Genomic DNA, 144,179 nt, shown 5'->3' on the forward strand with positions numbered 1-144,179 from the left:
ATAAAACGGTTTCGCCCAAATAATCCTTAAACGTAATTTTAGCGTGTTCCTTTTGTTTGGCATCCCAGTGCTTTCACATTGAAATTACAAAGAAACCTTTTCACGCGCTAAAACAATTCATCACTAAGATGTTTCTTGGAGAATTGTTTCCATGGCGTTTGGTTATTAATATCTTTTGGAGTTCGACCAGTAGAGTTGTTTCCGAGGCAAAGACACTAATGACTTGGATCTATTCCTGGAGAATCGCTTCTAGGCGAAAATTTTTAAATTATGACAGATGATGTCATTGGTTGATTGATCTGTCAAGAAAGGGGAATTAATTTGTTGTTTCTAAAGGGAATTATTGATTCACGATAGGGGAATTGAGGTCCAAAGCACAGGTGTTCCAAATTTCTGGAAACTCATAACATTCGCTGAGAGCGTGCACTTACAACAACAACAACAACATTGACCTTGACATTTGCCTCGGAAACAACAACAAATACTATTTCTGGATCATAACAGTCGCTGAGAGCGTGCCAAAAACACACCTGGAGAAAGAGACCACGGAGAAAGAGGTCATTGACCCCATTAACCACGTGTTCTCCCTAGGGAGGCTATGCCCATATTTGGTGTTAAAAAAAGTTATAGGTGGCAGCAGGGGTGATTCCTGGGAGTAGAACCTCCCCTTCTACTAACAAACTTGTAAAAAATGTATTTGGAGGCTTATAATATAAAAAGCAATATAAAAAGTATAACTAGGAATAAAATCAAAAAGCAAAACATCAGATTTATTGCTCTTTAACATGTGACATTTCTTATTTGTGATGTTTCCACTTCAAGAGAGGAAAGGGACGAACACTAAAAAGAGAAGTGTGAAGAAATTATTTCAAGTTAATTGGGGTAGCCTTTACTTGAAATTTAATATAATTAGTGCCAATGAAGGGCTAAGAAAAAGCATGGGATTGACATGTAAACTGATACTGAAGCGAAACAAAATATTGTATTACTTTTTCCATCTCTGACAGTTTATCCATGTGCAGAGGCGTAGCAAGGGTTTTCAGCACCTGAGGACAATGTCGGTTCCTCCCCTCCCCCTCACTGAAATATTAAATTTAAATTTGATTTTTTTTTTCCTCTTCAGATAGCTTGACCACTGAAACATCGTACAGAACTGTTTAATGACTTATTTTAAAGAAAATCGATGTGGTTAATAACCCTATGCAGTTTAAAAAAGTAATTTTTAAAATAAAAAAATTTTTTACGAAAAACTGAGTTTTTCATGTACAAGATTGATCAATGACATCATAATCGTAGGTTGTAGCCAGGTCGTCCATTACTATTCCAATCAATAAAAAGGCATAGGCTTTTTCCTGTCTCTAATTTCACAGTATCTGGGTTGCAGTGGTAGCTAGAAACCTAGTAAAGAGACGATCATGTCCAATATTAAGAAATGTAATAGCCCATAAATCCTGAAAATAGTGTCAGAGCAAAACCAGAAGTACACTATTAGAACCGCCTTGTCCGAGCCCACTATATAGAAAACTTACCGTCCCTTGGCTTGAATAATGAGGAAAATCTATTGGCTTGAAAAATAAGATAAGTTGCTTGAACTACGATATTCTGCATTTACGTCATCTTTTTTTTCTTTTCGAACCTCAGAAAGCTTGGCACTAGAACATCGTAGAGAGGCTCTTTAATGGCTCATTTTAAAGAAAATTGATGTGGTTAAAATCTTTTGTACCTCTATATATAAAACTTAGCGTCCATTGGCTAGACAAAAAAAGATAAGCTGCTTGAACTACGATATTCTGCATTTACGTCATCTTTTTTTTCTTTTCGAACCTCAGAAAGCTTGGCACTAGAACATCGTAGAGAGGCTCTTTAATGGCTCATTTTAAAGAAAATTGATGTGGTTAAAATCTTTTGTACCTCTATATAGAAACTTAGCGTCCATTGGCTAGACAAAAAAAGATAAGTTGCTTGAACTACGATATTCTGCATTTACGTCATCTTTTTTTTCTTTTCGAACCTCAGAAAGCTTGGCACTAGAACATCGTAGAGAGGCTCTTTAATGGCTCATTTTAAAGAAAATTGATGTGGTTAAAATCTTTTGTACCTCTATATAGAAAACTTAGCGTCCATTGGCTAGACAAAAAAGATAAGTTGCTTGAACTACGATATTCTGCATTTACGTCATCTTTTTTTTCTTTTCGAACCTCAGAAAGCTTGGCACTAGAACATCGTAGAGAGGCTCTTTAATGGCTGTTTAATGGCTCTTTTTTTTAATTACAAAAAACTTTTGTAATTAAAAAAAAATAATTTTTAAAATATAATAATTTTTGACGAAATAAATAAGAGTTGCCAATAGGGACAGGTCGTTTTATAAGACAGTGAAACAAAATATAAAACGAAAGCTTTAAATATTTCGATGACGCAATCGGTCATCATCATCAGTAGAGATATTTAGAGCCTTTGTTTTATATTTTTGTTTTACTGTCAAAATAAATGGACTTGTCCCTATTTGGAACTCTTATTTATTTCGTCACAGAAAAGGTAGCGTGGTCATGGAAAAAATACGAAAATCATTTTTGTACGAGTTTGTGCAAGATAGCTTGGCCCTGGAACATCGTAGAGAGTTGTTCAATGGCTCATTTTAAAGGAAATTACTAGATCTACTGCCATTTGTAAATTTTGAAATAGAATCAATTTTTCCACTAAAAACTGCATTTTTATGTCCAGTCTTGATAAATAACGTCGTAATCGTAGGTATTAGCTATTAATGAAGTAATAGGTAAATGCAATATGTATACGCGCTTATCTTTCGACAAGATAATATAAGGCATGCATAATGGATCGATATAGTTTATTAAGTAAGTTTCAACTGATATAGCTGAAACCTAGTAAAGGAAAATTACATCGCATAGTGACTAAAAAATAAGATAGTACAAGCATCTTTTGAAATGTTGCTTATCTGATGTATAGTGCCATACTGAGGATCGCGTCTTACTATTCAAACACAAAAAAGTCATAGGCTTTTTCCTGTTTGTAATACGCGTTGCAGTGGTAGCTATCTACCTTTACATAAAGGATCAATACTGTAAATGGGAATTTTGTAAGTATAATCGGTATTTTATTTAAGGGATGTACTTATCTCGGGGTAATTACCGTTTTAAAAGAATTTTATGCAAAATCCCAACACCAGTGAAGAAACTAAAGGGAGGTACAGAGCGAGTTGAAGGAGGTGGTGTCCTTCGTTATATTCAAAACATTAACGAATGCGATTTAAATGCGGATCCAAGTTAAATAATAGACAATCCAAATTTAACATTGATACGCGAACATAGGATTTGTGCTATATATGAGCAAGACCCCCCCCTTGGCCCTTCATTTTGATACTTTTACCGACAGGAAAAAGAAAAGAACTTTAAATTAAGACGCATCTATTTCGTCCTTCAGGAACATCAGCAAGGATATGAAGTTCCCACAGTTTAAGGATATACCAGTAGCAGCTTCTTTTTCCAAACATAACACACATTTGGTACCGCGCATAAAGACTCTTAGCCGTGTCGTCACAATCTAGTGCCTATGGTTTGATTGTGTCTGCTAATTGAGTCGTGAATCAAAACCAAAAAACCGGTTTTTCACATGCTTATCCTGATGTGTACATCGGAATCGCGCGTGCGCGAAGGCGGGGTTATGAATCTTGTGTGGTTTTAAATATGTGTCACATATTTTTAATGGAGAGCATAGCCCTGGTCGCTACTGTATATATCCTTAAACTGTGGAAGTTCGTCACTCTTCCTCTATGCAAGCACGAAGATAGGAATCGATGACGCAACGTGAAGATCGGGGCCACTTAGGTTTTCCGAAGAGGTTTCTGATACTCAATTTGCATTCACCCCCTCCCCCTGCTGACGCATTACTCTATAAATAGCTGTGAAATTCCATTGAAAATTTCATCTCCATGTACGACAAGGACAAAAGTTTTGGATAAAAAAAAGTTCAAAAAACTTTATCAGGGAGAATGTGTAATATTGCAATTTTATAAAGAGAGGTTTCCAAGATGTAATTTGACTGCTCAAATATCTTTTGTCAAGATAAAGTGCTTTCATCGATATGTTTCTGATTTTGGAAAACTCGGAAAAATTTCATAAAATAATAAGTTCTGATTGCAATTCAGACTTAGTAAATACTTCGTAATTGCAATTATTGAAAAGGGTAAGTTTTAGAGATTCATTTACATTGCCATAGGAAATGGTCAAGTGCCTCCCAAGTATTATCCTTTTTTGAAACACTTCGCATGAAAAGGTGGCCATAAAAAGTTAGGAGGGGGTTCATTGAATCAAAAATTAAAAACTCAAGTGCCCTTTTTCAAGGTCGAGAGTGTCTAGAGGGCAGCCAGTCCCCCTTCCGTGCTCCTTTCTGCCCAAGGGTACCCTCATAGCCTCTTATGGTATTGGATGAAGATTTAAGATACCTATTTTGCTCAAAATAGTTGAAAGATCTAATAAGCATGCCTTGGTTTAACATGAACATCGCAGCCCTAGGAACAATGGCTCTAAATTTTATAAATTACACATTTTTCACAGATAGGTTTTAGCAGAAAAGATGGGCGTGTTTGGTCTCCGTAGTCCAGACAGCTTAGGAATCTTAGAAATCATTTGCTACACTACGATTTCTAGAGTTCCCCAAGGGTGTACATCATAAAACACAAAATCAAACCTGAGTACAGCAAAAGACAGCATGCACGCCCTAGTTTTAAAAATATGTGATTTAAAATATCTGAGGAATGGATTTTGGGATCAAGTTAAAGTTTTTTGAAAGTATTGCGGGGGGGGGGGCGATGGAGGAAGAATTTTGAAGTGGCGAATGGAGAAAAGTTAAATAAAAAAATATTACATGTATCCAGGTCATCGAAACAGCATACTTGCAATATTTTGGTATTCACAAAATGACCAGACAGCTAATTTTATTGTTAATGTTATTGTAAATTGAAGACTGGCATGATCGATACATGATACTAGGGCATATATAGGAGTGCTGTTATTGATGTTCAAAGTAAGGATCACCATCTAGTAGTGTTCAGGGTTAATCTAAGGCAGAGATTTCAGAAGTGTATCTACCTTCCGGGAAGCTATGATGTTGGTAGACTCCAGGATGAAAGGTTGAGAGAAAGTTTCCAGGAACAGTTGACTACTAAACTAGAAAGTTTAAAATTTGACAATCTGGAAGATAGATGGAATAATTTGAGGAAAATAATTTGTGAAGCTGCTGATGGAAAAAGTTTAAGATTTGACAATTTGGAAGATGGATGGAATAATTTTAGGAAAATAATTTGTGATGGGGAAGAAAATTAGGACCGTAGCTCGGAATAGTATTGAAAATGCTTAATGTTTACTAGAGAGAGAAGGGGCTTGACAAGAATTATCTGAGTGACAGACCGTGTGAAAATAAGAGGAATGTAAATGAATTGGAGAAAACACTAAAATATGAACTAATGAGTTGCGACGTAGAGACCATGGATGAAACGGCATAATAGTAAAATAATATACTAGCATGTTAATAAATGGAGAGGGAGTATTCATTCCGGACTTGTCCAAGTTAAAGATAGGAACGGGGCCAAAATCAGTGATACGGAAAGAGTTAGAGAAATATGGGTAGAACATTCTAAGAATGGGCTAAACCGGGATAGAGTTACAGGAAAAGATATAGAGGAACACGAAAAAGTCTGTAACGCCTTGTATGTGAAGAAAGATGGTGTTTGTGAGGAAGTATTAGTGACTGTACCAAAATGATTAAAAAATAATGAGGCCAAAGCTGCTGATAGTGTTGTAAATGAGTTTCTCAAATATGGTGGTTATGGGGTTAGGGATAACTTACGAAGATTCCGAATATTGTTTATGAAAAAGGGAAAGTGCCTAGCAATCAGAGGCAACGCTGTAGCGTTGCCTATAGTAAAGGCCATACGGCTCCAATGTTTTATTATTATTATTTTTTTTTCCCCAGAGGCACTTCATATGGAAGGGGTCGTCGTAGAAACTTCAAAAGGGGAATCATTCGATTGAAAATCGAGAGTTCTAGTGCCCTTTTTAATAGTCGAAAATGATTGGAGGGCAACTAGCCCCCCCCCCCCACGCCCACAAGTCCCCCAAAAACATCCATTAAAAATTTTGAGACAGGCATTTTCTTCTGCATAGTTAATTTCCAGATAGAAAATGTGTTTTTAAGGAGGACGCTCCCCCACAACCCTCAGGGCAAGGGTTTTAAGTTATACCCTGGGGCATATAAGGTTTTTTATAGAAGGTGTTGTCGTAGAAACTTCAAAACAGGCTCAGTCGATATGAAATTAAAGGGCTATTGCCCTTTTTAATTTTCGAAAGTGATTGGAGTGCCCTTTTTAATAGTCGAAAGTGATTGGAGTGTAACTAGCTCCCCTCCCCCCCCCCCAGGCCCATTATTTCCCCAAACACATCCAATAAAAATTTTGAGATAGCCATTTTGTTCAGCGTAGTTGATTTCCAGATAGAAAATATATTTTTGAGGAGGACACTCCCCCACAACCCTCAGGGCAAGGGTTTTAAGTTATGCCCTGGGGGCATATAGGGTTTTTATAGAAGGCGTTGTTGTAGAAACTTCAAAACAGGCTCAATCGATTGGAAATTAAAGGGCTAGTGTCCTTTTTAATAGTCAAAATGATTGGAGGGCAACTCCCCCCCTACTCCCATCATTCCCCCAAACACATCCAATAAAAATTTTGAGATAGCCATTTTGTTCAGCGTAGTTGATTTCCAAATAGAAAATATATTTTGAGGAGGATACTCCCCCACAACCCTCAAGGCAAGGTTTTTAAGTTATGCCCTGGGGGCATATAAGGTTTTAATAGAAGTCGTTGTCGTAGAAACTTCAAAACAAGCTCATTCGATTGGAAATTAAAGAGCTAGTGCCCTTTTTAATAGTCGAAAGAGATTGGAGTGTAACTAGCCCCCTTCCCACGCCCATCTTTTCCCCAAACACATCCAATCAAAATTTTCAGATAGCCATTTTGTTCAGCGTAGTTGATTTCCGGATAGAAAATATATTTATGAGGAGGACACTTCCCCACAACCCTCAGGGCAAGGGTTTTAAGTTATGCCCTGGGGGCATATAAGGTTTTTATAGAAGGAGTTGTCGTAGAAACTTCAAAACAGGCTCATTCGATTGGAAATCGAGAGTTCTAGTGCCCTTTTTAATAGTCGAAAATGATTGGAGGGCCACTAGCCCCCCCCCCCCTCACGCCCATCATTCCCCCAAACACATCCAATCATAATTTTGAGATAGCCATTTTGTTCAGCGTAGTTGATTTCCAGATAGAAAATATATTTTTGAGGAGGACACTCCCCCAGAACCTTCAGGGCAAGGGTTTTAAGTTATGCTCTGGGGGCATGTAAGGTTTTTATAGAAGGTGTTGTCGTAGAAACTTCAAAACAGGTTCATTCGTTTGGAAATAAAAAAGCTAGTGCCCTTTTTAATAGTCGAAAGTGATTGGAGTGTAACTAGCCCAATCCCCCCCCCCCCACGCCCATCATTTCCCCAAACACATCCAATCAAAATTTTCAGATAACCATTTTGTTCAGCGTAGTTGATTTCCAGATAGAAAATATATTTTTGAGGAGGACACTCCCCCACAACCCTCCGGGCAAGGGTTTTAAGTTATGCCCTGGGGGGCATATAAGGTTTTTATAGAAGGCGTTGTTGCAGAAACTTCAAAACAGGCTCATTCGTTTGGAAATTAAAGGGCTAGTGCTCTTTTTAATAGTCGTAAGTGTTTGGAGGGCACCCCCCCCCCCCCCCACTCCCATCATTCCCCCAAACACATTCAATCAAAATTTTGATATAGCCATTTTGTTCAGCGTAGTTGATTTCCAGATAAAAAATATTTTTTGAGGAGGACACTCCCCACAACCCTCGGTGCAGGAGTTTAAAGTTATGCCCTGTGGGCATCTAAGGTTTTTTATGGAATGCTTTGTCATAGAAACTTTAAAAATGGTTCATTCGATTGGAAATTAAAGAGCTAGTGCCCTTTTTAATAGTTGAAAATGATTGGAGTGTAACTAGCCCCCCGCCCCCCACGCCCATCATTTCCCCAAACACATCCAATCAAAATTTTCAGATAGCCATTTTGTTATGCGTAGTTGATTTCCAGATAGAAAATATATTTTTGAGGAGGACACTCCCCCACAAGCCTCAGGGCAAGGGTTTTAAGTTATGCCCAGGGGGCATATAAGGTTTTTATAGAAGGCGTTGTCGTAGAAACTTAAAAACAGGCTCATTCGATTGGAAAATAAAGGGCTAGTGCCCTTTTTAATAGTCGAAAATGATTGGTGGCCAACTCCGCCCCCCCCTACTCCCATCATTCCTCCAAACACATCCAATCAAAATTTTGAGATAGCCATTTTGTTCAGCGTAGTTGATTTCCAAATAGAAAATATATTTTGAGGGGGATACTCCCCCACAACCCTCAGGGCAAGGATTTTAAGTTATGCCCTGGGGGCATATAAGGTTTTTATAGAAGGCGTTGTCGTAGAAACTTCAAAACAGGCTCATTCGATTGGATATTAAAGAGCTAGTGCCCTTTTTAATAGTCAAAAGAGATTGGAGTGTAACTAGCCCCCCTCCCCCCCCCCCCGCCCATCATTTCCCCAAACACATCCAATCAAAATTTTCAGATAGCCATTTTGTTCAGCGTAGTTGATTTCCAGATAGAAAATGTAAATTGAGGAGGGCACTCCCCCACAACCCTCAGGGCAAGGGTTTTAAGTTATGCCCTGGGGGCACATAAGGTTTTTTATAGAAGGCGTTGTCGTAGAAACTTCAAAACAGGCTCATTCGATTGGAAATCGAGAGTTCTAGTGCCCTTTTTAATAGTCGAAAATGATTGGAGGGCAACTAGCCCTCCCCCACGCCCATCAGTCCCCCAAACACATCCAATAAAAATTTTGAGATAGCTGTTTTGTTCAGCGTAGTTGATTTCCAGATAGATAATTATTTTTGAGGAGGATACTCCCCCACAACCTTCAGGGCAAGGGTTTTAAGTTATGCCCTGGGGGCATATAAAGTTTTTATAGAAGGTGTTGTCGCAGAAACTTCAAAACAGGTTCATTTGATTGGAAATTAAAGAGCTAGTGCCCTTTTAATAGTCGAAAATGATTGGATTGTAACTAGCCCCATCCCCCCCACGCCCATCATTTCCCCAAACACATCCAATCAAAATTTTTAGATAGCCATTTTGTTCAGCGTAGTTGATTTCCAGATAGAAAATATATTTTTGAAGAGGACACTCCCCCACAAGCCTCAGGGAAAGGGTTTTAAGTGATGCCCCGGAGGCATATAAGGTTTTTATAGAAGGCGTTGTCGTAGAAACTTCAAAACAGGCTCATTCGATTGGAAATTAAAGGGCTAGTGCCCTTTTTAATAGTCGAAAATGATTGGAGGGCAACTGCCCCCCCTACTCCCATCATTCCCCCAAACACATCCAATCAAAATTTTGAGATAGCAATTTGGCTCAGCGTAGTTGATTTCCGAATAGAAAATATATTTTGAGGAGAATATTCCCCCACAACCCTCAGGGCAAGAATTTTAAGTTATGCCCTGGGGGCAGATAAGGTTTTAATAGAAGGTGTTGTCGTAGAAACTTCAAAACAGGCTCATTCGATTAGAAATTAAAGAGCTAGTGCCCTTTTTAATAGTCGAAAGAGATTGGAGTGTAACTAGCCCCCCTCCCCCCCACGCCCATCATTTCCCCAACCACATCCAATCAAAATTTTCAGATAGCCATTTTGTTCAGCGTAGTGGATTTCCGGATAGAAAATATATTTTTGAGGAGGACACTCCCCCACAACCCTCAGGGCAAGGGTTTTAAGTTATGCCCTGGGGGCATATAAGGTTTTTATAGAAGGCGTTATCGTAAAAACTTCAAAACAGGCTCATTCGATTTGAAATCGAGAGTTTTACTGCACTTTTTAATAGTCGAACGTGATGGGAGTGCAAAGAGCCCCCCTCCCCCCCCCCCACGAAATCCCCCACACACCACTCAACAAAATTTTTAGCTAACTATTTTGTTAATCGTAGTTGATTTCTAGATACAAAATTATTTTTGAGGAGGATACTCCCCCAAAACCCTCAGGGCAAGGGTTTTAAGTTATGCCCTGGGGGCATATAATGTTTTTATAGAAGGGTTTGTCGTATAAACTTCAAAACAGGTTCATTCGATTGGAAATTAATGAGCTAGTGCCCTTTTTAATAGTCGAAAGTGTTTGGAGTGTAACTAGCCCCCCTCCCCCCCCAGCCAATCATTTCCCCTAACACATCCAATCAAAATTTTCAGATAACCATTTTGTTCAGCGTTGTTGATTTCCAGATAGAAAATATATTTTTGAGGAGGAAACTCCCCCACAAGCCTCAGGGCAAGGGCTTTAAGTTACGCCCCGGGGGCATATAAGGTTTTTATAGAAGGCGTTGTCGTAGAAACTTCAAAAAAGGCTCATTCGAATGGAAATTAAAGGGCTAGTGCCCTTTTTAATAGTCGAAAATGATTGGAGGGCAAATCCCCCCCCCCTACTCCCCTCCTTCACCCAAACACATCCAATCCACATTTTGAGATAGCCATTTTGTTCAGCGTAGTTGATTTCCAAAGAGAAAATATATTTTGAGGAGGATACTCACCCACAACCCTCAGGATAAGGATTTTAAGTTATGCCCTGGGAGCATATAAGGTTTTAATAGAAGGCGTTGTCGTAGAAACTTCAAAACAGGCTCATTCGATTGGAAATTAAAGAGCTAGTGCACTTTTTAATAGTCGAAAGTGATTGGAGTGTAACTAGCCCCCCTCCCCCCCACGCCCATCATTTCCCCAAACACATCCAATCAAAATTTTGAGATAGCCATTTTGTTCAGCGTAGTTTATTTCCAGATAGAAAATATATTTTTGAGGAGGTCACTCCCCCACAGCCCTCAGAGCAAGGGTTTTAAGTTATGGGGGCATATAAGGTTTTTATAGAAGGCGTTGTCGTAAAAACTTCAAAACAGGCTCATTCGATTGGAAATCAAGAGTTCTAGTGCCCTTTTTAATAGTCAAAGATGATTGGAAGGCAACTAGCCCCCCACGCCCCTCATTCCCCCAAAAACATTCCAATCAAAATTTTGAGATAGCCATTTTGTTCAGCGTAGTTGATTTCCAGATAGAAAATATATTTTTGAGGAGGATACTCCCCCACAACCCTCAGGGCAAGGGTTTTAAGTTATGCCCTTGGGGCATATAAGGTTTTTATAGAAGGCGTTTTCGTAAAAACTTCAAAACATGCTCATTCGACTGGAAATTAAAAAGCTTGTGCCCTTTTTAATAGTCGAAAGTGAATGGAGTGTAACTAGCCCCCTCCCCCCCCCACGCCCATCATTTCTCCAAACACATCCAATCAAAATTTTCAGAAAGCCATTTTGTTCAGCGTAGTTGATTTCCAGGTATAAAATATATTTTTGAGGAGGACACTCCCCCGAAACCCTCAAGGCAAGGGTTTTAAGTCAGGCCCTGGGGGCATATAAGGTTTTTATAGAAGGTGTTGTTGCAGAAACTTCAAAACAGGCTCATCCGATTGGAAATTAAAGGGCTAGGGCCCTTTTTAATAGTCAAAAGTGATTGGAATGCAACTAGCCCCCCCCCCCCCACACCCATCATTTCCTCAAACACATCCAATCAAAATTTTGAGACAGCCATTTTGTTCTGCGTAGTTGATTTCCAGATAGAAAATATGTTTTTGAGGAGGAAACTCTCCCAGAACCTTCAGGGCAAGGGTTTTAAGATATGCCCTTGGGGCATATAAGGTTTTTGTAGAAGTCTTTGTCGTAGAAACTTCAAAAAAGGCTTATTCGATTGTAATTTCAACGGGCTCGTGCGCTTTTTAATAGTCGAATCTTGTTGGAGGGCAACTAGCCCCCCCCCCAAGCCCATTATTCCCCCAAACACATCATATCAAAATTTTGAGATAGCCATTTTGTTCAGCGTAGTTGATTTTCAGATAGAAAACATGTTTTTGAGGCGGACAATCCCCAAAAACCCTCAGGGCAAGGGTTTTAAGTTATGCCCTTGGGGCATAAAGGTTTTTATAGAAGGCGTTGTCATAGAAACTTCAAAAAAGGCTCTTTCGATTGGAAATTCAAAGGAATAGTGCCCTTTTTAATAGTCAAAAGTGATTGGAGGGCAACTAGTCCCCCCCTACGCCCCTCATTCCCCCACACACATCCAAGCAAAATGTTGAGATAGCCATTTTTGTTCAGCATAGTTGATTTCCGGATTGAAAATATATTTTTGAGGAGAACACTCCCCCACAACCCTCAGGGCAAGGGTTTTAAGTTATGCCCTGTGGGCTTATAAGGTTTTTATAGAAGGCTTTGTCATAGAAACTTCAAAACAGGCTCATTCGATCGGAAATTAAAGGGCTAGTGCCCTTTTTAATAGTCGAAAGTAATTGGAGGGCAACTAGCTCCCCCTCCCACTCCCATCATTTCCCAACACACATCCAATCAAACTTTTGAGATAACCATTTTGTTCAGTGTAGTTGATTTCCAGATAGAAAATATGTTTTTGAGGAGGACACTCCCCCATAACCCTCAGGGCAAGAGTTTTAAGTTATGCCCTGGGGGCATATAAGATTTTTATAGAAGGCGTCGTCGTAGAAACTTCAAAATAGGCACATTCAATTGGAAATTCAAAGGGCTAGTGCCCTTTTTAATAGTCGAAAGTGATTGGAGGGCAACTAGCCGCCCCCCCACGCCCATCATTCCCCCAAACACCTCCAATCAAAATTTTGATATAGCCATTTTGTTTAGCATAGTTCATTTCCAGATAGAACATATGTTTTAGAGGAGGACAATCCCCCACAACCCTCAGGTGTAGGGTTTTAAGTTATGCCCTGGGGGCATATAAGGTTTTATAGAAGCCGTTGTCGTAGAAACTTCAAAACAGAATCATTCGATTGGAAATTAAAGGGCTAATGCCCTCTTTAATAGTCAAAAATGATTGGAGGGCAGCTAGCCCCCCCCCATTCCCATCATTCCCCCAAACACATCCAATCAAAATTTTGAGATAGCTATTTTGTTCAGAGTCGTTGATTTCCAGAGAGAAAATATATTTTTGAGGAGGACACTCTTCTCAATGCCTTAGGGCAAGGTTTTTAAGTTATACCCTAGAGACATATAAGGTTTTTATAGAAGGCGTTGTCGTAGAAACTTCAAAACATGCACATTTGATTGGAAATTAAAAAGCTAGTGCCCTTTTTAATAGTCGAAAGTGATTGGAGTGTAACTAGCCCAATCCCCCCCCCCACGCCCATCATTTCCCCAAACAAATCCAATCAAAATTTTCAGATAGCCATTTTGTTCAGCGTAGTTGATTTCCTGGTATAAAATATATTTTTGAGGAGGACACTCCCCCAAAACCCTCAGGGCAAGGGTTTTAAGTCAGGCCCTGGGGGCATATAAGGTTTTTATAGAAGGCGTTGTTGCAGAAACTTCAAAACAGGCTCATGCGATTGGAAATTAATGGGCTCGGGCCCTTTTTAATAGTCAAAAGGGATTGGAATACAACTAGCCCCCCCCCCCACACCCATCATTTCCCCAAACACATCCAATCAAAATTTTGAGATAGCCATTTTGTTCCGCGTAGTTGATTTCCAGATAGAAAATATGTTTTTGAGGAGGACACTCTCCCAGAACCTTCAGGGCAAGGGTTTTAAGATATGCCCTTGGGGCATATAAGGTTTTTATAGACGTCTTTGTCGTAGAAACTTCAAAAAAGGCTCATTCGATTGGAAATTCAAAGGGATAGTGCCCTTTTTAATAGTCGAAAGTGATTGGAGGACAACTAGCCCCCCCCCACGCCCATCATTCCCCCAAACCCATCCAATCAAAATTTTGAGATAGCCATTTTGTTCAGCGTAGGTGATTTTCAGATAGAAAACATGTTTTTGAGGAGGACACTCCCCCACAACCCTCGGGGCAAGGGTTTTAAGTTATGCCCTGGGGACATTTAAGGTCTTTATAAAAGGCGTTGTCCTAGAAACTTCAAAAAAGGCTCATTCGATTAGAAATTCAATGAGCTAGTGCCCTTTTCTATAGTCTAAAGTGTTTGGAGGGCAACTAGCCCCCCCCCACGCCCATCATTCCCCCAAACCCATCCAATCAAAATTTTGAGATAGCCATTTTGTTCAGCGTAGTTCATTTTCAGATAGAAAAAATGTTTTTGAGGAGGACAATCCCCCACAACCCTCAGGGAAAGGGTTTTAAGTTATGCCCTGGGGGCATATAAGGTTTTTATAGAAGGGTTTGTCGTAGAAACTTCATAAACAGGTTCATTCGATTGGAAATTAAAGGGCTAGTGCCCTTTTTAATAGTCGAAAGTGATTGGAGTGTAACTAGCCCCATCCCCCCCCCACGCCCATCATTTCCCCAAACACATCCAATCAAAATTTTCAGATAGCTATTTCGTTCAGCGTAGTTGATTTACAGATAGAAAATATATTTTTAAGGACACTCCCCCCCAACCCACAGGGCCAGGGTTTTAAGTTATGCCCTGGGGGCATATAAGGTTTTTATAGAAGGCGTTGTCGTAAAAACTTCAAAACAGGCTCATTCAATTGGACATTAAAGAGCTAGTGCCCTTTTTAATAGTCAAAAGGGATTGGAGTGTAACTAGCCTCCCTCTCCCCCCCCCCACGCCAATCATTTCCCCAAACACATCCAATCAAAATTTTGAGATAGCCATTTTGTTCATCGTAGTTGATTTGCAGATAGAAAATATGTTTTTGAGGAGGATACTCCCCCACAATCATCAGGGCAAGGGTTTTAAGTTATGCCCTGGGGGCATATAAGGTTTTATAGAAGGCGTTGTAGTAGAAACTTCAAAATAGGCACAATCGAAGGGAAATTAAAGGGCTAGTGCCATGTTTAATAGTCGACAATGATTGGAGGGCAACTCTCCCCCCCCTACTCCCATCATTCACCCAAACACATCCAATCAAAATTTTGAGATAGCCATTTTGTTCAGCGTAGTTGATTTCCAAATAGAAAATATATTTTGAGGAGGATACTCCCCCACAACCCTCAGGATTAGGATTTTAAGTTATGCCCTGGGGGCATATAAGGTTTTAATAGAAGGCGTTGTCGTAGAAACTTCAAAACAGGCTCATTCGATTGGAAATCAAAGAGCTAGTGCACTTTTTAATAGTCGAAAGAGATTGGAGTGTAACTAGCCCCCATCCCCCCACGCCCATCATTTCCCCAAACACATCCAATCAAAATTTTCAGATATCCATTTTGTTCAGCGTAGTTAATTTCCAGATAGAAAATATATTTTTGAGGAGGGAACTCCCCCACAACACTCAGAGCAAGGGTTTTAAGTTATGCCCTGGGGGCATATAAGGTTTTTATAGAAGGCGTTGTCGTAAAAACTTCAAAACAGGCTCATTCGATTGGAAATAGAGAGTTCTAGTGCCCTTTTTAATAGTCGAAAATGATTGGAGGGCAACTAGCCCCCCCACGCCCAGCATTCCCCCAACCACATCCAATCAAAATTGTGAGATATCTATTTTGTTAATTGTAGTTTATTTACATATAGAATATGTATTTTTGAGGAGGACACTCTCCCACACCCCTCAGGGCAAGGGTTTTAAGTTATGCCCTGGGGGCATATAAGGTTTTTATAGAAGGCGTTGTCGTAGAAACTTCAAACTAGGCCCAATCGAATGGAAATGAAATGGCTAGTGCCATGTTTAATATTCGACAATTATTAGAGGGCAACTCCCCCCCCTACTCCCATCATTCACCCAAACACATCCAATAAACATTTTGAGATAGCCATTTTGTTCAGCGTAGTTGATTTCCAGATAGAAAATATATTTTGAGGAGGATACTCACCCACAACCCTCAGGATAAGGATTTTAAGTTATGCCCTGGGAGCATATAAGGTTTTTATAGAAGGTGTTGTCGTAGAAACTTCAAAACAGGCTCATTCAATTGGAAATTAAAGAGCTAATGCCCCTTTTAATAGTCGAAAGAGATCGGAGTGTAACTAGCCCCCATCCCCCCACGCCCATCATTTCCCCAAACACATCCAATGAAAATTTTCAGATAGCCATTTTGTTCAGCGTAGTTAATTTCCAGATAGAAAATATATTTTTGAGGAGGGCACTCCCCCACAGCCCTCAGAGCAAGGGTTTTAAGTTATGCCCTGGGGGCATATAAGGTTTTTATAGAAGGCGTTGTCGTAGAAACTTCAAAACAGGCTCATTCGATTGGAAATCGAGAGTTCTAGTGCCCTTTTTAATAGTCAAAAATGATTGGAGGGCAACTGCCCCTCCCCCCACGCCCAGCATTCACCCAAAAACATTCCAATCAAGATTGTGAGATAGCCCTTTTGTTCAGCGTAGTTGATTTCCAGATAGAAAATATATTTTTGAGGAGGATACTCCCCCACACCCCTCAGGGCAAGGGTTTTCAGTTATGCCCCGGGGGCATATAAGGTTTTTATAGAAGGCGTTATCGTAAAAACTCCAAAACAGGTTCATTCGATTTGAAATTAAAAAGTTAGTGCCCTTTTTAATAGTCGAAAGTGATTGGAGTGTAACTAGACCCCTCCCCCCCCCCCCACGCCCCTCATTCCCCCAAACACATCCAATCAAAATTTTCAGATAGCCATTTTGTTCAGCGTAGTTGATTTCCTGATAAAAAATATATTTTTGAGGTGGACACTCCCCCAAAACCCTCAGGGCAAGGGTTTTAAGTCAGGCCCTGGGGGCATATAAGGTTTTTATAGAAGGCGTTGTTGTAGAAACTTCAAAACAGGCTCATTCGATTGGAAATTAAAGAGCTAGGGCCCTTTTTAATAGTCAAAAGTGATTGAAATGCAACTAGCCCCCCCCCCACACCCATCATTTCCCCAAACACATTCAATCAAAATTTTGAGATAGCCATTTTGTTCCGCGTAGTTGATTTCCAGATAGAAAATATGTTTTTGAGGAGGACACTCTCCCAGAACCTTCAGGGTAAGGGTTTTAAGATATGGCCTTGGGGCATATAAGGTTTTTATAGACGTCGTTGTCGTAGAAATTTCAAAAAAAGGCTCATTCGATCGGAAATTAAAGGGCTAGTGCTCTTTTTAATAGTCGAAAGTGATTGGAGGGCAACTAGCTCCCCCTCCCACTCCCATCATTTCCCAAAACACATCCAATCAAACTTTTGAGATAACCATTTTGTTCAGTGTAGTTGATTTCCAGATAGAAAATATGTTTTTGAGGAGGACACTCCCCCACAACCCTCAGGGCAAGAGTTTTAAGTTATTCCCTGGGGGCATATTAGGTTTTTATAGAAGGCGTTGTAGTAGAAACTTCAAAACAGGCACATTCAATTGGAAATTCAAAGGGCTATTACCCTTTTTCATAGTCGAAAGGTATTGGCGGTAAACTAGCCCCCCCCCCCCCAAGCCCATCATTCTCCCAAACACATCCAATCAAAATTTCGATATAGCCCTTTTGTTAAGCGTAGTTGATTTTCACATATAAAATATATTTTAGAGGAGGACAATCACCCACAACCCTCAGGGCAAGTGTTTTAAGTTATGCCCTGGGGGCATATAAGGATTTTATTGATGGCGTTTTCGTAGAAACTTCAAAATAGGCTCATTCGATTGGAAATTAAAGGGCTAGTGCCCTCTTTAATAGTCAAAAATGATTTAGGGCAACTAGCCCCCCCCCCACGCCCATCATTCCCCCAAACACATCCAATCAAAATTTTGAGATAGCCATTTTGTTCAGCGTAGTTGATTTCCAGATAGAAAATATATTTTTGAGGAGGCTACTCCCCTAAAACCCTCAGGGCAAGGGTTTTAAGTTATGCCCTGGGGGCATATAAGGTTTTTATAGAAGGCGTTGTCATAGAAACTTCAAAACAGGATCATTCGATAGGAAATTAAAGAGCTAGTGCCCTTTTTAATAGTTGAAAGTGATTGGAGTGTAACTAGCCCCCATCCCCCCCACGCCCATCATTTCCCCAAACACATCCCCCCTCTCACGGCAGCTAACCCCCCTCTCACGCCCACCTTTTCCTCACACACATCCAATCAAAATTTTAAGACAGCCATTTTATTAAACGTAGTTTTAAGTTCTGGAAATTAGGTCTTTGAGGATTACAACTCCCCCAAAGCCCTCAGGGCAAGGGTTATAATTTAAGGATTCTCTGAATCCTTCATATTATTTCTTATGCAAGGGATGCTCGTATAAACTTTAGAAAGGGCTCAATTGATTGAAAATTGAAAGTTCTTGTTAATTTTTTAAGAGTCAATAGAGATTGAAGGGCAACTAGCCCTTCTCCCTCCTCCACGCCCTAAATACATCAGATAAAAGTTTTGATATAGACATTTTGTTAAAATAGTTCAAAGTTCTGATAACAAAACCTCCAGTGCCGAGACAGCCCTCCAGGGCCCATGGGTAGGCGTTGTAAGTTATGCCCTGGGGTATAACTTATTAAAGGGGGTTTATAACTTATTGGAAGGGGTTTTGCATGGGAAGAACACATAGGAAATCTATTATAATTATCCAATTATAAGGTTAAAATACATACTCTGTGATAGATGCAAAATTATTTTGGCACACAAATTCCTATTAAGGTAAATTCTAAACAGTCGTGATCCCTTTGTGTCAGCAAGTGAAATGGTCTAAAACCCCTTATTGGAGCTATTTTTTCAATCCATTCATTGTTGTCAATCACTGTCCACAAGTTATGCAAGCTGTCTATTGTTCATATATAAGGTTTTTATCAAAGAGGTAATCGTATAGACTTTGAAAAAAGCCTCATTACATTTAAATTGAAAGTTCTAGATCCGTTTTTTAAAGTCAAGAATAATCGGACAGTAAGAACCCCCCCCCCCCATGCCATAGAAACTTGAAACTTTTTGCAATCAAAAAAGAACAAAAATTAATTTAAAAAAAATTTTCGAAAAATAAGTTTTTCAAAGAAAAGTAAAGGCCATTTTAAACTTAAGCTCAGGAGATACAAATACCTGTTAAAATTCAAACTCAAAACCACCAGAAATTACTATTAAAGAATAAATGAAACTCAAAACGAACAGAAATTAAATAAACAATCATAGCAAAAAACATACAACAAGTAATAATATAAATGAATAAATAAATCTTAAAGCAAGTAATGCATAGATTGAATATGAAAATCAAGCTTAAAACGAAAAGAAATATTTTGCTATTAAAGTATAAATGAAACTTAAAACGAACAAAAATTAAATAAACAATCAATGCGAACAAACATACAATATATATTAATGTAAATGAATAAATAAATCTAAACGAGTGAAACTTAAGTTGAATATGCAAATCAAGTTTGAATCGAATAAAAATAACTACAAACAGGAGTTTGGGTATCGTCTCACTGCAGAAGCCTAAAACCTACTGCGTTATTAGCGCTTTACTGAAAACGAATTATATTACAAATGTTTTCATTTGTACTTAATATTGAAAATAAATATTAAAGTTACAGTAAAATTTTGAACTGATGAGTTTTTAGCAATTAATATCATTATGCATTAAATATTCAGTTTAATTCATTAGTTATTTTTAAGATTGGTCAAGACAAATATAGTTTCATTACAAGCAAAATTTGGATACTGCCCCCTTCTTTAACTGTAAAAATCTAAAGCCTTCTGCGTCATTGGTGCTTCACTGAAAACGAATCACTCGTATATTACAAATTTATTCTTTTCCATTTCTTACAGCATTGAAAATGAAAATAAAAATTAAGTGAAAAATAATCTTGAACGGATGGATCTTTAAACAATTAATATCATTATATATCTGATATTCAGTTTGATTTTGTTTATACTTTCCAGAACTGTTCCAGACTCATATAGTTTTGCGATTTTTTTAACTCTGCCATTTTTTGTGACTAATCGTTTTAGTTTGTTATGAAAACTTTCTATGCCTTGTAGGCATTTCTATTTAAGCGGAAAACTGTACCTCAAACTTTGTGGAACGTGTATTTTCTTGCCTAAAACACCAAAATATAATAAAATGTCAAGTTTTGGAGTGTTCCACCACTCGCAAGCAAGTGCCATTGGTATTTTTGAATCTGCATGGTCAATTTAGGGGGTGGAGGGTAGGCTAATTCTCGTAGCAGCCCCATTCTGTCGTGATATGGTTCACATTTTCAACACCTGGCGTCCGGACTATCATATAATCTACCAAGCATACAACTACCCCAAATCAGTATCAATAAATAAATGAAACCCAAAACGAACAAAAATTTAAATAAATATTAGAGTCAAACTCAAAACGAGCATAAATTAATGTGAGTAGGGTTCAAAACCCTTATGCTTTCTAAAAGCCAGAATATAATTTGTACTTTACTAAAAAAATTCCAATGAATGTGCATTGTCAGTTTAATATACATATGCTTATATTTATTCCCTAAAATGTTAATTAATTTTTGATTTTTTAAAGTTATAAAAGTGAAAATATTTAAAAGAATTGTTTTCAGTAAAGTGCCAATGACGCAGTAGGTTTTAGGTTTCTGCAGTGAGACGATACTCAAACTCTTGTTTTTAGTTATTTTTATTCGATTCAAACTTGATTTGCATATTCAATTTAAGTTTCTCTCGTTTTAAGATTTATTTATTCATTTACATTAATATATATTGCATGTTTGTTCGCATTGATTGTTTATTTAATTTCTGTTCGTTTTAAGTTTCATTTATACTTTAATAGCAAAATATTTGTTTTCGTATTAAGCTTGATTTTCATATTCAATCCAAGCATTACTCGCTTTAAGATCTATTTATTCATTTATATTATTACTTATTGTAGGTTTTTCGCTATGATTGTTTATTTAATTTCTGTTTGTTTTGGATTTCATTTATTCTTAAATAGTAATTTCTTGTGGTTTTGAGTTTGAACTTTAAAATGTATTTGTATCTGCTGAGGTAAATTTTAAAATAACCTTTACTTTTCTTTGAAAAAAATATTTTTCAAAAAGGTTTTTTTAATTAATTTTAGAAAAAAAACCTAATTAAACCCCTGTGTTAGAAAGGTGATAAGACTGAGTAATAATAGAGGCATTAGCCTGGATCTGTAGGTATCAAATTACTTAGTATTATGATAGTTTGTAGACTTAGAGCTGCTGTAGATAAAGTATTAAGAGAAGATCAGCGCGGTTTTAGGAAGGGTAGAGAATATGTCGACCAAATTTTCACTCTTAGGTTAATAATTGAGAAGTACCTGAGTTATCAAACACCTTTATTCCTCAGTCTTATCGTGGTTGCAGCAGTAGCTAGCAACCTAGTAAGAGACGGTCACGTCCAATACTAAAATATAATAGCCCATAGCTCCTTAAAATTGAGTCAGATCAAAACAAGAAGTACCCTATTAGAACTGCCTTGTCAATTACCCCTATATAGGAAATGTACCGTCCCTTGGCTTGATTATATAAAGGAGTGGGCCTAGTTAAATATAGATGAGAATTGTGTAAGCTTAATCGATATCAAGGCTCTTCAGATGGCTGAAACCTATTAAAGAATAATTTCATAGGCGGCACAATAGCACTGCCTAAGTAAAGAACGATGTTGGCACAATGTATTATTTTAGTTTTAGTTTTTTCTTTTAGACCAGGGCACTTTGTATCGAAGTAGTTGTCGAAGAAACATCGAAAAGGGCTCATTCAATTGAAAATTAAAAGGGCTTGTGCCTTTTTTAATAATCGAAAGTGACTGAAAGGCAACTAACACCCCTTCCACACCCACCATTTCCCCAAGCACATCTCCCTATTTCCCCAAATCAAAATTTTGAAACAGCCGTTTTGTTCAACTTGGTTCAAAGATCCGGAAATTATGTCTGTGAGGATGAAACTCCACCCACAACCCTTAGAGCAAGGGTTGTAAGTAATGCCTTGGGGGCATATTAGATTTTTATAGAAAGCGTTGTCGTAGAAACTTCAAAAAGGACTCATTCAACTGGAAATTGAAAGGGCTAGTGCCCTTTTCAACAGTCGAGAGTGATTGTAGGGAAACTAGCCCCCCTTTCACGCCCATCATTTTCCCAAACACATCCAATCAAAGCTTTGAGATAGCCATTTTGTTGAACGTAGCTGAAAATTCCAAAACTTTCAGCTACGTTTAACAGAACTACGTTCAACAGAACTAGTTCCAGAACTAGGTCATTGAGGATGACAACCCCCCTGCAGCCCTTATGGAACGGGTTGTAAATTATACCCTGGGGGAATTTAAGGTTCTTGCAGAAAGCGTTGTAGCAGAAACTTCAAAAAGGGCTCATTCGATTAAAAATTGAGGAGGCTAGTGCCCTTTTTAATTGTTGAAAGTGATTTGAGGGCAATTAACCGTCCTCTTATGCCCACCATTTCCCCAAACACATCCAATCAAAATTTTGAGATAGCCATTTTGTTCAACCTAGTTCAAAGGTACAGAAATTGTGTCCTTGAGGATGACACTCCCCCCCAGCCCTTAGGACAAGGGTTGTAAGTTATGCCCTGGCGGCATATAAGTTTTTTTTTATAGAACGTGTTGTCGTAGAAACTTCAAAAAGGCCTCATTTGATTGAAAATTGAAAGGGCTAGTGCCATATTTATTACTCGAAAGTGATTAGATGGTGAATAAACCACCCCCCCCCCCTCACGCCCACCATTTCCGCAAGCACATCCAATCAAAATTTTGAGATAGCCATTTTGTTCAACGTAGTTGAAAGGTTCGGAAATTATGTCTTTGAGGATGATATACCCCCCACAGCCAAAGCTTTTCATAGGGGAAAAGCTGTAAGTTATGGCCAGGGGGCTTACAAGGTTCTTATAGAAAGCGTTGTCGTATAAACTTAAAAAGGGTTCATTAAATTGGTAATTGAAAGGGCTAGTGCCCTCTTTAATAGTCAAAAGCTATCGGAGGGCGAATGACCCCCCCCCACGCCCATCATTACCACAGACACTTCCTATTAACATTTTGATATAGCCATTTTGTTGAAAGTAGTTGAAGGGTTCGGAAATTGTGTCTTTGAGTATGACACCCCCCCCCCACAACCCTCAGAACTAAGGTTTTACCCTGGGGAAATATAGGGTTTTCATAGAAAGCGTTGTCGTAAAAACTTCAAAAAGGGTTCATTCGATTGGAAATTGAGAGGGCTATTGCCCTTTTTAATAGCCGAAAGGAATCAGAGGGAGAATAACCCCCCCCCCCACACGCCCATTATTTCCCCAAACATTTCTGATAAACATTTTGATATGGCCATGTTTTTCCATGTAATTAAAAGGTCCGGAAACTATGTCTTTGAGGATAACAACCCCCCTTTCCCCACAGCCCTCAGTACAAGGGTAGTACGTTATGCCCTTGAGGCATATGGGGTTTCTATAATTTTGTTTAAGTTTTATCGTAGAAGCTTCAAAAAGGCTCATTCGTTTGGAAATTGAGAGGACCAGTGTCTTTTTTATTAGCCAAAAGCGATCAGAGGGCGACTGCCTCCCCCCCCCCACCTCCCCACTCCCTTCATTTTTCTAAACAGCTCCAATCAAAATTTTGAGATAGCCATTCTGTTCAACGTATTTGAAATGTCTGTAAAATATGTGGGATAAAAATGAGGATAAAAAAATCCTCACAGCCCTCAGGGCAAAGGTTGTAAGTTATGCCCTGGGGACATATAAGGTTTTATAGAAAGCGCATTGGATTGTTAATCAGACGCTCTTGTGCTCTTCTTAAGAGTCAAAGGTATCGGAGGCCCCCTCCCCCTCCCACACACACACGTTGTATTGTCCTGATATGCATTTAATAGACATTTTGAGATTGCCATTCTATTCAAAATAGTTTAAATATCATATAACAAGGCTTCTAGGGTTGAAAGAAACCCCGAGGTATTTATTGAATGGATGGTCGTATAAACATCAGATGGGGCTTATTCGATTTGGAATTAGAAGTTATAGTGTTATTTTTAAGAGTCAAAGTGATTTGAAATCAAACAGCCTTTAAAATGAATCAAACAGCCATTAAAAGGGTCATTTAAATGAGTTTGCTTTTATAACTTTAAGAAACCAAAAATTAACTCAGATTTTAAGGAATAAATGTCAGAATATGTATACTAAACTGACAATGCACGTTTTTTCTGTAAATTCATTTGATTTTTTTTTCAGTGAAGTACAAATTATATTCTGGCTTTTAGAAAGCATAGGCGTTTTGAACCCTACTTATATTAATTTATGCTTGTTTTGAGTTTGACTCTGTTATTGGTTTTAATTTCTGTTTGTTTTGGGTTTCATTTATTTATTGATACTGATCTGTGGAAGTTGTATGATTGTTGGATTATTTTATTCTTTTTTTCTTAATTTTTGGTTTAATGTAGTTCTTTTCTTTCTTTTTAAACTTATTTTGTGAAAAAAGTTTTTTTTAATTATTTATATAAAGGATCAATATTGCTCATTTTAAATAGGGACTATGTAAATTTCATTTTATAGCAGAGAACGAACTCTAGCCCAGAATGGCTGAAATACTAAAATAAAATGCAATTTTCGATAAAAACTAAACCACCATACACATTAGGATGTAGCATATTTAGTTTTAAAAGTCAACATCAACAATACCTTCAAAACGAAAAGTGAGCAAAAATAGATGAGAAAAAGTAAGAAAAAAGGATCATGTTTGTAGCTCTAACTGCATCTTAGCATGAATCATAGTAAAGAACAAACTCAAACTGAAATATTAAAATATTATGTAACTTATGACAAAACTAAATCATTATCAAGGTTGCAGTGGTAGCTGCAACCTAGAAAGGGACAAAAACGTCCAATAGTGCTACATAATCAATATTGTTCATTATAAATGAGGACTATGTAAGTTTCGTCGGACATCTTTTGAAAAGGTATTTGTCTGGGGTATAGTGCCCATACTGAGGACCGTCTCTTACTATTCCAACTAAGAAAAAGCCATAGGCTTCAAACCTGTTTGTATTTTCCCTTTAAAAAACGAACTAAGTTATTTAAAAGAAAGAATTTTAATTTATAGTCCGGATTGCAGCAGTAGCTATCAACCTAGTAAGAGATCCGGGTTGCAGCGGTAGCTAGCAACCTAGTAACAGACGAACACGTCCCATATTAAGAAATACAGTAGCCCATAACTCTTAAAACTAGAGTCTGATCGAAACACAAAGTATACTATTAGAATCATTTTGTCCCAAACCCTTATATAGGAAACTTACAACTCCTTGCCTAGAATAACAAAGAAAATCCATTGGCTCGAAAAACAAGGAAAGTTGCTTGAACTACGATATTCTGCATCAACGGCATCTTTCTTCCCTTTTTTTTCTTTGCAGCTAGCAGGGCACTGGAACATCATAGAGAGCTGTTTAATGGCTCACTTTATAGGAAAGTGATGCATTTTAAGTTCCGGTCTAGTTTACCATATACGGGTTGCAGCTGTAGCTAGCAACTTAGTCAGAGTTTAGAATACAATACAGAATTATATAAAGGATGGGTCTATTTAATTATAAACGGGAATTGTTTAAGTTTAATCAGAATCAAGGCTTTAGAGATGGTTGAAAACCGGTGAAGCATAAAATATAGCGCATATTGGAATTAGTTAGCTGCCTGATTCTCTGAAGTTTGTCTCTTACTATTCCAAATAAGAAAAAGCCATAGATTTTCTCCTGTTTGTAATTTTTATATTAAAATATAGTAAATAGTGATACCGTACATAGATTTTTTTACGCATAGAATGGAACACTGATGAATTTACATATTGTACTGAAAACTGGTGCATTAACATATAGAACTGACCACTGATACATTTAAATATAAAACTAAACACTGGCACTTCTACATATAAAACTAAACACAGCTACATTTAAATATAGAACTGAACACTGATAAATTTAGATACGAAACTGAGCACCAGTACATTTACATATAAAACTAAAAAACTATAACATTTACATGTAATACTAAACACTGGAACATTAACATATCTAAACACTGGCACATTCACATACAAAATTTAACTTTACGTATAGAACTAAACACTGGTTCATTTACATATAGAATTTAGCTTCGGTATATTTACATATAGATCTGAAGAATGGTATGTTTACATGCAGAACTCAACACTGGTACGCTTAAAAATAGACCTGAACACTGGTACATTTACATATTGAATTGAACACTGGTACAATTTTAAATAGAACTGAATTTATCAATCCCCACTCTATGACAATCACAGATCCAAACTTCAAACATCATTTTCTACAACAAAGGTGGTTTTAAACGTTTTTTCCACAATCTCATGGGTGGCCATTTCATTTTTATCATCTATTGTAGTTGTTTTAGTTGATGTCCAAGAAGGGAGGAGTAATTTGCTTTTGCCTTATATAATTTGCGCCGTTTCCATATTCCCAGTAACGTTTTCCCCTGTTCAACAATCAATAAAATTATGTTATCTTTTAGAATTTTATTTACTTTCTAAGACAGACTCTGCGTTTTCCTTGTTCTTATTCTCAGTTAATTTTGAATATAATGATCTTATACTGCTAATGCACTTTTCAGCAGCAATACCAAAGTTATCCAGAACCGCCACATTCTTCTTCCTTTCTAAGTAATATATTACTCCCATAACGGCAACAGTGTAAAATACTGGGGTTTTCAAATTACTTATAACATTCATTCTATAGCGATTAAGTATATTTTGATTTCTTTCTAACAACTTGTTACTGTCGTTTAAAACTTTTTTAAATTGAAAATTAGGACAAAATTTGCTTCGTATTTTCTCAAAAACAATTTACAGGAAAATGAAGTCCATTGACAATGAACTTTTTTATTGTATTGGTTCGTTTAAATTTTAGTCTATAACAGTAAACTTGGAATCCCACGAATTAAGAGAAAAATTTTCAAAGAATGAAAATGTAACACGTAATTTCTGTTTTCAGAGATAGCTTGTAGAAAAATAATTATTTCAATTCTTTTGCCTTTTTCAAAGCATTGCTAAGTTTAGCAATAGAGTCGATAAAATTGAAGATAAAATCTTAGAGTCTAATGAACTTGGTCAAATAGCACTGTTTATTTACTTGTGATGTCATATACGGAGGTTACAGTAAAGAACGAAACCTAAATTATGCCAAGGTTGCAGCAGTTGCTGCAACCTAGTAAAAGGTGAACCACAGCCCCTAGTAACCAATCATGTTTGCAGCAGTTGTTGCAATCTATTAAAAGGCGAAGCACAGCACATAGAAACGAAACGTTGAAAAATACGTTATACAAAACACTACCTGATCAGAAAAATTGCCATCTCACACTGATTCATGATTGGTAACTAGTTTTATGTCTTATGGTGAGGGAGAAGATGTAGTCGTTAGTAACTGAAGCATTAAAATATGATGCATTTGTTTTAATTTAAAGAGCAGTTTTGATAACCGCTGCGGCAATAACTGGCATCCTAGTAAAAGAGAATCATGTCCCAAGCTAAGAAATAGAACATCGCATAACTCCTAGAAATAGTGATAGGTTGGAACACAAAAGTACATTATTAAAGCCACCTTTTGCAAAACCCCTATAAAGGAAAATTACATACCCTTGGCTTGAACACCAAAGAAAATCTGTTGACTCAAAAAACAAGAAAAATATAATAAGGACAAACACTGGCTTATAGTAACTGAAATATTATTAAATAGTAGTAGCCTTAGTATTTATAGTGGCAATATTCTCATCGCTAAACTTTTCTAGGGTATAAGCCTATACTTGACTTAGTTAGCTGCTTAATTCACTGAGGTTCGTGGCTTACTATTCAAACTCAGAGAAAGGCTTAGGCTTTTTCCTTTTTGTAATTTATCTTTGAATTACAGTGAAGAACAAACTCTAAAGATGAAAAAAATATCATTAATCTAAGAATAAGAATTCGGTTGACGCATTTTCTCTCCTTTCTAGGCCCAAACTGCCTAAAACCTTTAACCATACTTTCAAATTGTGGCAAACTTTATTTTTTTTATATCATTTCTTGTAGCTTTATCAGGGATTAGCACTTTTTCATATTATTCTGCCAAACTCTTTTTAATCATATCTTTATCTGGGACTAGTCGAGGTTGACTATTCTCTCTCTATTTTTTAAAAGGCAAATGCAATATTTAACAATTATACCATATGGCTGCAGCTTCCAGATCCTGTGCAATTTTATCCATGGCCTCAACTTTATACCTCATTAATTTGTATTTTATTGGTGTTTCTATTTTGCATATATTCTTCTTATTCTGATATGATCTACCAATGAAAAACTTATTTTCTAAGCCCCTCCTCTTTTCTACCAAACTTGAAACAGTTGCTGATGTTAATAGCTGCGTTTCTAACTTTTCTCCCTAAGATGCATCTATTTATTACCTCTATCTTCTACATTGTCAAATTGTACACTCTCCAAATTAATATTCAACTATTCCAGGAAAATTTTTCTCAATTTTTCATCCCGGAGTCTGTAAACGTCATAAATTCCAGGCAGGTAAATACTCTTCCTGAATTTCAGCTTTTGATTAGCCCCAGGCACTACTAGATGACGATTTTTATTTTTAACATGAATAACAGCCCTCCTATATACCCTAGTATATTGTATCAGTCCTGTCAGTCTTCGGTTTACAATAACATAATCCATAGGGTTAGCAGACTTAACATCATATGGATACTATGCTAACTTATGGGTAATTTTATAACCAGATACTATATTAGTATAACTAGATTGTTATGCCTACAAAATTACAGCTGTTTGTAAAAATTATTGTTTTCTTTACATGCACCGAATTTACATGGCTAGAATACCATCTATCCCGATTTCTACCTACCTGGGCATTAAAATCCCCTATTAAAAATACCATTTTTCTAAATGAGATCCTGTCTATTTATTACTGTAGCTGTAAGTAGAACTTACATGCGTCACAACTATATACATTAGTCGGTTCTACAGGGGCATATGCTAATGTGACTGTTCCCAACTACTTTTTTAGTCACAAGATAAGCAGCTAGCATTCTATTATAAATAAATTCCCAACCTAATGAAGACTTAACAACTTTCTTATTTACATGAACTCTATTCCCGGCCTATCAACCCCGTCCTTCCCGACAGACTAAATATATTCTATTTCGTCTAACTGTATGTTTCCTACCCCCTGGGAAATGAGTTTCTGAAACTACTAACAAATCTAGTTCAAAATGTCTGAATTTGTCAAAATATTAATAAGATAGTAGTTTTTTAATGTTCTAAAGTTCCAAGTTAAAAATTTCATATCGTTTAAATTATTGAAATTATTATTACCTTAAGAAAAGCAATAGTAGGAAGGCCTCTCTAACACTAAACTAAGATAATATATGCAAGACAACACGCCTATGTCTAGGCCAATCAGAGAGCTAGAATACTAACGGGAGTTAGTATTCTAATACGGGAGTTCAAACGGGAGTTAGTAAACAGATTGAGACATTTTGAAAGATTATTTGTTTGAAACAGATTGAGACATTTTAGAGGATTATTTGGGCAAAACAGATTGAGACATTTTAGGAGACTATTTGGACAAAATAGATTGAGATATTCTAGGGTACTAATTGGGCAAAACAGATTGAGATATTTTAGGGATTATTTGGACAAGAAAAAGTTAGAACTTCTAGGTTGTGGCGGCTATAATATACAAGTCGCAATTTTCAATATAGAGGCTTCACTAAGAGCTATAAATGCGTAAGAAAAAAAAATATCAGAACATCTTTCAGACCTCATCTTTTGAGAGTTGGACACACGAAAAAATTAAACCTTCAATTCTGACACTTTTTTGCTTAACATTATCAAATATGACAATGTAGAATGTTATCATTTTAAAAGTTCCCCATGGCCTAAATGTTTCCTGATTATGACTTCTTTATTTACTAAACTTAGATACTTCCACTTCAGCTGTTAATGCAAACATCCAGCAACAAAATCAATATTAAAAAGAAAATTATCACCATCCTTCAGTCACTTCATCTTCAAATCTAATCAATACAGAAAATGCGATACAGACTGAAGACATTCGTGAAACGCTGAATTGTTCTTAAATAATGGACGAACTATAGACACAGAAAACATCGAATTGTCTCTTCTGGTATTTGACACGAGATTTTTGGCTGCACATAGAATTGGAATAATTATTTAATTAAGGACCTATATATCTTTTTGTACCTACAATTTGTTTAGAATGAAGTGTTTTTTATGATATATATAAAGATTTTTAGCCGTTCTCAGCCATTACGAGATAGCCAGACCCCTAAATTAGGTGCCTATAAATCTTTTGCGTCTACAATTTGTTTAGAATGAAGTGTACTTTATGGCAGATATAAAGAATTTTAGCAGTTCATAGCCATTACGAGACAGCCAGACCCCTAAATTAAGGACCTATAACCTTTTTCTACCTACAATTTGTTGAGAATGAAGCATACTTTATGGCAGATGTAAAGATTTTTTAGTAGTTCATAGCCATTACGAGATATTCAGACCCCTAAATTAAGGGCCTATAAATCTTTTTGTACCAGCAATTTATTTAGAATAAAGTGTTTTTTATGGTAGATATAAAGATTTTTTGTTATTAGCCATTACGAGACAGCCATACCCCTAAATTAAGGGACTATAAATCCTTTTGCTCCAATAATTTTTTTAGAATGAAGTGTACTTTATTGTAGAAATACAGATTTTTAGTAGTCCATAGCCATTACGAGATAGGCACACCCATAAATTAAGGACCTATAAACCTTATTGTACCAACAATTTGTTTCGAATGATGCGTACTTTATGGTAAAAATAAAGATTTTTAGCAGTACTTAGCCATTACAAGATAGCCAGACCCCTATATTAGGGGCCTATAAATCTTTTTAAACCAACAATTTGTTTAGGATAGTGTGTTTCTTATGGCAGATATAAAGATTTTTAACAGTTCTTAGCCATTACGCGATAGCCAGACCCCTAAATTCAGGACCTATATACCTTTTTCTATCTACAGTTTGTTTAAAATGAACCATACTTTATGGCAGATATAAAAATTTTTTAGTAGTTCATAGCCATTACGAGAAAGTCAGACCCCTAACTTAAGGGCCTATAAATCATTTTGTACCAGCAATTTGTTTAGAATAAAGTGTGTTTTTTTTATGGTAGATATAAAGATTTTTTGTTATTAGCCATTACGAGATAGCCAGACCCCTAAATTAAGGGACTATAAATTCTTTTGCGCCAACAATTTGTTTAGAATGAAGTGTACTTTATGGCAGATATAAATAACTTTAGCAGTTCATAGCCATTACGAGATAGTCAGACCCCTAAATTAAGGGCCTATAAATCTTTTTCTGCCCAAAATTTGTTTAGAATGATGTGTTTTTTATGGCAGATATAAAGATTTTTTGTTATTAGCCATTACGAGACAGCCAGACCCCTAAATTAAGGGACTATAAATCCTTTTGCTCCAATAATTTTTTTAGAATGAAGTGTACTTTATTGCAGAAATACACATTTTTAGCAGTTCATAGCGATTACGAGATAGTCAGACCCCTAAATTAAGGGAATAAACCATTAATCAACATCCTTTGTCAGATACAACGGATAAAATTGACATAATCTAAGTATCAGCGTGAATAAATTCATTAGCAACATCTTTTATTAGATACATCCGAGAACATTATCGAAATCTAAATATCAGAGTGAATAAATCCTTTACCAAAATCTTTTCTAGGTTATGTCAGATAACATCATCAAAATATAAGTATCAGCGTAATTAAATTCTTTATCAACATCCTTTGTCAGTTACATCGGATAACATTATCAAAATCTAAGTATCAGAGTGAATAAATCCTGTACAAACATCTTTTGTTGGATACATAGGATAACATTGACAAAATGTAAGTATCAGAGTGAATAAATTCTTTATCAATGTCATTTGTCAGATACGATTGATAAAATTCACAAAATTCAAGTATAAGAGTGAATAAATCCTTTATCATCATCATTTGTGGGATACGATGGATAACAAAGACAAAATCTAAGTATCACTGTGAATAAATTCTTTACCAATTCTTCCTGAACATCTTTAGTCACTTACAACGGATAGCATTGACAAAATCTAAGTATCAGAGTGAATAAATCATTTATCAACATCCTTTGTTGGTTACATAAGATAACATACAAAAAATCTAAGTATCAGAGTGAATAAATTCTTTATCAACGTCTTTTGTCAGATATGTGTGATAAAATTATCAAAATCTAAGTTTCACAGGGATTAATTCTTTATCAACGTCTTTTGTCAGATACAACGGATAACATTGACAAAATCTCAGAATCAGATTGAATAAATTCTTTATCAACATCCTTTGTCGGATACATCGGATAACATTAACAAAATCTAAGTATCAGAGTGAATAGATCCGTTATCAACATCTTTTGTCGGTTACATCAGATAATATTCACAAAATCTAAGTATCAGAGGGAAAAAGTTCTTTATCAACGTCCTTTTGTCAGATACGTTTGGTAACATTCACAAAAGCTAAGAATAAGAGTGAACGAATTCTTTATCAATATTATTTGTCGGATACGTTGGATAACATTGACAAAATATAAGTATACACATAAGTATATAAGTATACACACACACACACACACACACACACACACACACACACACACACACACACACACACACACACACACACACACACACACACACACACACACACACACACACACACACACACACACACACACACACACACACACACACACACACACACACACACACACACACACACACACACACACACACACACACACACACACACACACACACACACACACACACACACACACACACACACACACACACACACACACACACACACACACACACACACACACACACACACACACACACACACACACACACACACACACACACACACACACACACACACACACACACACACACACACACACACACACACACACACACACACACACACACACACACACACACACACACACACACACACACACACACACACACACACACACACACACACACACACACACACACACACACACACACACACACACACACACACACACACACACACACACACACACACACACACACACACACACACACACACACACACACACACACACACACACACACACACACACACACACACACACACACACACACACACACACACACACACACACACACACACACACACACACACACACACACACACACACACACACACACACACACACACACACACACACACACACACACACACACACACACACACACACACACACACACACACACACACACACACACACACACACACACACACACACACACACACACACACACACACACACACACACACACACACACACACACACACACACACACACACACACACACACACACACACACACACACACACACACACACACACACACACACACACACACACACACACACACACACACACACACACACACACACACACACACACACACACACACACACACACACACACACACACACACACACACACACACACACACACACACACACACACACACACACACACACACACACACACACACACACACACACACACACACACACACACACACACACACACACACACACACACACACACACACACACACACACACACACACACACACACACACACACACACACACACACACACACACACACACACACACACACACACACACACACACACACACACACACACACACACACACACACACACACACACACACACACACACACACACACACACACACACACACACACACACACACACACACACACACACACACACACACACACACACACACACACACACACACACACACACACACACACACACACACACACACACACACACACACACACACACACACACACACACACACACACACACACACACACACACACACACACACACACACACACACACACACACACACACACACACACACACACACACACACACACACACACACACACACACACACACACACACACACACACACACACACACACACACACACACACACACACACACACACACACACACACACACACACACACACACACACACACACACACACACACACACACACACACACACACACACACACACACACACACACACACACACACACACACACACACACACACACACACACACACACACACACACACACACACACACACACACACACACACACACACACACACACACACACACACACACACACACACACACACACACACACACACACACACACACACACACACACACACACACACACACACACACACACACACACACACACACACACACACACACACACACACACACACACACACACACACACACACACACACACACACACACACACACACACACACACACACACACACACACACACACACACACACACACACACACACACACACACACACACACACACACACACACACACACACACACACACACACACACACACACACACACACACACACACACACACACACACACACACACACACACACACACACACACACACACACACACACACACACACACACACACACACACACACACACACACACACACACACACACACACACACACACACACACACACACACACACACACACACACACACACACACACACACACACACACACACACACACACACACACACACACACACACACACACACACACACACACACACACACACACACACACACACCATCATCAGAGTGAATAAATCATTTATCAACATCTTTTGTCGGATACATCAGATAACATTCACAAAATCTAAGAATCAGATTGAATATATTCTTTAGCAACATCTTTTGCGAGATAGATATAATAACATTGAAAAAGAATAAGTAACGGATCGAATAGATTCGTTATCAACATCTTTTGTCGGATACATCACATAACATTCACAAAATCTAAGTATCAGAATGAATAAATTATTTATCAACGTCTCTTGTCAGATATCTTTGATAAAATTATCAAAATCTAAGTTTCAGAGTGATTAATTCATTATCAACGTCTTTTGTCGGATACAACGGATAAGACTAACAAAATCTAAGTAACAGAGTGAATAAATAATTTATCAACATCCATTGTAAGATACGTCAGATAAAATTGACAAAATTTAAGAATCAGATTGAATTAATTCTTTATCAACATCCTTTGTCGGATACGTTGGATAACATTGAAAAAATCTAAGTATCAGAGTAAATAGATTCGTTATCAACATTTTTTGTCGGATACATCAGATAACATTCAGAAAATCTAAGTATCAGAGCGAATAAATTCTTTATCAACGTCCTTTTGTCAGATACGTTTGATAACATTCACAAAAGCTAAGTATAAGAGTGAATAAATTCTTTATCAATATCATTTTTTGGATACGTTGGATAACATTGACAAAATCTAAGTATCACAGTGAATAAATTCTTTATCAACATCTAGTGTCAGATATGTCGGATAACATTATCAAAATCTAAGTATCAGAGCGAATAAATTCTTTATCAACGTCCTTTTGTCAGATACGTTTGGTAACATTCACAAAAGCTAAGAATAAGAGTGAATAAATTCTTTATCAATATAATTTGTCGGATACGTTGGATAACATTGACAAAATCTAAGTATCACAGTGAATAAATTCTTTATCAATATCTAGTGTCAGATATGTCGGATAATATTATCAAAATCTAAGTATCAGAGTGATTAAATATTTATCAACGTCTTTTCTTGGATACATCGGATAACATTCACAAAATCTAAGTATCAGAGTGAATAAATTCCTTATCATCTTTATTTGTCAGATACGCTTGATAAAATTGACAAAATCTAAATATCAGTGTGAATAAATTCTTTATCAATGTCCTTTGACAGATACGTCTGATACGATTGACAAAATCTAAGTATCAGAGTAAATAAATTCCTTATCAATATCCTTTTGATGGATACGTCGGATAACATTCACAAAATCTAAGTATCAGAGTGAATAAATTTATTATCAACATCCATTGTAAGATACGTAACACGGCACACACGTTAGCAGTACGTAATGACAGCGCCAAGCAGAGGGATGTTATTAAGACATTTTTCCCAAGGAAGTTTTTCAAGCTGTTTCAAGACTTTTCAAGACATCTCTCTTCAAGACGTTTTCAAGACATTTCAAGACGTTTTCTGTGACATTTTTCTTCAAGATCTTTCAAGACATTTCAAAACTTTTATTTCCAAGACGTGTTTCAACATTTCTTTAATTCTTATATAATGTGAAATGTTTACGGATGCCGCATTCTAACGTGACCTATTTCTTCAGAGGTCATGGGGGATCCCCGGTTGCAACTGAGGAGAACACACACGTGGGTTGTTAAATACATAATAGTTTTTGAGATTTTTTTTTCAATGTATTTTTTACAGGGAGTATCATATTCTAATGATTTTTGTCCCTCATTAGGGCTTGAAAGAACCATTTCCATCCAATAGAATGGAGCATTAATCATCTAGGCTATGAACGCCTTTCTAATATAATGGTTTGGCTAATACATTTTTCGAAATAACCTTTGCATGCAAGGAGATCCCTCTTTTCACGAACACTAGAATGACGATTGCCTGTTTGCTATGGCTTCAATAATTGAGACACAGAAGGCAAAAATCGACCACTAGTAATTGCCTAAATTTGCTACCAGCTGCTCATTAAGTAATGCTTTTACCGACTAGTGCCAGATAATATTATGGGGTCTTTTAGCATATTTTTTAGTATTAAAGATGAGATTGGGCTACAAGATGGTTAAGTTTTGTAGATGTTTATATATTGAAGATTCGTCATGGAACAAGGAATGTAAAAAGACGCAGACAATGGTAAATACAAAATTTATTGATAAATAAAGCTATAAAATAATGAAATCACAGAAAACTGCTTAAAACTGAGCAAATGGAAAAAAACATGAAAAGGTCAGTAAATAATAAAAAACGCTAAAAAATAATGAAATCACAGAAAATGCACTTAAAAGCGCAAAAGATGAAAATAAAACATGAAAAATGGGGTCAGAAAATGGGAATGATGGGGTCATAGCAATTATTTCCAGAGGGGGAAATATCGGTATTAGAGGTAAATTTAAGTCATATTAAGAGTTATTTCTGAAGGACTTTTAATGAAAACACCATATTTCTTTGCTGCATGTTAGATTTCAGTCACCACATAACCAAAAAGTTCATTTAACACCTTTCGGCTTAATTTTAAGCTGTAGAACATGTTAGTTCAAGCCATTCACGTGACCGTGACAATATGTAGCTGCCGTGTGACAATCCTATGATATATATTATCATTCCTAGGACAGTTTCAGACATTTCTTGATAAACATCAAGCATTAATGTGACAAGCCTATGGCTTTCTCCTGTGTTGAATTAAATAGATAAATCAAATCCACTAGTTCATGTTTTGCAACTCAACCCTCCGTGACAGACCATGTCAAGTCTCAACCTGTGCCACACTATTACTCCCCCTCTGACACCATTTACCACCACCTCATCATTCATATTACATTTTCAGATATTTTTCCATTAAAAATCACGCATTAAATCCATTAGCTCAGGTTTTCGCAGCCCAACCCCATCATCCACCCCATCATCATTCCTAAGACATTTCAAGATATTTTCTTAATAAGTTGATAACCAATTACACTTCCCCCGTTTCTGGTCCCCGGTTAATAAGGTTCCAACTCCAAATCTGCTGGCATCCACCCTGGTTCAACTGACTCCAGCTCAATCTGTGCCCCTCCGACCCCAACACCAAATCAGGCTTTCGTTGTGTCAGTTCCAGATTCCCCCCTTATACCCCTCCTTTCACATTTCCGATTCCGAAAACTCTACTCTAAGTTCCACCGATTCTAAGATTTTGTGTGCGGCTCCCTCCGTGGTAAATGGCACTCCTCTGGCGCACATTATCACGCTTAAGGGTTTTTTAAGTTTTTTCACGCACAGAAATAACTTTATAAACTAAAATGTCCACAGGTTTTTGTTTGAACAGCAGAAACTTGCCATTTTATTGCTATATTTCAATTTTCTGTGCCATTTTTCTCAGTCTATGACGCTCAATGGCTAGCATGTGACAACCTCCGGCACACCCATCTTCATTCCTAAGACATTTCAAGGTATTTGTTTTTTATAGACTGATAACCAATTCCACTTCCCCCGCTTCTGACCCCGAGTTACAACGGTTCCACCTCCGATTTTTCTGGCTTCCACTTCGGTTCAACCGACACCAGCTCTATCTATGCCCCTCCAAGCCCAAATCCAAATCCAGCTCCTTTTGCGTCAATTCCGGATTCCCCAGTTCTTCCCCGATTCCACAATCACAATTACGATGTATACGACTGCCTCCGTGGTAATCTATAAATTTTAAATGGCACCGCTCTGGCACAAATTATCACGCTTAAGGATTTTTCAGGCTTTACCCCACAAAAATGACTTTATAAATTAAAAATAACCAGTGTTTTTTTATTTGAACACTGGAAACTTGTCACTTTATTGTTATATTTTCCTTGCCAATTTGCCTTGCCAATTCCCAGTCTATGACACTCAATGGCTATTTTGTGACGCCAGCTGGCATCTTCATCATACCTAAATCATTTTCAGCTATTTCTATGCAAAAATATCAGTGTACACTTGAATCGTTCGTTTAAGCTTAATGAAAACCCTCAATAATGTCTGTTATAATGAGCCCTGCCAATTGAGGCCAAAGTGACACAATTTACCGCCCCTATGATACTCTCCAGCGAAAATCCTTATAAATCCCAAATTCTTATTACAAAATACAAAACAATTTTTACAAAACAAAAATGATTCTTACAAAACAAAAATACATCCTAAAAGATCCCAATACAAAACATAAAATACTTGTTACAAAACAAATTATTTTCTTACAAAACAAAAATACAACCTAATAAATGAGAGATTCTTCTTACGAAGAAAAATTAATTCTTACAAAACGAAAAAAATTCTTACAAAACAAAAATACATCCTAAATAATTCCTATAAACGTCAAATGCATTGAAAAACGAAAGATTTTTGTTCTAACCAAATACAAAATTCATCTCACGTCATACAAAATACTTCTTATTGGATATAAAAAGTTCAAACATAATCCAAAATAAATCCTAGAAAACAGAAATAACTCTTACAAATACAGAAATACTTTACATTATACTAAATAATCCTAACAGAATGGAAAATTGTTGGTCTTGAACACAAAATACTTGCTACAAAACATAAAATTCTAACAACACCCCATATATATGGAATACACTAAAGTTCAAACATAATCCAAAATAATTCCTACAGAACCAGAAGCTATTCCTACAAAATATAAAAATACAAATTTATAAAATAGTTCCAACAGAATGAAAAATTGTGGGTCTTGAACACAAAAATACTTTCCACAAAACACAAAATTCTAGCAAAACTCCAAATACTTCTTATAGAATACGAAAAGTTCATACATAATCCTAACAATTCCTAAAAAATAGAAATAACTCTTACCGAATACAAAAATACTTTGCTCAATTCTAAAATACTCCTAACACAACGAAAAAATAGTTGGTGCACAAAATACTTGCTACAAAACTCAAAAATCTATTAACATACCAAATAATTTTTATAGAATACAAAAACTTCCAACATAATCGAAAAACATTCCTACAAAACTGAAATAACTCCTACAAAATACAAAAATACTTTACACAATTCTAAAATAGCTTTAACGGAATAAAACTAGCTGCTGCAAAACATAAAATACTTACTACAAAACACAAAAAATCTAACAGCACCCCAAATACTTCTTACAAAATACCAAGACTTTAAACATAATCCAAAGTAATTCCTAAGAAACAGAAATAATTCTTAAAAAATACAAACAAAAATTTACGCAATTCTAAAATTGTTCTAACAGAGTGGAAAATACTTGTTGTAGAAAACAAATTATTTGCTGCAAAGCACAAACCTTCAAACAACACCCCATATACTTCTTATGGAATACAAAAAAGTTCAAACATAATTCAAAATAATTTTTACAAAACCAAAAATTATTCTTATAAAATATAAAAAATACTTTACACAATTTTAAATTATTCTAACAGAATGGAAAATAGTTGCCGTAGAACACAAAAAATATTTGCTACAAAACACGGAAATTCTAACATCACTCCAAATAATTCTTATAGAACATGGAAAAGTTCAAGCAAAATTCAAATAATTCTTAAAAAAACGTAAATAACTATTACAAATAAAAAATACTTTACATAAATTTAAAATAATTCTAACAGAATGAAAAATTGCAAGTCACAAAAATTCTAACACCCTCCCACATACTTCTCATGGAATATAAAAAAGTTCAAACATAATCCAAAATAATTCCTACAAAACAAAAAATTGCTCTTACAAAATACTTTACATAGTTCTAAAATAGTTCTAACAGAATGAAAATGGTTGCTGCAGAACAAAAAATACTTGCTACAAAACGAAGGAATTCTAACAAAATCCAAATGCTTCTTATGGAATACAAAAAGTTCAAACATAATTCAAATAATTCCTACAAAAAAAAGAAATGACTCTTAAAAAAAATACAAAAATACTTTAAACAATTCTAAAAAAAAATTGACAAAATGAAAAATTGTTGGTCTTGAACACAAAATACTTGCTACAAAACACGAAAATTCTAACAATGCTCGATTTACTTCTTATGGAATACAAAAGTTCAGACATAATCCAAATAATTCCTACAAAAGAAAAAATTATTCTTCCGAAGTTCAAAAACATTTTATACAATTCTAAAATAGTTCTAACAGAATGAAAAATAGCTAGTACAGAACACACAATACTTGCTACAAAATACAAAATTCTAACAACACCCCAAATACTTCTTATAAAATACGAAAAGTTCATACATAATCCGAATAATTCCTATAAAACAGAAATAACTCTTACAAAATACAAAAATACGCTGCACAATTCTAAAAATAGTTCTAACAGAATGAAAAGTACTTGGTGCAGAACATAAAATACTTGCTAAAAAAAAAATCTAACAACATCCCAAATGGTTCTTCTAGAATATCAAAAAAAATTCAAACGTACTCCAAAATAATTCCTACAAAACCGAACTAATTCTTACAAAATACAAAAATACTTTGCACAATTCTAAAATAGTTCTAAAGGAATGAAAAATAGTTGGCGCAGAACACAAAATACTTACTACAAAACACAAGAGTTCTAATAATACCCCAAATACTTCTTATAGAATACAACAAACTTCAAACAAACCTAAATAATTCCTACAGAACAAAAATTAGTGAGTGTCACTCAATTTTTAGCCCTTAAAAAGGCTCTTGGGTAATTTTTTCGGTAAAATTCTACTTTAGCTACTTTTGGCTATCTTGGGAAGGGGTTAGGTTAGGAAAATGAGACTTTCAGGGATGGGTCTACAGGCTAAAGTATTTCCAAGGAAGGTATTTTGAAGTACCTACCTCCACTCCTTCTCTCTCTAAAGGGTCATGAAATTTGCCTACATGACAGGTGAAATTTTGACAAAACAACATTTTACCTTAATTTTCAGTTATCAGTTTCTTTTTCTCTGGTTTTAGCTCTGAAAATGCAATTTCAGTTATTTGAGTAGAATTTTAAGACATATAAATAGTTTATTTCCAAAATTTAAGAAATGTATTTGCATATCTTTAAAACCTTATAAATTTGGATTGAGCAAAGTTGTGAAGCTGAAAACAATTTTGTTTTACTTTATTTAAGCAGAAGATCTATTTTGCAAGGTTTCACTTCTATAACTCAGATATTTTTAAAGGTCATCAAAGGTCAGGACCCTCTAGAGGGAGAAGGAGTGGAGGTAGATACTTCAAAATATCTTCCAAGGACATACTTTAGCCTGTAGACCCATCCCTGAAAGTTTCATTTTCTTAACCTAACCCCTTTCCAAGATAGTCAAAAGTAGCTAAAGTAGAATTTTACCATTTTTTCCAGTAGTCAAGAGTAGATTCACTTAAGGCTTTACCACTTTTTCAGTCTTTTTGATAGAAGGAGCAAAAGTTCAGGTCTTTTGGATATCTGATACATTTTTTCTTATGAGGTATCTTCTCAGGCAACCATTGGACGAAATATCGAACTTAATCTTCAGGGTCATGAACTGAATGCAGGTATTTCTCACAATGGAAGTCTTCCAAGTCGAATAATGGAACGTTTTTGTCAAATTCTGCTATTAAGAGCTTTCACGATGGAACATTTCCCTTAACGTAAATAGCTTGCACACTAAAAACTGCATATCTCACGAATTTTCTCTTCTACTTTTTTTTATTTCATAACCATTTTCAATGCATGGTCATATGATTTTATTATAAAACCCACTTCGATTTATAAAATATAATGTTGCACACCATCGTTTTTTATTATACTTTATAATATTATATTTGAGATTCCATTTATAGCTATGAAGTTCACGACATTATTCATCTAACAATAGGAATTCCGCTTTAAAAAGGACACCACACAAGGAATGTTTCAATCCCGATATACTCTGAGTCAATTACACCAAACAATATAATAACCCATGAAAAAAAAATCAATGATCACACACTGAACTCATTTTCAATACTAAAGCATGTGAATCGTAAGTTCTATCAAATCACGTTAACTTGACCTTCAAAACCTGTTTTTCTGGATTATAAAGCTCCCTCGGAACCCAAACAAATCGTAGCTCCCTCGGAACCAAAACAAATCGTACGATATTACGCCATCATAACATGTAAATATTTGACCATCTAAACTAACCCGGGATACCTGCAGTCAACATTCAACCCTACCTTGGATTTTTTTTTCAAAGCCAGAGACACGTGAGTACGAATTACAACCCAACTTTTGTTATGAAAACATTCTATGGCTTCAAGGCATTTTTGTTTGTGCGGAAAACTGCACGTCGAACTTCGTGCAATGTGCATGTTCTTGCCTAAACCACCATAATATAATAAGATGCCAAATTTTAGAGTGTTTCACCCTTCGCAAGCAGGTGCCATTGGAACTTTTGAATCTACATGGTTAATTTATGGGATGAAGGGTGGATAATTCTTGTAGTAGCCCTATTCCGTCGTGGTATGGTTCGCATTTTCAACACCTGGCGTCCGGACTATCATATAATCTACAAAGCATACAACTACCCCAAATCAGTATCAATAAATAAATGAAACCCAAAACGAACAAAAATTTAAATAAATATTAGAGTCAAACTCAAAACGAGCATAAATTAATGTGAGTAGGGTTCAAAACCCCTATGCTTTCTAAAAGCCAGAATATAATTTGTACTTTAATGAAAAAAATTCAAATGAATTGACTGAAAAAAAATGTGCATTGTCAGTTTAGTATACATATGCTGATATTTATTCCTTGAAATCTTAATTAATTTTTGATTTCTTAAAGTTATAAAAGTGAAAATACTTAAAAGAATTGTTTTCATTAAAGCGCCAATGACGCAGTAGGTTTTAGGATTCTGCAGTGAGAAGATACACAAACTCTTGTTTGTACTTGTTTTTATTTAATTCAAACTTCAGTTGCATTTTCAATCTATGTTTCACTCGTTTTGAAATTTATTCATTCATTTACATTATAATATATTTTATGTTTGTTCACATTGATTGTTTATTTAGTTTCTGTTTGTTTTAAGTTTCATTTATACTTTAATAGCAAAATATTTTTTTTCGTTTTAAGCTAGATTTTAATATTTCATCTAAGCATTGCTCGCTTTAAGACCTATTTATTCAGTTAAGTTATTATATGTTGTATGTTTTTTCCTATGATTGTTTATTCAATTTATGTTCGTTTTGGGCTTCAATTAGTCTTTAGGTATAATTTCTGGTCGTTTTGATTTGGATTTTTAACATGTATTTGTATCTCCTGAGGTTAAGATTAAAATGGCCTTTACTTTTCTTTGAAAAACTTATTTTTCGGAAAGTTTTTTTTTAATTAATTTTAGAAAAAAAAACTAATTAAACCCCTGTGTTAGAAAGGTGATAAGAGTGAGTAATAATAGAGGCATTAGCCTGGTTTCTGTAGGTAGCAAATTACTTAGTATTATGATAGTTTGTAGACTTAGAGCTGCTGTAGATAAAGTATTAAGAGAAGATCAGCACGGTTCTAGGAAGGGTAGAGAATATGTCGACCAAATTTTCACTCTTAGGTTAATAATTGAGAAGTACCTGACTTATCAAACACCTTTATTCCTCAGTCTTATCGTGGTTGCAGCAGTAGCTAGCAACCTAGTAAGAGACGGTCACGTCCAATACTAAAATATAATAGCCCATAGCTCCTTAAAATAGAGTCAGATCAAAACAAGAAGTACCCTATTAGAACTGCCTTGTCCAATACCCCTATATAGGAAATGTACCGTCCCTTGGCTTGATTATATAAAGGAGTGGGCCTAGTTAAATATAGATGGGAATTATGTAAGCTTAATCGATATCAAGGCTGTTCAGATGGCTGAAACCTATTAAAGAATAATTTCATAGGCGGCACAATAGCACTGCCTAAGTAAAGAATGATGTTGGAACAGTGTATTATTTTTGTTTTAGTTTTTTTCTTTTAGACCAGGGCACTTTGTATCGAAGTAGTTGTCAAAGAAACATCGAAAAGGGCTCATTCAATTGAAAATTAAAAGGACTTGTGCCTTTTTTAATAGCCGAAAGTGACTGGAAGGCAACTAACACCCCTTCCACACCCACCATTTCCCCAAGCAAATCTCCCTATTTCCCCAAATCAAAATTTTGAGACAGCCGTTTTGTTCAACTTAGTTCAAAGATCCGGAAATTATTTCTGTGAGGATGACACTCCACCCACAACCCTTAGAGCAAGGGTTTTAAGTAATGCCTTGGGGGCATATTAGATTTTTATAGAAAATGTTGTCGTAGAAACTTCAAAAAGGGCTCATTCAATTGGAAATTGAAAGGGCTAGTGCCCTTTTTAACAGTCGAAAGTGATTGTAGGGAAACTAGTCCCCCTTTCACGCCCATCATTTTCCCAAACATATCCAATCAAAACTTTGAGATAGCCATTTTGTTGAACGTAGCTGAAAGTTCCAAAACTTTCAGCTACGTTTAACAGAACTACGTTCAACAGAACTAGTTCCAGAACTAGGTCATTGAGGATGACAACCTCCCTGCAGCCCTTATGGCAAGGGTTGTAAATTATGCCCTGGGGGAATGTAAGGTTCTTGCAGAAAGCGTTGTAGTAGAAACTTCAAAAAGGGCTCATTCGATTAAAAATTGAGGAGGCTAGTGCCCTTTTTAATTGTTGAAAGTGATTGGAGGGCATTTAACCGTCCTCTCATACCCACCATTTCCCCAAACACATCCAATCAAAATTTTGAGATAGCCATTTTATTCAACGTAGTTGTAAGGTTCGGAAATTATGTCTTTGAGGGTGATATACCCCCCCCCCAGCCACAGCTTTTCATAGGGGAAAAGCTGTAAGTTATGGCCAGGGGGCTTACAAGGTTCTTATACAAAGCGTTGTCGTATAAACTTAAAAAGGGTTCATTAAATTGGTAATTGAAAGGGCTAGTGCCCTCTTTAATAGTCAAAAGCTATCGGAGGGCGAATGACCCCCCCCCCCCACGCCCATCATTACCACAGACACTTCCTATTAACATTTTGATATAGCCATTTTGTTGAACGTAGTTGAAGGGTTCGGAAATTGTGTCTTTGAGTATGCCACCCCTCCCCCCCCCACAACCCTCAGAACTAAGGTTGTAAGTTTTACCCTGGGGAAATATAAGGTTCTTATAGAAAGCGTTGTCGTAAAAACTTCAAAAAGGGTTCATTCGATTGGAAATTGAGAGGGCTATTGCCCTTTTTAATAGCCGAAAGGAATCAGAGGGAGAATACCCCCCCCCACACGCCCATTATTTCCCCAAACATTTCTGATAAACATTTTGATATGGCCATGTTTTTCCACGTAATGAAAAGGTCTGGAAACTATGTCTTTGAGGATAACAATCCCCCTTTCCCCACAGCCCTCAGTACAAGGGTAGTACGTTATGCCCTTGAGGCATATGGGGTTTCTATAATTTTGTTTAAGTTTTATCGTAGAAGCTTCAAAAAAGGCTCATTCGATTGGAAATTGAGAGGACCAGTGTCTTTTTTATTAGCCAAAAGCGATCAGAGGGCGACTGCCTCCCCCCCCCCTCGCCACGCCCTTCATTTTTCTAAACACTTCCAATCAAAATTTTGAGATAGCCATTCTGTTCAACGTATTTGAAATGTCTGGAAAATATGTCTATGAGGATAAAAAAATCCTCACAGCCCTCAGGGCAAAGGTTGTAAGTTATGCCCTGGGGACATATAAGGTTTTATAGAAAGCGCATTGGATTGTTAATCAGACGCTCTTGTGCTCTTCTTAAGAGTCAAAGGTATCGGAGGCCCCCTCCCCCTCCCACAAACACACGTCGTATTGTCCCGAAATGCATCTAATAGAAATTTTGAGATAGCCATTCTATTCAAAATAGTTTAAATATCATATAACAAGGCTTCTAGGGTTGAAAGAAACCGCGAGGTATTTATTGAATGGATGGTCGTATAAACATCAGATGGGGCTTATTCGATTTGGAATTAGAAGTTATAGTGTCATTTTTAAGAGTCAAAGTGATTTGAAATCAAACAGCCTTTAAAATGATTCAAACAGCCATTAAAGGGGTCATTTAAATGAGTTTGCTTTTATAACTTTAAGAAACCAAAAATTAATTGAGATTAATTGTAGCTACCACAGCTACAAATTCAAACATTGAAGTGTGAATTGAAAAAACCTTACCACGGGTAAAACTCTATCCTAGAAGTTTTCAGGGGGCGGTTTTCTCAAGAAAAAAAAGGAACTGTATACCAGACTTTCAAAAAAAATCTCTACATCAAGTAGGCCTACGCCTGACTCTTAAACAAAATATATGTACAAAAGAAAACAAAATAGTTGTACAAAACAAAAGAAAATATTTGTACTATAATTCGTTTTCAGTAAAGTGCAAATGACGCAGTAGCCTTTAAACTTTTACAGTTAGCGGAAGGGGCAGTAGCCAAACTCTTACTTTTCTTTATTTTTGTTTGTTTTAAGTTTTATTTGAATATTAGATTTAAGTTTTACTCGTTATAAGATCTATTTATTCAATTTTATTAGTACCTTTTGTATGTTTGTTTGCTGTGAGTCTTTTTTTTTTTGTCCGTTTTGGGTTTCATTTGTTCTTTAATAGTAATTGCTGGTTGTTTTGAGTTTGAAATATTATAAAAATTTATTTCTGCTGGTTTAATTTCGGACTTAGGTCTTAATTGCTGTTTGTTTTTGATTGCCAAAGTTTCAAGTTTTTCAACATTCCCCATTTCAACATCAAATTTTTTTTTTCAAAATCAGAGCTTCATAAAGTAGCGAAACATCAAGGCAACGTTTTTTAACATTAAAGTATAAAAGTTCAACTTCCCCCTCAACATTCCCTGAAACTAGTCATAGATAGATGTAGTAGCAGTTGCAAGCAGTCGCAGTCACAATTGCTCATTTTTGCAGTTGGAAGTAGTCACAATGCACTCACAACCAGTCTTATTTGCAGCCGTGCCAATAGCAGTACCAGTAATGGCCCTGGAAGTTTCAAGTTAATACCCTTACCTGTTTCTAAGATATTACAGGTAGGTCATTTTGATAACTTGGATACATGTAGTTTCTTATAATTTAGTTCAACATACCCTTCAACATAAGCCTTTTGGACACATTCTAATTACAAATTCTGCATTAAAAATGGACAAATCAAAGAATTTCCATTCCTCGCCCTGAGGGCATGCATCCCATGAGGCTTAGCTGTTATATGTTGTGTTTACTTCAAACCAAGTGGTTTTTTAGGATATATAGCAGTGGCAAGGAAATAATCTTAAAAGACAAGAGGGGGGAGGGTAACAGCCCTTCTTTCCTTTTTCAACATGCCTCCCAACATGCTTTTAAAGTTTCAACTTTATACCCTTAGCCGTTCCATAGATATTGCTGTTGCGTCCTTTCAAAAAGTCTCGTGCATATATTGGCCTTCGGTCTTGTTTGACATCCCCTTCAACATTTTCTAAAAGTTTTACCTTAATATTCTCAGCCTTCTTTTTGGACTCAGGATCAAATTTGCTCCCTTTTCCCGGTAACCAACCTTGTATATAAGCAATGGCTCACTTATATAACTTACAACGCTTACCCCAGGAGCTGTGGGAGTTTAGTAATCCCTGGAGGTATAGTTATTTGACTTTATCGATTATTTTAAACAAGATAACTATTCCAAAATTTTGATCAGATATCTTTTGGAAAGGGAATCGAAGGGGTACTGGTCACCCTCCGACCAATTTTTAATATTTTCCTCAAGATACTCTGAGAGTTTAAACTTAATACCCTCAGCTGTTTTTGTGGTATTGCAGGTACAACTCTTTGATAAACAGGATGTACATAGTATATTTAGATTTATTTTAAGATGTCCCTCAACATTCCTAGAAGTTTCACCTTAACACCCTTAGCCCTTTCGAACACACCTAGAATCAAAAATTTCTCCTTTTTCCTTATGATAAATCCTGAATCCAAAAAAGGGTAAATTGCTTAATCTACAATCCATACCCTTGAAGGTTGGGGGAGGGGGCATTGTGTCCCCGGAGGTACAGGTACTAGACCTTTTGAATGTTTTGAAAAAAACCACTTTCAAAATTTTTATCATTAATCGGGGGGAGAAAGCAATAAAAAGGGTAAGGGAATGGTTATGAGGGGAAAAGGCATTTAAAAAGGGCAAAGGGAATGGTTACCCTCCGATAGCTCTTCAACATCCCCCTCAGATAGCTGACCTCTCAGTGTCAGATAGCTTCTCTCTTTTCTTGAATGGTCTTGAATTAAAACGAGTAGATCAGTTTAAATACCTTGGGATTATTTTAGATGAAAATTTGTCGTTTCATGAATACGTAAAACACTATCGTTAAAAACTTCCCGAAATATTGGCATGCTAACTCGTCTTCGTCATTTCTTTCCTAAAACTATTCTAAAATCTATTTATTGTTCTTTCGTCCACACTTATTTTCTCTATCGCATTTCGGTTTGGGCATCTACCTTTTCGCCTGTCTTCAAATCTTTCCAAATACTTCAGAATAAAGTAATGAGGATTTTTCAATGTTGATTGCAGATCTTCAGTTAGACACCTGTGTGGACTTCAGGAATTTATTCTTTGGATCAACTTCATTTTTTATTCTATTTTTGTTCATTTTGCTTTAATGGAGTACTTAACTTTTTTTTTTTACTTCTTTTTTTTTAAAATTACTTCGTTGAAAAAGTTTTTTAATTAATTTCTGTTCGTTTTACATTGACATAGTCTTTTTCAGGGAGAAAAACTGAGCCTCTTCTAAAGTTAAACACCATCCCTTCCATAAAACCTTAAATACCCCTGGGCATAGCTTACAACCCTTGCCCCTAATCTCTGAGGATTGTTTCAACCCCAAAGGCCTCGTTATATGATATTTAGACCATTTTGAAAAGAATAGCTATCTCAAAATTTCTATTAAATGCATTTTGGGACAATAAGGGTTTTCTTACTCTTATACTTTAAATATTAATGTTACCTGGTTCATTAAAGAGGCTCAGTATGCCGTTTTGGAATATTTAAACCGAACAAAGCGACTAGATATTGTATAATTTTTTTCTCTTCTTCTTCTTCTTACTTCTCCCCTTCATTTTCTTACTATTAAGTGTTAATAAACGTTGTCAACTTTTTTTTTTTTTTTTTTTTTTTTTTTTTTTTTTTTTTTAGTATTTTGCTTGTGTTTTTCAGTCTTTGTTATTTTATACTGTATTTTGTAGACTATATAGTGAAATACTCTGTATGGGTTTAATCACTGAATAAAATCATTCTTTCAATACGACGTTTGTGTGTGGGGGGGGGGGGGTAGCGGCCCTCCGATCACTTTGACTCTTAAAAAGAACACTGGAATGTCTGATAACCAATCCAATGAGCCCCCTCCGAAGTTTATATGACCTCGCTTTCTATAAAAACCTTATATGTCCACAGGGCATAACTTACAACCCCTACCTGAGGTTTGGGGGTTTGTTATCCTTATAGATATAATTTCCAGACCATTCTGATACGTTGAATAAAATGGATATTTAAAATTTTGATTGGAAGAGTTTTGGAAAACAATGGGTGTGGGGGGAGGGGGGAGCAATTGCCCTTTTATCATTTTCTACTAATAAAAATGCACTGGACATTTCAATTTCCAATCAAATGAGCCCTTTTTCAAGCTTCTACGACAAAACTTTCTACAAAAACCTTATATGCCCCAAGAGCATAACTTACGGCCCTTGTCCTGAGGACTATGGGGGGAGGATTGTCATCCTCAAAGACATAAATTCCAGACCCTTCAACTACGTAGAACAAAATGGCCATATCAAAATGTTGATGGGAAATGTTTGGGGAAATAAATGGCGTCGGGAGGGGATAATTTCCCTCGGAATCCTTTCGACTATTATAAATGGCAATAACCCTTTCAATTACCAATCGAATGAGCCCTTTTTGAAATTTTTACGATAACACTTTCTATAAAAAACATTGTATGCCCCAGGGCAAAACTTACAATCTCAGACCTGAGGGCTGTGGGGGGGTTGTCATCCGCAAAGACCTGATTTCCAAAACTTTCAACTACAATGAACAAAATGCCTATCTCAAAATTTTTATTGGATGTGTTTGGGAAATTGTGGGCGTGAGAGGGGGGTTAGTTAGCCTGCAATCACTTTCGACTATTAAAAAGGGCATTAGCCCTTTCAATTTCCAATTGAATGAGCCCCTTTTGAAGCTTCTACGACAACGCTAACTATAAAAACCTTGTATGCCCCCATGGCATAACTTACAACGTTTGCCCTGGGGGTTTTGGGTGGTTTGTCATCCTCAAATACATAATTTCCAGAACTTTCAGCTACGTTGAACAAAATGGTTATCTATAAACTTTGATTAAATGTGTTTGGGGAAATGGTGGGCATCAGAGGAGGGTTAGTTACCTTCTAATTACTTTTGACAAATAAAGAGGGCGCTAACCGTTTTATTTTCGAGTGGAATTAGCCCATTTCGAAGTTTTTACAACAACGCTTTCTATAAACAACCTTATATGGCCCCAGGGCATAACTTACAACCCTTGCCCTGAGGGCTTTGGGAGGGGGGGGTTGTCATCCTCAAAGACATAATTTTCAGAACTTTCAACTACGGTGAAAGAAATGGCTATCTAAAAACATTTATTGTATGTGTTTGGAGAAATGGTGGGCGTGAGAGGGGGTTAGTTGGCCTCCAATCATTTTCAACTATTAAAAAGGACATTAGCAATTCCAATTTCCAATCGAATGAGCCCTTTTTGAGGCTTCTAGACAATACTTTTTATAAAAACCTTATATGCCCCCAGGACATAACTTACAACCCTTGCCCTGAGTGCGGTGGGGGGTTGTCATCCACTACAAAAATTTTCAACTACGTTGAACTAAATGTATATCTAAAACTTTTGATTGGATGTGTTTGGGGAAAAGATGGGCATGAGAGGGGGGTTAGTTGCCCTCCAATTACTTTCGAATGTTAAAAAGGGCACTAACCCATTGGATTTCCAATCGAATAATCGCTTTTTCGAATCTCTGGAACAAAGCTTTCAATAAAAACCTTATATTCCCCCAGGGTATAAATTATAACCCATGCCCTGACGACTGTGGGGGGATTGTCCTTCTCAAACACATAATTTCCAGAACTTTCAACTCCGTTGAAGAAAATGGCTATCACGAAATTTTGATTGGATGTTTTTGGGGAAATGGTGGGCTTGAAAGGGGTATTAGTTGCCTTCCAATAGCTTTCGACTATTAAAAAGGGCATTAAACATTTTGATTTCTAATCGATCGAGCCCTTTTTCAAGTCTCTACGACAAAGTTCAACATCCCCCACAACAAGCGTTGTTAAGTTTTGATTTCACGCCCGAAACTGTTCCTAAGATACCGCTGATATGCCCTTTTGACAACCAGCATACAGATATCAGGATATCATCCATACAACTGAAATATTCTCTGAAAATTTTGCCATTATACCTTCATGGGCTGTGGATTTTGAGCTAGCCAGAAATCACTGGAAAGAGGCAGCAATGCTCTATCATAGCTAGTAGTATCATTGATATTTTAAAGGAGGTAACATACGACCACCCTTTTTATAGGAACTTTATGTACCCAAACGGCATAACTTACATATTTTAAAGGAGGTAATTTGATTGAAAATATAAAGTTCTAGTGTCCTCTTAAGAGTCAAGAGTAATTGGAGGGCAATCCTTTTTGCTCATAATCTTCCACACACTTCAAATCAAGATTTTTAAGAGTCATTTCGTTCAGCATAGCTAAATGGTCTAGTAACAATATCTCTAGGTTATTGGGTAGGTAAACCCCCACAGTTATGTAATTAGCCCATCATGTCTAAAAACTAAATGTTACTTTAAAATTTAATCAAAACACACTGTTTGCATTCTGGTTGGCAATAATACATCTCAGCAATATACCAAGAACAACTGAGAGGGTATTAAGTTCAAATTTTTGGAGCTGCTTCAATTATTACTTCCGCTGTTAAATTTTACTAAATCAAAAGAGTGTAAATGTATCCAGGCTGTGAGAAAACATATATGAATTTTTTTGGTAATGGTAATAACTTGTATTTATCTAGTCAACTAGATGATGTATATGACTAAATTAAACAAAACTATTTTTGTTATGATTTTCAGAAGAGTTTGTTGTTCAAAATTGCTGAAAAAAAAATTTTCAGGCATATAAACAGCAGGCCAAACTATAAATTATTAAATTAAAATTGGAAATATTCAAACTGTTGTTTTATTTTTCCAAAAAATATACTTATAAAACAAACAGAAATTAGTTAAAAAAAAAACTTTTTCCACAAAATAAGTTTTTTAAAAAAAGTAAAAAACTCCAATAAACCCAATATGAACAAAAATAAAGTAAAATAATCTACAAAAATGCAATGACCACAAATCAATATCAGTAAATAAATCGAAACCAACACTGGTAGAAATTAAAATAAAAAAACGAGTCAAACTCAAAACAAGCATAAATTAATATAAGTAGTTCTCAAAACCCCTGTTCTTTCTAAAATCCAGAATATAATTTTTACTTTACTGAAAAAGATTGTTTTAAACATTTTCACTTTCATAACTTTAAGAAATCAAAAATTAACTAACATTTTAAGGAATGAATATCAGTATGTGTATGCAATGACAATGAGCTTTTTTTTACTTTTCTTCTCTTTTTTTAGAACAATCTCAGATTACATTTAAAAACATGCTTCCATGATCAATGAATATATTATTAGAAATTTACTCAATAGATTTTGTTGGACAGTCCAATAGTAGGATTCATTGAGCATACATATAACAGTTCACTAGGAACAAATCCTTATATTATAGATCTTTATTTTTATTATATTAAACGGTGAAAACAATTACAAAATCCCTGGATATTTCAATCACATTCAGTGAACGTCTTCAGCAGATCGACTGAGGACGGCAACTGTGTATGTAACCACAATACCAAAAGATTTTGTTACTGTTTTCATTGTCTAATAAAAGGATTTGTCCCTATTTAACTGTTATTTTTACGTCATGGAAACGCAGTGTGATCATCAAAAATATCTACGTCAACGAGTATATCCAGCTTGTAGCAAAAAAAGAAGATACATTGCTGGGCAAAAAAAACGAAGCGTAAATAAAAAATTTGTGTTATAGTCACTGAGTCGCAATGAGATTAAAAAAAAAAAAAAAAATTCTTTACGAGTCTACCGTTAGAAATATAAGCCTTACTTTCAAATTGACTGCATCTAGATTTAAATCAAAGTGTATTGGCTAGCCATTTTATTATGATGCAGTCTTACAAGCTGGCTTGATGTCGTCATTTTTGTTTCTCTAAGTTGGTGGTGGCTGGGCTTCTATGCTCTGCCGCCATCATTTGTTTCTACCATTAACTAAAAAAATAGTAAAATATTCATTAAGTGTTTCAGTTTAGCCAGCCGAGCTGTATTTGACTTTCGGTATGTTCTCTGTATAAGTTTTTTTTCCTTACTTCCTGCGACAAAAATTTAATTACTGTTTACACTTTTTGTTATACAGGGCAGTAACTTAAATATCATTTAACAGTTTATCTAACTTTTTTACTTTCCAAAAGAAGATGTTGCATTTATTTACATATATGAGCATTCACAGACCAAGACATTCGAAAGCTCAATCATATCATAAAAATTTCTAGAATATGAGTAGTTGAAACTAAACAGATTTAATTTCGGGATATTCTACAACTTTACAGAGATCTTAAATTTATTTTCTTGGGCGCCCTTCCTCACAATTCCACAGTGGCACCAAGGTTTAAAAAAACTAAACGATAATTTTTCGTTCCAAAAACCTGTTAACTTTGAATTCCCCTCAGCTTAATTTAATTGGTAATAGCCGAAATTTAATGAAATTCTTGTCTTTACAAAACAGAAATCTCAGAAACAAAGGTTCTTCTTTTACACTTTCTAAACTTTCAATTCCAGCATTTTCAATCAACCCGTTCTGACTACTCGAACATAAAAAAAAAAAAATTTAAGAATAGAAAACTTTTGAAGTATATTATCAGATATTCAATGCGAATTGAGAATTTTTATTCCTTTTTTTTATTGGAATTACCAAAATTTCCAACAAATTGTGGTAACAAACTGTAAGTAAGAGCGACCCGGCTCGATAGTAACCGAAACTCTACAAAGCAGAAGTTTCATTAAGTTTAACCTTACCCTTCAAAAGTTATGAGCCTGAAAAAATTTGCATTGCTTTTGAAACAAGGGGAAAACATCCTCAAAAAGTCATAGAATCTAAATGAAAATCATACCATCAAATTCAGTGCATCAGAGAACTCTACTATAGAGGTTTCAAACTCCTATCTGCAAAATTGTGAAATTTATATTTTTTGCCTGAAGAAAGATCACGGATGTGTTCATTTGTTTGTTGTTGTTTTTTTCCTAGGGATGGATGCATCGTTCCAGTGGCCCTAGAATATCACAAGAGGACTCATTCGAGTGGAACTTAAACCTCTAGTTCCCTTTTTAAGTGACCAAAAACTTGGAGGGCAACTAGGGCCCCTCCCACGCTCATTTTTTCCCAAAATCACCTGATCAAATTTTGAGATAGCCATTTTGTTCAGCATAGTCAAAAAATCTAATAACTATGTCTTTAAGGATGACTTAATCCCCTGCAGTCCCCGGGGGAAGGGCTGCAAAGTTGAGAACTTTGCCGATTGTTAACATATAGAATTGCTTATTGGGATGCATACAGACGTTTTCAGGGGGGATTTTTTCCTGTATGTGTGTATGGATGGGGAGGTTCGGGGGGAGGAGTTTACGTGGGAGGATGTTTCCATGGAGGAAATTTTCATGGGGAAAGGGAATTTTTCATGAAGGGGATGCTGGATTTCCTGGCATTATTTTAAAAACGATCAAAAATTAAATTAAAAAAAAAGAATTTTTTTCAACTGAAAGTAAGGACCAACACTAAAACTTAAAACCAACAGACATTACTACTTATGTGAGGGGGTTCACCCCTTTGTCAATGCCTCACTCTTTACGATTTTTTTTTTTTTGTATTTTCAAAAGAGCTATTTATTCTAATTAAACGGCCTTTGGGATTCAGAAGACATTCTTCGAGAATTGGAACAAAATTCGAAGTTTAGCGTAAAGAGTAAGGCATTGACGAGGGGGCGAACCCCCTAATATACATAATAATTTCTGTTCGTCTTAAGTTTTAATGTTGCTCCTTACTTTCAGTTGAAACAAATTGTTTTTTATTTAATTCACAAAAAATACAAGTTCAGCAATGAGGAAAAATCTAAGCAATTACACCTTTTAACGCAAAATACTCAGTGGCAAAATATTTCTGTTTATGGCTTAATTCAATATTGAAGAATTTTAACTTATGTTAAACAATTCACGAAAGCATTCTTAAGGTACTAGGTCTTAGCAAAATGCTTAGCACAGACATAAAAAGAAAGTTCTGCAATCAGAGATGGAATTTATAGTAAACCCCAATTGGATCCTCTTTGAAATTTTGTTATTAGATACACATGTAGCCTATAGGGTAGCCTAGTCATCAAAGGTAGAAACATTTTGGGGGCTGATAAAGTTGGTGGTGATAAAATTTGTTATTTCCGAAAACCCATTTTACAGCCTTCAATGATTTGGAACTAGTAGAAAGGATGGGTCATGGGTGGCATCCTTAATATAAAGCCGATATTCTTAGACATAAATACAAATCTTCTACTAAAATTATTTACACATAATCTTTGGATGTCTATCTTTCAGATATATTCAACTCTTTGTACATAAAGATGCTCTTTAGAAAATAATATATCTCTTTATGGTTAAGGTAAAGATAATACCAGAGTTTTCTGATTTCTTATGATCATTTGCATTTTTAATGACAAACTATTCCAATTTCCAAGAGGTTTATTACAAGAGAAAAAAAGAGTATGGAATAGCATCTATAAAATTATCAAAATAAAAATTAAAGATAGCGCTATTATAATTTACAGTTTTCTATGAGTGAAACTAAAATGACAGATGGCCTTAGTGCTGCAAACATTTTTAGGGGTTGAATTTTCAAGTACTCATCGTCATTTTTAAAGCTTCGCTACAGAAAAGTAAAAACTATCATAAAGAATAGTGGCAACCATTCTAAAGGTTAGGACCGTCTGGAATATAATAATAATTACGGACAGATAATAAATCACAACAGGTTTGTAGTAAATTAAATTGTATATAACATATACCTTGAAATGACATATGAGGGAAACTACTACGTCCTTAGTCACCTGCTAATTATGGTTAGGTTTCATTGTAATAAAAATTAAGAATAATCTCAATAAAATAAATTACAGTGTGGGTGGCTCACAACGTGAATGTGCAGAGGATGGGTGCAGAGGATATTTTTTGGTTTTAAGTTTTAACGCCAATCCTTACCTTCATTGCAAAAAATATATATTTTTTTATTTAATTGGATTTACGTCTTCGTATGGTTTACCTTACTTCTCGCGTGTTGCCCGGCTACTAGAGCAGTACCGTGGAAACTCACCCGACCATGTATATCCTTAAAAAAAAAAAAAAAAAAAAAAAAAAAAAAAAAAAAAAAAAAAATTGCATTTATCCAGTTTTTAGTGGTAGTGGGTTCAAAAAAAAGGGAGTGAAAATAATTAGTAGAAAAATAAGGTAAAAACGAATGGCACGAAACATCTCAAGAAGGTATAACTTTCTTTTGAAGCGATAGTTGAATTTAGGAATCAATAAATTGTTGATATTTGAATTTTCACTAAACTAAAGAGCGACGTGGGCTTCAAGTGTGTCTTTTATATTTATTTGTTTCACCAAAGCACTTCGTATGGAAGGATTTATGGTAGAAACTTCGAAATGGGCTCATTTAATTTAAAATGGAAAGTTCTAGTGTCTGTTTTAAAAATCAAAAGTTATTTGAGGGCCACTAGCCCCCTCTAACACCACTCTTTCCCCCAAAGCCTGCCGATCATAACTTTGAAATAGCCATTTTGTTCACTATACTAGAAAATTCCAAAAGATATGCCTCTTGGAACGATAAGGCCCCCAACAACCTCTGGGGAAATAGGGTGTATGTTGTGCAATTTGAACATTGTTTACAAATAGTATTTGTTAGTGGGAAAGAGGGGCATGCTTGATCCTCCGTCTCCAAGTACGCAAAAGGTATTCATATGAATGGAATTCAAGGAATGTTGAACTAAATCAAAACAAGCTATATGCATGAAGTTTTTCAAAAGGGGGTATCTCAGGAGCGGCTTAGGATATTAAATTGAAATTTTTAGGACATGATGACGGGGAGGCTTCAACTTACCGAAAGGCAATAGGTGTGAGCTATTACTGATAATACAGTTACCACTACTGCTATCACTACTACTGCTACTACTACTACTACTAATACTACTACAACTACTCCTACTACTGCTGCTACTACTTCTACTACTATTACTACTACTGCTACTACTACTATTACTGCTACCACTACTGCTGCTACTACTACTACTACTACTACTACTACTACTGCTACTACTACTGCTACTACTACTACTACTACTACCACTGGTACTATTACTACTACTACTGCTACTACTACTGCTACTACTACTACTACTACTACTACCACTGGTACTATTACTACTAAAACGAGCGGAAACTACCACAATGAGGAGTAGTGTTACGCCCCACTGTACCTTCTAAAGGCCAGAAAGTAATTTGCACTTTACTAAAAAAAATTGTGTTTTAAATGTTTTCTCTTTTATTGCGCTAATAAATCCAAAATTGTTGAGACTTTCAGAAATGAAAGTTTGCGTACATTAAACTATCAATCCAAATTCGTTTGTTATCTGAGTAATCTTGGTTATTTTGGTGATTTTTGTTTTTTTGGTTTTATAGGCAATAAGTACTCATTGTTCGAAAAGAATGGCTTTCAGTAAGTGCAAATTGAGTTCTGATCTGTAGAAGGTACAGAGGGCTATAGCCCTGCACCTCAGTGTTTTAGTTTCTGCTCGTTTTAGGTTCGAATTGGTCATTATTACAATTTTTTTCGTTTTGGGTTTCAATTATTTATTGATAGTGATTTATTGTCGTTCGAAACATATTGAATATACGAAAAGCTATTGAAATACACGCTTGAAATAGTGTTTAACTCTATTTCTACTCGTCTTTGACATAATATAACTCTTTAATTTTCTTCAAAAACCTTGTTTTGTGGAAAAGTTCTTAAAATCAATACAGTTAAACCATATATTCTATTGTTTAAAGCATATACAAGTTATGTGTCCAAGAATTGTTGTGAAAATTAAGCTTTTTTATTTTATTGCTCCGATGTCATAAAAATCATTCTTGAAGGAGTGAGATAAATTAGCTAATGTTTAGCGTAAGGATTCGGGTGCAGGGTAGGGGGACCACATATATAGGATAATTTATGTTTGTCGAAGTTCCATTGTTGCTTTTTAAGTTCATTTGAGACAGCTTGTTTTTATAGAATTCTATTTTGATTGTGAATACGTCATAATCAGGATTACACTAAATGAATGGGGCTGCTCTACTCTCGACGCCTTCATCCAATTTCTATTCTCACTTTTAACTCTTGCTTAGCAGTTTTTGAGAATTTCACTTAAGTGCATCTGCTTAGATTATTCCCAGGGGCGTCGTTTGGGAGGGGCAAGGGACGGGGCAGTTGCTCCTCCAATAATGTGGAAAAAAACTATTATATAGCCCAGACTCCTTGAATTTCCGGATAAAGAACCCTCTCCCCCCCCCAATGAAAATACTGTAGATTCGCCCCTGAATATTTCTAATTATAAAGATGAATTTCGCCACCATCAAACGCTCTTTGAGCTATAGTTTGACATTTTTTAACAACGCTTTACTATTTAGAATTTAGGATTATTTGGTCAAGAGGGCGAGGGTATGAATCCTAGTGTTTTGGGACGGGAATCACTGGCATAACTTTGTAAGCTCAGCCAGATTCAACCCAGCTCTAATTTGGTACCTGGAGAAATCTGGAGAAGGTAAACAGGAAGGACGTGCGAAACCCCCAGCACCTCATTGCCCTTCCAGGCTGAAGGGCCAAGAAGCGGAGATCAGCACCGCCGGTAGGGACTGTAAAGTTCAATGCCGTATTCTTTACCTTTTTTTACCTTCACTATTTAAAGCGACACTTTTCTGTTAAAACTGACTTTTCCATAATAGACAGAAAGGGGGTGGAGTGCCTCCTCATGGTGCCCTTTAGAGTAGTGGACAGAAATAGGGACTTAATATTACTAATTATAGTCACTGGCCGTTCTTCCCAGTGTTTGACCATGAAGTAGGGTATTTTTCAGAATACGCTGTCAAGACAGAATGGACTGCAGGGAAAGATGACCCCTAAAATTAATCCCGGGGTCTTAATCCGCCTGGACATATGAAACGCAAACCATCATGTAAGAAATGAACCCTCGAGGAGAAATTTGAGTTGAGAGAAATAAGGTCAATTCCTAGTAACAACTCTGAGGAGCACTGACAGGTGGTGAGTGACTCTCTCTTCTCTTTTGAGGGATGAGCTTTGCCAGCTAGCGGCTGGAGTCCTCAGAAAGAGAAAATATAATGGAAGATGCTACCAAAGAAGACACAACGGGGAGAAAATAGATACTTAAGCTTTATCTTGCAATACCCCCCCCTGCCCTTTCTGTGGGCACCAATAGTCTGGCCGCGATGAGTGGTTTATATATCATTAATGAATGCATTTAATACCCATCAATGAAAAAACGGATGGAGCAGATAAAAGAAAAACAATAAACAAAAATAAGACAGTAATTCTTCTGACACAAACAAAACAAAGACAACGACGAGAAACCAATGTCGACTACTATTGTAAAACCTTGGCCCACGGGTGGGACTTGAAAGACAAATTATATCGATCAATATGAGACAGAACAGCCTCATCAGGGTTGGTAACACTGTATTTGCTCGTAATATACCTATTGCTTGTCCATGGTGGTAAACGCAGCAAAAACTTTCCATACTTGTAGTCCAGTGCACGCAGTTTCAAGTTTACCTGAAGCCCTAAAAAAACCACCGAAATGGGTAAATGTACAGATAATGAGGCAAAACCGTAGATTGTACACTTGGGTAAAACAGACGGTGGTCAAACGTCCGCTTATTTGCCACTATACAGCTATACATAAAAGAAGACTGCTTCTGAAAATGAGAACGCAGTAACCACCGTGTCTCTAATATTGGCCGTCCAATTGGAACGTCAAGACATGCAATGCCAACCGCAAACTCAACAGTAGAATCACCAAGTTTGACGCTCCGACCAGCAACGGGTTTTGAATTAAACATATACATATATATATATATATATATATATATATATATATATATATATATATATATATATATATATATATATATATATATATATATAAAAAAAAAAAAAGATATATATATATATATATATATATATATATATATATATATATATATATATATATATATATATATATATATATATATATATATATATATATATATATATATATATATATATATATATATATATATATATATATATATATATATATATATATATATATAGATATATATATATATATATATATATATATATATATATATATATATATATATATATATATATATATATATATATATATATATATAGATATATATATATATATATATATATATATATATATATATATATATATATATATATATATATATATATATATATATATATATATATATATATATATATATATATATATATATATATATATATATATATATATATATATATATATATATATGTATGTATGTATATAGTAACAGGAAACCGGTGGCTTCGCCACAGGGCCCCGGCATGTGGCAGGCTTCTATATATGGATTCTCATTGTCGCCTGTATACTATCCTCAGACGTTAGGCTCTTCTTGGTGTCATGATGTCTTCACAGGTTTGTTACAACCACCCTGGCAAAAATACAAATTCTTCCTTAAAGTTCTGACCTATTTGGGTCGTTTTTGTGGCCAGTCATGCTCGCTTTCTCGCTCTCGCTTGTAAATCTTGCTGCCACTTATCTTTTAAACCACATATTTCTTTGTTCTTGCTGTGTCATATCTTTTAGCCGCATATTTCTTTGTTCTTCACTTTCATTTCTAATTCGCTCTACTCCTTTTTGTCGCATGTATTGTAACCGCATATTTCTTTGATCTTCATATTTGTTTGACTTGTTTTGATTCTTGCTGCCGATTATCTTCGAACCGGATATTTCTTTGTTCTGTACTTTTGTTTTTGACTTGTTGTAATTTTTGTTGACGCAAGTATTCTGAAGTATCTTCATTTTCATTTATCATTACTTTCAACTTTTTTTTAAATTAATTAAAAAAAACTTTCCGAAAAACAAGTTTTTCAAATAAAAGTAAAGTCCAATTTAAACTTAAGCTCAACAGATACAAATACCTGTTAAAATTCAAACTCAAAACGGCCAGAAACTACTACTAAAGAATAAATGAAACCCGAAACGAACAGAAATTAAACACGCAATCATAGCAAAAACATACAACAAGTAATAATATAAATGAATAAATAGATCTTAAGGTGAGTAATGCTTAGATTGAATATGAAAATCAAGCTTAAAGCGAAAGAAAAAATTTCTATTGAAGTATAAATGAAACTTAAAACTAACAGAAATTAAATAAACAATCAATGCAAACAAACATACAATAGATATTAATATAAATGAATAAATAAATCTTACACGAGTGAAACTTAAATTGAATATGCAAATCAAGCTTGAAACGAATAAAAACCACTACAAGCAAGAGTTTGGGTATCACTTCCTTCTCTCACTGTAAAAGTCTAAAACCTACTGCGTCATTGGCACTTTACTGAAAACCAATTTTATGACAAAAATTTTCTTTTTTACTCGATATTGAAAATAAATATTATAATTATAGTAACATTTTGAACTGATGAGGTTTCAGCAATTAATATGATTATACATCAAATATTCAGTTTAATTTATTAGCTCCTTTTAAAGTTATTCAAGACGAATATATGTTTCACTGCAATCAAGAGTATGGATACTGGCCCCTTCCTTAACTTTAAATAAAAACCAAAAGCCTACTGCGTCACTTGTGCTTAACTGAAAACGAATTATATTACAAATATTTTTTTTCCAGTTCTTACAGCATTGAAAATAAAAATAAAATTACAGTGAAATAAATTCTTGAACGGATGGATATTTCAACAATTAATATCATTATACATTAAATATTCAATTTGACGTTTTTTATACTTTCCAAGACTGTTCAAGACTTATATAGTTTTCAGTAAAGTGCCAATGACCCAGTAGATTTTAGACTTTTACAGTGAGAGAAGGAGGTATTTGTATCTGCTGAGCTTAAGTTTAAAATGGTCTTTACTTTTCTCTGAAAAATTTATTTTTCGGAAAGTTTTTTCTAATTAATTTTTTTCGTTTTTTATTGCAAAAGGTTACAAGTTTTTAAAAATTCCTTATTTCAAAATCAAACTTTTTTTTAGAAAAATCAAATGTTCATCAAAGTATCAAAACTGGTATCAAAGTAACAATATCAAAGTGAAAAAATGGGTTTGTGTCAACCTCGGAGTTTTTATTATCTGATGTTTGAACTATTTTTAACAAAATTGATATCTAAAAAATTTTATTGGATGGGTTTGGGGGAAAAGGGCGTGGGGAGGCTTATTAACCTTCGGTCTCTTCTGACTCTTTAAAAGTGAATTAGAGATTTCTTTTTTCAATCAAATGAGACCTCTCTGAAGCTTTTACAAGCATACCTTCATTACAAAAACCATTTACACATCCAGAGCGTAACTTATGACGCCTGTCCCAGGACGCTGGGGGGTTGTCTCAACACAAGAGTTTTAATATCTGATGGTTGAACTATTTTTGATAAAATGGTCACCTCAAATTTTATCGGATGCGTTTATCCATCCAATAAACCCAGAGACGTGGAGGGCGGGAGGGGCTAGTTGCCCTCCGATCTTTTTTCACTCTGAGAAAATGAACTACAACTTTTAATTTCCATTCAAATGAACCCTCTCTGAAGTTTATACGAGCATCCCTTTCATAAGAACCACATACGGCCCCAGGACATGCTTACAATGCCTGCCCCCCGGGCCCTGGGGGATTGTGTCGACACAGGAGTTTTCGTTATCTGACTTTGAACTATTTCAAAAAAATGGCTCCCTCAAATTTCTTATCGGATGGGTTTGAGGAAAATAGGGCGTGGCGAGGCATGGCGTGGCAAGGGCGTGGCTAGTTGCCCTCCGATCTCTTTTGAATCTTAAAAAGTGAACGAGAACTTTCAATTTCTAATCATATGAGCCATCTCCGAAGTTTATACGAGCATACCTTGCATAAGGACCATATATGCCCCCAGAGCAATACTTACAACGCCAGCCCCGGGCCCTGGGGGAGTTGTGTCGACACAAGAATTATTCTTAACTGACATTTGAACTATTTTAACGAAATGGTCAGACGTAAAGGAATTTTTATTATGTGATCTTTGAACTATTTTTAACAAAATGGCTCCCTCAAATTTTTTATTAGATGTATTCGGGGAAGAAGGGCTTGAAGGGGGGCTACTTGCCCTCCTATCACTTTTGACTCTTAAAAAGGGCGCTAGAACCCCAATTTCCAATCGAATGAGGCCCCTTTGGAGTTTATACTACGACCCCTTCTATATGAAGTGCCTCTGGGAAAAAAATAAATGGAGTGAGGGGGGAGGCTAGCTGACCTCTTAAAAGTGAATTAAAACTTTTAATTTTCAATCAAATGAGCCCTCTATGAAGTTGATACGAGCATCCCTTCTATAACAACCATATATGCCCCCAAGGGATAACTTACAACGCCTATCCCAGGGCCCTGGGGGGCTATTTTTAACAAAATATATATATCTCAAAATTTTTATCTGATCCATTTAGGGCGTAGGGGGGGGCTAGTTGCCGTCCGATCTCTCTTGACTCTTAAAAAGTGAAAAAGAACTTTCAATCTCCAATCAAATGAGCCCTCTCCAAAGTTTATACGAGCATCCCTTCCATAAAAACTATATATTCCCCTAGAAAATTACTCATAACGCCTGCCCCCGGCCACTAAGGAGTTGGATTGACACAGGAATTTTTCTTATCTGACCTTTGAACTATTTTTAATGAAATGGCTATTATAAAAAAATTTATCGGATGGGCTTGGGGAAAAACGAGGGTGTGGGGGGGGGGCTGGTTGCCCTCGGATATCTTTTGACTGTTTATACGAGCATCCCTTTCATAAGAACCATATACGCCCCAGAACAACACTTACAACTCCTTATCCCCCAGGCCCTGGGGGGGGGGGGGTTGTTATCTAATTTTAGGACAATTTCCAAAAAACTGACTTTCTCAAAATTTGTAGTGGATGGGTTCGGGGGAAAAAGGGCGTGGGGGGGCTAGTTGCCCTTAACTGTCTTGATTCTTAAAAGTGAACTAGAAGTTTCAATTTCCAATCTAAGCCCTCTATGAAGTTTATACGAGTATCCTTTTCATAAGAACCATACATGCCTTTAGGGCATAACTTAGAACGCCTTTCCCTGGGTCCTGGGGGGTGTATTGACAGCGGAGTTTTTCTTATCCGACCTTTGAACTATTTTAACAATATATCTATCTCAAAATTTTCATCAGATGAGTTTGGAAAATGAAGGCGTGGGGGGGGGGGCCTATCTGCCCTGGGATCTCTTTTGACTATTAAAAAGTGCGCTCGAACTTTCAATTTCCAATCAAATGAGCCCTATCTATGATTATACGAGCATTCCTTTCAGAAGAACCATATATGCCCCAGGGCATAGCTTACAACGCCTGCTTCCAGGCCTTGGGGGGTTGTGACAACACCTGAGTTTTTGTTATCTGACTTTTGAGCAATTTTTTACTTAATGGCTGTCTCAAATTTTTATTGGATGCATTTGGGGAAAAAGGGGCGTGGGGGGCAGTTGCACTCCAATCTCTTTTTACTCTAAAACATAAATTATTAGTCTGAATTTCTAACCAAATGATCCCTCTCTGAAGTTTTTACGAGCATCCCTTCAATATGAACCATATATTCCCCCAGGGCATATCTTACAACGCCTGCCCTCGGGCCCTGGGGGGCTGTGTTGACGCCGGATTTTTTGTTATATGGTCTTTGGAGTATTTAAAGAAAAGGCTATCTCAAAGTTCTTATCAGATGGGTTTGAGGAAAAAATGGCGCGGAAGGGGGGGGGCTAGGTGCCCTCCAATCTCTTTTGACTCTCAAAAAGTGAACTAGAACTTTCAATTTCCAATCAAATGAACCCTCTTTGAAGTTAATACGAGCATCCCTTCCTTAAGACCCATAAATGCCTGCAGGGCATAATTTACAACGCCTGTCCCAGGGTCCTGGGGGGTTGTGTCGATTAATTTTTGTTATATGATCTTTGAACTATTTTTAACAAAATGGATATCTCAAAATTTTATCGGATGAATTTGGCAAAAAAGCTTTTGGGGGGGGGAGTGAGCTGGTTACCCTCTCATATCTTTTGACGCTTAAAAAGTGAACTAAAACTTTCAATTTCCAATCAAATGAGCCATCTCTGAAGTTTATACCAGCATTCCTTCCATAAGAACCATATATACCCCCAGGGCATAACCTATAACCCTTGCCCTGAAGATTGCGGGGGGATTGTCCTGCTCAAAGATATAATTTCCAGAGCTTTCAATTACGTTGAACAAAATGACTATATCAAAATTTTGATTGGATGTGTTTGGGGAAATAGTGGGTGTGGAAGGGGTGTTAGTTGCCTTTCAGTCCCTTTTGACTTTTAAATAGGGAACTAGCCATTTAAATTTCCGATCGAATGACCCCTTTCTGAGGTTTCTACGACAACACTTTCTATAAGAACCTTATATGCCCCCAGGGCATAACTTAAAACCCTTGGCCTGAGGGCTGTGGGGGGGGGGGGGTTGTTATCCATAAAAATCTAATTTCCCGAATTTTCAACTACGTTGAACAAAATAGCTATCTCAAAATTTTGATTGGATGTGTTTGGGGAAAAGGTGGGCGTGAGAGGGGGTTTAGTTGCCCTCAAATCACTTTTGACTATTTAAAAGGGCATTAGCCAATTGAATTTCCAATCGAATGAGTCCTTTTTGAAGTTTCTACAACAAAGCTTTCAATAAAAACCTTATATGCCCCCAGTGCATAGCTTACAACCCTTGCCCTAAGGGCTGTGGGCGAGTGTCCAGTTGAAAAAAAAAGAAAAAAATTACGAAAATCCCACACGAAATTTGCTCTTTTTTATCCTATTGGACTATCGATTTAAAAAGTATCAGATGTACAACTGGTGAAAATTTGTTTACTTTCAACTCACTTACCGGAAGTTTGAGATGGGTAACAGCCCTCATTTCAAGTGAATAATTTATTTGTATAAGAAACTAAGAGGGTTGACACGAATTAATTAGGAAAAAATTAATTTACTCATCAAAATCTTATAATGTGAAATTAGGTTTGGAAACAAATCTACTTACTTAGTCAAGATAACATGACGATTTGGCCTGTGGTGATGCAGTTTGAAGGAAGTGAGAGACATCCTGAGTTACTGAGAAAAAAGTAACCAAATAACATAACTAAACGAATGTATACTAGGTTAAAGAAAACTAGCTTTTTGAATCACTTTAAAAGATAAAATGAACTGAAACTACCATGAATATGGCAGGGTAATCACCATTTTTGACATTGTGCGCTTTATGCCGCCATTTATTTTGCACTATATTAGAACAAAAATGAAATTTAAAGTTTGTCTGCTTCTTTATTTTTGCTAGAATACTTCCCAGAAAAAGATGTGTTTATTTATTCGTATTTGAAGTAATACACCAGGTTTCAGCTGTTTGTGTTTTCAACTGCTTAATTTTTATCTGAATGTGCTGAAAAAATTCAAGTAAATAATGCACTTTCAAATAGCAGCTAACAATTCTTATTGAATTCTGATAGCTTTTCAGTTCAATACAGGTTAAATTTTAGCGTAGTAGTGGTTTAGAGGATGGCCTTACCCCTCATTTTTAGGCTGATTTCAGTCCTTTTTGATTTTTACGTCGCTTTTTACTCTCGCATGAAGCTGGCATAAGCCTTTTTCAGAAATGTATAAAATTGATGTCATTTTGCATGTTGATAGATAGTCTATCATCCATCCAGCCTAGGGCAGAACATAGGTAGATAGTCATCGAAAAAGCAAGGTTTTTTACTGGATAAAATTTCTTTGAGTCTTGTGTCATTGTCACTTTTTTTTGCGTTTTCTAGCTCATTTGGTCTTATTTGCTAAATTGCTTAGTGGGGCAACCAGCTTCTTAAAAAAAAAAGAAAAAAAAATCCCACATGAGATTTTCTTTTTGTTTGTCCAATTGGACGATCGATTCAAAAGTAAAAAATGTAGAACCGCTGATAATTTGCCTTCTTTCAATTCACTTACCGGGAGTTTGAAATGGGTAACAGCTCTCATTTTCAGTGAACAATTGATTTGTATAAGAAACTAAGAGGATTTACATACATAAATAGGACTAAATTAATTTATTAATCAAAATCTTATAGCGTGAAATTAGATTAGGATCAAATCTACTTACCTAGTGAAGATGAAATTACGATTTGGCCTGTGGTGATGCAGTTTGAAGGAAGTGAGAGACGTCCTCAGTTAATGAGAAAAAACAGTAATATAATATAACCAATAGCGAATATAAACTAGGTTAAATAAATCTAACTTTTCAAGTGACTTTAAAAGATAAAAAGAACGGAAACTACCATGAATATAGCAGGGTAATCACCATTTTGACTTTTTACGCTGTGTGTTACCGTTTATCTCGCAATAATTAGAACAAAAACAGAATTTTAAAGTCTATCTGCTTTTTTTTATCATTTTTTTTATTTTCTGGAATACATGCCAGAAAAAGACGTTTTTATTTATTTGTTTTTGGAGTAGTACACCGGGTTTCAGCAGTTCATGTTTTCAACTGTTTAATTTTTATCCAAATATGTTGAAAACATTCAAATATATGAAGCACTTTCACTTAACAGCAAACAATTCCTAGTGAATTCCGCTTTTCAGTTAAATGCAAGTTAAATTTTAGCGTAGTGTGGTCTAGGGGGATGGCCATAAAAAAATCTCACATGAAGTTTTCTTTTTGCTTGTCCTATTGGACTATCGATTTAAAAAGTAACAAATGTAGAACCGCTGATAATTTGCCTTCTTCCGTTTAGATTTCTACTTCGCTCTTTACTTTCACATGAAAGGCGAATTTTTTAATTCGGTCTTGAAATCTAGAATAGTATGCGTATAAGAAAGCAAGTGATACTAAAAAATTATCTTTAATACCCAGGCACTATGATTAGTGATACCTATACATTATCATTAATACTGATTCATCAATCAGTTGTTGTCCCTATCACCTGATAACTTTTAGTAAACACTATACTTAACGTTTTGTCCACTAAAAAAAAGAAATGAAAAAAAAAATGGAATTGATGCAGACACACTTTCAAAGTTTCTAAATTTGATGTCAACAAAAACAAAAAAAAATGACTTCTTTTATCAATGTGTGGAATCTCGAATCCCTCAAACTATGCATAAACTTTAGCCTTGGGCAAGTAATACGATTAGATGCGGCGAATATAAAGCAGTAATAATACTTGATAGCGAAGGGATCCCAGGACGAGGATTTATGATCGAGTGGAATAGCTATATTTCTCAGTATAAGATAAATACAGGAAGGGTGGTTTAGGGAACATTTTGATTTATCTCGAGTTTTCTGAATGATAATATTCAATGTTTAAGGAGTATTATAATCAGGTATGCAAGTTACTTGCAAAGCCAACTTAGACACATTCAATAGAAACTGGAGGTGGATTTTGGGTTGGAGAGCTATTGTTGGGCTGAAGGGCTTGAGTCCCTTTAATAATTAAAGGACATAAACTGACGGTTAAAGCGATGAAACTCGACTTATTTTAACAAGTGTGTTTATATCAGCAAATTCTTTCACTTGGAAACTTGAACTGTACAAGTTAATTGACTATTTTTTTTTTTTATCTCCTTGACATAATAAAAAGAAAAATTTTACTCAAAATTGATTGCACTTGCATAACACTTAAATGAGACTAACATTAAAGGACGGCTAAAGGAGGACAATTCAAGTATTCCCTTTCCACTTCTTTTGATAAATTCAGAACGGGATAAAATTTTCTCTCTCTCTCTATCTCTCTCTCTCTCTCTCTCTCTCTCCCTGTCTCTCTCTCTCTCTCTCTCTCTCTCTCTCTCTCTCTCTCTCTCTCTCTTTCTCTCCCTCTCTCACACTCGCGTTGTATATTAAAATAAAACTTTATTTAAACTAATTTTGAACTTGTTCTATAGTAATTCTGAAGGATAGCACTACAATGTCATTTGAGGTAGTTGTTTTAATTATATTTCTCCATTTTAAACCCCCTTAAATCAAACTTTACTTAAAATTCTGTTTTCTTTACATTTTTGTCATAAATAGTCTACGCCTTTTAATCTCTGGTGCAAGTAAATTTATCTCCTTCAATAGCCAGGTTTATGGGCATAGCGAAGGGAAGGGGGGGGGGAGCAGGGAACCACTACCTCCTAGAGAAACACCCCAAAAACGAATGTAAAGGTAGTTTTTGACTGAAGACAGTGAAATTTTGCTCTCCCCTCTTAGCTGTAAGGCCTTAGCTGCCTCTTTCACTCTTCTCTTTTCTTTTTTATTGTTCATATATTTCAAGGGATGTCTACTTCTTTTGAATAGCTGTCATAAACATGTTTTTTTAATGTGTTAAACAAGGTTTTTTCATTATTTAAAGGTACAGGGAGGGCCCTATCCCAATGTTGAGATATGTTTCAATATCAAATGGAAGTATTCAATATCACGGTCATCTCAAAAGACCAGGGAAAGGTATTAGACATCTTTTCAGTACTGGATATGTCAAGGGAGCCCACATTCCCTTAAAAATTTGAAACTGATTATTTGAACTTGATTTTTTCTCCTTATCCCATCTGCGAAACTCACCCCAGTTCTCTGGTAAATCTGGACTGGGGTGCAACCCTCCTCTATCCCTTAATGGGTGAGGAAAGCAATATTTTGATCGGTAAGCTTCTAAAATCCTGAATGTTCGGAGTCCACACTGCAGTATAAGTTTATTTTGTCTGTAAATTAATGTGTGCTTTAAGCTATGAATATTTAAGCCTGAGTATAACCAATTTAACCGAGAAAACAAAAGGATTTTCTTTATCTCTCTCTCTCTCTCTCTCTCTCTCTCTCTCTCTCTCTCTCTCTCTCTCTCTCTCTCTCTCTCTCTCTCTCTCTCTCTCTCTCTCTCTCTGAACGACTCTCTCTGAACTGTACAAGCTAATTGATTGTTCTTTTGACTATTTGAAAAGAAAAATTCTACTCAAAATTGATTGCACTTACATAATACTTAAATATTTTTTCTCTAACCTGTGTGAAAAGTCAGGCAGGTTCAAAAAAAGTTTATCAGGAACAGTCTACTTCTATTTCCGTGTTGGTATCAAATATATGACGCTCTATAAACAGTGCTGTCTGATATTATGAAGCTCCACCCCGGGATCCCATAAAGTAGGGGGGAACACACCTTGCCTCTTTATGATTTATGTCGGGATTTTGACTAAATACAACTACACACCGATTTTTTTTTCGATTTTTTTAAGTAGTGTCTTCCAATAAAACAAAGAATTTCCCGAGAAAATTACGTTTTTTTGAAAATTTAGAATAAAAAGAATAAGGAAGAGACATGTCAGCTTTTCAAACACTTTCTTGAAACTTCCAGTAAATAATTTTCGTAATTCATAATCACTTGACACTTTATTTTCTCAAAGCATATTTTACAGTTTTCACTTACAAAGGGAGCTGAGGGGCCAAGATGGAAATCTCCAGTTAGGTGTCTTCAGCTATGGATATTTTGATGGTATTGCACTTCTTTCCAAGATGGAGGTGGATGGAGTTCGTCTGGAATGAGGCAGACCATGTCTCCTGACCACTTGCCTTTTTATATGGGGTTTCCCCTAATTAAATGCTCCATGTTAATGGGCAGCCTCGACCTAATGAGGTAGGTGGAGCCCACCCCAGGGACCTTCAGTATCTGTGCAAGTCCTAGCTCTAATTAGATCCCAAGCTTAGGGTCAGTTGGGCCTGCAACCCTCCACCCGAAAATTTTACCGCAACGAAAAACGATGATACTGTCGGTCAAGAGCCTTCTTGACCTAGGTGGAATATGCCTTGCCACATGGAACGTACTCACACTCAATTTTCCTGGAGCCAAATCAGTACTTGCCTTCGAGCTAAAACGCTTCAATGTAGCTGTGGTTGCGCTTATGGAAATCTGCCTTGTCGGAAGAGAGTCCGAGGCTATTGGTGAAGGATATCACCTGATCTGGTCTGGTTACCCAAAAAGGAAGCCAAATGGTGTAGGCCTCGTGCTGAACGCCAGAGCCAAGAGATGCCTTCTCTCCTATAATCAAATTTCAGATAGAATACTGATGGCTCAGCTCCAGCACAAGCATGGAAAGTGGACAATTATTGTATGCTATGCTCCCACTAGCCCGAGTCCCGCGGAAGTAAAGGATCAGGTCTACGCAGAGCTCTCAGCGACCCTGTCGAAAGTGCCGCCCCCGAGACACTGTCACTCTACTGGGAGACCTTAACGCAACGGTAAGTGACAGGGAGGACGTGTGGAAAAATATTCTCGGCCCTGTGACTCCGGATCCACTGAATGACAACGACAAAGACTCCTCCAGCTCTGCAATATGGATAATCTGATCATATCAAACACGCTCTTTCAGAGACGAGATATATACAAATACACTTGGTATAGTGACGACGGCCAGACAAACAAGATGATCGATTATGTTATGATATCGGGTCGCTGGAGCTTGTCAATAACAAATTGCCGGACTTATGGGTCGGTCGAGCTTGGAACACAGACCATTGGATGGTAGTCGCCACGCTGAGGCTCTGCCTGAGAGCGCAACGACAAGAAAGACGGCCTCCCAAGTACGATCTGAGTAGTCTGGCTACATCTGAGATGCAACAGAAGTATGCTCTCAATATCTCTAACCGGTTTAGCTGCCTCCAAGTTCTGGATGACCCTGAAGAGGCATGGAAGTCTTTCAAACATAACATACTCGATTCTGCTGGCAATAGCATTGGCCACAGCAGACAAAAGAATAAACCCTGGGTATCCCAGGTGACTCTGTCCTTGATCGAGCTGCGGCGGAAAGCCCAATTAGCAAAGAATATGCCAGAGTACAGACAACTCAATGGCTTGTGCAATAGCCTACTTCACAGAGATAGGAAGACCTTTGTCGACAAGAAAGCCAGTGATCTTGGAGATGCTGCAAGGAAAGGAGACACCTGCTCCTTGTACAAATACCTCCATGAGCTGATGGAAGGGAAGACTTCCACCGGGAGCTGTGTTTTGTGTGCTGACGGCTGCGTGCTGGATGACGATACAGACCAACTCTCCGCCTGGAGCAGCCACTTCTCAACGCTTCTGAACGCCGAGGCAGTTCCTCATCCAGATTGAAATCTGATTCAAGCAGCCATGGCTACACCCGAGGATTCTTCCGACATTGTATCGAAACCATATACTACCTCTGATATTTGAAATTCTATAGAACAGTTAAATAACAATCGAGCCCCAAGTGTCTGTGGTATTTCTGCAGAACTCCTCAAGTACAGGGGTGCAGTGATGATTCTGTGGCTCCAGCTAATCTTCTCTGCTGTATGGATGATGGAAAGCATACCAAACGACTGGCGTGCTGGCATCATATTGCCGCTCTGGAAACGCAAAGGCAGTCGTCAAATCTGCTCCAACTATCGTGGGATCACGCTTCTCTCTGTTCCTGGTAAACTCTTCGCCATGTCACTCCTGAACAGGCACTCCACCTTTTTGCATAGAAAGAGGAGAGTCCAGCAAGTCGTGTTCATGCGCGGCTGGTCGACGACAGAGCAAATTTTCACTTTGCGCCAGTTGATTGAGAAGACGCGAGAGTTCCACCGAAACGCGTACATCGTATTCATGGACTTTAAGGCTGCCTTCGATTCTGTTGATCGCCGTTCACTTTAGCTGATACTGAAAACTACAGGCCTATCCCAGAAATATTGCTCGCTTTTTGAAAAGCTGTATGACGATACGGAGAGCTGCGTGCGAGTAAATGGAAAACGCAGTCCCACATTCACGGTAAAGATGGGCGTCTGGCAAGGTTGTGCCGCCACTCCTGAGCTCTTCAACTGCATCATATACCATTTTATGACCAGCACGACGAATCGCCTTCAGTTCGGTCTTCAGTTGGGAGACCGGCTATTCTCTGATGCTGACTTCACCGATGACATAGCGCTAGTTGCGGACACCGTTGAAAAGGTCACCAAAGACCTCAGGGTGTCTCAGAAGGATCCTTGAAAGTTGAAATGAAGATCAACTGGCAGGAAACCAAAGTTATGTTCCTTGAGCCCCCCACGTCCCGTTCAACCGTAAAGGAAGTCAACATCGGAAGCAACCGATTAGCTGTGGTTGAAGACTTCACTTACCTGGGATCTATTCTGTCGCCAATAGCCAAAGCTTCGGCACTTGTTGGAAGGCTGAGCAGTATCTGGCGAAAGCCAAACATAAGCCGCTTTACCAAAATGCGCATTTACAATGCTTCAGTCATCACCGTGCTTCTGTATGGAGCGGAGACGTGGCCAGCTGTAAAATCTCTCCTCAGCGCCGTAGATGTCGCACAGACGAAACATCTCCAAAGAATCTAGAGACTTCACTGGACTGACTTCGTTAGCAACCCGACCCTCCTGTCACGTACGGCACAAACTCCTTTTTCGATGCAGCTTGCCCAGCGTTCTCTTCGGTGGTACGGCCACCTCCTTCGCATGTCACGCGACACTCCAGCATGGGTCGTATTTGACTTCGACCCCTCCCTGCACGGATGAAAGCGACCCAGAGGATGCCCCCCCCCACGAGGTCGAAAGGCAAAGCCGATGAATTCCTCGTCCAAGCCCACATCCCGGTGGAAGAAGCTGCGAGCCTTGTAAGCGATAGGTCAACCTGGAGGCGCGTGGTCTCATCGTTCTGTAACGCCGAACCCTCGGCAGGAGCCTTAAGTCAATTAAGTCAGACTTAATGTGACATATGGCACTTAATGATGGTGTTATTAAGAATAACTTATAAAAAAATATACATGTATACATATATAAATATATATATATATATATATATATATATATATATATATATATATATATATATATATATATATCGTCGGTTTGGTTTGGGAGGACGTCATAAAGAAAGATTTAAAGGAAATGGGAACTTCGTGGGCGGGTGTAAAAAGGGCTTGGTGCTGCGATGAGTTGTTAGTAGTTAGTAGTAGTAGTAGTATATATATATATATATATGTATATATATATATATATATATATATATATATATATATATATATATATATATATATATATATATATATATATATATATATATATATATATATATATATATATATATATATATTTTTCTTGTTGTTCAAGGAGGAGGGCGCTGCAACTCCCTTATGAAGGTTTTTTGGCCGTTTTGATTCCAATTGTGCGCTAAAATACGACGGTAATATCGAGGGGTCTCAGGCTCTTTTTCAAAATCTTCATGAATTTATTTTTGCAATAAACTTTTACTGCTCTTATTAACAAAATAACTGCTATCATACCTGAGCCAACTGCAGATGGTAATTTTCTCCCATTAGACATTTTTTTTTCTACACACATTTTAAAATTTTCATTTACTGTAGGTCGTGACTCGCTATTTACTATGTTGCAGCAATGACTGCAACCATAATGAACAAGGTACTCATCATTTCGTCTGTTTTTATTGTTAGCTAAAAATAATCAAGAGACTGTCTCGATAACATGAACTGAGGAGCAACAAATCAATTTCCCTGTCTCTCAAGTAAATCTTGATGATCCGAGGGAAATCATAAATTTATTATTCAGAGAGGGGTTCGCTGTCACCAGCTCTTTAACTTTGGAGAACAACATTATCGTTATCCTGTCATCCAATTGTATAACGCGGTGTAACAAATTCGCTCACAAAGACGAACTTGGCATAATAGCGTTATGATTACCCGACCATGGAGAAATATGGAAATGAAATTGTATATATCAAGAATTGATACGACCTGGTAGAATAAGTAATAATTCAAGCACCTATCGTTATAATCGGTATTTACAAATAGTAGCTAATCTACCATGCAGCGTTGTAGACATGGATAGGATTGAGGATAGATTTTGGAAATTCATTTAAATACCTAAACCTAAGGTAAAAGTTTACTTTTCAGACGTGAAATGAATAGCCTAATACTTCTTCCTGCGTTGATTTTCTACCCCCCCCCCCCCATAAAAGTAATTTAAACCTTTACTTGCTTAAGATTTATTGGGGATTTATTATCAAACATGTAAACTTCACATTAACACGTTTCCTTTCATAGGATTTGTTATCAAACGCAACAAGCATTTACAAAAACCAAAATAAGTAAAATATAGAAAATAAATGTAGGTAAATCAAGGGGAGATCATAAAAACGAAAAAGTATGGGTAATCCGGTGTCTGAAGTCCCTTTTCTTTGTGCAAGGGCCTGATATTAAAGGAAAAGCTAATTAAAAAATATACTCTTCTCTAAAGTTGGGCCAAATTTCAGCGATCTTAACTTTAGTTCTCCAAGTTCCTCCAAATTAACCTTCACCACCTTTTTTCGGCATCTTCTCAGCTGCAGAAGTCTCTTCCAGATTTAATTTTACGCATTGTCTTAATCCAAGAGCCATTATTGTGAACAAGTTCGTTACAATTTATGCTGTTACGGATCAGCTTAATGCTTACTTTAGTTTTGATGAAGGTAAAAAATTTTGTAAGTTTATCACAATTTTAAAAAAAATGAGCGACTTACATCTGAAATCTAGGAGGGGTAGCTAACTTTCAGATAGTTGTGACGTTGCCAGATTCTCCGATGAAAATTTGTTATGTTTCCAGGAACAGTTGAATGCTAAACTAAAAAGTCTGAAATTTGACAATATAGACAATGGATGGAATAATTTTAGGAAAATAGTTGCCAAATAGCAGATGGTGTCTTTTGGAGGAGAGTTATAATGGCAGCTAGGAATATTAGTAAAAATCCTTAAGTTTAACAAAAAAGACGATGGGTTTGTACAAGAAGTATTTTAGTGATAGATCATATGAGAATAAGAGAAATATAAGAAAACCACAGATGGTCCAGACTGCTGATGATCTGGAAGAAGCAGCCAGATGGCATAATAGTAAAACATGTTACGGACACGTTAAAACTGAGAGAAAAATTAATCTAGACCTGTTGCAGTTTAAGATATGAACGGGTCCTCAAATAGTGAAAAGGAAATAGTGAGAAAGAGATTGGCAGAATTTTTTGAGAGTGTGCTAAACAGTGATAAAATTACAGGAAATCATATAGAAAAGAATGAAAAAGCTTATGGTACTTTGAAAGCAACGGAAGATTTATTTTGCGAGGAAGAATTAGTAACGGCACTAAAAGGATTAAAAGTCTCCAGGTGCTGATATTTTGGTAAATCAGTTTTTTAATTGGTGGCTGTGAAGCTACGGATAAATTACAGAAGACTATGACTAGGATTTTTGAAAAACGGGGAGTACCTCGCGATTTGCAGAAAAAAAACTTCTACAAGAAAGGTGATGAGATTAAGTCTGGTAATCATAGAGCCAGAATTTTCTTAAAATTTCAAGAAAAGAGCAGTGAGGATTTTGGAAGGGGAGAGGATGCGTAGACCAGATTTTCACTCTCTTATTAATAAGTTAAAAGTGGCTGAGTTATCAGACGCCTTTAATGCCCAGTTTTATAGATTATTAACAAGCGCTTGATTCAGCTGTTAGAATCGCTTTACCGAGGGTCCTATCCTTCTATGGTACACCACATAAATACATTTAAATGATTTGTGCTAAGCACGATAACAACATTGCCACGGTTAACGTAGTAAATGAGGTTAGTTGCTGGTTTTAAATTGAAGCAGAAGCTAGGCAAGGTTGTGTTCTATCCCCATTTAGGTGAATAACTTTGATAGACTTTGTTCTAAAGAACACGGCAAAGAGTATGGGAGGGAATGGAATCAAATGGAAACCCACCTGGAATTAGATTATGCTGATGATTTGGGTGTCCTCGATGAACATGTTAGTAAAATGATTAATTTTTTAAGGTTTTGAGAACTCAGGGCGCAAGAATAGGTTTGAAAATTCATGTTAAGAGGGCTAAGTCACTTAGACTGGAAATAAATGAAGGTAAAGAGGTGATGTTGAGTAACGAGGAGATCGATCAAGTATATAACTTCACTTTCCATAGTATTTTTGTAAGTAAAAATGGTGGATGCAGAGCTGAAGTTAAAAGGGAAATAGTCAAGGCCATGGGTGTTTTTTCGCAGTTGAAAAACAGTTTGGAAGAGCAGTAAGATAAGTCTGCAAGCCAAGAGTAGAATATTAGAAGCTACAGTGATAACAGCGGTCAAATATGGTTTTGAAGCTCGGACGCTCCGAAAAACGGATGATTTTTCTGGAGATGTTATCCGGAGAAATTGCCTACGGATTGTTTTGGCTGTCCGACTGACTGAACGTATTCGAACAGTAGGCTGTACTGCCAGTGATGGCAGTTGTCGAGTATATTTTTGAAACAAAGGTGCTTGAAAAGACGAAAGGGGATGTGTTTAATATTTTTCAGAGGAATTATCTGCACAGTCGGGTACCTGCCCGACTGATATTTTTTTTTTTTTTTTTTAATATTAATTTTTACAAAAATGTGGTCCTATCCTGCTGTCTAGGGCTATAATAAGAGAGAGATTGAAATGAGTGGGGCACGTTCTGCAGACGAGGCTTAACAGATTGCAAAAAAGATTGACCTTATTAGGCACACATAAAATCAGGTTATCTCCAAATGGGGCGGGAAGAGGTCCAAAAAAAGATTTAAAGGAAATTAGGACTTTTAGGGAGGATGAAAAGAAGAAACCTTTGAATTGATTTGGATGGAAGAGGGGTGTGCGCAGCTGCATTTTCCTAAGGCTGCTCAGTGCTACAGTGAGTTGTTAGTAGTGGTAGTAGGGTCAGTTATTGCAACTCTTCCCATGCTTCCTTGAAATAGTCACCAAAGATACGAAAGGTACGGAACTGGAAGACATCATTTCGACAGGTTCTTAAATAGTTATAAATGATTTAAACTCGCCAAGTTGTGACAGATTTTATTCCAGTCTGGATTTGACCCTGGTAATAGACCAAATTATCAGTTTTGTGGAAAACTGGCAGTTATGTGGAAAATAGTCAAGGATTTTCCTTCCTTATCGGATCATAAGCAAAATTTAAGATGTCTTTTAATCCAAGTGATCATGACCCAATTACTTATTTTAAGTACAGTTTCAACAGAATTAAGTGCTCCTTGGTGGGGTAGTATTCTAGGATCTTGTCGTCTCAGCTTGAAAAAGACCCAGTCCTAAAGTCTCTCGTTGCCTTAATTAACTAAGCTACGTCCAAACCAACCTCTATACACATTTTCAAGACCGGAAATCAGTGAAGGTGGAGAAGTGATGTTAAGTAACGATAAGATTGATCACATGGATAACTCCACTTACTTAGATATTATTATTAGTAAAGAAAATGGGTGCAGTGAATATGTTAATAGTGAAATAGCCAAGGCCCAGGGTATTTTTACTCAGTTGAAAAAAGTTTGGAAGAATAGGAAGATGAGTCTACGAACCCAGAATAGAATATATGAAGCTACAGTGACGACTGTGGTCAAGTATGGTTCTGAAGCGTGGGCACTTCAGAAGAAGGAGGAGGATTTGTTAGATGTTTTCAGATAAATTGTACGAATTGTTTCGAGTACCCGTCTGACTGACCGTATTTCAAACATTAAGCTGTACAAAAAAATGCGGTTTATTCCCACTTTCTAGGACTACATCAAGATGGCTAGGTTACGTTCTGCGGATGAAGGTTAACAGATTGCCAAAGATTGTTCTTGTTGCTCCTTCATCTAGGGCCAAACGAAAAGCAGATCATATGAAATGTGTGGGAGGATGTTGTAACTCCGTATGAGAAGATTTAATAGAAATTCTTGAGAGGGTGTAGAGAGGAAGCCTTTGAATAGATTGGGATGGAGGAAGAGCGTGTGTGGCTGGGTTGACCTCCTGCAGCTTGGTTCTGCAGTGAATTGTTAGCCGTAGTACTCCTAATATTTTACAGTCTTTCGGTTTGGTATTATTCTTTCGGTTTGGTATGATCCTCCGTCATCAGTATTTTCAGGGGGTAAAAATGCAAAATTTTGTGTTCTGTAATATAGCAAATAATATAGGAAATTGAAACCCCTGGCAAAGGATATTTAAATATTTTGAATGTAATGGTGCAGTTTTCATTACAATGGTCACTTTTCTTTTGAGGAGTGTCTCCCCCTTTTTCTAAAATTATGAGAATTTTCTGATAGTTTTAATTGGTAACGTTCCGACTGAGCAAACTATACATGTTTGGACTCACCGTAGACACCGGCCTTTTAATAATGTGCGTTAAAAACATGCATGTTAAAGTTTCGGTTACTCCTTGTAGGGGTTGCTCTTTGTTTACAGTTCATTACCTCAAGCTGTTTGCCTCTTCTAAATGTGTAAAACTGCTTAGTCAATCTGCACTTATTTTTGACTGCAGTTTTAAGGAATAAAAAATATAAGCATTAAAAAAAAGTGGAAATAGAAAAAGATTTTTTGGAGATTACAAAGGGGACTGAAACGACCGGAATCACCTCCTAAACTCGCAATAACAGTACCAAATTCTCAATCAATGAGGTAAGGGACCTCAGAAAGGTAAGGCACCTACCTCTAAGACACATAGTTTGTAGTCACTAAAAAAAGTTTGATTTTGAAAAATTCATTTTTCAAAATCAGTCTTATCGAGTCTATATCAAGTATCGAGTTTGTATCGAGTCTGTACCTTGTATCGAGTCTTAAAAGGTCACTCAAAAAGACAAAATTAGATATCCTAATCTCGAGATAGCTGAAAATTGATTGATAAACTTCCGAATTCAGAGCTCATTGAAAAATTTGCTAAAAATTTGTCTTAAATACAATAGTAATAAGTATTCACTATTATATGCCAACAAAGTTTTGCTTGGCAAAAGTCAAAGCTGGTACACTGTAAAATTCGTAAATGTTTTAACTAAAAGGCTGTAATCGCAAAGTTTTGAAATTAACTATTCTTCATAGCAAACAGCTAATTTTATCTAAAGTGACTTGTATACTCGAGGATTTCCAATATAAAACTATAAAATTTGTTATATTCATTTAACAAAAGCCTTAAACTTGGCAATTTTAGATAAACTACCAGATTTTTACTAAAACAAACATGAAATTAGGTTATATAGAATTTGTTTACTCAGGCAGGAAGGATGGGGTACATAGACAGGGAGTAGGGCTCATGATGAATAAGGAAGCTGCTAAGTCTTGTTTAGGCTGGGAAGGTATTAATAATAGAATACTAATTGCCCATTTTATGACTAGAAAGTTCAGGGTTTCAGTTATAGTAGTATACGCCCCTGTAGAACCAACAGACAGAGATACTAGGGACTCAGATGAATTTTACTTACAGTTACAGGAGCAAATAGACAAGGTCCCAGGTAGAAATATGATGTTATTACTGGGAGATTTTAATGCCCAGGTTGGTAGAAATAGGGATAGATGGTATCCCAGCCTAGGTAAATTTGGTTTTAGGAAAGAAAAAAGCAATGGCTTCAGACTGCTACAATTTTGCAGATGTACCAACCTGTCCATAGTCAGTACAATGTTATACCATAAAATGGCTCATAAGGCAGCATGGCATTTACATGATGATTGAGAAACAGACCTAATTGATTGTATTCTTATAACCCAAACGCTTACAAGATCTGTGAAAAACATTGGAATATGTAAGAGTGCCGAAATTGATGTTGAGAGTAAAGATCGACATCTAGTAGTGACAAGAGTTAATTTAAAGCTGAAATATCGGAAGGTTAACTACCTCCCGGGAAGTTATGATGTGGGTAGACTCCAGGATGAGAATTTGAGAGAAACTTTCCAGGAACAGTTGAATACTAAACTTAAGAGTTTAAAATTTGATAATGTGGAAGATGGTTGGAATAATTTAAAAAAAATAATTTGTGAAGTTGCTTAAGGTGTCTTAGGGAAGAAAGGTAGAACTGCAGCTAAGAATATTAGTGAAAACGATTTATGTTTAATAGAAAGGAGAAAGGACTTGTACAATAATTATCTGAGTGATAGATCAGATGGAAACAAAAAAAAATGTAAAGAGAGTGGAGAAAGCATTAAAATATGAAGTAAGGAGGTGTGAAGTGTAGGCCATGGATAAAATTGCCGAGGATCTGGAAGATGCAGCTAGACGGCATAATAGTAAAATATTGTACTGGCACGTTAACAAACTGAGAGGGAGTAGTCAAACCGGACTTGTCCCAGTTAAAGATAGGAATGGGGTCGCAATTAGCGATAAGGAAAAAACTAAAGAGAGATGGGCTGAACATTTTGAGAACTTGCTTAACCGAGATAGAGTTGCAGGAAAAAATATAGAGGAAAATGAAAAAGTTTGTGATACTTTGGATGTGAAGGAAGATTTGTTTTGTGAGGAGGAATTAGCAACAGTACTAAAAGGATTAAAGAATAATAAGGCTCCAGGTGCTGATAGGGTGGTAAAGGTGATAAAAGTGAGTGTGGTAATTATCAAGGCATTAGTCTGGTCTCTGTAAGTAGTAAACTACTTAGTAATGTGGTACTTTTAAGACTGAGAGATGCCGTAGACAAAGTTTTAAGAGAAGAACAGTGCGGTTTGAGAAAAGGTAGAGGATGTGTCGACTAAATTTTCACTCTTGGGCTAATAATTGAGAAGTGTCTGAGTTTTCAAACACCTTTGGTCCTCAGTTTTATAGATTACGAGCAAGCGTTCGATTCTGTTGATAGAAGAGCTTTAGTAAAGGTTTTATCCTTGTATGGTATACCAGACAAATACATTAAGGTGATTAGTGCTATGTACGAGAATAACACTGCTGCGGTTAAGGTAGGAAATGAGGTTAGCAGTTGGTTTTGTATTAAATCAGGAGTTTAGCAGGGCTGTGTTCTATCCCCCCTTCATATGAATTGTTTTGACGGAATTCGTCTTAAGGAGCACAGAAAGGCAATGGGAGACCACGGAATCAATTGGGGAGGAAAAAGTCTCCTGAACTTGGGTTATGTTAAGGATTTAAGCATCCTAGTTGAAAGTGCGAGCAAAATCAATGAGCTCTTAGAGATTTTGCGATTTCAAGGTTCTAGAATAGGTTTGAAAATTAATGTTAAGAAGACTAAGTCACTAAGACTAGGAATAAGTGAAGATGAAAAGATGACGTTGGGTAATGATAAGATTGATCAGGTGGGCAGCTTCACTTACCTTGGTAGTATTATTAGTAAAGATGGTGGGAGCGGTGAAGATGTTAAAAATAGAATAGCCAAGTCTCAGGGTGTTTTTTCAAAGTTAAAAAAAGTCTGGAAGAATAGGAAGATAAGTCTGCAAACCAAGATTAGAATATTAGAAGCTACAGTAATGACAGTAGTCAAATATGGCTCTGAAGCATGGGCGCTTCGAAAAACGGATGAAGATTTGCTAGATGTTTTCCAGAGAAATTGCCTACGGATCGTTCTGGGTACCCGGCTGACTGACCGTATTTCAAACAGTAGGCTGTACGAAAGGTGTGGTTCAATACCGCTCTCTGGCGCTATAATGAAAGAAAGGTTGAGGTGGTTAGGGCACGTTGTGCGGATGAAGGATGACAGATTGCCGAAGATAGTTCTTTTTGGCCAACCTTCTAGGGCTAAACGGAAAGCAGGTCGTCCCCGTCTCTGTGGGAGGACGTCATAAAGAAAGATTTAAAGGAAATGGGAACTTCGTGGGCGGGTGTAAAAAGGGAGGCTTTGAATAGATTGGGATGGAGGAGGAGCGTGAGTAGCTGTGTTGGCCTCAGGCGGCTTGGTGCTGCGATGAGTTTTTAGTAGTAGTAGTAGTCTTTATAATGGACCAATTCGTTCAGATTTTTCTTCTTTAGATTATATCATTTCGCAACCTAATAAAATGTCAAATGATTCCAGACCTAGTAAACGATGAGATTTTAGAGACGCATTAGATAAAATGAACTCAAATTTATTTTCTTGAATTGCCATCCAGTATCGGATTTTTTTTTTATTCAGTTCAGGGCAGGGTTGCCACCGTCAGTCGGATTTTACTAGATCTAGTAAAAAAATCTAGCAAATTTGGAGGATCTAGTAAATTTCTCGAAAACAAGTAAAAAATCATGATTTATAGTTAAAGAAAACTTTTGTTATCTTCCATAGATTCAGAGAAAAAAATAGGGCCCATTCATTACAAAAACTGGTTTCGATGACGTTAGATATTATGGCTACTATTGCTGTCATTTTTGCGATTTCACATCAATTCTAGCGCTCAATGTTCTCTACATTTCTCTCGGCTTCTTCTTGATACTTGTTTGAAGGACAAACTATTTAAATTCAGGACTGGCATGACGGCTTAATTTGGTTTCAGAAATTTTTTTCCAGATGCTCAAAATAGCCGCTACGTTTGTTAGTTAGGTAAGTCATTGTGTTTCTATTCTCTAGACTATCTTATTCCTCTAAGACCAAACTTGTAGCACACTATTCAAGAGAGTTAAATTTCTATCCCATTTAGGACATTCTCGTTAACTTCACTCAATTAATTATGAGCAAAGTAAAATCGTGCCAATGTGCCAGGTCATTTCAGTTTCAAAATTTTGGGAGAGATGACCTATTACAGTCAATTGATTTACAGATTAAGGTCCAGTTAAATGGGTTCAAAAAATATCTTCTTGTTTCAACGACTCAAGAGCTTCCATAGCTCTAGTCTATGAGACATTAAGCTTTATTGGACACTTGCTAGCTTTTTTTCAGTGTCATGTGCTGGAAGAAATATAATTTTTTTCAAAAGTAATATTCCGTTATCTGGGATTACTTCTTGTGTGTTACACATGTCAAAACAAAGCAACTTTGTTCTCAGGTCGTCGAGTGGAGTACATGACTGGGGGATCATCTTCTCAGGTCTTCGAGTGCAGTACATGACTGGGGGATCCCCTGCGATTTGACTCGGGCTACCAAGAAATGAAAACAAGTAGATCCCTTGAGTCAGGATTCGACACTAGTAGAAACTTTAAATTCGGATGAGGCCGATTCGGACGACTAAAGCCTTTTAAGTGTGACTTTGATTAATCGTGACTGCGTACTTTTCTTCTTACGGTTCAACTTGTACGATTTACATGACCTGAAGACTATTAACACGATGGTATTTTTTAAACTAGTTATTGTATGTTATATAAGTTTATTTTTTCTTGGTAGCCCTAGTACAATTTGAGGTTCACTTTTTAATTGATAACTAAATCGGTAGCTGATTACGTCATTTCCGTTTTGAAGCGACATAGATTGTATTGGTTTTTGATTCTTGAAAACTGAACAAGAGAGAATCTGGGAAAATCAGTTTAAAAAAAACTTCCTAAATTAATTGCTTCAAAAATCGCAAGAAGTCTTTCTAGGCAGCTTATCCTGAATTAAAGACCAGTCCGATTATCGTTTCAAGGTTGAAGGTTATAGATTTCAAACCTAAAAACGGAAACTGGGGTACAAATTTCAAAAGCCGTCACCTTCAGACACAACTCAAATTCTAAGCACTCCCTCGCCTGAATTACTTTGTGAATATGAGTTGTAACCTTTTTTTATTGATTGTTTTTTACTTTTTCAATATAGGCTATCTGTATTTTATGACCTGAAGACTATTTATCAATTTAAATCCAGGCTTCGCCACGAGAATTTCTACAATCCAGACTTCCAGACTAGTGTTTGACGTCTTGCATACACATCATTTGCAATATAAAGCCTATCCAACAATGAATTAACGTAATCCGAAACAAGGGATTTTTGAATTTATAGGTTTCCAAAATTTTCGATCATAGCATGTCAGAAGACATCCCGAAACATATCGGGTAACTAGAAATTTAGTTATTTTAGGAGAGTTAGTAAAATTTATTAATAAAAACTTACCGATTTTAGTAAACTGAATTTCAGTCCACTGGCAACCCTGATTAGTTACCCTTTCACCATTGCGTGAAGAGAAACTTTTTTATTTTAGTGGCTGTTTTCAATACGGTTTTTTTTTTATTTATTGTAGTGGTTTTAGGGTCTGTTTTATTTTTGCACTGAGGACGGTTGAGCGGAGGTCTCAGACGAAATATTTGCATTATATTTTCATTTTCACTTGTTGGAAATATCCTCATTTTTACTCTTTTCAAGTTATTTTGACAACTTGTCACGCTTAGCCAGTGTGGTCTCAGAACTTATTTAAATATTCATGACAAACATTCCTCAAGCAAATTTTTATTAAAGAAAAAGAAAGGCAAAAAATTATCTGAATTGGTTATTCGTGTAGGCTATTCTATGTGGCCATTACTTGTTGTATTCAAATATGATTTAACCTTTTTTATGTAAACGAAGGTCCTTCTCACATGTTTTTAAGTTGGAAAAAGAAGTCTTTTGGGGGATAAGACCGAACAAAAAGAAGTTTTCTATCTCCTAGTTAAAACCACCTTCTAAAACGATTATGCATACTTGGCCATCCCCTTGTAAAAAACTATATACTTATAGTTGAAAAAGTTATTACAGCTCATCTGTGTGGGGTGAATCCCAAGGAAGTAACTTGTTCACCATTATCAGGTACAGTATATCATCAGCTAATTCAAGAGAGATCCACGTAGAAACTTGTAAGTGCTATTGAGACCTGACGAAGCTTCTGTCGTACTGTAAGTACAAGCAGAAGTAAATATCTTGGGGGTGGCTCCAACCCCTAGACCTTCCATACACACGTTTGTGCCTCTACTAACAGGCCTAGACATAATATTATAGTCTTTTTGATTCAAAGAGATAGAATTGGATGAATCCCTTATAGTTTCTTCGATTAGTAAATGGATACATTTTCCTGATAGATTATGAGACATAAAAACAAATAGCCATTCAGTTCTACATTCAATGGCGGGGAGGTTCAGAAAGCAACGAAGAAATACAAGCTACAATAATACAGATAAGTAAACAAGTTGTTTTATTTTCAGTTTTAATTCTTCTGGTTTTTGCTTTGCGCCGTGTCCATAATATAACATAGAATTGGAATGCATGCTACAGTTTTATATTTGTTACCCTCGTGTCTACAACGTTTGGCTGCAATTCCTTAGGTTCATTGTTTAGAAGGGGGCGAATGAAAATTAAAAACAGGTCCAAGCTCATATCAGCATGAAATGTGGACCCAAGGAAAACGCATTGCTGAATCAAGCAACACAATTTAATACCAATACGCTACACTGGAGTTTGAATTAATTACAAGTTGTCCCCGCATAACGCAGGGCCCGCAACAAACTAACTCTTTCTCTAACTGAAAGTTCTTCATTTTAGTTACATAGTATAAAATATTCCGTAATCGAAAACATTTTTTTTTAAATTCCGGCATTTCAGATTTCCCACCGTTCTTTAGGATATTGAAAGCTCACACATCCAGAAGATACATCTATCTTCTAGAGACCTACATCTATTTGGGTAATTTGAGTCATCTTGGCTTGTCCCTCCCGAGTACAGACCTCGCATTTGACTCCAAGAATAATCTTTTTGACTCTGCCTGAAATTTGGCACAGAAGGGGAACCATCGAATATATTTGGAATTTTTTACCGACTTTAAAATCAATTAATATTTGCTTCATTTGCCCTTTAATCCAATGGTAATTTATTGGGTGATATATTTGGGTGACTCATGCATTTATAAGTGTCGTCGGTACTTTTCAATTAGCTGGTACCCACGCGAGAAGTCTAGTTTGGTTAATTCTAATGAAATAAAACAAAATGTGATGAAAACAAAATAGTTTAGAAACAAATTTGGGCTCTATATTTGCACATTAGGGGGGTGGTAGGTAAAGCATAGCATATATTAAATATGTAACCTAACCTAACATAGGCCCCTCCCCCCCCCCTAAACCCCAAAAAACAATAGCTTAAATATTTTTAAACGCAATGACAAACCACGGTTTGTGATCCAATTCTCTATTGACAGATAGCCGTTTGACTAGATTCCTTTAGCATCTTCCAAGGCCGTATCCAGGAGGGCGGGGGGGGGGGGTTACCCGGTTTTAACCCCCCCCCCCCCTAAATTGTTGACCGAGTCGAAAATAAGTCGATAATTAGTAAAACCTAGGTAAAAATCAGTAAAATTAGTCGAAAACTGAGTCAAAAATTAGTAACCCCCCCCAAAAAAAAAAATCCTGGATCCGCTCTTGGCATCTTCCCTATACGATATCACGTGGGTATCAGATAATTGAAAAGTACCGTGTCTTCTTTTACTAGTCGTGTGTTGTGAACTTGTAGAAAAGTAAAAGGGGACTATATGCCATAAGTTTTTTTTGATAGTCCCCTTTTTCTATGAGTTTTAGCCGATTCTTGAAATTTAAGGTTTGTGGTCATTTTCACATTATTTTGGTTTACTTTTCCTTTTACTGCGCAGGGCGGTACCAAAATGACGGGCTGATTTGATTGGTTCACATGGAAAGTCGATACTGCTCACGAAAAGCGAGTTACTGAAGCCCTTGTCAGCAGTTAGAAAAACAAACTTATATAAAACAGGCTATTTTGGGACTTAAAGGAAATCATGAATGAGAGGTATCTATTTCGGAACTAGTACATTAAACGGACACTTTTATATACTGTATATGAAATGTCAAACGGGAGATGCTACGGACACCCGGTACTAAAACAGTTGTTAGATTGGAATTGAGTGAAACGGGTGATCTGATATGAATGTTCAGGTTACAATTTGGGATTTGCCATTTAAGTAATTCTTATAATTTTGTTCTTAAATCATTATAACCGGGTATCTGTCTCTGGTTTGTTTAGGTTAGGTTAAGTAGGAATTTAATAAATGGTATGCTTTACCCCCCCCCCACTCCAACCCCCTCCCCACCCTAGTGTGCATATAAATAGTCCAAGTTTGTTTATAAACTATTATCTATTCATCCTATTTTATTTTATTTTATTTCATTACCATTAACCAAACTTGACTTCTTTAGCAGTATATAGAAGTGTCCGTATAATGCACCAGTATCTCTATTTCATTAACATTGTTGCGGATATTTTCGGCCCCGTTTTTGCTGCAAAGACATTACGGCGTTCTACTCCATTTTTTTGTCAATAAAAGTGTTAAAACCTTAAAGCTCTCTTAATCATAAGTGCTTAAATCCAAGTTTTACTGGCCGTTAGGACAATGAAAAGATGGCTTTTATGAAATCCTCATAAAATTCTGGAATTGTGCTACTCTTTTGCTATTGCAGCAACGTCCCGAGTTGCAATATCAGATGCCTCAAATTTCTATTAAAAATACTCTTGTTTTTGAAGAGGGGGGGGGGGGCAGAAAACCAGTATTCTCAAGGAGATAAGATCGGATTAATCTTCAGTCTATGCTGTCTTCTAAAGGAAACACTAATAGTCAAAGAGCAGAACCATTTGATTCCCAAATCAAAAAGAAAACACTTCACTATAAAATTATTAGGGTCTACTTTAAGATATATAGGCCTACAAAATTTCTGTTAATCAGATTTTCATATATCCTTCTATTTTTATCCACATTTTAAAATCATTCTTAACTACATTTTTTATCCAACTGTTGTTTCCCTTCTGCAATGAGGTCAATAAATATATTATTAGGGCCATATGTGGCACCTTCAGGTGGTCGGAGTGGGAAGGGGACACATTAGTGGGGGTTGAAGCAATTCTGAATTGGGAGTCGTATGGTACTAGCCTTTTGTTGTTAAAGTGTCTCCTTTAGAAGAGAGCATAGACTAGAGCAGAGGTTCCCTACCAATTTTGTGCCATGCCGCACCTAGGGATTTCTTAGAATCCTGATCCTCCCTCCCTATATTAAAATTTTGGGTACTTTCCCATTATATGGGCGCTTCTAAAAAGTCATGTTTGGTTATTGCTAATGAAATAAAATAAAATAGGATGAATATATAATAGTTTGTAAACAAATTTGGGCTATATATTTGCACATTAGGAGGGTGAGGGGGTATAGCATTGCATATATTAAATACGTAACCTAACTTAGCCTAGGTACCTCCCCCTCTAAACTCCAAAAACCAACAGTTTAAATATCGTATACGCAATGAAAACCACGCTATAGATTGCATTACTCTGAAGCCGTCTATTGAATTAACCCATCAAAAACGGGTTTTTCATGACTGGTTTCCTTTTAGGTGCCCATATAATGGGAAAGTACCAAGTTTTGTTATTTAAAAATTTTGTTCTTGTTTATTGCTTGTTTGCTATTCAAAATTTTGTTGTGGTACTTGTTCTGGGTTTTTGTCCCTACAACACCCCTACCTTCCCCAGCTTCGTGCTTATAGACATTTTGCACCTATTTGACTCATGGTCGCTCGGTTTTTTTTTCGGGAATGGTCCCTCACAAAAGTCATTAAAAAACATTGGCATTGTAATATGACTGTCATAAATTAAAACAAATTTAGTTCATGTTTCACAAATGGCATATTTACACAAATGGAATTGCTAGCAAAATTCGTTAAGGCAAATTTGGGTGAAATTATATATGAGGATTTTTTTTGTATCTCGGAAAGTAGTTGAGTTGGGTAGGTGAAACTCAATAATGGGTCCAGAGTCTCAATGATCCTTGGGAAGCAGTGGCATAATTTCCTCAAAATCCTGGAGGGGAAAGTTGTAGCCAATTTTCCCAAATCCAGTAAAAATGACAGTGAAAACTAAAAAATGGGCCATATAGTACCATAAAGGTAATTATGTGCCAAAGAAAGCTGATCTGTTTCTGTGGATGCTTGAATTGTGCAGGCTTATCTTAGTTTTGACAAGTTTTTTGAAGAAACTCAAGTTCAGCTGGGGAGAAAAACGGGGGTTTGGGGGTGGGGTGGGAGCCGAGGTCTGGGAGGGGCAGTTGCACTCCTGCCCCATAGCAAATTATGCACCTACTGGTAAGGTATTTTGAAGTACCTACATCTACCCCTTCCCTCTCCGAAGGGCACTGACCTATGATGATCTCTTACAATCTTCGTGTTATAAAACCAAGACATTGAAAAATAGATCTACTGTTCAAACGAGACAAAAGGAGAGTTTTTTAGCCTCATACCTTTGTTCAATCCGAGGTACTTGTCGGTTAATTGGGAACATATTCAAGAATTACGCTTAGGTTACATCTCAGAAATACGGTTTCATAGCCACAAAAACAAGTGATGCATGATACAATGCATTGGACTTGGACAGAATGTATTAGACCTGGACAGAATGCACTGGACTTGTATAATTTGGGCTATATATTTGCACATTAGGTGGTGGGTTAGGTTAGGTTACATTAGGACAGTTTAGGTTGGGTTAGGTTAAGTTGGGTTAGGCTAGGTTTCCATAATTTTGTTACTAAAGTATTATTTTATCATCATATTTTGTTATATTTCATTAGGGTTAACCTAACTTCACTTCTTGGTGGTGTTTCCAATAACCGACAAGTACATTTAGTCTTAGTAAAAAAGTTCGTGGTAACGATCAGAGGCAGCGCAATAGCGCTGCCTAAGTAAAGAACGATGTTGGCACAATGTATTACTTTTGGTTTCTTTATACCAGGGCAATTTATATCGAAGATGTTGTAGAAATTTCAAAAAGGGCTCATTCGATTGGAAATTGGAAGGGCTTGTGCCTTTTTTTTAAGTCGAAAGTGATTGGAGGGCAACTAACACCCCTTCCACGACCACAATTTCCCCTAAACACATCCAATCAAAATTTCGAAATAGTCATTTTTTTTCAACGTAGTTGAAAGGTCTGGAAATTATGTCTTTGAGGATGACGATCCCCCCACAGATCTCAGGGTAAGGGCTGTAAACTATGCCCTGGGGGCATATAAGGTTTTTTATAGAAAGCGTTGTTGTAGAAAATTCAAAATAAACATGTTTGGTTAGAAATTGAACTGGACTATGCCTTTTTTATTATTCAGAAGAAATTGAAGGGCAATTTGCTCTCCTCTCACATTCCTCTTTTTCTTAAAAACATCGAATCACAGCTTGGAGATAGCCAGTTTGTTCAACGTAGTTGAAAGTTCTGGAAATTAGGTCTTTGAGGATGACAGCCTACCTCCCCCCCACCCCGACACCCCTCAGGGTAAGGGTTGTAAATTATGCCCTGGGGGCATATAAGGTTTCTTAGAAAGCGTTGTCGTAAAAACTTCAAAAAGGGCTCATTCGATTGGAAATTGAAAGGGCTGGTGCCCTTTTTAATAGTCGAAAGTGATTGGAGGCCAACTGAACCCCCTCTCACGCCCATCATTTCCCCAAATCCATCCAATCAAAATTTTTAGATTGCCATTTTGTTCAATGTAGTTGAATGTTCTGGGAATAAGGTGTTTGAGAAGGACCCCCCCCACAGTCCTCAGGGCAAGGGCTATAAGTTATGCCCTGGGGGCATATAAGGTTTCCTTAGAAAGTTTGTCGTAGAAGCTTCAAAAAGGACTCATCCAATTGGAAATTGAAAGGGATAGTGCCTTTTTTAAAAGTCGAAAGTGATTTGAGGGCAACTAACTCCCCTGTCACGCCCAGCATTTCCTCAAACACATCCAATCACAATTTTGAGATAGCCATTTTGTTCAATGTAGTTGAAAGTTCTGGAAATTAGGTCTTTGGGGATGACAGCCCCCCTCCCGACACCCCTCAGGGCAAGGGTTGTAAGTTATGCCCTGGGATATATAAGGTTTTATAGAAAGTATTGTCGTAGAAACTTCAAACAGGGTTCGTTCAATTGGAAATTGAAAGGGCTAGTGCCCTTTAAATAGTCGAAAGTAATTGGAGGGCAACTAACCCCCCTCTCACATCCACCATTTCCCCAAACACTTCCAATCAAAATTTTGAGATAGGCACTTTGTTCAACGTAGTTGAAAGGTCCAGAAATTGTGTCTTTGAGGATGGCAATCCCTCATGGTAAGGGTTTTAAGTTACACCCTGGGGGCATATAAGGTTTTTATAGAAAGCAACTTCAAAAGGGCTCATTTTTATGGAAATTGAAAGGAATAGTGCCTTTTTTAATTGTCGAAAGTGATTGAAGGGCAAATAACTCCCCTCTCATGCCCACCATTTTCCTAAATACATCTATTCAGAATTTTTAGATAGCCATTTTGTTCAATGTAGTTGAAAGTTCTGGAAATTAGGTCTTTGAGGATGACAGCCCCCCCCCCGACACCCCTAAGGACAAGGGTTGTAAGTTATGCCCAGGGGGCATATAAGGTTTTATTGAAAGCGTTTTCGTGAAAACTTCAAAAAGGGCTTATTCGATTGGAAATTGAAAGGGCTAGTGCCCTTTTTAATAGTTGAAAGTGATTTGAGGGCAACTAAACCCCCTCTCACGCCCACCATTTCCCCAAACACATCCAATCAAAATTTGTGATGGGAATTTTGTTCAACGTAGTTGAAAGGTCTGGAGATAAGGTGTTATAGGATAACAACCTTCCCGCCTCCACAGCCCTCAGAGTAAGGGTGTAAGTTGTGTCCTGGGGGTGTATAAGGTTTTCATAGAAATTTTTGTCGAAGTTTCCAAAAGGGCTCATTCGATTTGAAATTGAAAGGGATAATGCCTTTTTTATTCGTCGAAAGTGATCAAAGGGCAAAGAACCCCCCCCCCCTCCGGGCCGATCATTTCCCCAAACACTTCCAATCAAATTTTGAGATAGCAATTTTGCTCAATCTGTTTGAAAGGTCTGGAAATTATGTCTTTGAGGATAAAAATACACCCAGTGCTCAGGGTAAGGATTGTAAGTTATGCCCTGGGGACATATAATGTTTTTATAGAAATCGTGGTCACATAAACTTTGGAGGGGGCTTATTGGATTGGTAATCAGACGCTCTGATGCTCTTTAAGAGTCAAAGTGATCGGAGGGCATCTACCCCCTCCGTACGTCTTTTTGCTCCGAAATGCATCTAATAGAAATTTCGAGATAGCCATTCTATTCAAAATAGTTTAAATATTATATAAAGGCTTTTAGGTTTGAAACAAACTCCAGAGATTAGTGCAAGGGTTGTAAGTTATGCCCAGGGGGGTATTTAAGGTTTTTATAGAAGGGACGTTGGTCCTACTTTAGAAGAGTTTCATTTGGTTGAAAATTGTTCTAGTTCCTTTTTAAGCGTCAAAATGATGGACAGCATTTAGCCCCTCCCCCCCCCCCCGCCAATCACTTCTACAGCCCCTCCTTTCACCAAACGTATCTGATTGAAATTATGATTAAGCGATTGTTTTCAAAATAGTTCAAAGAACATATAATAATGTCCCTAGAATGACACAACCCCCCAGCACCTTGGGGCTAGGGTTCTAAGTTATTTTATGAGGGCATGTAAGTTTTTTAATCAATGGGTGGTCATATAAACATCAGATGGGGCTTATTTGATTTAAAATTGGAAGTTATAGTGCTCGTTTTATAGGTAAAGTGATTTGAGAGCAAATAGCCCCCCCCCTTCCCGCTCAACATTTGCCTTAACACCTCCAATCAAAATTTGGAGATAATAATTTTATTTATCATAGTTGAAGGTTTCAGAAATTAAGTCTGTGAGGAAGACACCCCCTCCCACCCTACAGCTCTCAGAGAAAGGGTTGTAAGTCATGCCCTTGAGGTATATAAGGTTCTTATAAAAAAAGGTGGTCGTATGTGCTTTGGAGGGGACTCATTGGATTGATAATCATGAGTTATAGTGCCCTTTTTAAGATTCAAAGTAATCAGAGTACAACCACCCCCCCCACACACACACACACAAACACGTCGTGTTTTCCTGAGATGTATCCAGTAGGTATTTTGAGACAGTTCTTTTATTCAAAATAGTCCAAATATTATATAACAAGGCTTTGAGGTTGATACAAACCACCACAGCCTAAGAACGAGGGTTGTAAGTTATGCCCCTGGGGCATTTAAGGGAGGGATGGGATGATAAGGGACTTATGGAAGGGATGTTTTTATAAGATTTAGACGTGGTTCATTTGGTTGAAATTGGAAGTTCTAGTTCCCTTTTAATAGTCAATAGTGATGGAGGTCAAGTAGCACCCCCCCCCCCCAACTACCCCTCCTTTCGCCAAATGCATTTGATTGAAATTGTGCGACGGCAATTTTGTTTAAAATAGTCCAAAGAACATACATCAATGCTTTCAGGGTTGGAAAAACCCTCAAGAGTCCTGGGGCAAGGGCTTTAAGCTATGCCCTGGGGGCATATAATGTTTTTATGGAATGAGTGGTCGTATTAAATTCAGATGGGGCTCATTTGATTTAAATTGGAAGTTATAATGCCCTTTTTAAAAGTCAGAGTGATTTGAGAGACCCCCCCCTATGCCCATCATTTCCTATAAAAAATATCCAAACAAAGTTTTGAGACATCAATTTTTTCAGCATTGTTGAAAGGTTCAGTAATTATGCGTTGCAATAATTGTAGTGACAGTAGTAGCTTTAGTAGCAGTATGCAAATAGCACATTTTTTCAATATCCCCTTCAACACACGATATAATTTTTAACTTAATACCATCAACCAGTCCTGAAGCAATGCTGGTAGGTCCTCTTGAAAACCTGTCTGGGCATAGTGTGTTTTCCATTTATTTCACTACATTTACAATATTGTCCAAAATTTTCGCCTTATTACTCTTAGGTTTATTAGTTGGAGTAGCAGCACCAGTAAATATAGCAATAGCAGTAGGGGTAAGCTAATAGTAGTAGTCTTAGCTTTAGTAGAAGTAGTAGTAGTAATAGCAATAGTAATAGTAACAGTAGTTGTAGGAGTTTAAGCATTAGTATTACGATGCAAATATTGTCTTTTGGTTAGTTCAACATACCCCACAACAAGCGTTGTAAGTTTTAGTTTCACACACGAAACTATTCCTAAGGTATTGCTGATATGCCCTTTTGACAACCTGCAGACGGATCACAAGATGTCATCCGTAAAACAGGAACATTCTCTTCTGAAATATCTTCAGAAATATTCTCTGAAAATTTTACCTTCATGCCTTCATAGGTTGTGGAATTTGGGCTAGCCAGAAGACACTGTGTTTATTCATTTAATGCTGCTTCTATGATTACTGTAGCTAGCGATACTAATGGCATTAAGTTGAAACTTTTAGAGAACGTTTAGGGGGAGTTTCAATTAAACGAAAAAACTATATGCATGCAGGTATTAAAAGGACATATAAGGACATAGGCAGTGATGCTCTATCATAGCTAGTAATATCACTGATATTTTAAGGAGCTAATTTGATTGGAAATTAAAAGTTCTAGTGCCCTCTTAAGAGTAAAAAGTGCTAGGAGGGAAATCAGCCCTCCTCTTTAGCGCATAATTTTCCAGACACTTCCAATCAAAATTTTAAGACAGCCATTTTGTTCGGCATAGCTGAATGGTCTAGTAACTATGTTTCTAGGGTTATTGGGTAGGTCAACCCCCCAGAGTCATGTAATTTGCCCATTATGCTTAAAAAATGCATGTTACTGTAAAATTAAATCAAAACACACTGTTTGTATGCTGGTTGCCAATAAGACATCTCAGCAATATACCAAGAACGACTGAGGGTATCAAGTTCAAATTTCCAGGGCTACTTCTATTACTACTGCTGCTCTTAAAATTTTACTAAATCAAAAGAGTGTAATTATATTCAGGCTGTGGAAGCGCATAGATATTATTTTTTGAGAATGGTATTAACTTTTATTTGTCAGGTCAACTAGAGGATGTATATGACTAAATTAAACACTACTATTTGTGTCATGATTTTTAGTTGAGTTTATGTTGTTAAAAATTACTAAAAAGTTCCTTCAGCATATAAATAGCATGTCAAACTATAAATTCTTAAAGGAAAATTGGAAAGATTCAAACAATTATTTTTTTTTTTCCTGATAAAGACTATGTCAATATAAAACGAACAGAATTAAAAAAAACTTTTCCCACAAAACAAGTTTTTCAAAAAAAGTAAAGAACTCCATTAAATCAAAAATGAACAAACATAGAATCAAATAATCTACCATGCATACAACTACCACAATACAGTATCAATAAATAAATGAAACCCAGAACAACAGACATTAAAATAAATAACAGAGTCAAACTCAAAACGAGCAGAAATCTAGGGTTCAAAACCCCTATGCTTTCTAAAAGCTAGAATATAAGTTGTGCTTTACTGAAAAAAATTCTTTTAAATGTTTTCACTTTTATAATTTCAAGAAATCATGAATTAATTAAGATTTTAAGGAATAAATATCAGCATATGTAGGCTATATTAAACTGACAATGCGTATTCATTTGAATTTTAATACCAATAGATATATCAAAAGAATCATCTTTTTATGCTGATTTCAAATATATAAGTTTCATTAAGTTTAGTCTTACCCATCAAAGGTTACGAGCCTGAGAATATTTTTCCGATTATAGAAAAAAGGGGTAAGCACCACCTAAGAGCAATAAAACTTGATGAAAACCACCCCTTCAGATTCAGCGTAACAGAAAAACCTACTGAAGAGGTTTTAAGCTAATATCTGCAAAATTGTTGAATTTTGAAATTTTTGTCAGAACAAAGATCACGGATGTGTACTAATTTGTTTGTTTTTTTTCCAGGGTTGATTATATTGATTCAGCGGTCCTAGAATATCGGGAGAGGGCTCATTTGAACGGAAATAAAAGTTCTAGTGCCCTTTTTAAGTGAATAAAAATTGGAGGGCAACCAGACCCCCTCCCACGCCGCTTTTTTCTCAAAATCGTCTGATCAAAATTTAGAGATAGCCATTCTGTTTAGCATAGTTGAAAAGCTCAATATATTTGCCTTTGGAGCCATCATAACCCCCCACAGCCCCCGGGGAAAGGTCTAAGTTGCAAAATTTTCTCATTGTTTACGTATAGTATTTGTTATTTGGAAGCATGATTACTTTGTTGGGTGGCGGGAGTGAATTTTCTTTGGTGGGATTTTCCACAAGGATAATTTTCCATGGGGAGGGAAGTTTCCAAGGGGTAAATTTTTAAGTGGAAATTTTTGTGCTGGGGGAAATTTGCCAGAATCCCTATTCGAAATTCTTGTTATGGCTTGCTTTCTCCTTGCCAACTAAATTTTACGCTTGGAGATGTTAAGGGTAATTGCTCGGAGTAAATTTTCACTAGGATTGAATTGTCTAGAGAATAAATCTGCGGAGAGGAGGATTTTTTCGTGGAGGTGTAACCAGATATCCTGCCATTATTTAGAAAACGATCAGAAATTAAATAAAAATGAGGTTTTTCAACTGAAAGTAAGGAGCAACATTAAAACTTAAGACATACAGAAATTATTATTTATATGAAGGGGTTTACTCCTCCTCAATGCCTCGCTCTTTACGCTAAAGTTTGAATTTTGTCCCAATTCTTTAAGAACGACTCCTGAAACATTTAGCGTAAAGAGCGAGGTGTTGAGGAGGAGCAAGCCTCCTCATATACATAATAATTTCTGTTCGTTTGAATTTTTAGTTATGCTCTTTACTTTCAGTTGAAAAAACTGTTCAAACTTTTTTTTTATTAAATTTATAAAGGTTTTAAAGGTTTGTAAGTATTTTTCTTAAATTTATGAAAAAAAGGCTTGATATGGCTTACAATCCTACTGAAGTAATAGAAGTTGCATTTTCAAAAGCTAGATCAAATGAAAAAGAGAAGAAAACCCTAAATTAAGGTAAAACGTTTTTGTTAAAATTAAAATAGGTAATGGACCAGTAATTTTTGCAATATTTCAAGCCGTAGAAACGATGAAAAGATAGAGATTGTTGCTTCACAACTCCATCCCGGGGTATATTTTGGGCATTGGATTCATTCTTGACAATTTCATTCAGCTAACGTAACTACTTTTTAAGAAAGCAAGAAGCCTCTAAACTAGGACTTCACAGGAATATGTGAGCGTGCCAAATACAAACCTGGGGCTATTACTGCAATGTAGATGTCCACAATTGTGTTGAGTGATAACTTGATTAAACGATAAATCGATATTTTTACTTTCGATATTCGATAATCGATGTATCGATTTCGATATTTCTGATCAATTTTTTGAACATTTGCAGCGCTTTGTAAAAGTTCAATAAAAAAAAAGTTGTGATTAAAGCTTATTTGCACATTCATTTTTAAACTTTGAGTAATATAAAATCAAACAATAGAAACAAACTTTGATTACATAAATTGATATTATAGAAATCCAGATTTGATCAGAATAAAGAAAGATAACCTACTGACTACTTTTGGCTATTCAAAATGTGCAACATGTCGATATTTTCCCCCTAGAATTGGTTCTACCTTTCAGCGATTAAATAAAAAAAAATATTTTTTTTAATGAAAGTAACGATCCGCATTAAAACTTAAAACGAACAGAAATTATTTCATATATGAGAGGAATACCCCTCATATATATACTATTTTAAAAAACCTCTTATTTTGATTAAATGACCCTTGTGTTTCAGGAGTTGTTCTTAAAGAATCTGGACAAAAAGTCAAACACCATCATATAGAGCAAGGCATTGAAGACGGGGCATTTCCCCTCATATACAGTATGATTTCTTTTCGCTTCAAGTTCAAATATTGCTCCCTAGTTTCAGGTTGAAAAAAATTTGTTTTTTATTTAATTTCTGATCATTTTCCAATAATGCTGGGAAGTCTACCTCTCTGCTCTTAGGAAAATCCCCCCCCCCCCGAAAAATTCTCCATGGAAAATTCAGCCTGCGTAAAATCCCCCCCCCCCCCGATAAATCCATCCTTGCTAAAAATTCTACCCAGAATTTTATTCTTGACAATTTCGCCTTAGCCTACTTTCATTTAAAAAATTCTCTTTAGCCTACTTTCATTTGAAAAAACGACTTATTTTCATATAATTTCTAATCTATTTTCGAATTATGCCAGAAAAAAACAACTCGGTGGGAAATATTTCCTGGAAATTTCATCCTCCCAATGGAAAGTTTATCTCGCAGAAAGTTCTCCCATGAAGAATTTCTCCTGCGAATATCCTCTCCCACAAAAAAAAAACAGATAATTTTAACTTTTTTGAAAGTTTCCCCCGGAAAATTTTCCCGGAACATTTCTAGATGTAAAATTCAATAAAGAAAGAGAAAGTAAGATAAATTTCGTAGAGGAGTTCTGGAAAATTTTCCCGTGTAAAATTTCCACTTGTAGGTTCATCCCCGGAAATAGTTTAAGGAAAATTCTCCCCGTAGAAAATCCCCCTCAACGAAAATGCGTATTTTCTTCCAAATAATAAATACTATATGTAAACAATAGTCAAAATTCGTAATGTAATAGCTTTTTATACTGATAATAAATAATTGAATCGGCAAAAAGAAAGTAAGAAAAATTTTGTATAGTTGTGGCAAATTCTCCCGTGTAAAGCTCCCCTTGTAAGTTCATTTCCGGAAACTTCCCTGCCCGTGGAATATCCTACCCGTCGAGAATCTCCCTCACAAAATGTTAGTTGTTCTTCAGTATTTTTGGTCACTTTGAAGGAACACTAGAACTTTAAATTTTCGTTTGAATGAGCCCTCTCCCGATATTCTAGGACCATCGGTTTGACACAGTCACCCTGTTGAAAAACAACAACAAAAAATAAACACGTATCGATGATCTTTCTTCTGATAAAAAAAAAACAAAATTCTATGTTTTTGCAGATGGGAGATTGGAACCTTTTCAGTAGGGTTCCATAATATGCTGAATCTGATGGTGTGCTTTTCATTAAAATTCCTTGACTTTTTGGGGGTATTTCTTCCCTTTCTCGAAAATCAAGTCGAATTGTCTCAGGTTCGTAGCTTTTGATAGGTAGCCTACATTAAACTTAATAAAGTTAACATATTTAAAATCAGTACAAAAAGCCAATTCTTTTGTTGTGTATATCCTTAGCAAAACCCTATTTTTTAGAGTTTTGTTTACTATTGGGCCGAGTTGCTCCTAACTTATAGGTCGTTACCCCCAACTGTTTGATTAAATCACCAGCCTTGGAACTGATGATATTGTACGCATATTTCTGAGACTCATATTACGTACGAGACTTCCGTAACTTGAATGAATCAGTTTTCCTGGGAACTAAGGACTCCCTATCGAAAATTTGCAGATCCTTTATAGATTGGGCTGCTGGCAAAGCACACATTGCATTGACTACTGAAACTTCGCCATATACTTCCCACAAATTAATTTGATTCTGTTGTGGCTGAATCACAGGGACTGCAACGGCAGTTGCATCTATCGATAAAAATTTAATAGCCAGAAAGGCCAAATCCACATCTCTCTCCATTTACTCTGGAAAAGATCGTCAGTGGAAATATATATATATATATATATATATATATATATATATATATATATATATATATATATAAAAAAAAAAAAAAAAAAAAAAAAAAAAAAAAAAAAAAAAAAAAAAAATATATATATATATATATATATATATATATATATATATATATATATATATATATATATATATATATTAAAATGCAGATCAAGATATGTGGCAATCATGACGGGTGTTATCTAAGCAAGGCCTATAAGCCTAGAAGGCATTTTATACAGCCAATTCCCTTGGAGGTCCTCAGCAATATTGGAAAGTCCAGCGTTGCTAAACGTATTTTGAATTCAAGAACAAGCTATGCCAACTTATACATACAGGTATATATGCTGTGTATCAGCAGGTATGAGTCAATGGATTAAATACATCGTTGTTCTTCTTCTCCGCCATTTCCGAAACTATTTTCTATATTGAATCTTTTCTGCAGGATGTTTACCATAAATCGTAGAAAAATCTGAAAATAGTCAAAATTTTGAAATATCGTGTTTGATATCGATATTTAAGTTTTGATATTCGATATCATTATTTGCTCTGATATATCGATATATGAATATCGCACATGTAATGTCACAACTTTTTGAAATGAAGAGTCAAATAATTTTGTATGACAAGCACTTGCTACTGCCGAAATTTGTCCAGGGCGATATTTGAATCCCTGGAAATTAACTAAATTTGACATTCAACTAGTATTTGACATTCAGTATTTAATATAACATTTATTTAAGACAACTGGGTTCAATAAATCTCAAAATACCCCCTCCCTCTTGCCATAAGAATGATTGGTTTTTAATAATGTTTTACATCACTAGAAAAGAATTTTCCGCGGGGTTTTCCTCGGAGGAGGATTGTCCAAGGGAATTCTCCATGGGAGAAATTTTCCGCGGAGGGGGAGTTTTCCGCAGGGGGAATTTTCCACATAGGAATTATCGGGGGGAAGGAATTTCCCTTGAGTTTTCTTTCTTTTGATCTCGCACCAATGCGCGAGGGATAAGCCAGTTATTATTAAGAATTAGGATCATAAGAATAAGAACAATGCTTTAAGTCAAAATATAATAAATACGTGTTTCCCGTATCGAGCTTGATTTCCAACTGCATTGATTTTTAAGGATTGCAGAGCTAATTGGTTATAAATACGCAATTAAAACTTAATTTATCACAGTCAAAACGAATGCTCAACAACAACTTAAAAATTGTAACAAATATATTGCAAAAGTCAAGAAGCAATTAGCTGGGCTCCCAAATTGGATTTTATATTATGGAAAGCAATTCCTATGACCACATTTTCAGTTTTCATCTAAGTTTCCAACACTTAGAATCTTTTAAGCAATCTTGTTGTGTTCAGACTTCCTGCGTTGGGCGGGTATATATGTATTATTTTAAATAATACGTTAAAATAAACGTATTTAAAATAAAACATCTGTGTGGACAGGTTGGACAAAATATTGAGGATGGGCTTGGCCACTCTCAAGTTGTTCCGCCCAACCTATCACACTAGTCAAAGACACGGATTCCGATAGGAGAAGGATGGGGGGGCAGTTGCCCTCAGCATTCTAAGAATATTTTGTATTGTCGTTGAAAAGAAATCGAAAAAAAAACACCTAGATTGCATAATAACAAGTCATTTGTATCTTAGAGAAAAATCGAGAAAAAGAGGTCGTCCCCTTCACCCATTTTCGGGAATTGGTGCTACTTATCAAGAGGGATTGGAATAGCATTTCTTGCTATAGATAAAGATTATTTAGTTTTCTTTGTCTCTATGTAGCGTATGTGTATCTATAGTTTTCACATATATTCTTTTACCTGTTTCAGTGTTAAATGTATACATTTTGTATACGTATAAACAAAGGAAAGGCTGAAAACCTTTGAAAGACAATATCATTTTATTGTTATGCTTGTCTTTATTTGGTTTCTTTATACATATACCATGTTTATTTACTTAAAAATAAAAACATATGGCAAAATTGCTTGCTTTTTGGTAAATCTTTCGCTTTGGAATTTGGCCTTGTGATCGTTGTGGATTCAGGGAGAGAGAGTTCTCAGCTTTTGATGCTAGCAATAGACCCGACCCCTGTGATGCTGCTTAGAAGTTGTGATGCATAAGTTTGGTCAGTAAGGTAGTTCAAATCACTCTTAGGGGAACAAGAGTGCTTCTTCACTACTGAAACACCTATGGCATTTACATCCACTTTTGCTATTGAAGACGCAATTAACCCCTTGCCTAAGAGCCCCACCAGAAGAGAAAGAAAATTATGTCAGGCATTTGTAGACGCACCGTGGAAAAAATCGTGATTGAAGTGACTTCGTGATTCAGCCATTTGCTGAACAACAAAGTTAAAGTGAGACGCCGGTCTAATTGGGAAGAACAGCACCTACAAAATGGAGTATTTTACTATACTTATTGGATGGAATTACGTTCGGTGAAGGTAGCTAGAGGCTGCACTGTTATATTTCGCTTCAATTTATATTGTAGTTATTCGTTGTAAATTCAGCCCCCCGGAGATTCTGTTGAACTCACGAATTTGTCCACAAAAATTAAAAAATATATATTTTACCCCTGTAATAAAGGGAAAAAGCAAGAAAAGGTATATTTAATTCCGGTCCTAATACTTGAAGAGGTGGTGAGATAAAGTCAAAAGAAAGGTATTCCCCGCCCCCCTCTGAAAATCACAGATGTGACCCTGCCATTTAATATCATATAATTTTTTTGATTTCAAGGTTATGCTTTTCGAAAAGTAAAACCATTTACCTAATCCAGTAAAATTGAAGCTATATAGAATAATGCCTTAAATAAAAATAAATATAAGTTAGCCACAAGAAAGATTGATTTTACTGGGTAAATCAGCGAATGATTTGCTGGAATATTGGCGAGACTGGTAACTTCAGTTCGATCCAAGATATGGTTTCGAACAGCCAAGGTAAACCAATATCTAATATGCAATTTGAATATTAATAAAATGCATACCAAAAGTAAATACTGAAGTGAGGTGAATTTAGGGTTTTCGCTTAACCTTTGAGGAATGTCAAAGAAATTATAGCTCCTAGAAAAAGCAAACACCTAAATTTCAGTAGGCTATTACACAAACATAAAACTTTTATTTTTTCCAGGAAAATTAACGCATCAATCTTTAGTGCAGTTAATACTTTAAAATGAAATGTTTTTCTGGTTAAAGAAAATGTCGTAGTTGTAGACAACTTTTTCTTCTTATGTTTACGGGGTCTGTCGATGCCATGGGTAATCTATTCACCTCTGAGGCACTTCGGGGCAATATATATCGATAAGCTAGCTCAAATAAGCTGACTAATGACACCTTCCCATGTTAGTCAACAAAAAAAAAGAAAAGCAAAATAGGATTTTTTAACAATATCAAACAGTTCGTGGTAACGAGCTGTAAGTAAGGAGCGACCCGGCTCAATAGTAACTGAAACTCTAGAAACCGGTATTTTGATACCAATAGATACATCAAAAGAATTAGATTTTAATGCTAATTTTGAAAATATATGTTTCATCAAGTTTAGTCATACCCATAAAAAGTTACGCGCCTGAGACAATTTGGCTGATTTTCGAAAAAAAGGGGGAAAGACCCCCTAAAAGCTATAGAACCTTAATGAAAATCACACCATCATATTCAGCGTAGCAGAGGACCCTACTGTAGAGGTTTCAAGCTCCTATCTATAAAAATGTGGAATTTTGCATTTTTTTGCCAGAAGAAAGATCACGGATGCGTGTTTATTTGTTGATTTTTTTGTTTTTTTTTCCAGGGGTGATCGTATCGGCCTAGTGGTCCTAGAACATCATGGGAGGGCTCATTGGACTGTAAATTGGATGTTCTAGTGCTCTTTTTAAGTGACCGAAAAAATGGAGGGCAACTAGGCCCCCTCCCACGCTTTTTTGCCCAAAGTGACCCGATCAAAATTTTGAGATTTTATTCAGCCATTTTGTTCAGCATATTCGAAAATATGATAAGTATGTCTTTTAGGATGACTTAATCCCCCGAAATTCCCGGGGGGAGGGCTGAAAGTTATGAGCTTTGCCTATTGTTAACATTTAGTCCTATTGGCTGTGGGAAGTATACAAACGATTTCAGGGGGGATTTTTTCTAGTAGTGGGGGGGGGGATCGGATTTATGCGGGAGGATCTTTCCATGAAAGAAATTTTCATGGGGGAAGGGACATTGCTATGAAGGGGACGCCAGATTTCTCTGCATTATTTAAAAAAAGATCAGAAATTAAATATAAAAAACAAATTTTTCAACTGCAACAGCAGCAACATCAAAACTTAAAACGAACAAAAAATATTACATATATGATTGGGTTTACCCCCTAGTCACTACCTCGCTCTTTAAGCCAAATATTTTTTAGTACTTTCATAAGAGCTATTTATTCTAATTAACGGCCTTTGTGATTAAGCAGTAATTTTTTAATTGGAACAAAGTTCAAACTTTCGCTTAAAGAGCTAGGTATTGACTAGGGGGCGAACCCCCTAATATACGTATTGAAAATATATGAATATAGAAGTTCGTTACGTAAGTTAATTCGTAAGTTACGTATATTTATTACTAATAAAAACGTTTGTAAAAAAAGATTAAACAAGTTTCGAGAAAGCCATTTAACCAAATAAAAGTAAAATTAATGTGCAAATTTTGTTTTAACTATTCATGTACGGTGAGCCAAGATCAAAACCTGCATTAATTCAAAAATGTTCAAAAATTAAATAAAAAAAACAAGTTTTTTTAACTGAAAGTAAGGAACGACGTTAAAACTTAAAATGACCAGAAAGTATTCCATATATGAAAGGGGCTGTCGCTGTCCCCGCCTCAGCGCCTCGCTCTTTACGCTAAAGTTTCACTTTTTCACAACTCTATTTTTTAAACAATAAAAAACTTCGGCGTAAAGAGCAAGGCGTAGAGAAGTGGCCAGCCCCTTTCATATACGGAATACTTTCTGTTCGTTTTAAGTTTTAACGTCGTTCCTTACTTTCAGTTAAAAAACTTGTTTGTTTTTTTATTTAATAGAGTCATAGAGCGCTTTGGGAAACTTTTTTATAATAGAAAAATAAAGCCTTGCGATGTTTTCAATGGCTTAAATTTGCGTATTTTGGTATCATCTGAAGGTTATGATTTTGTAGACCAATCTGAAACAAAGGTGTCAGGTTAGTGCTTGGCTAGGCCTATAAAGTAACCAGAGATTTGCAAAATGCTCCGTCCTATAGATGGTAGAAATAACTGAATTTCTTAAGTTTATATAAGGTTTTTTAGTTCATAATTTCAAATCATACTAAAGTGTGTTTTCACAGTTTAAACTTTAAACTGCTAGCTATAGATAATACGGCTGTGTAACCAGTGAACGGTCTTACAAATCAGTCTATAATTTTTTAGGCTGCTCAATGTCTTTGACTACGAATATACATATACATATGTAGTACCGGGAGCCCGGTGGCTTCGCCGCTGGGCCCCGGCACTCGGCATGCGGTAGGCTTCTATATATAGATTCCCACTGTCACTTGCATTCTACACGCAGACAATTTGAGCCTTTTCTAGATGTCATGACGTCCAAATGGAGCTTAAAATTAGAAGTCGTGGCATTGCGTAATTACATTTTTTTTTATTAGATCTTTAACTTTTGCCTCGTCTTGTCTTTTGTCATTATGAAAGACATATCGCCGAACCTTTGTTTCTTTCAATTGTTTAGGTGGCGGCACAAAAGCTTCTTTTTCTTCCAAACGATTTATCTAGTCAAGGTTTTTGATTATACAAGGTATGGAAGGCCTTTAAGACCACCTTTTGTTTCTTTTAATTGTTCAGGTGGTGGGACAAAATGTTCTTCTTTTGCCTTGGCTTATCTTTTTTCATTATGAAAGACATATCCCCAAACCTTTGTTTCTTTTAATTGTTCAGGTGGTGGGACAAAAACGTCTTCTTTTGTCTCGGCTTGTCTTTTGTCATTATGAAAGACATATCGCCGAAACTTTGTTTTTTTTTAAACAAAGGTATGGTAGGCATTGATGAGCTCATCCATGTTAAAATTCCAAACCCAATCATCATCGCTATCATTTTCAATTTTGACACGTTTTAATTATCGCTGTCCAGGTTGACTTTCATTGACTCCCTGCTCTTCATTTTCCATTTTTAACTTACTCACTTGTTTGTTGTCATATGTCTTCTAACTGCGTGTGTCTTAGCTCTTCATTTTCATTTTTAACACGCTCTAATTGTCGTTTTCGCATGTATTCTAACCGCCTGTGTCTTTGCTCTTCATTTTCATTTTTGACATGTTAGTTTAGGTGTTGGTTCCAAAGAATCATCATTTATAAGTTACTGCAACTGCAAATTTTCGTTTTTCGGGCCTTCCAACAAACATTATATTACATAAATAACTGCTGCGTTGGAAACTCAACAATCTTATTTATGCTATGCATGACATCGTATAGGAAAATACTTCTATGATGTTATATATGATGTCATAAGAAATGCTTATATGATGTACTAGCATAGTATATGACGTCATTTGCAAAAACCAAATTCAGGCTCTTAACGATTTTTCTCAGACTTCTGACCTATCGTATAGATCGTTTTTTTATGCGAAAATATGCCTAGATATACCAATTTTCCCAAACACATATGGAGCTATTTTCGAGAAATAGAATAAATATATACATACACAATTATTACTCATATATAAAAATAGTGTATATAAATATATATATATATATATATATATATATATATATATATATATATATATATATATATATATATATATATATATATATATATATATATATATATATATATGTATATATATATATATTTGTCTGTGTAGCATATGTGTGTGCATGTGACCTGTAAAATTTTTTTGAGTTTTTTAGAGAATTTATATTGTATTCTAAAAATTATCAGCCTGACGGCTAATGAAAGGCTAACTACTTTAAGTAGTTAGCCTTTACTAATGTTAGTAGTTAAGAGACAAATTAGTCTCTTATTTCTTTCAGGTAAACTCGGGACTTATTTACTCCTAAAACAGCATCTTATTTTTTTGTGAGCTTTGGGCTTTTCGTAAAGCATTAGTTTTTCCAAATTCTACAAGTGTAGGAAATATCATTGAGCTAACATATCATATTTGAGCCAGGCTTATACTCCAAGATCTACGTTCCATGGGGTAATAAGCATTAACTTGTTCGTTTTAAGTTTTAGGTTTGAGTTTCTTTTTTGATCTGTGTTATTTATGCAATTGCGCAAAGAAAAGGCTTGGGGCTTTTTTCATATGGGCATCAAATATAAGTTTCAGTTCCTGCCTTTCTTAACTTTCTTTTGAAATGTGTCCCAAGAGGTATATTGTCACTGTTTTCTCTTAGAAGGCGCAAAAAGAAAAATCAATTTTTACAAAATAACCTACATTAATTTGTATTAAATTTCTTTTTTGTATTAAAACAACTGAGAATGACAACTTTCCCAAAGTTGTCCGATCAAAATTTTGAGATTGCCATTTTGTTCAGTATTGTTGAAAGGTTTGATAAAACTGTCTTTCAGGATTTCTTTTTTGTATTATCGACCTCATATTGGTAGACTTCGAAATCAGCTGAGATTTTACGATAGGATTTATATTTTTCCTCATTAAAAGATGCACAATTAGAAGAAGGGGTATCCTGTCATGGGTATAGGCTATAAGCTGCAAAAACATAAGACTACAGTGGCTATTTAAGGTGTATTCCACACAAGAAGAAAAAGATCTTTAATACAAATTTAATACAAAAAATACAAAAAAAACTTAAGACACATAGACACACGTGTCGTATATTATAAGGAAATTTTGCACTAAAACGTTCTTATATTTATGTTTGCTATCCTGAATTTGCTGTGCAGGATTTTTAATAAAAACCACACGCTCCAGTTCTTCCAAAAAAATACTAATTTTGCTTCTATGGCTATAAGATAAGTCTTTTAACAAGTAAAACGAATGGGGAAACAAACTGTCAAGGCGGCAAAAACACCCATTGTTTAGTTTAAAACAGTGAAATAATTTAAAAACACCAAAGGAAAAAAACTCCCCTCTACGTACAGCACCCGTCCTTTAAATAAACAATGGCGTCCCAGAAAAACTGTCCTTCATATATTTAGGAAAGTGGTAAAGTCAGGTGAAAGAAACTTTCTGTAATTAGGTTAAACAACAATTCCAAAAAATCTTTGAAAGTGTCCTGGTTTGCTTATCATAATTACCTACAAAGGGATTTATATTTAATAAGTTGTTTCTTTCCGTTCATTCTGTATGAAAATTCTCTTTATCAGGCTCCTTGACAAATAGAAAAGTATATTTATTTCTTGAGTATCTTCTTATGGGCCTTTAACCCACCCCCGCAATATCACACGTCCTCGCTAGAATCGGATTATTGGGGCTGTATATTAATATCAAATTATATGAAACTTTCGAGATTCAAAAATAAATTTTTACAAAATTGTCCAAGTTCAACAAAGTCCAATGCCCTGTAGAGGCTGGACGAGAAAGCATTACTTCAGAAGATTGAAGTCTGATTCGATGAGTATTGCCTGGAGCGCGCATAGGAGGAAAATTGCAAGAAAAGTTGAAGAATTTACATTCCAAGGGATGGGTGAATTCTATATACTTCTTTTAAGTGGTTTTGACCGATTGGCTATCTCAGAATCTTTCTTCAGTAGCATTTTGGCTCTATTTGGCAAAAATCGTTGTTTTACAGCAATGAAAATGGGAACGTGTCTGCGGCACAATCTCTTTATTGACGTAAGAAGATGCTACAATTTCTAATTTTCAATCAAAGGAGCCACCTAATGATAATCTACATTCACCGTGTTTCAATTTGCTATAAGGAACAAAGGGAGCCATAACAGTGTTGCTGCGACGCCGCCCAAAATGGCAGAAAATAGATCTATTCTGTAGCACCATCTATTTTGCTTCTAAAAAATTGCGCTATATATTTTATTTCGTTCAAATATACACGTTCTCGACGTTCTGTGACCTTATGTTTCATGCTACCGTCTCTGGGAAAAGCCATCCACCACCTTTCAAAAGGTTTTGGAAAATACTTGTCGCTAGAGTTTCCTCGAAACTCGTTTTGCAATTTCGGTTACTATGGGCGGTTTTCGCTCTTTACTGGGCCGCAGCTAGTACAGAAATCATTATACCGCAAATGAAATCCTATCTTTAATTAATGTCAAAGCTTTACTATGAATCAACAGCATTAGTTTTGAGCTAAGGATTCTAACCGTGAATTTAGTTCTAAATCATTAGCGTTCAAGGCAAAAGGCAAATAGCACAACGACAGCATCATGCACACCGAACGAATGGCGGAAAGAGATGCAGAATTGGATACATAGATGCAAAACCAAAAACAAATTCGAAGGCACCTGTACTAGTTTTGAAGAATAAAGTCGTTCCCAATTGCGACAGACGGTGAACAGCTTCTTCCTATTATGTTATCGGTGAGGCGAGGCCTTTATACATATTTAAAAGTTATTAATGTTGAGTTCATGCATTTGCAGTTTTTATGTGTAAATTATCTAGTGTTTAATCTTGTTAACAACAAATGAGGCGCAGTTACAATAAATTGAAAACGACAAAATGTTTGAACTATTAGCAAAAAGCTTCGTTTTACAAGGTGGCTAAAGAACGTATATGGTAGCCACATCCTACCAACTGAATTTACCCAATAGGGCACAAAATCCCTGCTCTGTTCCATGATGTGAGTTCAAATGCTTTCTTCTGGTAAGATAAGTGAAGTATTTTTTTTCTCTTCTTGAATTAGCGAAGATCTGTCCTTCAGTTAATTTCGGGAAGCAAGTAAACCCGTTTATAGGAATTTAAGTATTTCTTTTGAGTGTTAGTGACAATTTTTTTTTTCAGGTCTAACCAATTAAACCCAGCGCTATTTACTTACGAAAATATGTCCATTCCATGTCAGGGGAGGATGGAAAAGCACCATGGAAATACTTCAAACGTGATAAGCCCATTCCTTTTTGAATCCCAATCACAGATTGCCAAGTCATTTTTAGAACGACGCGTTAGTGAAACAAATATGTTTGGTCCCTTTCCAGCACGCCAAAATGAACTGCAGCAACCAAAACGAGAGATTACAAATGACGAAAAAACTGAGAAAGAAAATTTATCTGATCGTTACCCAAAAACGTCAGATGATTCAGATACGGAACAAGATTATAATTCAGGTAATATTCAAAATTACGAACTTGGAACCAGAAAGACAAAAAGTGGGAAAACGCTGCGCTTAAGCATAAATGCCCGCGAGAGAAGAAGAATGCATGATTTGAACGATGCTCTGGATGAGCTTCGTAGCGTCATACCATACGCACATTCCCCATCTGTCCGCAAACTAAGTAAAATAGCAACTTTGCTTTTAGCAAAGAACTATATAATGATGCAAGCCAACGCGATCGAAGAGCTGCGTCGTGCCGTAGCTTACATGAATCAACAGTTTGCTCTTCAAAACGGTACTGCATTGATGAATACGGCTAATTTACTGGGTCCAGGGGAACCTAGTTTATCAGCTGTTCAAATAAGCAACTTTGGATTACAAAACTTCTTAAAGCAGCAGGATCCACAGACTTAAGACGATACTTTTATTGTATGTTGTTAAGAATTCAACTGTGCCAAAAGACCGGGTGAACCAGAAAAGAAAACACTGAAACTACAATTTTTGGTAACAATAGTGTATAATGCGTCGAAGATTGTTTAATTGTTATAATCTTTATCCTGTAATATGTGTTTCTAGTCAATGCCCTCATAAATACGCTCATTTTTACTCTCTTGTTATTTAACCAATACCTATAAGAATAGTTTCTTACTAAACTTATCCTTTTGTAGGAATAGGCCCAGTTATCATTTAAAATAATAATCTGCTCAACGTGATCTTTATTTTATAATTTCTTAGACCAGATTAGCTTTTCGGTTTTTACATTAATTGGAAATCTAGAAGTATACAACAAAGGGCAAGATTCTTAATCATGTTTTATCTGAAGTAGAGAAAAATAGCTAAATTAGAACTCTAAAGCATACGGGAAAAAACAAATAAATAATGACAGAAAGCCTTATAAATAAAGAAAAAGAAAACCTAAGAAAAACCGTTATAGATGTTTGTCAAAAGGCAGAAGACAATCTAATGATATAAAGTTTTATACAAATGTAGTTCCATGCGATAGTCTAATCAAGCTGATCCCACAATAATGCACGGATCCACACAGTGAATACTGTATTCCCAAATAGAAATATAACGAAGTGGAATAATACTTTTTAACTTTTTTTTAGGTTGTAATCAAGCCTCCCCCCCCCAAAAAAAAGATGGACTGGAAGCTGGGCCATTAAACGTTTGTTTTTCATTGGCTTGAAGTTTACATCTTCAAATAATTGGACCATGGAGACCCCCGATGAAAAAAAAAAAAAAAAAAAAACATCGCTTCATCTGAAAACCGTTTTTGAAAACGGCCGCTTTATCCAGTTCCTACAACTACAAGGATATTTTTAAAGTTACTCCAAGCGCTAATGTTTTATAACCCTTGGGCACTGGCTTACCTTAGCAATAATACGAGGATCAATCTCGTACTACGAAATGAATAATATTACTAATTATTACAAAATTTATACTACGAAAATTGATCCTTAAAGTGTGACTTATTCCGGTTGCCGGTCAGCCTTTCTAAAAATTACTTCTCAACGACAGGTTTGTCATGACTTTTTGAGTCAATCAGAAGTCAGAGGGCTTATGTCTTCAATGAGTCCAGACTAAGAGGAGTTACTGGAATGTTTTTCCGAATTAAATTGGCCCAGAAACATCCCCACGAATTTCGTGTCTTCGATCAGCTTGAAAATAACACCCAAAAGACCGTGGGCCAAGCGAACCCCAATACAGAAGGACTTAAAACTTACTTTCACAAGTTAAAGCTGCACGAGACAAAGTTCGAGCCCCAAGAGGGGAACAAAAATAGACCAAAGTTTCTGTTCATTTTGAAACTTGTGCTTGAAAATTCTAAGCCCATAATGGATTTATTTTGGATCCCAATAAAAAACGAATCCACTTTCTTAAATATGGGTCACAAAAGAGTAAAAACCCCTTTTTTCTTAACAACTTATATTATACGTCTGTAAGTGCCTGGGTGAAATGGACTTTTTTCTTGAAATTACATCCATAAGACCCTGGGTAGAGCCCAAATGTGCCAAAAAAAACTTGAAAAACTAGTTTTCCTGAACTTGGATGAGAAATCTAATTTTTATTTGAACGGAATGAAACTTACACTGTTTAGTCCTTAGGCCAAGAGGAAAGTAGAACAAAAATTAAGAAGAAAGACTAATTTGGTTGCATAAAAGTGGACACATAAACTGTTTCCCTCTCCTATTGACTTGAAGCTCTTAGGAATTAGGGCCAAGAGGACCTTAAATTTTATCAAAGGGAAAGGGTGCTAGGGTGTCCGAAATTAGACCAAAATTTTTGCCTTTAATCAGCTTTAAGCTTAAGTCCGCAAGCCCTTAGGCCAAGGATTCTTAATGATGAAAAATTTAGGCTGTAGTCACGCCCTAACTCCTCCCCGAAAATGGGACTGGAAGTTATGCCAATAAATTTATTTTTCAATTAATATGTAACATGTCTTTAAATTATTGGGCCAAAAATAAGTCCAATGAGCAAAATAAAAAAACATTGGTTCTCTTGAAAAGGGGGCTTTAAATGGATCCTGTAAGAATAGTTGTTCACCTATTCCAGACGCTTATTTTCAACAGCTTCTGGCACTCAGTGGTGGATCTAGAGGGAGGGGGAGGGGGCTTGCGTCCTCCTAACGTAGCTTAAAGTAGTGTAATTTACTTAATTAACGCAAGTTTGTGTTAATTCAACTTGCTCCTAACACAAGTTTATCTACTACTACTACTACTACCAACTCACCGCAGCACCTAGCCGCCTGAGGCCAACACAGCTACGCACGCTCCTCCTCCATCCTAATCTATTCAAAGCCTCCTTCTTTACACCCTCCAGGAAGTTCCTATTTCCTTTAAATCTTTCTTTATGACGTCCTCCCATCCCAGACGAGGACGAGTGAAAATTTGGTCGACACATACACTACCTTTTCTAAAACCGCACTGTTCTTCTCTTAAAACTTTGTCTACGGCATCTCTCAGTCTAAAAAGTATCATATTACTAAGTAATTTGCTACCTACAGAGACCAGACTAATCCCTCGATAATTACCACACTCACTTTGATCACCTTTCTTATAAAGTGGCTTAATTAAGGTGTTCCTAAAATCGTTAGATACTTCCCCTTTTTCAAAAATCATATTCATAATCTTCAGTAACTTATGTCTAACCTCAGAGCCACCATATTTAAGAAACTCATTTACCACCCTATCAGCACCTGGAGCCTGATTATTTGTTAGTCCTTTTAGTACTGTCGCTAATTCCTCCTCACAAAACAAATCTTCTTTCACATCCAAGGTATCACAAACTTTTTCATTTTCCTCTATATCTCTTCCTTCAACTCTATCTCGGTTAAGCAAATTCTCAAAATGTTCGGCCCATCTCTCTTTAGTTTTTTCCTTATCGCTATTTGCGGCCCCATTCCTATCTTTAACTGGGCCAAGTCCGCATTGACTACTGCCTCTCAATTTTTTAACATGCCAGTACAATATTTTACTATTATACCGTCTAGCTGCATTTTCCAGATCCTTGGCTTTTTTATCCATGGCCTCTACTTCAAACCTCCTTAAATCATATTTTAATGCTTTCTTCACTTTCTTTACATTCCTTTTGTTTTCATATGATCTATCACTCAGGTAATTCTTGTACAAGTCCTTTCTCCTTTCTGTCTAACATAAAGCTTTTTCACTAATATTCTTAGCTGCAGTTCTAGCGTTCTTGCCTAAGACACCTTCAGCCACTTCACAAATCATTTTTCTAAAATTATTCCAACCATCTTCCACATTATCAAATTTTAAACTCTTAAGTTTAGTATTCAACTGTTCCTGGAAAGCTTCTCTCAAATTATTATCTTGGAGTCTACCAACATCATAAGTTTCCGGGAGGTAGTTACCCTTCCGATGTTTCAGCTTTAAAGTAACCCTTGACACTACTAGATGGTGATCTTTACTGTTAACATCAATAACGGCACTCCTATATGCCCTAGTATCTTGTATTGATCCTGCCAGTCTTTGGTTTACAATAACTGAATCAATAAGGTTAGCTGTCTTGCCATCATGTGAATACCATGTTAACTTATGTGCCATTTTATGACCAAAACCGTATTGGTTATAACTAGATTGTTATACCTACAAAATTGCAGAAGTCTGTATCCATTGCTGTTTTCTTTTCCCACACCAAATTTACCTAGGCTAGGTTACCATCTATTCCTATTTCTACCAACATGGGCGTTAAAATCTCCCAGTAAAACATCATATTTCTACCTGGGACCCTGCCTATTTGCTCCTGTAACTGTAAGCAAAATTCAGCTGAGTCACGAGTTTCTCCGTCAGTCGGTTCTACAGGGGCATATACTACTATAACTGATACCCTGAACTTTTTAGTCATAAAATGAGCAATTAGTATTCTATTATTAATACCTTCCCAGCCTAAACAAGACTTAGCAGATTCCTTTTTCATCATGAGCCCTACTCCTTGTCTATGTACCCCATCCTTCCTGCCTGAGTAAACAAATTCTATATCACCTAATTTCATACTTCCTACTCCTGGGACATGAGTTTCTGAAACTCCTAATAAATCCAGTTCGAATCGTCTGAATTCATCAGTCAAAATGTCGATACGATAGTCATTTTTTAACGTCGTAACATTCCAAATTCCAATTTTCATGTTCTTTAAATGATTGAAATTATTTTCGCCTCAGGAAAAGCAATGATCCCGGATACCAGTGCAGGACGGGGATCACATATCTTCTCAAGTCTACACCGAAGTGTTTAAGTCGGCTTAGAACCGGACAGCATGAAGTCCCTGGGACCTCCATGAATGGGGGCTTTGTGCAATCCTGGGCCCATCTTGGTCACAACATGGTTTTCAGCATTAGCCGATGCTCTTCTATCAACAAGAGTCAAAATCCTGCACAGACAATCTCAAGTCTATTACCTTCGACTCATTATATATTCATGCCTACAAATATTATGCTACGATGGGGAGGCAGCCCATAAAAGATATATTAGCTTGGAAGAGGTTTTTCAGCCCGAAAACGCCCGTCAAATTATACCAAGCCCAGAAGAATTATCCATTAGTCAGAATCCCGTGCGAATGCTGTGTCGTTTACTAGGCTATAATTTCCTCGAGTGGCGCCACTCCTCAAGTAGGAATAGAGTTGACCGCAAGGTCCCCAGTCTTGCAGGTACCCCAAAAGGGTCGAGGCAGCCCTTTGCAGAGGCCGTTGTTCATAGACCACCCCCCACCCTAAGAAAATCCTGGGTCCAGCTTTGCTGGCACTGACTAGCTCTAGCAATAATGTTACTCAGACAACAATACCCCCTAGTACAATATTGCGTTAAAGTTGATACTGAAGATCGAAGTTATTCTAGTTTCCCAGTCATCCTTTTTTAAGCTAAGAGCATTGTTCAATGGTAGGGCTGTCATTACTTTTCGATCACTCAGAAGCACAGTACATAAATTATAGCACAGTATATAACTATATCTTTATACTGCGCTCAGTAGTAACAGGGCTAATATTTTTAACCAGTTCAGACCAAAAGGATTATTGAAATGTTGTTGATCATCCCAGACCAAAAGACTATTTGATTTGAAACTCTTAGAACCATGTCTGCAAATTTTCCGTCTCGAACAGGCTTAAAGATTACATCCATAAGCTATGGGTCAAGTAAAAACCAATGCAGAAGAAACTAGAGCTCATTTTGTCGCATTGATTTGTGACACCTAAAAAAAGGCCCAAACTTTTATCATCTCTGATTGGCTGTAAAATTGCAGGGCATGTAGACAGGCCTCAATTAAGACATAACATTTTGAAAACACTTTTGTTAAATCGAGTTCTGACGTTTAGAACTTGGCCAAGTCAATTGCCTTAAACTTACAAGCCTTGTAAAATGGACCAATGAATGTCCTCGTACTCTTGAGAATGAAAATAGGAAGAAGTTATTGCACCAGTTCATGGCGAAAGAATATCTTAACAGGTTTTTTCGTCCATTCGCTTGAAACTTATGGGAGACGTAGACAAAAATTGTATTTTTCCGACTAGCTTTAAACCTTCTACATATTTACTGGACCATATGGATCTCAAGAAGGACAAAATATTTTAAGTAGAAATTTTGTTATATTGATTCGAGATGAAAAAAATCCAAAGAAACATGAATGAAGATAAAAAGAAGGAAACCTAAAGGACATCCCATCCAAAGATACATCAAACAAGGTAAAAAAAGAAAAGAAACTAATTTGCTTATATTGATTCGTGGCATCCGATTTATATTTCTATAATGGATACAATTCGGATTTGTGTTTTTGTGTTGAAAGACAAGGAAACAGAGGTGTTCTTACAAATGACTTAGATGTACTATTTAAGATATTTTTTTTAAAGACGATAAAAGAGGGCTGTATCTAAATGACCTAGATATGAATTTGGTAAAACCCAATAACAGTCAAACAGTTCATGATAAAAAACAGTAAGCAAGGAGCGACCCGGCTAAATAGTGACCGAAATCTATGAAAATGAATTTTGATACCAGTAGATACATCAAAAGAATCGGATTTTTATGTTGTTTTCAAATATATAAGCTTCATCAACTTTAGTCTTACCTATCAAAAGTTACGAGCCTGAAAAATTTGAATTGTTATCAAGAAAAGGGGGAACACCCGCTAAAAGTGACATCTTAATGAAAATCACACTATCAGATTCAACGTATCAGAAAACCTTGCTGTAGAGGTTTCAAGCTCCTATCTGGAAAATGTGGAATTTTGTATTTTTTGCCAGAAGATAGATAACGTTTAGTTGTTTGTTTTTTTTCCACCCAGGGGTGATCGTATCGATCGAGTGGTCCTAGAATATTGTGAAAGGGCTCATTCGAACGGAAATTAAAAGTTCTAGTGCCCTTTTTAAGTGACCAAAGAAACTGGAGGGTAACTAGGCTCCCTCCCACGCTCATTTTTTTCCGAAGTCACCTGGTCAAAATTTTGAGATAGCCATTTTGTTCAACATAGTCGAAAATTTAATAAATATGTCTATGAGGATGACTTTATTCCTCATAGTTCCCAGAGGAAGGGCTGCAAATTATGAACTTTGCCCATCGTTTACATATAGGCCTAGTATTGGTTATTGGGAAATATATTGACGTTTTCAGGAGGGATTTTTTCAGGTGTGGGGGGGGGTTGGAGGAGGGGGTTACGTAGGAGGATCTTTCCACGGAGGATATTTTTATGGTGGAAGGGACATTTCTATGAAGGGGGTGCCGGATTTCCCAGCATTATTTAAAAAACTATCAGAAATAAAATTTTAAAAAACAAGTTTTTTCAGCTGAAAGTAAGGAGCGACATTAAAACTTAAAACGAACAGAAATTATTACGTATATGAGGGGGTTCGCCCCCTAGTCATTACCTCGCTCTTTACGATAAAGCTTTTTTAGTACTTTAAAAAGAGCTATCTATTCTATTTAAACGGCCTTTGTGATTCAGGGGTTTGTGATTGGAACAAAATTCGAACTTTAGAGTAAAGAGCGAGATATCAACTAGGGGGCGAACCCCCTCATATCGTAATAATTTCTGTTTGTTTTAAGTTTTAATGTTACTCCTTACTTTCAGCTGAAAAAACTTGTTATTTTTTATTTAATCACACATGCAACAATAGAAGGTCTTAGGTTGTGGTAGCTCTATTCTAGTTTGTGATAATTTCTAAGTTTGTTCTACGTTTGATTCAGTGGTTCGTTTACATTTCTGTTTATTTTAGATTCAATTTATTCACCCATCATGATTCCTGCTCCTTTTACAGTTTTAAAGGAATGCATACATACTCGTTGTGGGTTTAAATGTCGCTATTTAATTTTTTTTTAAGTACTTTTAATTGAAAATATTTTCCACTAATGAGATGGAAATAAAATATAAAAATTAGCCCGTTTCTATCTAATTTTCTGTCATTTCTAATTGAGAAATCACTACTCTAAAGGTCTATTAATATTTTTATGATCTGAAATAAATAACCTTAAAAATTGGGGAAATCAAGGATACGCCAGCTGGGCTTACAAAGACAATATGGTTTTGCACTGAAAAACCATATGCACTTTTTTTTCGATGATATAGATGCCAACGGCAGGGCCTTTGCTCTAAGATCAAACATTTTTATAGAACCTATCTTCTCCACCCTCCTCCCCAACCTTAGCCATAGTTGGTTGATGCCTGTTTATTATTTTCACATAAGGACTAAATAGACATTGCATTTTATATATTCATCGAGGGTTTGGCCATTTAACAAGTGATGACAGATGGTCTTGTATTATTTTACCCCCGCCGGTTTTTCTTTGTCTAAGCCGCTAAAACACATCTGCTATCGTTATTTGACTGGCTAATCGAGGATGACATCCTGGGGGTCCCTCAATCCCAAACCCCTATTTATGATTTATAGCGGAAAAAATGGATTTCTCTTATCTTAAATGGACGTCGGGGCTCGGTAATCGAATTTAGGCATTAGTCTTGTGCGCTGATAAAAATTATAGATTATTCAAATCCTTTCTTGAGGGGTCCATTGATTTTATACAGACAGTTTGGTCTTGTTCGGCCACTTTGTATTGAAAACAATTACAAATGTTCTAGGAAAATGGGAGAAGAACAAACCAATTCAAATTTGGAAGAATTTAGGTCATTGTTACTCTTATACGAAATCGGTACTCCTATGTTAAACGCACTCTTTTATATACTGCAATGGAAACCAGTCACCAAAAACCTGTTTTGACGGGTTAATTTAAGACACCGCTATAGGGTAATACAATGTATAGCGTGGTTTTCATTGCATATACGATATTTAAACTGTTGTTTTTTGGAGTTTAGGGGGGAGGAAGGTACCTAGGTTAGGTTAGGTTATGTAATAATATATGCTATGCTTGACCCCCCCCCCTAATGTGCAAATATAGGTATTCCTATGTTAAACCTACTCTTTTATATACTGCTAGTTTGGTTAATGCTAATCAAATAAAATAGGATGAATATATAATAGTTTAGAAACAAATTTAGGCTATATACTCGTATTTGTACATTAGGGGTTGGATGGGGGGGGGGGTAGGGGTAAAGCACAGCATATATTATTATGTAACATAACCTATGTACCTTTTTCCCCTAAACCCCCAAAAACAACAGTTTAAATATCGTATACGCAATGAAAACCATGCTATACAAAATATTACCCTATAGCGGTGTCTTAAATTAACCCGTCAAAACAGGTTTTTGGTGACTGCTTTCCATTGCAGTATGTAAAAGAGTAGGTTTAACATAGGAGTACCCAAATATATAGCCCAAATTTGTTTCTAAACTATTATATATTCATCATATTTTATTTTATTTCATTAGCATTAACCAAACTAGCACTATATACAAGAGTGCATTTAACATAGGAGTACCTATATATGTTCAGATTTCTACAGCAACTTTTACAGTTTCTGACCTACCACAAAAACTAAAACTTGCTTTGAGAACAAAAGGAAGCATATTGGGATTAGCTAGGCTGGGAATGAAAGAATACTGTCCTGATTCACTTAGATACGGTACCTAATTTTCAATTTTATTTCTTAGTGCTACTAATTTACGCTTTTTCTTAAGCCAGCAAAGGCGACAAAGAGTTTTGGTGATGTATTTCAGAAAAAAATTGGTTTGAAAATATGAAGGCCTAATCTCCATAACTTAATTAAGACATGCCAGCTGAAAAAATAAGCAAAGCCAAGTGCGAGCTTGGCTAAGCTGGAGACTGACTCGTTTCAAAAGCGAGCCAGTTTGTCCAAAGTCCTTATCCAGTGCAAACACAAGATAAGTACTGATCAGAGTGAAGACGAGGGAAATCCTGATACTTTGCAGAATAGCTACGTGCTGCCAACCAAAGTAAGTCCAGCTGAAGAATTTAGGCGTGTCTGTACAAGAAAGAGCTAAGTCCTGTCCTGGGGTAAATACGACCTAAACCCTGGCTCTATGTAGAATTAAGGATGTCCCAATATGGTTTGATGGGATGACAGCTCTATTCTTATTTGTGGCAAATTCTGCTCATTAAAAAGTTAGTTTTAATTTTTGCTCTTGTTAATTGGAATAATTCATGCATGATAGTTCCTGCTCGCTTTAAGTTTGACTTGATTGTTTATTATAATTTTAGTTCATTTAAGTTTTCAAACTGTTCGTGGTAACGAACTGTAAGTAAGGAGCGACCCGGTTCTATAGTAACCGAAACTCTAAAAAACAGGATTTTGATACCAATAGATACATCAAACTCATCAAAGTACCAGATTTTTATTTTGATTTAAAATATAACATATGTTTCATCAAGTTTAGTCTTACCCATCGAAAGCTACGCACCTGAGAAAATTTGCCTTATTTTCGAAGAAAAGGGAAACAACCTCTGAAAGTGAAAATCAGACCATCAAATTCAGCGTATCAGAGAACCCTACTATAGAGGTTTCAAGCTCCTATCTGCAAAAATGTGCAATTTTGTATTTTTTGCCAGAAGAAAGATCACGGATGTATGTTTATTTTATTTTTTTTTTTTCCAGGGGTGATCGTACCGATCCAGTGTTCCTAAAATATCGCGGGACGGCTCATTCGAACGGAAATTGAAAGTTATAGTGCCATTTTTAAGTGACCAAAACAATGGAGGGCAACTAGGTCCCCTCACACACTCATTTATTTCCCAAGTCACCCGATCAGAATTTTGAGATAGCCATGTTGTTCAGCATGGTTGAAAAATATAATAACTATGTCTTTGAGGATGACTTAATCCCCCACAGTCCCCGGGGGCAGGGCTGTATGTTATGAATTTTGCCCAATGTTTACATTTAGTTTTGGTTATTGGGAAGTATACAGACGTTTTCAAAGGGGATTTTTTCTGGTAGGTCGGGTGGGTAGGTCGGGGGTACGTGGGAGGATCTTTCCATTGAGGAAGTTTTCATGGGGGAAGGGACATTGCTAGGAAGGGGGTACCGAATTTTCCAGCATTATTTTTAACAAACGATCAGAAATTAATTAAAAAAAAACAAGTTTTCAATTGAAACCCTTTCCACATCAAGACTTAAAACGAATAGAAAATATTACGTATATGATTTGGTTCACCCCCTAGTCAATACCTCGCTCTTTTCGCTAAAGTTGTCTTAGTACTTTCATAAGCACTATTTATTATATTTAACGGCCTTTGTGATTAAGGGGTCATTCTTAAGAAAATAGAAAAAAATTCGAACATTAGTGTAAAGAGCAAGGTATTGACTAGGGGGCCAACCCCCTAATATACGTAATAAAGATGTACGAATATAGAAGTTCGTTACGTAAGTTAATTCATAAGTTACGTATATTTATTACTAAATAAAAACGTTCGTAAATAAAATTAAACAACTTTAGAGAAAGCTAATTTGTCAATAAGAGGTAAAATGAATATGCAAATTTTGTTTCAATTATTCATGTACGGTGAGCCAAAATCAAAACCTGCATTAATTCAAAAACGTTCAGAAATTAAATATAAAAAAACAAGTTTTTTTAACCGAAAGTAAGGAGTGACATTAAAACTTAAAACGAACAGAAATTATTCCGTATATGAAAGGGACTGTCCCCTCCTCAACGCCTCGCTCTTTATGCTAAAGTTTGACTCTGTCTCACAAATTATTTAATAAAAAACTTTAGCGTAAAGATAGAGGCGTTGAGGAGGGGTCAGCCCCTTTCATACTCGGACTAATTTCTGTTCGTTTTAATGTCGCTCCTTACTTTCAGCTAAAAAAACTGTTTTTTTTATTTAATATTTATTCGAAGGCAAGCTAAAAATCTCCGTAATGTTAATGACGCTTTGAAATACAGATTCAAAACTGTGTTCCTTCTGCTCTTTTTAATAGGCTAATATAAAACTGCAACAGCCACGGACAGAAACTTTCTATCTCTCTTCTTTGCCTTTCTATCTCTCTTCCTTGTCTTGGTGGCCCTCACACGAAAATCTAGAAATAAATCTTATTATAGGGACATTTTCCCCTCTAAATGTATTTTCTAAGCTGATTAACCTAAAAGTGTCTCAAATGCGAGGGATAAAAGAGGACCAAAAGACATCGATTATATTGATGAAGGTCCTTTAAGTTACCCCCTTTGCATGAATCGTTTTGCTTTTTCCTTGATTGACACTTTTTAGATCTAACACATTTTTAAGAAGCCTTGACAAATAATAAAAAGCATGAAAGAATTTAAAGAAAGACGTAGAAAAGGAGCTTTAAAGACGTTGGTAATTCTTAAGACCAACTAGCCGAAAATCAAAGAAAACAGGGTAGGGCAAGAGGTGTCAATCCAAGAAAACGTTAAGGAGATTAATGGATTTAAAATTGTTTTCCAATGAAAATGCCCAGAAAAGGATTTTTCGATCAAATTAAGTCAAAATAATATGCAAATTTTATTTTAATCATTCATGTACGGTGAGCCAAAATTAAAACCTGCATTAATTCGAAAACGTTCAGAAATTAAATATAAAAAAAAACATGTTTTAAGCACACAAATGACGTTCTCTGGGTAGGGCAATGAATGGTGAACGAAATGACAACTGTTTCAAATCGACTTACAAGCTTCATCTTCAGCATAAAAAAAAATAAAAAAATTGCCAAGAAGACAAAAAAATTTATAACCTAAAGTAATAGGGAACAAAGACAGGAAACTCAGAAATTTTAAACTTAGTCGAATTGTTCAATATTATACACTATTTGGCCAACTCATGAAAGTATCTGATACCAAAAGACAACTTAATCAAATGGATCTTAACTATTGCAATTGCGATTGTTTTTTTTCCTATGGCTACGTCTACAGCTTTTCCGATGTACCTAACTTTTCTTAAACTATAATCCGAATTTATAAAAGTACAAATACAACTGATTTTACTTTAGGAAACTTATCATAAATTGAGTTGATTACAATGTACCTAGCGTATCGATTAGTTCAAAAAGTTACAGATAAATAATATGTAAATTAAAAGTACAAACTCGACGATTGGTTTTTCCGACCATGGTCATTCCATTGGTTATTCCACAAATGCTGTTTTTAAGAGAGATTTTTTTAAAGTCTTTGTTTAAGTTTCCTTTCTCCATTGGTAAAGATGGACCATTCATATCAGTAAACATGTCTACCATTTCTTTAGCTATTACTGGACTTATTCTGTGGTTGTTCTTTTTTGTCTATATCTCAGATTTTTCTAATTCTTCTACTATTACTGCTACTACTAACACATCACTGAAAAACCAAACCGCCTAAAGCCAACACTCCTATACACGGTACTCATCTACTGCTACTACTGCTAGCAACTCACCGCAGCAACAAGCTGCCTGAGGCCAACACAGCCACGCATGCTCCTCCATCCCAATCTATTCAAAGCCTCACTTTTTACACCCTCCCACGAAGTTTCCATTTCCTTTAAATCTTCCTTTATGACGTCCTTCCACCCCAGACGAGGACAAACTGCTTTCCGTTTAGCCCTAGACGGTTGGCCTAAAAGAACAATCTTCGGCAATCTAGCATCTTCATCCGCAAAACATGCCCTAGCCACCTCAACCTATCTTTCCTAGAGAGTAGTATTGAACCACATTTTTCGCACAGCCTATTGTTTGGAATACGGTTAGTCAGCCGGGTACCCAGAACTCCTTAAGCAATTTCTCTGGAAAACATCTAGAAAATCTTCATCCGCTTTTCGGAGCACACATGCTTCAGAGCCGTATTTGACCACTGACATCACCACTGTATATATGATAGGTCTATAATAGGTCTAATTATATATACAGTGGTCATCACTGTGCTTTTAATATTCTAATCTTGGTTTGCAGACTTATCTTCCTATTCTTCCGAACCTTTTTTAGCTGTGAAAAAACACCCTGAGCCTTGGCTATTCTAATTTTAACATATTCTCTGCTCCCACCATCTTTACTAATAATACTACCAAGGTAAGTGAAGCTGCCCACCTGATCAATCTTTTTGTTACGCAACGTCACCTTTTCATCTTCACTTATTCCTAGCCTTAATGACTTAGACTTATTAACATTAATTTTCAAACATTTACTAGCACACTGAACTCGCAAAACCTTTAAAAGTTTATTCATTTTGCTCAGAGTTTCATCTAGGATGCTTAAATCATCAGCATAATCTAAGTTCAGGTGACTTTTTCCTCCCCATTTGTTTCCGTGGTATCCCTTGCCTTTCCTGTGCTCCTTAAGACAAAGTCCATCAAAATAATCCTTTTTAACTCCTGATGTAATACAAAACCAACTGCTAACCTCATTTGCTACCTTAACCGCAGCAGTGTTATTCTCGTGCATAGCACTAATGTGATTGTCTGGTATCAAGGTCTGATTTCCTTTAAATCCTTCCTTATGGTATGTCCCCACCCCATTGGGGACGACCTGCTTTTCATTTGACCCTAGAATAGACCCTGGAGCCACACCGGCGCATCGACCGAACGCCGCCAAAGAGAGGCCCGGTTGACCGCCACCGAAGTGTCGCAACGCCGCTGGAGCGCCGCACACGCGACCCGCCGGCAGAGGCGGCGGCATTCGGATGACTTTGAATCAATTTTGTGGCAATTCTCTATTGCGTCAACCGCAAAGTCGAAGCTTTTCTTTTCTCGTGTGGTTAAGTATTTGGATTCTCCTGTTTAGAAAACAAGCAAGGCTTGCGCTATCCCCGAATTTTCGGGGATAGTGCAAGCCGAAGCACCACGCTGGTGCATCGACTGAACGCTGCCAAAGAGAGGTTGACCACCACCAAAGTGTCGCAACGCCGCTGCTGTCTTGGAGTTAAATTTTGTGGCAATTCCTTATTTCGTCAACAGCAAACTCGGAGCTTTCCTTTTCTCGTGTGATTAAGTATTTGGATTCTCCTGATTGGAAATCAAGCAAGGCTTGCACTATCTCCGAATTTTCAGGGATTTCCTGAAAATTTATGTGTCACCCCAAAATAAAATTTGGTTACCGGGATCCACGAAAATCACCCAATCACAGTGCCACCCCTAGTGCCAAATATTACTTTGTATACCATAATTCTTCTCTACTCTCTTATCCGTTAATTTTCGTCTCTTGTGTTACTTTGCATATAAACCATATAGGTACAATTGCAATATACATGGTTCTTCATATGTTGAGACAAAAGTATCGTCTTTATGAAATTAAATAAATAAAACAAGTTTTTTAACTGAAAGTAAGGAGCGACATTAAAACTTAAAAAGAACAGCAATTATTCCGTATATGAAAGGGGCTGTCCTCACTTCAACGCCTCGCTCTTTACGCTAAAGTTTTATATTATTTTAAAAAGTAAAGTGGCGAAAAAGAGTCAAACGGGAAAAAGATTCTTCAGTTATTTCAACTATTATGCAAGGGTTCTTAAACCCCACAGCCATTTCGTTTCTACTTCTCTTGATGAGTAACGAAGAAGACCAGCGTCTAGCCAGCGACTTGCGAAGTTTTTAACTCATGGATTGGGGCGGTTCTGTTGTAAATTCAAGCTGGGATTTGAGAAAGACTAATGAAAACATTAATGTTTACGGTCAACATGATCAACAAAAAATAATCGGCGGCCCATAGGTGGCACGCCACCGCTGCTATTTTTGCCCCACCACCGCCGGCCTTCCCTTATCGGCACGGCGCTGGGGTCTACGCTAGATTAACGGCAAAAAGAAAAAAAAACAGTTTTTGGCAATATCGTCGTTCATCTCTAAAATGTGTCCTAAGTATCTGAAAGTTTACTTCATTTTAGGCCTAGAAACTGCATTTTTTGTAGAGCTTGTTGCTTGAAATACGGTCAGTCCAACGGGTACCTAACATTGTCTCTAGACAGATCCTCTGGAAAACATTTAACAAATCTTCCTTTGACTTTCTAAGCACCCAAGGTTCAGAACCGTGCTTTACCACTGTCACTACCGTAGGTTTGCAGATTGTAATCTTGGTTTGCAGACTTACCTTCCTGTTCAACCGTAAAAAAATCAACTGTGAACAATCACCCTGGGCCCTTGCTATTCTGCTTTTTACATCTTCACTCTATCCACCATCAGAGGCAACGCTATAGCGTTGCCTATAGTAAAGGCCATACGGCTCCAATGTTTTATTATTATTATTTTTTTTTCCCAGAGGCACTTCCTATGGAAGGGGTTGTCGTAGAAACTTCAAAGGGGGCTCACTCGAATGGAAATCGAAAGTTGTAGTGCCCTATTTAAGGGTCAAAAGTGATTGGAGGGCAACTAGACTCCCCCGCCCATCATTCCACAAAACACATCCAATCAAAATTTTGAGATAACCATTTTGTTCAGCGTAGTTTCCTCATGGAAAATATGTTTTTGAGGAGGACACTCCTACACAACACTCAGGGCAAGGGTTTTAAGTTATGCCCCGATGGCATATGAGGTTTTTATAGAAGGCGTTGTCGTAAAAACTTCAAAAAAGGCTCATTCTATTGGAAATTCAAAGGGCTAGTGCCCTTTTTAATAGTCAAAAGTAATTGGAGGGCAACTAGCCCCCCCCCCGCCCATCATTCCCCAAAATCATCCAACCAAAATTTTGAGATAGCCATTTTGTTCAGCGTAGTTGATTTCCTCATAGAAAAAATGTTTTTGAGGAGGACACTCCTACACAACCCTCAGGGCAAGGGTTTTAAGTTATGCCCCGATGGCATATAAGGTTTTTATAGAAGGCGTTGTCGTAAGAACTTCAAAAAAGGCTCATTCTATTGGAAATTCCAAGGGCTAGTGCCCTTTATAATAGTCGAAAGTGTTTGGAGGGCAACTAGCCCCCCCCCTCTATGCCCATCATTCCCCAAACACATCCAATCAAAACTATGAGATAGCCATTTTGTTCAGCGTAGTTGATTTCCAAATGGAAAATATGTTTTTGAGGAGGACACTCCCCCACAACCCTCAGGGCAAGGGTTTTAAGCTATTCCCTGGGGGTATATAAGGTTTTTATAAAAGGCTTGTCGTAGAAACTTTAAAAAAAGGCTCATTCGATTAGAAATTCAAAAGGCTAGTGCCCTTTTTAATAGTCAAAAGTGATTGGAGGGCAACTAGCCTTCCCCCCATGCCCATCATTCCCCCAAACCCATCCAATTAAAATTTTGAGATAGCATTTTGTTCATTGTAGCTGATTTCCAAATAGAAAATATGTTTTTGAGGAGGACACTCCCCCACAACCCTCAGGACACAATCCTCAGGGCAAGGGTTTTAAGTTATGCCCCGAGGGCATATAGGCGTTGTCGTAAAAACTTCAAAACAGGCTCATTCTATTGGAAATTCAAAGGGCTAGTGCCCTTTTTAATAGTCGAAAGTAATTGGAGGGCAACTAGCCCCCCCCCCCTGCGTCCATCATTCCCCCAAAGACATCCAATCAAAATTTTGAGATAGCCATTTTGCTCAGCGTAGTTGATTTCCAGATAGGAAAAATGTTTTTGAGGAGGACATTCCCCACAACTCTCAGGGCAAGGGTTGTAAATTATGCCCTAGGGGCATATAAGGTTTTTATAGAAAGCTTTGTCGTAGAAACTTCAAAAAAGGCTCATTCGATTGGAAATTAAAAGGGCTAGTGCCCTTTTAAATAGTCGAAAGCGATTGGAGGGCAGCTAACCCCCTCTCATGCCCGCCGTTCCCCCAAACACATCCAATCAAAATTTTCAGATAGCCATTTTGTTCAACGTATGATTAAGTTCTGAAAATTAGGTCTTTGAGGATGACCACTCCCCCTAGCCCTCAGGTCAAGGGTTGTAAGTTATGCCCTGGGGGCATATAAGATTTTGTATGGACAACGTTGTCGTGGAAACTTCAGAAACGGCTCATTCGATTGGAAATTTAAATGGCTAGTTCCCTTTTTAATAGCCGTAAGTGACCATTTCCCCAAACACATCCAATCAAAATTTTGATGTAGCCATTTTGTTCAACGTAGTTGACAAAGTTCTGGAAATTATATGTTTGAGCAGGACACTCCAAAAAAACAGTCTTCTGGAGCATGGGTTATAAGTTATGTCCCGGGGGGATATATGGTTCTTATGGAAAGAATGCTGGTATAAACTTCAGAGAGGGCTAATTTGATTGGAAATTTAAAGTTCTAGTTCACTTTTTAAGCGTCAAAAGATTTTGGAGGGTAACCGGCTCCCCCCAAACCCTTTTTTCCCAAATGCATCCAATAAAAATTTTAAGATAGAAATTTTGTTAAAAATAGTTCAAAGATCATATAACAAAAATTCCGGTGTCGACACAACCCACGAGGGCCCGGGGGCAGGCGTTGTAAGTTATTCCCTGGGGGCATATAGGGGTCTTATGGAAGGATTGTATTAACTTAAAAAAAGGATCATTGGATTTGAAACTGAAAGTTGTAGTTCAGTTTTTAAGAGTCAAAAGCGATTGGAGGGCACCTAGCCCCCCCCCTTCCAAGCCCTATTTTCCTCAAACCCATCCGATAAGAACTTTGAGATAGCTCTTTTATAATAGTTCAAAGACCATATAACGAAAACTCAGGGGTCAACACAGCCCCCCAGGGCCCGAGGGCAGGTGTTGTAAGTTATGCCCTGGGGGTATATATGGTTCTTATTGAAGGGATGTTCGTAAAAAATTCAGAGATGGCTCATTTGATTTAAAATTGAAAGCTCTAGCTCACTTTTTAATAGTCAAAAGAGATCCGAGGGCAGCTAGCCCCCCCCCCCCCCCTCTCACGCGTTCTTCTTCAAAACCCATCTGATGACAATTTTGAGATAGACATTTTGTTACAAATAGTTAAAGGTCGGATGAGAAATAATCCGGTGCCAATACAACCCCCCGGGGCACAGGGAAAGGCGTTCTAAGTTATGCCCTAAGGGCGTCTATGGTTCTTATGAAAGGGATGCTCGTATAAACTTCATAGAGGGCTCATTTGATTGGAAATCATAAGTTTTAGTTCACTTTTTAAGAGTCAAGAGAGTTAAACTAGCCCTCCCCCACGCTCTTTTTTCCCCAAACCCGTCCGCTACAAATTTTGAGATAGCCAGTGTTTTTGAAATTGTTCAAACATTATATATCAAAAATGCTCCCCAGAGCCCGGGAGATAGGCGTTGTAAGTGTTGTCCTGGGGGCATATATTGTTCTTATGAAAAAGATGCTCGTATAAACTTCAGAGGGGACTCATTTGAATAGAAATTTAAAGTTCTAGTTCACTTTTTAAGAGTCGAAAAATATTCAAGGGAAACTAGCCCCCCCCCACCCACCTTTGTGTGTCCAAGCCCACCCGATAAAATTTTTATAATAGCCATTTGATTAAAAATAGTTCAAAGGCCAGACAAGAAAAATTCCTGTGTCGCCGGAACCCGCCAGGGCCCGGAGGCAGGTGTTATAAGTAATGCTCTAGGGGCATATATAGTTCTTATGGAAGGGATGCTCGTATAAACTTCGGAGAGGGCTCATTTGATTGGAAATTGAAAGTTCTTGTTCAATTTTTAAGAGTCAAGAGAGATCGTAGGGCCACTAGCCCCCCTCTTCCACGCCCTAAATGCATAAAATAAAAATTTTGAGATAGAAATTTTGTTAAAAATAGTTCAAACTTCTGATAACAAAAAACTCCGGTCTCGACACAGCCCCCCAGGGCCCGGGGGTAGGCTTTTTAAGTTGTGCCCTGGGGGCATATACGGTTGTTATGGAAGGAATGCTCGGATCAACTTCCTAGAGGGCTAATTGGATTGGAAATTTAAAGTTGTAATTCACTTTTTAAGAGTCAAAAGTGATTGGAGGGCAGCTATCTTCCCCCCACACTCCATTTATTTTTTCTCAGAGGCACTTCATATAGAAGGGGTCGTCGTATAAACTTCAAAGGGGGCTCATTCGATTGGAAATCGAGACTTCTAGTGCCCTTTTTAAGAGTCAAAAATGATCAGAGGGCAACCTGCCCACCCAAGCCCTTAATCCCCAAATACATCTGATAAAAAATTTGAGGTAGTCATTTTGTTAAAAAATAATTCAAAGATCATATAACAAAAACTCCTTTATGTATGGTCATTTCGTTAAAAATATTTCATAGGTCAGATAAGAAAAACTCCTTTGTCGATGCACCCCCCCCCAGGGCCGGAGCAGGCGTTTTAAGTATTGCTCTGGGGGCACATATGGTTCTTATGGAAGGTATGCTCGTATAAACTTCAGAGAGGGTTCATTTGAATGGAAATTGAAAGTTGTAGTTCATTTTCACAGAGGGAAAAACAATCAGAAGGCAACAAACCCCTCCCGCCCTCCACGCCTTTGGGTGTATCGGATGGATAAAGTTCAGGTGACCATTTTGTTAAAAATAGTTCAACTATCAGATATTAAAACTCCAGGGTCGACACAACCCCCCAGGGCCCAGAGACAGGCGTTGTAAGTTTTACATATAAACTTCAGAGAGGGTTCATTTGATTGAATACAGGAAGTTCTAGCTCACTTCTAAAGATTCAAAAGAGACACAGTAGGTTTTAGACTTTTACAGTGAGAGAAGGAGGTCATACCCAAACTCTTTGTTTGTGGTGTTTTTCGTTTGTATCATACTTGATGTGCATATCCAATCCAAGATTCATTCGTATTAAGATTCGTTTATTAATTCACATTAATATCAATTATATGTTTGTTTTGCACCGATTGTTAGTTTGATTTCTGTTCATTTTTAGTTTCATTTATACTTCAATAGGAAATTTTTTTTTTCGTTTTAAGCTTGATTTTCATATTCAATCTAAGCATTACTTGCTTTAAGATCTATTTATTCATTTATATTATTACTTGTTGTATTTTGTTACTATGATTGTTTATTTAATTTCTGTTTGTTTTGGGTTTCATTTATTCTTTAATAGTAATTTCTGGTCGTTTTGATTTTGAATTTTAAAGGTATTTGTATCTGCTGAGCTTAAATTTAAAATGGCTTTTACTTTTCTTTGAAAAACTTATTTTTCGGGAAGTTTTTTTTAATTAATCTCTACTAATGATTAAATAGTCTTGGTGCCAGGTGCTGAAATTGTGAAACGTACCACGACGGAATGGGGCAGGTACAGGCATTAGCCTACCCCCCCCCCCCCCTAAATCGACCATGCTGATTCAAAAAATACCAACGGCACTGGATTGCGAGGGGTGGAACATTCCGAAACGTGAAATTTTATTATACTTTGGTGTTTCATGCAAGAAAATGCATCTTCCACAAAGTTTGAGGTGCAGTTTTCCGCTCAAATACGAGATGGAAATGCCTAGAGGCCATAGAATATCTTCCTAACAAACTAACACGATTAGTTTGAAAAAATTGCAGAAATGACGTAGGTAAAGAAACTAAACAAAGTCAGAAATAACACTATTTATTTGACGGTACTTGTCAATTAGCTGGTACACGCGCAAGATAGATGCTAAAGGAAACTAGTCAAATGGGTATCAGTCAATAGAGAATTGGATTGCAAAGCGTGGTTTGTCATTGCGTTTACAATATTTAAACTAATTGTTTTTTGGGGTTTGGGGAAAAAAGGTACCTAGGTTAGGTAAGGTTACGTATTTAATATATGCTATGTTTTACCCCCCCCTCCTCCCCCTAAAGTGCAAATATATAGCCCAAATTCGCTTCCAATCTATTATATTTGCATCATATCTTGTTTTATTTCATTAGAATTAATCAAACTTGATTTCTCTCGTGTGTACCAGCTAATTGACATGTACCTACTTAACATTCGCATTCCCAAATTCTTTACGGTTTTTTTTGCCAGTATCCCTAAATTTCTAGTCACGCACAATAATTTCTCGTCTGAATCAGCCTCGGCCTCGCAGCACTTCCTACAACAACAGCACAAAATATTGCAACCTCTATCTGCACATGTACATTTTTGAACACAAGATTTACGCTTGCAATATGGCAAAGTTTTCTGAATAGTGGATGGCCAAGCAGGAAGGGTTAAATTAATGGGTATTATGCATCTGTCCTTCATCTCCCATCCAAAATCAAGCGGAGAAAGGTAAGTATAGTCCTTCTTATGAATTCCGAGCCTTTACGTTCCTTCCGGTTTTTCTGGTAGGTAAACGGGTCATTACACCTTTGCCGAGAGGAATCGATTTTTTGTGTGTCAGTCGCTTAGAGAAAGTTGGTGGCTAGTCCAATATAATAACTTGATTGGTCGGTTTTCTAAAAAAAAAAAACTTGTAATGCTAAAATGTACCTAATTAAAAAAAAAAACCCGATATAATGTCCCCACACTGGATTCCAATTTTCATTATGCATTAAGACATTGTTTATAGTACACCATATATTTTTAACTTTTGAAAACAATGGATTTGTCTATTTTCAATGTGAGTACACTTTTCATTCTTTTATTTCCCAAAAAAAAATAAAGAAAAACGTTTTACTAGTAAATTCAAATTTCAGAGGGACAGCCCCCTCCCTCCAACAATACAAAATCTTGAGAATATGACGACTGTATTCGATAGAAACGTCAAAGCACGCTTTTTTTCTATTATGTAAATAAAATCTATCCATCATAGGTATGTTTACAAGTTTTAATTGTTTTGAAAAACAGTTCTTTATCATTCAGAAATAAAGCTTTTTCCTAACATAATGTATTTTTCTGCTTTGAATGAAAAGCTTGCGTGTTACAAAGAGTGTGAGAGTTTGGGGGGGGGGGTTAAATTTCACAGGCTCTTGCTATAAACGGGGTTTGTCTAATTCCGATGTCACGGCGGATGACTTTGGGAAAAAATTAGTGTGGGAGGGGGGCCTAGATGCCCTCCATTTTTTTTTTTTGGGTTACTTAAAAAGGACATTAGAACTTTTAATTTCCGTTCGAATGGGGCTCCAGATAGGAGCTTTTAACTTCTATAGTAGGGTTCTCTGATGTTGTGATTTTCATTAAAGTTCTATGAGTTTTAGAGGGATGTTTTCCCCCATTTTTCGAAAACAAGGCAAATTTTTCTCAGGCGCGTAACTTTTGACCGCTATAGCTAAACTTGATGAAACTGATATATTTGAAATCATAAGGATTCGCTCTTTACGCTAAAGTTTTTTATTGTTTGAAAAAAAGTTGTGAGACAAGGTCAAACTTTAGCGTAAAGAGCGATGCGATGAGGAGGGGGGACAGTCCCCTTCATATAGGGTATAAGTTCTGTTCGTTTTAATGTCGCTCCTTACTTTCAGTTTAAAAAAAAAAACTTTTTTTTTATTTAAGTTCTGATCGTTTTTTTAGTTAATGCAGCTTTTATTTGCACAAAAATTTTACTTTTCTTTTCCTAAATGGATGTCATTACAAATTAACTTCTATATTCCTGGATTTTTCTTCTGGCAAAAAAATACAAAGTTGCAGATTTTTGCAGATATGAGCTTGAAAGCTATATAATAGAGTTTTCTGATACGCTGAATCCGACGGTGTTATTTTCATTAAAATTCATTCACTTGTAGGGGGTGTTTCCCCCCTCTTTAAAAAAAAGAAAAAAAAAGACTCAAGTAAGGTTTTGTAAAATTTCGTGGCAAAACCCAGTTTTTGTTGAATTAAGATTCAGTTGCTCAAAAAAGTAATTGAAAACCCCTGATTTTGAAATCAAGATGTTTTTTACACAAATTTAGATGCCTAACATAAACTGAATTATTTTCCAAACCCAAAATGCATAATTCCGTGTGGTTTTTCTTCACTTGGTGATCATTAAAAACGAAATTTTTGTGTTAAATAAGTAGTTTTTGTATCTTTTAAAAGAGCTTTACAGGGTTTGAGAGACTCAGTTGCCTAATTCCGTGTGTTTTTTTTTGATTTCACCTCTTGGATATACAGTACAGATACTTCATTCAAGAAATTATGAAAAAAAAAATTCGCAAGTAACTTTTTTTTTCTCTTTATCACAAACAATTTTCACTTAGCTACACGATGTAGAAATTTAATTCAAGAAATTATGAAAAAATTCTCAGTAACCCCACCGGTTCCTACACATTGCAAAAAAGTGTTTGTTGGGATGTGTAGTTTGCTTTTAGGACTTTTCAGAGCTATGATTCTTAGTCTCTCATAGGCGTTTGTTGTCTGAAACTTCTAATTTGGGATGAATAGTTTGCTGAGAAGTTAAATTTTAGTATTTTATGGTTTTATGTGCCTGAAATCATGAATTAGAATAGTTAATTAGCTGTTTAGGTTTTCAGACATAGTTTTTTAGATGTTCATGGGTGTTGGGTTCCTGGAGGGTTTTATGACTTCTCCTCTCAATGAATTCAGATGGTTTTAGGACTCGTCCCCCTAGCCATAACTCCATTCAACCTTGAGCGAGTATATAAAAGTTTGATGAAGTATTTTTCTACTTAACAACTACATTAATAACTTCCAAGATGATAGGACAATATGACACAGAATTTATCAGTTACCGAGAGTTCAATGACTCCTCCCCACAATGAATTCAGATGGTTTTAAGACTCATCTCACTAGTCATAACTCCGTTCAACCTTGAGCGAAGGTATAAAGGTTTGATGAAGTATTTCTCTACTTAACAACTACATTAATAGCCTCCAAGATGATAGGACTGTATGACACCGAATTTATCAGTTTGAAAAAATCATCTTGTGGTGTTATATTCGAATGTACTTTTTTATTATTGTCAATGGATCTCGAAGAAATTGACTGTTATCATTGGTTAGTGAACTATAATCTGTTTGAGTATGATAAAAGCTTGTGGAGTACTACATTACGTTGTATAAACACACTGGGATTCTATGATAGAGTGATTACACCACTTAATAATACTGGTCAGGAACTGAGAAATGTCCAGGAGGAAGTCAGTGAAATTTGCAGCTTTTTCGGAGTTGAAGCACTCTACGTAAACGGCAATGTACCTACAGATAAAGTTTTAATTCAAAAGTGTGACCCTAGGATTCCACTTTTCAATCTAGAAGAGTTTAAGTGTCCTAAATTTGAAGGGGTTATCACCGTCCTGAAGACGAGGTTAGGTTCTTCGCACAGTGGATACCTAAGAACATACCTGATCGTGATAAATCCATAAGACATGTTAAAAACTATTCTATATCATAGGACCATCGTTTGTGGATGTTTAAGAATGAACTCTAAGTACTATTTTTATGTAAACATTTGTTGTTGTTTTTTTGTTTTCTCAAAAAAAAATCTGTTAATACATTTAAGCAATAAATATCTTTAAGCTTGACCCGTCCTTGTTCTTTAGAATAGTTCTATTGTAAGCAAGTAACAAACTCTTTCCTGAAGTCACCTCTTGGATACACAATGCAGAAACTTCATTTAAGAAACTATGAAAAAAATTGTAAGTAAGTAAGTAACAAATTCTTTCTTAAAGTCACCTCTTGGATACACAATACATAAATTTTCATTAAAGAAATTATGAAAAAATTGTAAATAAGTAGCAAATTCTTTCTTGAATTCACCTGCTGGATAAACTAAGACATTTCGTTCAAGAAATTATGACAAAATTCTAAGTAAGTAACAAACTCTTTATTGTTTACATGAATTAAATACACGATGTAGAAATTTAATTCAAGAAATAATGAAAAAATTCTCAGAAAGTAACAATTTCTTTCTTGAAGTCATCTCTTGGATACACAATATGGAAATTTCATTCAGGAAATTATGAAAATATTTGTAAGTAAGTACCAAACTCTTTATTGATTTCATCTCTTGTATATACAGTACAGATACTTCATTCAAGAAATTATGAAAAAAATCTCAAGTAAGTAACTTTTTTTCTCTTTATCACAAACAATTTTCACTTAGCTACTTCACCTCTTGGATATACAGTACATACTTCATTCAAGAAATTATGAAAAAAATCGCAAGTAAGTAACTTTTTTTCTCTTTATCACAAACAATTTTCACTTAGCGAGGTTACGAGGTTACGAGGTTACGTGCGCGCACGTAACCTCGTAACCTCGTAACCTCGCTAAGGGAATATTGTTTGTGATAAAGAGAAAAAAAGTTACTTACTTGCGATTTTTTTCATAATTTCTTGAATGAAGTATCTGTACTGTATATCCAAGAGGTGAAGTAGCTAAGTGAAAATTGTTTGTGATAAAGAGAAAAAAAGTTACTTACTTTCGATTTTTTTCATTATTTCTTGAATGAAGTACCTGAACTGTATATCCAAGAGGTGAAATCAATTAAGAGTTTATTACTTACTTACAAATATTTTCATAATTTCCTGAATGAAATTTCCATATTGTGTATCCAAGAGATGACTTCAAGAAAGAAATTGTTACTTTCTGAGAATTATTTCATAATTTCTTGAATTAAATTTCTACATCGTGTATATAAGTCATTTAAAAAATAAAGAGTTTGTTACTTACTTAGAATTTTGTCATAATTTCTTGAACGAAATGTCTTTGTTTATCCAGCAGGTGAATTCAAGAAAGAATTTGCTACTTATTTACAATTTTTTCATAATTTCTTTAATGAAAATTTCTGTATTGTATATCCAAGAGGTGACTTTAAAAAAGAATTTGTTACTTACTTACTTACAATTTTTTTCATAGTTTCTTAAATGAAGTTTCTGCATTGTGTATCCAAGAGGTGACTTCAGGAAAGAGTTTGTTACTTGCTTACAATAGAACTATTTTAAAGAACAAGGACGGGTTAAGCTTAAAGATATTTATTACTTAAATGTATTAACAGATTTTTTTTTAGAAAACAAAAAAACAAAAACAAATGTTTACATAAAAATAGTACTTAGAGTTCACTCTTAAACATCCACAAACGATGGTCCTATGATATAGAATAGTTTTTAACATGTGTTATGGATTTATCACGATCGGGTATGTTCTTAGGTATCCACTGTGTGAAGAACCTAACCTCGTCTTCAGGACGGTGATAACCCCCTTCAAATTTAGGACATTTAAACTCTTCTAGATTGAAAAGTGGAATCCTAGGGTCACACTTTTGAATTAAAACTCTATCTGTAGGTACATTGCCGTTTACGTAGAGTGCTTCAACTCCGAAAAAGCTGCAAATTTCACTGACTTCCTCCTGGACATTTCTCAGTTCCTGACCAGTATTATTAAGTGGTGTAATCACTCTATCATAGAATCCCAGTGTGTTTATACAACGTAATGTAGTACTCCACAAGCTTTTATCATACTCAAACAGATTATAGTTCACTAACCAATGATAACAGTCAATTTCTTCGAAGTCCATTGACAATAATAAAAAAGCACTTTCGAATATAACACCGCAAGATGATTTTTTCAAACTGATAAATTCGGTGTCATACAGTCCTATCATCTTGGAGGCTATTAATGTAGTTGTTAAGTAGAGAAATACTTCATCAAACTTTTATACCTTCGCTCAAGGTTGAACGGAGTTATGACTAGTGAGATGAGTCTTAAAACCATCTGAATTCATTGTGGGGAGGAGTCATTGAACTCTCGGTAACTGATAAATTGTGTGTCATACTGTCCTATCATCTTGGAAGTTATTAATGTAGTTGTTAAGTAGAAAAATACTTCATCAAACTTTTATATCCTCGCTCAAGGTTGAATGGAGTTATGGCTAGGGGGAAGAGTCCTAAAACCATCTGAATTCATTGAGAGGAGAAGTCATAAAACCCTCCAGGAACCCAACACCCATGAACATCTAAAAAACTATGTCTGAAAACCTAAACAGCTAATTAACTATTCTAATTCATGATTTCAGGCACATAAAACCATAAAATACTAAAATTTAACTTCTCAGCAAACTATTCATCCCAAATTAGAAGTTTCAGACAACAAACGCCTATGAGAGACTAAGAGTCATAGCTCTGAAAAGTCCTTAAAGCAAACTACACATCCCAACAAACACTTTTTTGCAATGTGTAGGAACCGGTGGGGTTACTGAGAATTTTTTCATAATTTCTTGAATTAAATTTCTACATCGTGTAGCTAAGTGAAAATTGTTTGTGATAAAGAGAAAAAAAAAGTTACTTGCGATTTTTTTTTTCATAATTTCTTGAATGAAGTATCTGTACTGTATATCCAAGAGGTGAAATCAAAAAAAAAACACACGGAATTAGGCAACTGAGTCTCTCAAACCCTGTAAAGCTCTTTTAAAAGATACAAAAACTACTTATTTAACACAAAAATTTCGTTTTTAATGATCACCAAGTGAAGAAAAACCACACGGAATTATGCATTTTGGGTTTGGAAAATAATTCAGTTTATGTTAGGCATCTAAATTAGTGTAAAAAACATCTTGATTTCAAAATCAGGGGTTTTCAATTACTTTTTTGAGCAACTGAATCTTAATTCAACAAAAACTGGGTTTGCCAAGAAATTTGAAAAAACCTTAATTCAGTCTTTTTTTTTTTTTTTTTTAAAGAGGGGGGAAAACACTCCAAAACGGGAATTTAATGTATTTAAAAAACCAACGGCGGATTAAGCGTATAAGGAAAATAAATTAAAAATTTTTAAAACTCAAATCTGCAAAAATCTGCAACTTTGTATTTTTTTTGCCAGAAGAAAAATACAGGAATATAGAATTTAATTTGTAAAGATATCCATTTCTTAAAAGAAAAGTAAAATTTTTTTGAAAATAAAATATAAATTAACTAAAAAACTATCAGAAATTAAATAAAAAAAAAGTTTTTTTTTTTAAACTGAAATTAAGGAGCGCCATTAAAACGAACGGAAATTCTTCTCTATATGAAGGGGACTGTCCCCCTCCTCATCGTATCGCTCTTTACGCTAAAGTTTGTCCTTGTCTCACAACTTTTTTTTTTTAAACAAAAAAAAACTTTAGCGTAAAGAGCGAATCCTTATGATTTCAAATATATAAGTTTAATCAAGTTTATCTATAGCGGTCAAAAGTTACGCGCCTGAGAAAAATTTGCCTTGTTTTCGAAAAAGGGGGAAAACAACCCTCTAAAACTCATAGAACTTTAATGAAAATCACATCATCAGAGAACCCTACTATAGAAGTTAAAAGCTCCTATCTGGAGTCCCATTCGAACGGAAAATAAAAAGTTATAATTTCCTTTTTAAGTAAACCAAAAAAAAAAAAATGGAGGGCATCTAGGCCCCCTCCCACACTAATTTTTTCCCAAAGTCATCCACCGTGACATCGGAATTAGACAAACCCCGGTTATAGCAAGAGCCTGTGAAATTTAACCCCCCCCCCAACTCTCACACTCGTTGTAACACGCAAGCTTGTCATTCAAAGCAGAACAATACATCATGTTAGGAAAAAGCTTTATTTCTGAACGATAATGAAGTGTTTTTCAAAACAATTAAAACTTGAAAACATACCTATGAAGTATAGATTTTATGTCCATAATAGAAAAAAGTGTTCTTTGATATTTCTCTCAAATACCGTTGTCATAGTATTAATAGTTTTTCGTGTTGGAGGGGAGGGGGGCTGTCCCCCTGACCTTTGAATTTAATATTAAAACGTTTTTCTTTATTTTTTTTTTTGGGAACTAAAATAATGAAAAGTGTACTCACATTGAAAATAGACAAATCCATTGTTTTCAAAAGTTAAAAATATATGGTGTACTATAAACAATGTCTTAATGCATAATGAAAATTGGAATGCAGTGTGGGGACATTATATCGGGGTTTTTTTTTTAAATTAATTAAATTGTAGCATTACAAGTTTTTTTTTTTTAGAAAAACGATCAATCAAGTTATTACATTGTACTAGTCAACAACTTTCTATAATCGACCGACACACAAAAAATCGATTCCTCTCGGCAAAGGTTTAATGACCCGTTTACCTACCAGAAAAACCTGAAGGAACGTAAAGGCTCGGAATTCAATAGAAGGACTATACTAAGGTACGAAGGGCGAGGTATAAGGGCCTGCAGCGTAATCTACCACAGGCAAATGCACCTTTTCACATGTAAGGCAAAGGAATATCGTCGGTTGGAGGCAGGCTCTTCAGCGTTTTACAGCGAGAGAACAAGAGAACCCGGAGGTCATTCAAACACGAAAATTCTTCTGACTGTCTCTATAAGGCGATCAAAATCTTGCAACATAGCTTCAAAATATAATTCAGAAGCTCAGCGACTTCGGTTGAATTGTTCCAAAATCTGTTTAGTAAGAGCAGAAGTTCGAGGTAACCACGGCACAGCTGCTCTAAGGATCGTCTTCTTTCATTTGGAGAAAATAAAGCTCAGAGCCTCACATCCGGTGAAACAGTGTAAAAACGCAAATGAATTCACTAGAGAAGATGGGTGTCTATTTGCAAGTTCAGCGACCGAAATGATTTTGTCCTACAAGCAAAACAAAGCCTTAGGAGTGGCATGGCTTTATTTTTCAATTGTCTTAAAAGACTAAAGCAAGATGACGACAATGTCTGTGTCATTTGCTTCTATAATTATGTCCGTGCACCCCATCCTGGCACAGAAACCCGTGTGGAGATCGACATGGGTATCCGTTTCTTCATGTATGCTGCTCAGTTCATTGGCAAATCTCTCGCATTTTAGTCAGGTTACCTAGAAGCAGTTGAACTACACTAGTTACATCTCAAAATACTCCTGATAGGTACACTGGGAAAGCAAGGACTTTACAGTCAGTACTGGTCCAAAGATCAAACATGTATTCTATAAGCTTTGCTTTACTTTGGATATCAAGCTTGATAGAGTCTCAGCTGTAGAGAACCATATTCGGTCGACGTGAAATTCGGTCGACGTGAAAAATCCACGTCGACGTGGATTTTCCAGGCCTGTTTCCACGCCGTTCATGGCTACCACTACTGTCTTTCAAAGAAACGACTTCACAGCCCTCATTGTCTTTAAAGCGTCCATCATAATGGTCTGCTCCAACATACAGCTGAGTTGTTAGTTTGGGAAGTTTCCCAAGGAGATTTATAAAAGTCCTTTTAGCAAAGTCGACTAAAATCTATATTAAAAACTATCTTTTGTTTTATGTTTATTTACTAATAAACACTCTAGGTGAATGATTCAAATTAACGGTTTCTTGCATGAAGTGCCTAAAAAATTATGAGATTTGCCATTAGCTTACCGATCTTTCTTTATATTTGTTTCTCAGAAAATGAGGGGAGAAAATTTTAAGGAACGAAAATGTAAGGGAAGAAAATCATCTTAGAAAGCACTGCTATGCCGTGAAGCACCAAGAATTTTCTGATTATCATTAAGGACAGTCAATTCCACAATAGGGTATTTCCGTCTGTTAAGTGACTAAAAGTTAATATCAGTATGCCAGGAAGCAGCAGAATTTTTTAATTTAGCACTACCAAGTATCTTTTTCCCTTGGAGTTTTCTTTTTGATACTTTTTTTGTGATTACAAAAGCTTAAATTAGCCTGATATTACAAAATGATTAGCCAAATAAACATGTTTAAATCACAACCAAATTTAATCGAACTACAAGATGTACCAAATTTGGCCTTTAATAGGAAACCAAATCAACATGCTAAATCACCAAATTTGGAAATGGACAAAAATAAAAACAATTTGACGAAAAATTTACTAAATGGTCAAAAACTTAGGAGCAACACACACTTCCCCAACCCCGGGATCCTGCTACTCCCATCACCACCCGTTAGCTTGCAGTAGGAGTTTTTTTATAACTGAAAGTAAGGAGTAACATTAAAACTTAAAACGAACAGAAAATATTCCGTATATGAAAGGGGCTGTCCCCTCCTCAACGCCTCGCTCTTTACGATAAAGTTTTTTATTGTTTAAAAAAAAAGAGTTGTGAGAAAGAGGCCAACTTTAGCGTAAAGAGTGAGGCATTGGGGAGGGGACAGCCCCTTTCATTACGGAATAATTTCTGTTCGTTTTAAGTTTTAATGTTGCTCCTTACTTTCAGTTAAAAAAACTTGTTTTTTCATTTAATTTTTGAACGTTTTTGAATTAATACAAGGTTTGATTTTGGCTCGCCGCACATGAATAATTAAAACAAAATTTGCACATAAATTTTACTTTTATTTGGCTAAATGGCTTTCTCGAAAGTTGTTTAATTTTATTTACGAACGTTTTCATTAGTAATAAATATACGTAACTTACGAATTAACTTACATAGCGAGCTTCTATATTCATATATTTTTAATACGTATATTAGGGAGTTCGCCCCTCGCCAATATCTCGCTAATGACCCCTTAATCACAAAGGCCGTTAATTAGAATAAATAGCTCTTATGAAAGTACTAAAAAATCTTTGGCTTAAAGAGTGAGGTATTGACTAGGGGGCGAACCCAATCATATACGTAATAATTTCTGTTCATTTTAAGTTTTGATGCTGCTCCTTACTTTCAGTTGAAAATCTTGTTTTTTTTTTATTTAATTGCTGATCGTTTTTTAAAATAATGCTGGGAAATCCGGCGCCCCCTTCATGGCAATGTCCCTTCCCCCATGAAAACTTCCTCCATGGAAAGATCCTACCACATAAACCCCGACCCCCCCCCCTAAGTCATCCTAAAAGATATATTTATTATATTTCCGACCATGCTGAACAAAATGGCTATCTCAAAATTTTTATCGGGTGTACCCTCCATTTTGTTGGTCACTTAAACATGGCACTAGAACTTTTAATTTCCGTTCGAATGAGCCCTACCACGATATTCTAGGACCACTGGGTCGATATGATCACCCCTGGGAAAAAAAACAAATAAACACGCATCCATGATCTTTCTTCTGGCAAAATAGTAGTAATCAACATTATACTTCTCCCAGACATATAGGAAATACCATGTTATTCTAACAGACATATAGGAAATATCATGTTATTCTACGACGCCCCCGTACCAAACAGGTTTTTCTGGTAGTC

At 36.3% G+C, this 144,179-nt stretch overlaps 1 protein-coding gene across 3 annotated transcripts; it reads left to right on the top strand.

Moving 5' to 3' along the window:
• The first annotated feature begins 2,958 nt into the window (after positions 1-2,958).
• Positions 2,959-112,127, top strand: LOC148946091 (uncharacterized). Of its 3 annotated transcripts, XM_089097765.1 has the most exons (4): positions 2,959-3,094; positions 31,767-31,932; positions 47,734-47,852; positions 111,221-112,127. In XM_089097765.1, the coding sequence occupies exon 4, from the start codon at positions 111,261-111,263 to the stop codon at positions 111,939-111,941; it is 681 nt and encodes a 226-aa protein (XP_088953891.1). In that variant the 5' UTR covers positions 2,959-3,094; positions 31,767-31,932; positions 47,734-47,852; positions 111,221-111,260; the 3' UTR covers positions 111,942-112,127. The 3 variants fall into 3 exon arrangements, with proteins under 3 accessions (XP_088953891.1, XP_088953890.1, XP_088953889.1); XM_089097764.1 differs by lacking the exons at positions 2,959-3,094; positions 31,767-31,932; positions 47,734-47,852 and adding an exon at positions 88,633-88,669; XM_089097763.1 differs by lacking the exons at positions 2,959-3,094; positions 31,767-31,932; positions 47,734-47,852 and adding an exon at positions 88,798-88,841.
• Positions 112,128-144,179: the final 32,052 nt, after the last annotated feature.

This window comes from Artemia sp. Qi Xiang Cuo, chromosome 12 (assembly GCF_049724085.1).
Source record: "Artemia sp. Qi Xiang Cuo chromosome 12, ASM4972408v1, whole genome shotgun sequence".
Classification (NCBI taxonomy): domain Eukaryota; kingdom Metazoa; phylum Arthropoda; class Branchiopoda; order Anostraca; family Artemiidae; genus Artemia; species Artemia sp. Qi Xiang Cuo.

Excerpts from the sequence above, each read along its gene's own strand:
- LOC148946091 (XM_089097763.1), top strand. The coding sequence starts at position 88,804 with ATGAATGTTCAGGTTACAATTTGGGATTTGCCATTTAA. Across the intron at positions 88,842-111,220 it reads ATTTGGGATTTGCCATTTAA|GTCTAACCAATTAAACCCAG; the intron begins GTAATTCTTATA and ends TTTTTTTTTCAG.